We start from the raw sequence: 144,179 nt of genomic DNA, 5'->3' as shown, positions 1-144,179 counted from the left end.
TCGGGAGACGTTTCCATTCTTCCATATATTCTACTAAGGGAACCAGTCTCTCGAGACTGGTCTCTGGTGTTTTTTGAGCACTTGGCTCGTTCATCTGGCGCGGCGCACCGGCAGACAAACGAATCGAGCGCTGACCGATCCCCCTCGGAGGATCGGTGGAGACCGCTGCGCCCTGACGCACGCTGGGTGGCAGGGTTGGCAGGACGGCCCCCTGAGGGCACCGGGGTAGAATGGGCGCCCGAGATGATAATTGAATTACCCCGGAGGGGACTGCCCTCAAAGGTCCCAAATGATTGTCAGGACCTTTTCTTGGAAGCCTTCCGGGAGATAATGACGGTCCTCAGATCTGTCCTACCCCCGGAAGGCTTCGCCTGTGCTGACCGCCCCGGTCCCCAAGCTTTCTGCGGGGGAGCCCGGGTGGCCACACTGGCTTTCTGCTGCGCCCTGTGCGCCGAGGAGCTGGCTATCGGCCGAGACTGCTCCCGCCCAGCAGTCTCGGGGGGATGAGAGCGACGGGGGAGAAGCTTTTGGAACGCCGCTGACTGTTTGCGTGTCTCCTGAAACCTGTCGACGACAGATGTCACTGCGTCGCCGAACAGGCCAGCAGGAGACAGCGGCGCGTCCATCAGGACGTTTTTATCCTTTTCTTTGATTTCGGATAAATTAAGCCATAGATGCCTCTCCGTGGCCACCAGGGCTGCCATAGAGCGGCCGATTGATTTGGCCGTCTCCTTGGTGGCCCGGAGAGCTAGATCTGTTGCTTTTCTAAGTTCATGAATGGCTTCAAATGATGCTTCCCCACTCTCATCTATTTCCCCCAGCAGGTCGGCTTGGTATGCCTGCAAGATAGACATAGTATGCAGGCATGCCGCCGCTTGACCTGCCGCCGAATAAGCCTTGCCCACTAAGCTGGAGGTTGTTTTTAATGGCTTAGTGGGCAACGTCGGGGTCTTAAGGGACGATGCAGACTCGGGAGAGAGATAGCTCGCGAGCGTCTCTTCCACCCGAGGCATCGCCCCATAGCCGTGGTGTTTCAGCCCCATGATGTTACTGTATAATGATGTTTGGGGGCTGTAAACACGGTATTGAACTGGTCTCTTCCACGACCTCGACACCTCGGTGTGGAGGTCGGGAAAGAACGGCAGACCCCGGCGCTGGGGTAGTGACCGCGCTGGAAGAAATCTTTCATCAAGCTTGCTTTTAGGTTGATTTTCCCTTTTTTCTACGGGCCAGTCTATGTTTAACTTTTCAACTGCCCTGGTCACTACCTCCAAAAGCTCCTTGTGCGCTGGAGATGAGGATGGCGGTCCCTCATCTCCTTCTTCGGCACCCTCCACATCAACCTCCTCGGAGGAAGACATGTTGAGTGCCGGTGTCTCTCTCCGGGGGGAAGAAACCGCAGCGCGTGCTTCCGCCACCAGAGGAGAGACACTGGGTTCAGCAGGTAAGGGGAGCGATAGGGCAGGACCCGTCTCTCCCCCCTCTGCTAAATCCATTTGTGAACCCCACGAGTGCAGCCTTCGCTGTGCCTCAGCAGCAGCGGGACCGGACCCGCGGGGAACACTCGCCGCGGCGCCCTCCTCAAAGAGCGCCCGGCGTGAACGCAGCACTCTGAGAGTGAGCCGCTCGCAGTGCACACAGACAGCTCCCTCGAGAGCTGCCTGTGCGTGCTCAACTCCCAGGCATTTTACACACATATCGTGTGTATCCCCGTCCGTAATGAAGCGCGGACAGGGAGGAGCACACTTAGTAAAGTTTCGCTGCTTTTCCGCCATTTATATATATATATTTGTCTTATTTTGTGACTGTGAAACTCTTGTCCTCAGACGAAGAGATGAGTGTATGCAATGTGCAGGGACAAAACAACAGTAAATAAGACAGACAAGATACAGATAGCGCTTGCTGAAGACAACAGAAGCTGGCGTTCTCTGTTTCTGGGTATGCTTTATAGTTTCCTGGTCCGTGACGTCACCCGCCTCTGACGTCACATCTTCTCATTGGTTGGATACAGAGGTGCTTCACGAACACAAAATGCAGAGGGTTCCCATCACGTCATTGACGTAGCGTCGATAGTTCCCACGAAAGGGAACTTAAAATATCTCACTTCCTGTTGGGTTTACAGATTTTGCACCCACAGACTTTTTTGTGATATTGGGCTGAGGCATGTGTCTACCGAATTTCATACTCGTACGTGAAAAGTAGTGCGAAGGGCACTTAATTGAAATTTTGTAGGTGGCGCTATCGAGCCAATTTGGCACACTTAATTCTGAAACCTATGTCAGATGTAAATTTTCACCACTTCTGACACGTGTGAAGTTTCATGAGTTTTCGAGCCTGCTTAGGCCCTCAAAAATGTGATTCATTTCGGAGAAGAAGAAGAATTGACTGAGCAATTACAATAGGGTCCTCACACCATCGGTGCTCGGGCAAAAATAACACTATATTTTATTTATATTTATACAGTATTTATAATAATGTGATAAATTGTAAACACACACATATTTTATATATTTACAAACTTTTGTTATAAGCGATTAATTGATTTGTCAGCACTAATTTATAACTGTTTATTTTAGTTTACCAAAAATGATTATCAGTACATTCAGCAGTACACTTTAATACTATTTTATTTTTAATAATAATAATAATGGTAATTAGAATATGATGAAATTACATATAAAGATGTACGTACGTTCTACCAAAGACAACATCACAAGACCAAAGACAACGATAACACAAGACGCGTCACTCGTATTGTTTTGAATGGGAGAAAATGCAACACGCAATATGGTGGAATAAGTCCTGCCTTCTAAATAAGAGCCAATCGCCGATTGGTAAAGTCTTCATGTTACTGCAGCGGCCGTTAGAAGCTCCGGTTCCTATAGAAAGTCAGACGCGCGCTTCCTATAGAGACACGCATTTAGGACTGCGCATGCGCATTAGCTTGATCCAGCCTAAAAAATAGTTTTTTTGTCATTATTTGAGCGTTTAGAAAAAAAATGTATGAGATAGTTGTTGGTGATTTCAAATATGACATTTAATCAAAAGCTTGGCAAACAGCTTTGGAGAATTTGATGTTTCCCCATTCAAAGAGAAGTTTCAAAGATGGCCACCGAGTAAAATGACTTGTCTTAAAGGGACTTTGGTTCTACTTATGTGGGTCAAAAAAGCACTCTTAAGTTCAACTAATTGAATTTAATATAAATTTAAACAAATATATTTTCATTTAATTGTAAATAAAATGTACTGAAGTGTTAAAGGATATTCTTTTAAAGTATATTATTTCCAAAATAAGTACGTTTTCATAATATATAAAAACATAATATAAAATAATCGGAAAGTTGATCAATTTGTAATCTTAAACAAAGGAGATTAACATTTTTGAGTCTCTTTAATAGGTCTTTAAAATGCTGTTTTTGATACATTTTTGATAAACTGGCTTACAAAATTATGTCATGACTGAAAAGTTCTATAAATACAAATACACTATTATACCAAATATTTTCTGTGCTAGGTGTTTATGTTTATTCGAGTATCACATTGTTAGCTTAGCAACATGAAAACGTCAAACTCTATTGGAATCGAATGAGTCGACTATCCTAGAGCACTCCAAATCTGTCACGTAACAAAAAGACATTTATGAAATGTAGAGAGTGAACAGCAGGGCATTTCATTTTACAAAGCTTATATTTACATCATCTTACACTTTATCCTATTGATACAACAATGCTAAATCTTTCAAAGGCAAAAAGAATGCTGCATGAAAAGCATTGTGAAACTTAAGCCTGTGGTAAAATCCCAATCTACAATTGAATCTAGAGGACACACTGTCACTTCAAACTGATTGACTTGCATGTGGAGAGCCACCAAATGCCATTTATTAGATAATTAATGTCTGACCGGGATGAGCTTTGATTTCATTGATTTGGCAGGGTCTGATTGTGCTTTATTGATGCGCTACCATCACAGAACAGCTGAGTATTTGAAGCCTGACCATTTACTGAACACATGCATAATTGGGGTCTCTGGGATCCCAAAGATGAAAACAGCGAAGTCGATTTCAGTATATGAGGGTTAACAAAATATATTTAAATGTACATTCATGCTTATTCCAAGAAAGTATATACGTTTTATAAAAATCACCAAAGTCATTTTAAGCTATAATGGGATAGTTCATCCAAAAATGGAAATTCTGTCATCATTTACTCGCCCTCATGTCATTCCATGAATTTCTTCCATGAAAGAATGTCATACAATAATTTTTGGGTAAACTATCCCTTTAAACTAAGGTAATCGTAGAACCTGATTTTACCAAGTACAACATGTTCCTGGATCAACATCTTTGTTGCTGGAGAAACATTCCAATCAACTAATCAGATTTGAGGGACAAGTTTACAGTTTAGGCTGAAAACCTGAGTTAGGAGTTTCTACATCAGTGTTATTCACCTATTATTTCCTTATGATTTAAGGGATAAGTTATGGGTAGGGTTAGGTTTAGGGGTAGAAATAGGGTTAGGGTTAAATTTTCAGACAGGAATGTTGTTCCAGGAACAACAAAATATTGTTAGACAGGAACGCATCTAACTTGGCAAAATCAGGACCTGCAAGGCAATCTGAGACATTGGGTAATGTGCATCACAATCCATGTTAACATTACCATATTCCAGCTTTTATTGAGGTCTGAAGTTTTAGAGTGGATTAACAGTAAATTTCAGAAATTGAAAGTGCAAAATCAATTATGTTTACCCTAATTCACCGTAATATATCCAGTAAGAACACACAGTGCCTGTAGACAATAAAGCAACAAGAAAGGAAAATGTTTCAAAGCCTCCTCAATTTAATACTGCTAAAGAACAGGCAGTGTCAAAATGTTTACTCTTTTTTTTTTTAGCTCCACTTACTGATCAGAAAAGCATTGATCTTAATCTGTTAGGGCAAGCAGGATCAAAACACATTACACATATGAGGAAAGAATAAAAACCCATGCTGGTTTGATTCCATCACAGGTGAAGTCTGTTACTATTGTAACATAGCCAGAAACTCAGTCCAGAGCTCTGCAGGAAGTGAGGCACTGTACCAGACAAGACAACCCAGGACATCCAGACAAGAGGTGGAGATGAGAACAAACACAACTGCTGCACCCTCGTAATGTAAACCATTTACTTTAAGTGCTTGTGCTGTATTGTCCATTAGTAGGAAAATGTAGGCCAACTTAAAGGGTTAGTTCACCCAAAAATTAAAATTTTGTCATTAATTACTCACCCTCATGTCGTTCCAAACCTGTAAGACGTTCGTTCATCTTCGGAACACAAATTACGATCTTTTTGATGAAATCTGAGAGATTTCTGTCCCTCCGTTGACAGTCTACACAGCTACCACTTTGACGCTTTAAAAAGGTCAACAAATCCATATGAACTGAATAGTTTGGTCAAAATTTTCTGATTTGATCGCTTTATATGATGAACAGACTGAATTTAGACTTTTAGTCACATTCATCCACTCACACAGACGCTCAAGCATGTTTCCTTGACACGCGAGAACCAATGAGGTTCATTCTCGTGTTACGTAACACGTTTGAGCTTCAGCAAGAACCAGTGAGATTTGTTATTGTGTGTCAAGCAGTTTCGGTTGAGCTTCTGTTTATGTTCGGTGATCAATGTTTATAACAATAAATCGACGCATCGCAATTCGTGGTTCGACTCTGAGATTTTCCAAATGCATCGTGATTCTCTCTCAAATCGATTCTGAGCTTTGTTCTTAACATCAGATGGCACTCTAGACTAGTTTTTAACCACACGGTCAAATGCTCATGAAGAAAAGCGTCTGAGAATGTATTTGCAACAATGCTTTTATGACAAGATTAATGTAAAAAGCCCACTGCAAACACCCCTGAAATTAGCTTCAACCTTTTCAAACATTATGAATGATAATTTTATAGAAGGTTCAAGTGGTGTGTGTAAAGAATTGGAAGCAAGCAGAGCACGGCTGTTTCTAAAGCATGCAGTGCCATCGATCTTAAAAACTAAGCTCAGAATCGAGTCAAGAAAGAATTGCGAAGTATTCGGAAAATCTCAGAATCAGTTCTCAATTTGCGATGCATTGATTTATTGTCCCAGCCCTAGTTTATATGTGAATAAAAGACTAAATTCATCAGTTCAAAGATCTTCATTTCCGAAGATGAACAAAAGTCTTTCGGGTTTGGAACGACATGATGAGGATGAGTAATTAATGACAGAATTCTCATCTTTGGGTGAACTAACCCTTTAATTTAGAATAAATTGCTATTAACTACTTTAATTGATACTGAGATGATTTTAGCAAGAAATAGTTCATCCAAAATGAAAATACTGATCATTTACTCATCCTCATGAACTTTTCACTGTTTTTAAATGTGTAATTATAGCTGAATGGGATGTGCTTGTGTCACTTCACTATTTTCACTGAATCAATACATATTCATGATGTGGTCCCCAATAGATTGTCACTCTAAAAAATGCTGGGTTAAAAACAACCCAAGTTGGGTTGAAAATGGACAAACCCAGCAATTGGGTTGTTTTAACCCAGCGGTAGGGTTAAATGTTTGCCCAACCTGCTGGGTAGTTTTATTTAACTCAACTATTGTTTAAAAATTACTGTATTGCTTAATTAAAATTAACCCAAAGTATGTTGGAAATGAACATTTATTAATGTTCAATGAATAATTATTAAACAATAAACATTTATTAAATTGCTTATTAATAAATTTATATTAATAAACTATTAAAGCTTATTAATAAACATTCACCTTTTGTCTATTATTGTTGCCTCTAATTGCATCTGGTTTTTAATTTCCCAACTATTTTGGGTTCATTTTAAGCTAGCCATATAGCAATTTTTAAACAATAGTTGGTTTAAATAAAACTACCCAGCAGGTTGGGCAAACATTTAACCCAACCGCTGGGTTAAAACAACCCAATCGCTGGGTTTGTCTATTTTCAACCCAACTTGGGTTGTTTTTAACCCAGCATTTTTTAGAGTGTACTTCATCTTATTCATTTCTGTGACTCTCAAGTATTTGTCTTCTGTCTTCTTCTCTTATGAATTATGTCCTGTTTTTAAACAGTAAACTCTAAATATGATATATATCCAGACTCAATAGTCCTCTTCAATTATGGTTTTATCAGCATGGTTATGCTTTGCGCGGTGTAGTTTAAAATGACCTGGCCTAGTGAGGACATCAGTTGCCTTTTGTCATGGCCCTGTTTTTCAATTCATGACCTTGAGTTACAATTATAGTATATCTATGGAACATTTCTGGCCCGGGATCCAGCAAATAATGAAATATTCCCTTACTCTCTCACTCGCTCACTCTCTCTCTTTCTCTATCTCCCTCTCACACTCACACACACACTTTCTTTCTCAATCTCACACTCTCTTGCTGAAACACTTATGGAAAATCCCTTTGGGCGGGGTGGAGGTTTATTAGATATTTGATTATAATTTTATTCATTTTCTTAAAATGTGCTGTCATGATTTTTACGCCACAAGAACCCATTTTGCATGCCTTCAGATTATGATGTTCACGCTACACATTCCTCCAGGTTACAGTGTATTCCATCAAACCCCTACTATATTCCATCTTACTCCATCTAATACCTAAAAGCACATTACAGACAATACAAATAAAATTTAAACATTTTATATTTACAATTCAGGGAAAATGATAATTAAAGATGTTAAAGATGATGAAAAGGAGAAATGTTTTAGAACTGTAATTTAAAATGCATTCACCAGGTTCTTTATAATCTTCATTATTCATACTGGATTTATGCATAAGGAAACGGTATTTGAACACTTTAAAAAAAAAAAAAAAAAAAAAAAAATGTAAAAATAAAGAAATACTGATTTTGATACACAGACTCACTGCATTTTCTCTTTTTATAAACAAAATGGTTTCCTGCATGTTGGATATTCTTCACTGATTTTGATTTGGCAAACAAAAAAAAAATCTTCAAATATTGTTGATATTTTAAAAAGTCTGCAAGAAATAATATTAATAACAATAATAATAGATCATGCTAAACTACAATTTTTCCCCCCTAAGAATTTCAGCACTTTGATTATTTAATATTATTATTATTATTATTAGAATATCCGCACCAGCTTGACCTCCTTTTTTTACTTTAAGCCCCACAAAAAATGTATGTGTTTTCCTCTCATTTATAAGCATCAGTCTGCACAGCTCAAGCCCAAAGAGCCAATTACACACATTAGAACTGTAACTGACCGTAAATGGATGTGACTGCTACAGGTCAGGGTCAGATGAAGATTGTCTCCCTGTCAAAGTCAACTGAAAGACAAACGGACATAGCAGGACGTTCACTTTACAGCAGAATCCAGTGAAGAAGGAGGGGTCAGTTCCTAATCAGATTAGGGGATATTCAGCATGCTTGATAACTGTATTAGCACTCAACCTGCAGAGGTAATTACATCACCAGGTTAATACCAGCGTTCAGCCTTTCGTAATCTCATTCTACGTAAAGTGGGAGAGCCAAGCTGTTAAAGCTGGTTTATTGGGTTAGTCACTATCATTTTCAGCAATTCAATGGGATTTCAACAGAGTTCAATGAGTGATGTGCCAGCCTGCTGCTTCCCCAAGGAAATCAAAAACAAATCGAACATGATGAGAGAATCAAAAGCATCATTCATCCATCAAAACAGTGAATCCATCATCTACTCAAGAACCTCTGTATCACGTGTCACTTTCACATACATTTCCTTGTATATGAACTGGATATCAATGAAATAATCAAATTTTGTTGAGGGCATGGTTGAAACATTTCTTTTCACTAAAAAAAAAAAAAAATAACATTTTAAGAATGGTTACGGTGAGGCAATTAGGAAGCAAATGTGGCCAATTATTGGAGGTTTTAAAAATAGAAATTTGAGTATTTTAATTTGGTAACAAATTAGTTTAGGGTCCAATTCTCACTATTAACTAATTGCTTATTAGCATGCATATTACAAAGATATTGGCTGTTTATTAGTACTTATAAAGCAGATATTAATGCCTTATTCTCTATGACAATATTCTACATCCCTTAATCCAACCCAATACCTAAACTTAACTACCTTACTAACTATTAATAAGCAGTAATTAGGAGTTTATTAAGGCAAAAGTCGTAGTTAATAGACTAAAATCATGCTAACATATTTTTTTTATGATTTGTGGCTGTATTATTGAAACAGTAAGTATTTTAATTATTATGAATTGGCACCATTCACTTCCTTTCAGTGTTGTGTAAAGTGAAAGTAAAGATATGTTTATAAAAATTGACCTAAGTAAAAGTTAAATTAGCACATTAGTAAAAGTATTAATGTAACTGATATTTTAACTAATTCCTTATCAAAAGTACAGGTAAATTACTGATATAATGGCACAGATATAGTTCTTAGAAAGGCGGAATAGTTCTGATACAATCTATTTGCACGTAACTTGTTGTACTGGATTGTACTGGAGTAAAAGTATAATTAACAACATATTTGTACGTTTTTGCTATAGACGTGTTCCATTGTAAGTGTGTCAACTTACTGGGGAATCATGAGTATCTAGACCAATCAAAACACAAAAATTAGAACCATTTGAATGTGTCAATTATCACAACACATGATTCCATTAATTTCTGAAACAGCGCATCATCTATTCCCAATGGTCTAGAATGTAAAAAACACAAAATGAAAAAGATAAATAATTAATCATGAGACTGAATAAAATCATTACACATTAAGGCTTTATAAATTTGTGGCTCAAAATGAATTCATCACCGACACAGCTCACCTCATTTTCATGTTAGTATTGAGTTGTCAGTTGTATAGAAATGGGCCATCCAGAAAACTGATTATATATTTCCAATTTAAAGCTGCAAAAGGCGAACTTAAATTAACATCTCATCCATTAACAATGATGCCTCTAAACAACACATAGTTGTTCACCAGTATTGAATTACACTGTGGATGAAAATGATGGATTTGAATGTGAAGAGATTAGCGGACGAAGCTAAACCATCCATCACAAGAGAATCATTACAAACATAATTCTCTGCCAGACAACACAAACAATGCAAGGCATCCCAGACCAACACAAGAAGTCAAAACTACTGTCAGAACGTGCTCCGTTTCCACCATTGTCTCTCTTCCCTGTTGTTTACCCCTTCTGGCCTTTTTTGGATGTGGCGCGCTTTGTAAATTTTGTGCCGAAGCCTCTCGTTGACTTTGAAAGGCTAAAGCTTTGAGAACCCTATAGTCAAGACCCCCCGTTAGCAGCTGCTCTCTTCTTGAAGCCTGAGCAACAGAACTAAACTTGAGCTCAATGTGCATCCATATTTATAGAAAATCTCTAGTGAGCAACCCAAAACAACTGCCCTAAATCTGAGATATTCTCTTTTAAAAACTTCCATCTTGACGTGCTTCTTTGAAGAAACAATGCATGACGTAATTAACCCAGGCCGCTGAGGTGCTCCAGGAAGCATCTATTTTTAATGTCAGCTACTACACAAGTTGAGGAAGAAAAAAAGCTCCTCACGCTATTGAAACTACGTTGAAACTACTGTCACGCTGACCATGACTTTGACAAGCAGGATGCATTAAGGTTCAGTCACATTAGAGATATTTTAGAAAAACAGCATAGAGACTGTGCAGATTCCTATAGGAATGTCTGGATTTCGCAAATGAAATTTCACAGAGCAACAGTAAATGCGCACATTTACTGATCAGCAACCATCTTGAATTTGACCAACATTCTTATCAGACAAGATTTAGGGTTTGGCTTACTGACTACTTGGGAAAAGTCACCATGAAGGTAGTTTTAATGGCACTTCCCAAGTAGATCATTTCTGAAGTGTGTTTAATGGGATAAGGTTAATTGATGGACAATAACTATACATGTGAAATATACACAAATTGAATACAGTTATCGAACACTTTTCAGTCTTCACTAGGGCTGGGACAATACATCGGATCTCGATTCGCGATACAAAGAATCTGGAGTGATTCTGATATTTTCAGATGTATCTCGTTTCTCTCTCGAATCAATTCTGAGCTTAGTTTTTAAACAGCAGATGGCACTACTATACGTGCTTTAGAAACACTTATACACTGCCTGCTTCAAGTTCCTTTACACACCACTTAAACCTAAAATAATCATTCATAAAGTTCGAAAAGGTTGAAGCGAATTACAAACCTCATGTCATAAAAGCAAGTATATTTAACCACTTACATGACTCAGACGAACACATAAGCGCTGTCCAGCAGTCTTCTTCATGAGCATTTGAGAGTGTGTGGTTAAAAACTAGCCTAGAGCGCCATCTGTTGTTAAAACTAAACTGCTGTTAAAACTAAACTAAACGCAGTAGGTACGGCATAGCCTAGGCATAGTCTTGTACCCTATGCATAACCCTATGCCATACCCTAACGTGCACCTCCCCAAAAATTGAACTACATGCGCAATGACGCAGATATCTGTAATTGGTCGGCTTAGTAGCATTGCATTTCCTCTTATGTATTTCTGGCTTGTCCTTCTGAACCCACCGCCAACTAGCGTTTCGCCGGTGTAATTGCAGAGCAATGCAGACAGAACGCAGAAGTATAAATGCTCAAGACAGTGTCGTAATTTGTTAAAGAAATATTGAAAGATATCTTTAGCCACAACTAAAGGTACGGTCACATTAGTGAAATTCTTATCTGAATTTTGCCAAGTACGATGTTGTCTATTGTCAATAGTGTGGGTATGTATGAAGCACTGCTCACATAGAAGTCACTTTTAAACCAAAGCAGCTTTCTTTTGGGCAACATGACCAACTTGAACCCATGGAGAAATCTGCGTTGGAAAATATTTTGCCCTCACACAAATTTCCTAATCACCTGGATTCTTATTGAAATAAATGGGTTTTACCTGCTGAGACAATTCACTGAATAATTTTTTTAGGAATCCAAAGGCTCAATGTTGAAAATAATACACTCTAAGGGAAGCTTCTGTAGCCAAGTTATCATGTTAGTCTCACTCTGTCCCTGTCCTGTTATCACCAACCTTTACTAGCAAAGCATTTGGAGTTTTATATTGGTGTGATTTATGTGGACTTGCGGCACATTAATGATGCTAGCAAGACTCACCCTTCATTCATATTCATGAACAACTGTGAAGAGAGGGTGAACAGAGGAAGGGGGAGGGGAATGTAGATTCTGCCAAAACTCTTGCAGGCACAATCCCGGAGAGCAACAATGCCAGTTTACCAGCCCACAACCAGGTGCCCACATGCAGGATTGTCCAAGTGCTCAAGTCAGACTTATGGAGACACAAAAGACACACTAATGAGTGCATAAAATGAAGGCAACACTGAAATGCAATACGTCCATATGACGTATATAACAGTTGTCATTTCCCTTGCTTTTGAGTTGATATTAACAGTAATATTGTAAATATTATGACAATTTAATCTTTTTAATATATTTTAAAAAACAAAAGGAAATCCCACACACTATCAATACTTTCAAAAAGTATCAAAAATATTTATTAGCAACATTTGTCTCATGACCATATATGCCGGGTGATTTCCTTTTGTTTTTTAGATTTTTGACTTTTTTGGTCTTCTCTCCTACGCACCAATCTATTACCTGCATGTATGCGATGGAAATTGTTAAATATATTTTAAAATTTGATTTATTCCTGTGATGGCAAAGCTGAATTTTCAGCAGCCATTACTCCAGTCTTCAGTGTCACATGATCATTCAGAAACCATTCTAATTTGCTAATTTTGGGCTCAATACACACCTCATATTATTATTAATGTTGAAAAAAAAGTTGTGCTGACTAATATTTCTTTGTAGAAACTGAGATACATTTTTTCAAGTTAAAGCAGGTTAATCCCAATGGGCCCTGTGAACACAAACTCCCATCCAACTCTCAGTGCCCCAAACAATATCACTTCCTGACCCAGCTCAGTATCATCTATTTCAATAAAAGAACCACCAGAACTTCACTTCTTATTAACCATCATGTCCTGATCAATGAGCTGTAGTCCTAAAACAGCTGACACCTAATTAAAGGGGCAGTATGTGTGTGTGTTCAGCTGTAACAGCAGTCAGGTAACCGGCGGTAATTAAACCTTGGAAGATATGTCTGTCCAGAGCCCAGCGAGGTGGGAGGTAAACTAGGCAGTTCAAAATGAATGGTTAGCCTGTCTCCAGAGCCAGAGTCTAATTTGCTCCACCAGACAAATCAATATAACAATTTCATCTCAGACACTTGAGGAACAATGAACACAAAAAAAATAATGAAACATAGCATCCACATCTTTGGGGAGGAGGCAGAGTTACGTCTTTTTATGAAGCCATCGGGAAAACAATCTGACAGGTTTATTGTTCAAAGTTCTAGGTGATTTTTTTTCTCACTTTTACATAAATTCACTTTGAAATGTAGCATTGAGGAGAGGTCACCAATCAGCAGAACTCCAATTAGGACCACGGATTATACTGCATAAAATAATAGAATAATAAACACAGCATCTTTTTCCCACACTGAACATTTAAGACATATTTACTGAAGCTGCATTGGAGTATACCATGTCAAGATGCATGATTTAGTTGCCATGCAAACAAATGAGATTCTGCTGCACCATAAGTACTGTGGTTTAAACCACAGTAGGCCTAACGTATACTTGTGACGCAACTGAATCATATACCTATACTCTGCAAACCATGTTTGACGTTTTACAGTGGACATGTACATCTGTGGTATTAGTGGTTGTGGTCATCCGGTTGGAAATGTGAACTACAAAAACATAGGTTTTTCAGATTTTCCATTGCAGCCTTTAGCTGCTGCCTACAATGCACTGGATCCTTCACTGGAAACTGAAAGTTAAACCACTAAACATTTACTCTTTGAATTCTTGTTCCTGGGAACAATACAAGTTGACACCATTATGATTAAAAGTTTGCTAAGAGGTATATCCTACTAAAGCAAGGTGGTATTTGACTCTGGTAAGCGTATCCATATCAGACTGGTGGGAGTGGCCTTGGACAGCAACATGCCCAGTGCATTATGGGTGTTGAAAGTGTCCTACCCATTTGGCAAAAAGGCAAAAGCCTTTTTTTGTGATGTACAGTACATTCTATTTCCTGAACATTCTATAATCAAAGAATTCTAAAAAATAGAAATAGAATTTAGTCTAATTTTCCATAAAAAATGTAAGCACCCCAACCGTGTTCAACAATAATAACAGTAAGAAATATTTATTGAGCAGCAAATATTAGAATGATTTCTGAAGGATCATGTGACACGGAAGACTGAAATTATGGCAATATTACTGTTTGTACTGTATTTTTACAGTATCAGATAAATGCAAAATTTATATATGCTGACTACCATTCTGAGCAACATTCTAAACCAAGTTTCTAAACCACTGCCATCATTTCATGACATGTGTTGGCTACCCTATATTCATTGATATCTCCAGCTGTCCGTTTGATTTCTACAGGTCTCAGCACTTCAATGTGTGATCTGTGCTACTGGGTGAGGACATTCACAACTATTCAACCCGATCAGTTTTTGAGCTTACAGTAAAACAGAATTTCACATCACACAGCAGTGCTGAAGTCAGCATCATGAAAGAGCATCCATTAAATCTAGCGTTCTGATTTTCAGCGGCCTTGGGGATTTTCCTACGTTTCTTCTCATCAAGCAATCGTGCTGTAAAAGTAAAATAATTAGCTATCCAGTAAGTTATGAGTTTCCTCAGACCTTTTGAAATTGAAGGCATGAGAACGGCTGAAGACCCCACTGAAACTCTCGCTGTATTATAAAAGGTCAAATGGAGTGTTTCACTCACTGCTTCGTATAGGAGAATAATATGTTCTGGCAAGATCAAACATGAAACCATATAATTGGCCTATATATAGCGCCTATTGCTGTATAAACTAAAAAAGATTTAATTTGCTCACTTGACAGACAGACAGACAAATAGATTCCCAAATGATAATGATTTCACAATGCTGATGAAACGGAAAAAACACAAAGGCACAATTTAATGAATAATTTCTCTGCTTATTTTAATGCGGTGTGAATTACTTTTGCTCTGCACAGCTGCATCTGAGGGTTAGACATTCATGCATCATTTTATCCATCACTATCTGTCCTCACTTCAAAGAGGTACAATGAAGGATTTGTTCCTTTGAACAGTATTAATCAGAGCGGACCTGAACTAAGATGTATGCAAATAAAATTCCTTTTAATACTGAAGGGAAAAAAACAATGGCTCCCGATTTTTATTTTATGGTGGAAGAACTTTGAAAAACACATTAAAAAAAAACTTTCATATATTGGTGTTTTGAGGGAGGAAGGAAGGAAGGGTGGCCAGTTTCACCTTACTTTGTTTGTAGCCTACTTTAATGTTCAAACTCTTCTCAGAAGAAAACATTTCTCTCATGAAGTTGACTCTGCTGCATCTCAAGATGCTCAAAGCACATTCTTTCCTTTTTCTCTTTTGCTTTTTATGTGCAGGCAGCCAGTTTGTTTGCCAAAGAAGGTTAGAGTATGACCTTCTGTGAATTCAGCAGTGGGGAAGCAATCAAGTCGCAGCCAAATCAAATGTCCACCTGTGAATAAAGCATAATCAGGAATAGGCGCCTTCCAGTGAAAAGAAGGGCAAAAAAGCACACGAAAATAGACTCAATTTGTGCATTCCATCCAAGAACAACTAAAACTCATGAATACAATTCATCTTATCATGTTTCTATAATGGAGAGCAGGATGTGAGGAAGGAAATATAGTTAACCTGTCGATGAGATAGAAACTAACAGAGAGCATTTCAAAGAGAGCATTTTGTGTTTAACTATGAAACTTCAAGTCAAACAATATTAGAATAACTATAAATCAATTAACATGTTTGGATGGATGGATGGATGGATGGATGGATGGATGGATGGATGGATGAATGGATGGATGGATGGATGGATGGATGGATGGATGGATGGATGGATGGATGGATGGATGGATGGATGGATGGATGGATGGATGGATGGATCCCAGGATGTAAAGCTGGTTATCTCAGCAGGGTAATGATACATCATGAGAACAGCATAAATCAGTTCTGCTTGACTGTGGGGGGGTTACATGACCCCCATTCCCTGTTGCTTTTCCTGTTGTTACTATTACATTAAAGCAGTTTAACATGCATGAAGAATAACCCACCCACCAAAGATGGTGAAAGGTGACAAGAAAGACCCCCACACCGCCTCCCAGATTCAGCTCCTCGCTCGATTCCCTCGGCCCCTTTGCGACTCACTGAAGTGGGAAGAAACAAGAGTGCCACTTTGCCATCATAGAGCCCCCAGCCCACCAGATGGCAGGTGCCGGGAGCCCGCTGCAAGGCCAGCCCGCTCAATGAAACTTTATTGGGGAGATGGCCATACGAGGTGAATAAACGTCCATGGACAGGCTAATTAAAAGGGTCTTTTTCATTAGAGAAGTCCATCTGTTAGTAGCACAGGACCCAGTGGAGTCTAAGCTTCCGGTAAGGATATTCACACTAGCTGCCATTAAATCCCTGTATTATTGTGTTGATTATTTGGGCTCCTCTTATAGGATTTGAGATATTTCTTAACCTGGCTTCTGGGCTGTTACCTGCAAAAGTATTCAAAATCTTAGCTTAATTGTTCCTTCCAGTATTGTATTTTCCCTGATTAAAGAATAAAATCAAATTGGGGTCAGTAAGAGTTTAGAAATTCATACTTTTATTCAGCATGGATGCATTAAAATGATTAAAAGTGACATTAGAGACATTTAAACGGTAATATATAAATCTGATTTTAAAACTATAAATTTGAATATATATATATATATATATATATATATATAAGCATATATATGTACAGTTACAGATTAGAATATATAAGTAAAAATCAGCACTAATCATCGTAAACATGGTTATATTTAAAAAAAAATATCAATGACAAATGATCAGAAAGAGTCCCTGACTTATACTTAGATGACTCATATGTGAATTTTGTGAAATATGTTTCGTAAAAAAAAAAAAAGACAGACAGCTAGAGGAAGTGCTATAAACAACAGGCTAAACGTCATTAAAATGCAAGACATCTACAAACTGAATCTGCCATCACAGCTGGTTGTTCTCGCCAACTTCTTTCCTTGGATGCAAACAATTTAATACTAATTTATTTCCTTTCAGCACAAGACACTCAAGCTTTGAAATCAACATTTCCCAAATGACCAGACCTACAACTGCATAACAAGCTGAGTGCAGTTGTCTGATCTTAATCTCAAATGCTTTGACTGACTGCATTCCAAACACTGATTATAGTGAAGTCATGTGTGCGGTCTGAAGGAGAAAAATGCTGCCGTTGAAATCTGTAGCTGTCGCGCAACAACTGTTTTGTTCCCTGCAGTGTGAAGGTCACATATTTTACAACATATGGGATCCATGGGTGTCTATAACGAACGAAGTCCAGCAACCTAAATCATAATGTTTGTCATGGTGTGATGTTCTAGAATTTAAAATGTGAGCAACTGATGCTAAACTTGTTTGTGAAGCAATAATTCACCCCAAAATAAAATTAACTCACCCTCACGCCATTCTATACCCATTCGACATCTTTTCGCAAACGGAGATGAAACACGCTGATTATTTTCCAAGGGATTTTGGGGGGAAAAACATGTTATAAATGTTTACCTGCTTATTCTGGTGTGTTCACACAGCAACATAAAAGGTGCATTTCTGCCACATACAGGACTGGAGTGTGAAGCATGGAATGGCACACCAGTGGTCGCCTTGAGTTCGTATGGTGATCGATATCCGCCACTTTCTGGAAGGAGTGTGGATCAGAAACAAAATAATTCTTAGAATAGATGGATTATATCTATTGAACTGCTGCCACAATTTTACTGTTAAAATTGCTTAAATATCAGGTTGCTTTTCACCAAAATCAAGTACAAATATGTATAACAAGTATTAGACTGCATGGATAGAACAGGATTTTTACATTGTCTAAAAGGAAACATGAGTGGTGCTTTTGCATGTAAAGCTCGGCACACTGAAAATCTTCAAGTAAAAAATTACTTTTACTGTAAAAAAAATGGTAGCAACAATTTAAGTTTTACAGATTTGATTTATATTTATGGTAAAAAATATACAGTGTTGGGGAAAGTTACTTTTAAAAGTAATGCATTACAATATTGCGTTACTCCCTAAAAAAGTAACTAATTGCGTTACTTCGTTACTTTTTATGAAAAGTAATGCGTTACTTTACTTTTAAGTTACTTTTTCTCACCGGGGCTGGGCTTGCTTGTTTGTTTGTTTTTTAATAACAACAAAAAAGTTCTATTTTTGTCAAAAAAAGGCCCTTTCACACCAAAAGTGAAATCAATAAGCCTCAGGCTGAAGGAAAAGCATATTTACACCTGTACAGTAGAGGGCGCAGCTCAAACAAACCTTTCAGATGTGCTGCCGTTCTGGATTTAAGAAGAATAGGATACAGGAGAAGGAAGTTCTAGTTCTTATTTCTAAATCTAATCTAAAGTATTTCTGCTTATTAGTATGGCTGAATTAGATATATTGAAGGTCAGCAGCAGAGACATTGGTTAATAATTGAGATTAAATACATAAAGTATATTTGTGTAATTTAATATAGTGAATTATTACAGGTTTGCAAAAATTCTGAGATTGCATTTCACTGTTTTTATTCATTTTGAGGAATACTGAATGATTTCGTGCAAGTGAGATGAGTAAATGCATGTTCACATTTAGTCTAGAACTACAATAACCATCATGCTTACACAGCGCACACAATATCTCTGCACTTTATTTCTCACAACATGTCAGTCAATAAATGTGAAAAAGTAACTTGCGTTACTCATTTGAAAAAGTAACTTAGATATTTTGTTGTAAATTGAAAAAGTAATGCGTTACTTTACTAGTTACTTGAAAAAGTAATCTGATTACGTAACTCAAGTTACTTGTAATGCGTTACCCCCAACACTGAAAATATATATATATTAACTGAAATAATGTTAATATACCAAATTACTAAAATCTGTTTCATAATATGTACATGTGATAAAATAAGGTACAGTTTGTGTATAAATATATTTAAACATCTATGTACTAATCTATGAAACTTTTGGCCCTCTAGCGGTTTAAAAAAACTGCATGTATATTGCGGATGAACGTTGTTTTGGTTGTGCTTCAGTTCTGCATGACCGTGCGGATGAATATGATTATCCTACTGCTCATAAAACATCCAACTAGGCTTAAGAGATATTACCAGTTTAGATGGAAAGGATCTCAAACTGACTAGCTAACGACATTATTTAAAGGGTTAGTTCACCCAAAAATGAAAATAATGTCATTAATTACTCACCCTCATGCCGTTCCACACCTGTAAGACCTTTGTTGATCTTCGGAACACAAATTAAGATATTTTTGTTGAAATCCAATGGCTCAGTGAGGCCTGCATAGCCAGCAATGACATTTCCTCTCTCAAGATCCATTAATGTATTAAAAACATATTTAAATCAGTTCATGTGAGTACAGTGGTTCAATATTAATATTATAAAACAACGAGAATATTTTTGGTGCGCCAAAAAAAACAAAATAAGGACTTATATTGTGATGGCCGATTTCAAAACACTGCTTCAGGAAGCTTCGGAGCATAATGAATCAGAGTGTCGAATCAGCAGTTCGGAGTGCCAAAGTCATGTGATTTCAGCAGTTTGACACGCGATCCGAATCATGATTCGACACAAAAGATTCATAACGCTCTGAAGCTTCCTGAAGCATTGTTTTGAAATCGGCCATCACTATATAAGCCGTTTATTTGCCTTTTTTGGAGCACCAAAAATATTCTCGTCACTTTATAATATTAATATTGAACCACTGTGCTCACATGAACTGATTTAAATATGTTTTTAGTGCATTAATGGATCTTGAGAGAGAAAATGTCATTGCTGGCTATGCAGGCCTCACTGAGCCATCGGATTTCAACAAAAATATCTTAATTTGTGTTCCGAAGATGAATAAAGGTCTTACAGGTGTGGAACGGCATGAGGGTGAGTAATTAATGACATTATTTTCATTTCTGGGTGAACTAACCCTTTAAGTAACACCCATTATTAGGCACGGTACTTCAGCACAACGTTACAACATCCATAATAAAATGACCCTTCACCATAGATAATGCTACAATTAACTCTGTTAGAGAACCATTTATCTACAATTGTACAGTAAAATACCTTACTGCTGGGTAAAAAATACGCCATCTCCGCGTCGCTTTTCAAATCCCTAAGTTCTCGCCATCTCCGAAAAGTCAAGCATTTGCTTCTCTGTTTATTACAAGCTCTGTCGCATTCTCTTTTTGCCAGCAGACAACGCTCTGTTCGGCGTATTTAAAAAAAAATAATAATAATGTGGCGGTTCGAGATTTAATGTCCATGTCAACCTTTGGCACCCGTTGTGACAACTCGCACCAGTCACGCGTCAAAGTGGCCGGAGCAACTTTACAATATGGATATGAGGAGATATGCACAGATGAGTGACGTATGCAAGCAATTTCCCGCGAAAACCATCCCGTCAGGTCTATACTTTTGACCTTGAATTTGTCTCTAGTAAAAATGAAGAAATTTTTTTTTGTTAATATTATTATTTCTTTTTTTTTCTCCTTCAGAATGCTAATATGTTAATGTTTCTCGTTTGAAGTAATCTTTTCTTGTATGTCTGTTGAAACATGTTGTAATACTCAATTGTTTCATTATTTAAAAAAAAAAAAAAAATCCTATCAGGTCTCAAATATAAACACTTATAATAGGCTTACCATAGTGAATCAGGGTATGACAAAAACGTGTTTTGGAAGAAAGATTGATGACGTATTAACTCATTTAAATTATATCTTTGTGAAACAACAGAGAAGCACAATAAAAATATGAGCATGTTGGCTTCAGGTTTAATTGGTATTAAGCCATTGTGTGGGCCTAATTATCATGTCCTCTTTCTCAGTGGTAGAGCTGCAGTTTCTATAAGGGTCACCTCTCTCTGAATACTCCTCCAGCAGTGATACTGTCTGACTGTATGCAGTAGCTCGGTTGGGGGGCGAGAGGAGAGAAAGGATAATGAAGAGGATACACCAGCCTGGCTGGCTGCTGCCAGGTTGCTGTCAGCTTGGATCAGACCTGTGTCTGCCACACATCTCTATTACACAGATTCTGAGTAGCGGCTGGATTAACGTTAGCTTGCCAAATAAGCTGACAGGTCCTCATCCTTGACCAGCCACATTTACAGTAATAGTGTATTAATAATAACCTGACTTTAATGGGATAGTTCGCTCAAATATGAAAAATTCTGTCATTCAATCTACTTCATGTTGCTTGAAACAGGTTGTTTTTGTCTGGCTGGCTGTGAAGCTCCATAATAGTCAATATGGTATCATAAAAGTGATCCAAATAGTGCGCTATATTACGTCTTCTAAAGCCATACAATAGCTTCGAAACTCTTTTGTACAAACAGCTTTGTACAGAAGTCTTTTGAGTCACTGAATGACTTTTTTTTGGATTCCTTCTATGTATACTTCTATGGTGATAAAGTTTCTGATTTCTGTATTTTTAGATTTTTGTTGGGAGTATAAAATCAAATTTAAGGGTGATACAGCTGTCCTTATATCATAATGAAGGGGAAAAGGCTTATTAAAAGAACTGAAAAGAAAACTTTAAGTAATTTAGCATATTCTTTTATTCTAATTTCTCAGGGCAGGGCACACATTTTAACAAAACTGCTTTAATTCTGATTAATAGGCTATTTGAAACACTTTTGTCAACCAAATTCAAGTCATGTGGTCCAGCCAACATACAGAAACATAAAGAAAAAAAAAAAGGAAATGCTTTCATATATAGAGAGCCATTGAAGAGTGTGTAACTGTGTCAAGGTCAATAAGTCTCTTAAAATATCCAATAATTTCTCATAAAATATCAATATTTGACCTTTTTATGACAAGGCAAGGTTAGTCCGGGTTGTAAAATGTCATGTGATGTGACTCCCCAAAAATGTATTACGTATACAAATGAATAATTCATGAGATATGCATGGCACTGTGACTATATGCAAACAATAAAGTTCACATACTCCAGGTTTAAACATTCTAGAAGATGGCAGAATTTCCATTTTTTGTGTGCCTATTCCTTTATTTTTGATTTGACATACCTATTTTTTAATAAAACCTTCAGTGTAACCATGTTTTCCAGTATAAGAAAGCACCATGAACCAAATTCATAGTCCCATGGGAAGGCTCAGCTTAAAGCAGTGGGTAGGACTGACCCTCTGGATAGTGATATGTGTGTTAGTTAGGGTCTGTCAATAGTTACAGCACCCCTGAAGCAACCCTAGGCAGGACGAGGCATGTGTGAGCACTAAATCTAACCCACACACTCGGGTAGTTTAAGGTCTCTTTCTGAACCAGCTTGTTTTAATTACTTAGAGTAAGTGGCAGCATTTGGCTGGGTTTATTGCTCTTCTTAAAAGAGCAGGCCCCTGCTTTAGAACACGAACTCTGCCTGATTGCAAAGCTGTAAATCCCTACTCTTGCTGCTCCTCTAACAATGCCTGGGCCGGCTGCTGTACCCCTTGACTGGAGGGCACTCGTAAATTCTCTTTTAATTTTCCAACTCGCAGAGACAATGGGTGGCAAAAACAACCCCACAGTATCAAAGGCAAAAAACAGTCTAGGTCTGCATGTGGAAAAGGACAGGACAAGCAAGGAACCATATCCTTCATGACTTGGCATTTAGTAATTAGCATTAGTAGTACCTAAATTAATTTGCATGTAGTATCTTTTTGTATCTTTTGGCCAGTTTCCAAAAATAAAATGTAGTTAAGTAGTTTGTTGTAGAACAATGTAATTCACTGTAAAGTAATTGTAGAACTTTTGTATCCTCTGTTCTGACAAATCTTTTCAATCTATTCAACCCAAGAAACATGAAGCAGTATAAAAAGTCAAGGTGTGGAAGAGAACTTTTCGGATGGAAGTGTAAATACTGCTCTGGCTAAATTAAACCATGAACCTATCATGTCAGGTGTAAACCAAAATAAATTATAGGGGGCATGATAATGTTTTTCTTGATCTACCTAAGCAATATAGGGATTGGTTCAGTTCCCTCACAAATCAACTGTGCGTTTTTATGGGAGTGACCGACTGAGAGACCCTGTGTCATTAAGGTGCTGAAGGCTCTACTCATTAGAAATGACAAGAGGAAGTAAATCTAACAATCACTTGCTCTTGGTCTGTGCACTCTGTATTGCTGGGAGCACCAGTAATGTTCCCTGGTTGGTGACGGCACTTCATAACTTACCTAAACAGTCCATAAAAAATGAACATTTCAGCCTCCTTTACATTTCCAAATGGCTTCTTTTCTTCCAGATAACAAAACATGTCCAAAATGTGCTCCAAAAAGGACCATAAAAGTGTTTTATACAATTTGTGTACTATATGTTAAGTCTTCTAAAGTCATATGACAGCTTTGTGTTATGAACCAACCTGAATTTAAGTTATTTTTAAACTATGACATTCTATTTTGCAATAGCATTTAAATTACTCATATTAAAACTTGGCACATTGCGTTTATTCACAGTAGGTGAGCATCATTGTTCTCTGAGGGTAAGAAATTGAATGTGTAATTTAATTTTGGGTAAGAAATTTCTAAAATTTTCTATACTATAGCATTTTCATTTGCCCAAACTGTTATAGTCAAGCTAAAATCCATATTACATTACTATTTTATGTATAGCCATACTTAAATCCTATAGCAGATCTAGGCAGGTGGTGCTGGGGAGGTGGAGGGTTTCAGAGGAACTCGCGCTACCATTTTCTACTTTCATGTTTAATTAAATGTGTTACTTGCCATTACTTGTAATTGTTTGTGAAATTTACTAGCACTTTCTGAGTGAAAATTGGGTAACACTTTACTTGAAGGGGTGTGCATAAGACTGACATGACACCTTCATAATCATGACATGAAAACATGTCATGAATATGAAGGAGGTTTTATGAATGTTTATGACAACTGTCATTAAGTGTCATTCGCTCAATTATGTCATTTTTAATGCAAAGATGACATTGTTTGAGATGTCCGAGTTATGACAACTTGACATAAACCAACACATCATAACCTGTCAGTGTCTTTGTCATGACAACTTGACATTATTTAGCTTTATGGGTTAACATTACATTAAACTGTCATGTCGTTGGTTTTGACATTGGCTGTCATGAGGCCATTATAATAGTGTCATAAATATGTATCTTGAGCTCAAGTACAGTGGTACAAATTGAACTTGTCATTAAAATGTCATTAAAGGGATAGTTCACCCAAAAATGAAAATTTGATGTTTATCTGCTTACCCCCAGAGCATCCAAGATGTAGGTGTCTTTGTTTCTTCAGTAGAACACAAATGATGATTTTTAACTCCAACCGTTGCTGTCTGTCAGTCAAATAATGCTAGTGGATGGGAACTTCTACAATAAGAGTAAATAAAACTTGCTTAGACAAGTCCAAATTAAACCATGCAGCTTGTGATGACACATTGATGTCCTAAGACAAGAAATGATCGGTTTGTGCAAGAAACCGAACAGTATTTATATCATTTTTTACCTCTAATACACCACTATGTCCAACTGCATTCATCACTCCATTCGTTTGGTCTGATCGCGCTCTGACAACGGCAGTGATGTCTCGCTCTCATTGAAGTATATGCGCGAGACATCACTGCCGTTGTCAGAGCGCGATCAGACCAAACGAATCGAGTGATGAATGCAGTTGGACTCGTTTCGTGTCTTAAGACATCAATGTGTCGTCACGAGCCGCAGGGTTTCATTTGGATTTGTCTGTCGTGTTTTATTTACTCTTATAGTCCAAGTTCCCGCTGACTTGCATTATATCACTGACAGACGGCAGCGGTTGCAGTTAAAAATCATCATTTGTGTTCTACTGAAGAAACAAAGACACCTATATCTTGGATGCGCTGGGGGTAAGCAGATAAACATCAAATTTTCATTTTTGGGTGAACTGTCCCTTTAAGTGACAATACTCTGACAAATAATTTTATAACAGCGTCATGACTATTTTTCATTTCATGTTTTTTTTTTTTTTTTTTTTAAGTTTCCTCCAACAGAAGGTCAGATAATAGACAATTTCAAATTTTGTAAAAAAGATGACACTGTTATAAAATAATGGTAACACTTTATTTTAGGGTCTTTTAACTAGTTGCTTATTACTATTAGCATTCATATGGCTAAAATATTGGCTATTTATTAGTACTTATAAAGCACATATTAATGCCTTATTCTGCATGATCTTATTCTACATTCTTAATCCTACCCAATACCTAAACCTAACAATTAACTATAATAAGCAGTAAATTAAGAGTTTATTGAGGGAAAAGTCATAGTTAATCGTTTATATATGTGTTCCCTATACTGAAATGTTACCAAAATAATGTAATGTAATGTTAACCCATAAAGCTAAGTAGTTTTTTTAAGTTTGATAATTAATCTGCTATGTCATGTTTATGACAGGTTATGATGTTTTGCTAATGTCAAGTTGTCATGACAAAGACACTGACAGGTTATGATGTGTTGGTTTATGTCAAGTTGTCGTAACAAAGACATCTCAAACAATGTCATCTTTGCATTAAAAATGACATAATTGAGGGAATGACATTTAATGACAGTTGTCATAAACATGCATAAACCCTCCTTCATATTCATGACACGTGTCATGTCAAGATTATGAAGGTGTCATGTCAGTCTTATGCACACCCCTTCAAGTAAAGTGTTACCGAAAATTGTTTCTAAAATGTGTTTCAGTGTATTTCTGGTTCATTTCGCACTTCAAACTCAAACGAATATATCTTGAATTGCCTGTGGACTGCTGTGGTTCCTGACTTTTCCCTGACCTCCTCCTCATCGCATTGCCATCACGTTCTATCCCCTGCAGGAGCGTCCAAAGGTTCTCATTTCAGCATCAGGTTCAAAATGGCCCTTAAAAACCGTAGACTCAGCAGTGTAGCACATCTCCCTACAGCAGCTCCGGAATGTCTCTGTGGTAATGGGTCCTTTTCTGATGGGTAGAGTTCAGGAGCTGTGGTCCTTTCTAAAAGCTGAGATCCCTTAGTGAGAGCTGGAAGGGTTTGAGAGTTTGAAGTGGTAAGACACACACACATACACCAGAGAAGTTGGCTACATAAGTTAATAATGCATGAGCATGAATAGATATAAACTCAACAGGAAATACGACATGAATGTGACAAATATGATTTCTGCTACCTTGAAGGTACTATCATCTAGTACCCTGCTGAAAAATGCTATAAAAAACAAGGAAATATTGTGTTCACATACACACTAGGGTAGCTTTATGTGTATGTTTATGTGTGTGTGTGTGTGTGTGTGTGTGTGTGTGTGTGTGTGTGTGTGTGTGTGTGTGTGTGTGTGCGCAATGGAGGTTTGTAGGCACAGTTTTCCAGCGTATATATATCGTATATCTCATGTTTTCATGAGCGGCTGTCACCTTTTAGGCTTTTGCGTCAAATCCCATTCCCAACTGTACACAAATGCTTGCTATATTTTGCAGAGCTGTACTTTTAAGCTAATAATAACATAGTTTTAGAGTGAAGGTATCTGGTTTAAAATCAGCCCAAGATTAAATGTTTTGATTTATGAATGTAATAGGCTAAGTTTAACATTATATCATAATAACATGATCAAAAAACAGTTAACTCAAAATATGACATTTGAATTTTAAGTCTGCATGAAAATATGCCCCTTTTTACTTTGTCAGCTCACATTAGTAGTCTTGTGGTGAACAATTTATCCGTTTAATCCACATTGTTTGTATTCTTTAGTCAAAATTCTCTGATTATGTTTGATAGAACATCCTAACCACTTCCCTCCAACCTTCAGTCTGCTGCAATCTAGAGATGGCAAGGAGGTGCGCTAAATACCCACCATCTATTTTTCTCATTCAGTATTCTGTTTCACTTCAGTATATGGCACAATACTGAAGGTTGGTTGCAGCTTCCAGTTCACACACACTTTACATGGATTGTTAACCCCAAAAAATTTAAATTCTGTCATGACAACTCTGAGACAACTCTCATGACAACGAGTGTTTGGCATAGTAATGGGTATGACAATTTTGATATGTTTGCTCTTGGCAGAATAGATCTGCTACGCTGCTGCTGCGTTATTGTTGTACAGGACTTGCTACTGCCAAAACATTCATGACACGATGCTGTGAGCAAGTAAGACATGCTGCTCCTGTAAAGTATCGCGTACATGAATTACCTGTAGCAGATCTATACAGGCGGAGCTGGGGAAGGTGGAGGGTTTTTGAAAGCGTGTTGCACTGCTAAGGCAAATGCTACTAATGTATTTGAAGTTTGAACACACAAGCTTATTGGCTACTGCAGGGACCAATTAGCTGTGTCTTATAGATAATGATGTGATTACGAGCATATTGAGTTAAAGGACCTATTACCCAGCGCCATCTAGAGTTTCATGACAGAACTTTGTGTTTTGCATTTACTCACTCATTATTTTTAAGACACTTGTCAGGGTTCATAGTGACCATGTCCCTGTCAAGGACAAAAACACACTTCAAAAACATAGAGCTTGCACTATATTCCAAACCTTCTGAAGCCAAATGATAGCTTTGATGAGAAACTTAATTTAAGTATTCGTGTTTGGAGCAACATTAAAGGGTTAGCTCACCCAAAAATGACCCTCATGTCGTTCCACACCTGTTATGTCCGAATGCTGACTCATTACTGGCCAAAGCTGAACACGTGAGCACCACGATGCATGCATGTGATGCTGACGCAGTCACCCGCCAATAATGAGTCGGTGTTCGGATGTAAACAAGGAAGCTCTGCACTGAATTCACTTCATATGACAATGTTTCAAATTGTTCAATAAATTCGTTATTTTTGTTTTGTTTTTGTGCACAAAAAATATTCTGGTCGCTTCATAACATTACGGTTGAACCACTGCAGTCACGTTGTGTATTTTAACCATGTTTTTACTAATTTTCTGGATCTCAAAAGGTGCAATGACGTTGCCGCCTATGTGTGGTTCAGATATCCTCGGATTTCATCAAAAATATCTTAATTTGTGTTCCGAAGATTAACAAAGGTCTTACAGGTGTGGAATGACATGAGGGTGAGTACTTAATGTCAGAAATTTCATTTTTGGGTGAACTAACTCTTTAAGGTGAGAATAATGTACATAATTACATTTTGGGTAAACTATCCCTTTAAATGGATTTTAAACTGACGAGAAATGAGCTTTAAAATATCAAAGAAATCTTGTGGTAATATGCCCAGAAACTATAACCCAATAGACCTATAGTCACTCCCAGTTATAGTGATTATACCCATAATAACCGGCACAAAAATACGAAACAGTGTCCCAGAATAAATTGTGTGTACATTTTAATCATCATCATTGGAGTGATTTGGCGCTCTTTCCTGCTGTCAAAAAGCACTCAGGGCCCGCTAGGCTAAAGGCTACAGATTTGATTAGCGATACAGTGACCAGCTGCTACAACACAATAGCCAAATCATTACTGCTGCTTTCAGTGAATGAAGACAGAAAGGGTGAGGGAATTATGGGCCCAGGGAGATGTCAACATATGTACAATGTAACCTGCTAGCATTAGCATGCTGTGCAGCTTTTTAAAATAATGGCCTTGTGTCTTTTACATGTGTGTGCATTGAGAAATACCTGAACCATACACAACCTTTTTGTAGAAGAAAGGCAAAATTGTTATCTTAGATTGCTAAGTTGATAAATTGCAAGTCATGAGCTGTGCTTTTCACCCCCATGGACAGGCTAATATGTGCGTTTGTGTGTACGCCCAATCAAATAGAGTATTCGTGTGTGGAAATCAGAGCAGGTGGCAACGCAACAGGATGACAAGGTGACAGGACCATGTTGAATGTATGTGCATGTGTTTTTGTGTGAATCTGTGCTGTGCTGGTTTGCAGACACAGCTCATCGCTTTCTATATTTCTCTCCAACACCTGTGGATTGCTGACATATCCCTCATTCTTTATATAGTTCCATGTCTCGCTGTGTTTACCAAGATGCATAAACGAAACTGGGGTGATTGATTTATAATCTAGAATTCCAGTGTGTTTTAATAGCAGCTCGGCATTGGATTGGATTTCAGCTTCGTGTGTATTAATACTCAACAGACTATTTACGATTTAATAAGGTGCAATACTTAAACACAGAACTTCTGGCAGATATATTATAAACTAAAGTAGTTTATGATCACATTTCTAGCCATATGTTTGTCCTTGACATTTACCATATTTGAAAGGCATTTCATAATAATATAGATGTAAACATGGAACATAACACAAGTGTTCTTTATTTACAAAGAAACAGTGAGGGATGCTTTGTTTATATGACAATTCAATATATTTAGTCACCAAAATCTGCACTGGTAAGTTTAGTCTTTGAGTGTGATAGTCATGCTGATTTGCAATGTGCCACAATATTTTGTCCAATCACTGGTGAGTTTGCAATAGACTGCAAACATATAATATTTTATCAGTATTTTATATTGATATATTTTATGTACTCATATGATTTTTATTTTAATATTACTGATAAGTAATATTACTTACAGTCAAACCAAAATTTATTCAGAAACCTTGAACATTTCATTCATTATTACAGTTTATTGACTATGGTAATAAAATATGACAAGATCTCAGAGTTAAACTGTGTCAGAAAAAAATTATCTTAATTATGTCAGATAACACTTAAGCAAAACATGGTCAGGTCAAAGTGTCTGAATAATTTTTGGTTCCAAATTTTTTATCAATTTTACTGGTAGTCCACTATATGGAGAATTTTTGGGTATAATATGTCACAGTTTACTTTATTTTGCTATCCTCACTTACATAAATTAACTATACTAATACTACTAATACTGCACCCACTATTAAAAATATATAAAAAATACAAAAAATATGTGAATAATTTTTGGTTTGACAGTATATTAATATTACTAAACTTATTAATATTGATTTTTATCAAAAACTAAATATGGGTTAAAATATGGGTTATTATTCAAAAACCATAGCAGCCACATAGCAATGCATTAAAAACACCCAGAACACTTTAACAACTGCATTGCAATGTCCAGGCAACAAGTTTTGGTGAGTTTCTTAATGTTTTCTTTAGAAAATCTACAATTGAGACTGTAATCAAGTTTCTACTTAAGAAACACTAAAAAAGAAACACCTAAATGATGAAATAAATATTCCTGACACATACATTTTTTAAAAGAAATTGACAGACCAAGACAGATAAGAAGGACATTTTTATTCACAAGAAAAACAGTGTTATCCCAAGCTGCCATATAATACATTTATACAGAGGGTCAGAAAATTCTTTACAAAACCAAAGTTAGAAAATATGATTTGATATGAAACATGACACAACATACATTGTCAGCTTTCATTCAAAAGAAGAAAAAAAGTTTCAGTTTGGTGTCAGTTAAATCCATGTTCATAAAGTATAGTGAATGCCAGCATAATCATTACAAAAATCAAAGATGAAGAATGAAGTCTAGAAAAAAATACAAATCTCATGCAGCATCTTGAAAAAGGGCCTGAGAGTGTTTATAAAGGTAAATAAATCCAAGAAAAGGTTTTGATTTTCTTAAATGTCGAATGAGATCTAAAGGTCATTCACAGCCTTTGATAGACAAGTAACAGGAAAGTCATTCTGGCAGCTACATGTTAAAACACTTTCACCAGCGAAATTCTGGCGTCTTTGACATCAGAGAAATGCAGGTGGTCTTTTACAGCAGTTATTAAACAGCACAATGAGCGCTGAAAATATCGATAATAGATCACGTGAAGGCTAGCCGTTGAGACAGTCATTTGTGCTAAATGCTTCCTGTTGCAGTTGCTGAGGTTGGTTGTTCAAGACCATGATTACATGGATGCATAGGACTAAGGCTTGGATATACATCCACAGTGTAGTTAAAAAAACCTGGAATTCATCATAAACTGGACTTTAATAATGTTTGAGGACATCCCTGTTGAAAAAAAAAACAGCATATGCTGGTTAGGTATGTTTTGAATCATGGCAGCTGGTTTGAGCTGGTTTATGCTGGTCAAGTGTTGGACCTAAACTGGTCCTAAGCAACTAGCTCCAGCTCAGGACCAGTTTAAACCAGCTCATGACCAGCTTAGGACCAGCTTAAACCAGCTCAAACCAGCTGCCATGCTTCAAAACGTACCTAACCAGCATATGCTGTTTTTTCAACAGGGATGGACTGTCAATATTTTTATGACAGGATCAAAAGTCTATAAAAAAGGTGTATTAATAGCATCAAATATGCCATTGAGCGGGCCACAGTGTTTAAAATCTCATCAGATATTTTTATGGTTACTTTTAGGATGCTGTTGTCTGAAAGCATGTGAAAAAGAGTCCTTCCTGTACCGCACAAATGTCACCTCACCCCTCTTTAATCACAGCCACAGCTCTTTTAATGCAGCACACGGTGTGTCCACAGAGAAAGGCTGAGCTAGACATGTCAGGTTACACTGATGAATGCCCTTTGCCAAAGTGTCTATTTAAAGTAAACAAGAACAAGAGGCCAATCTGCATTTTAATAGATTGCACCTCTAGCAACACACATCCATCGCAGGCATAACAATGACACTGACTTGCATGTATTTATGTGATAAGAACCAATAACAATGCTTGAGATTTTACATTCTTGGGAATTTTTGTGCTGTTCATTAAAATGTTTTAATGTACATTCAACATGGCTGAGCAAACTTAGTACCAATTCAAATCACCTATACGATTATCTGGGAAATAAATATGTTAAAAGTAGATATGCATCCATTTTCAGTCCAGTTTGGAAAGTTTGGAATCAAGGCAACCAAACACTTTTATGAAAACTGGCTTGCATCACATATGACTGTCCATTGCTGAGTGATACTGTGTTCCTTAAAAAGACTTAAAAAGACCTTTGAACGATAGAAAAACACTCCGACAGTAACTACAAATACAACATAAGGCTCGAAAGGTTTAATAACAATATGCTGACAGAGGTGATAGTTCAGAGGAGGCAAAGGCAAAGCATGGAAGTTCAGCTTATTGCTCTCCTTCCGCACCCAAAATCATATTTCACACACTGTATGTTCATATAAATACACTATACAATGCAATAAAAAAAAAAATGGTTCGGCTTGGGTATGCTGGTCATAGCACTAGCACCAGTAGAAAAAATAATGATTGACAACAAATGTACAAAACAGTCATATGAAAAAGGCACTTTGTGGTGTGGTTGAATAACTCTTCGGTAAGTGAGAATGATTCTTCTCTTTCCTTGGGTAAGGAAATGCGTCAAACGCATCAAAGCATGTTGGCTTTCCATTTGAGTAAGTCTATTCCATGTTTGTTATGAGGCACTGCATATAACCAGAACAGTTTTGTCTTCTCCAGAAGATAATAAGTTCCTACTTCATGCAGAATTCCATTTTCCATTCTATTATTAAGATCATCTTTGATCCATGAGTTTTCTTGGAATCGCTGGACCGGCTGCTACATTTCATTATCCTTTCTTTCAGACATCCAGGGTCCTGTCTTCCTCCATCTCGTTCTCGTTGTCCATCGATCACCACATCACGTTCTTAAACCTCAACCTCTCGCGGTCCTTCTTGCACGTCTGATGCTACTCGAATATCGAAGCAGGTCACCATCATGACGCGAGACTTGCATAGGTTGACGCAGTATTCCAGTTCGGCCGTAGCTTGCTCCAATGCCTCGAAGTACTCCTGCGACTCCTGATCCAAATCCTGATCCACCTCAACTGTGAAACAAACCAGAACACGGTTATGTCAAGAAATGGACTGGAAGTATTTAGCATGAACTTTTTACTCTGTCTATTAGAAGCACTGCCAGCTCACAAGTTCAAAACTAGCGTAAAGATATAATACTTACACTCTCCTATCCACTTGCTGGGATCCATCATTAGTCTAGACTTGGTGTCCTCCAGCTCTTCTTTCAGAAACTTATGCTTGGCTCTGAGATCTCTGATTTGCTGCTGTCGTTTCTCAAGAACCTTCAATTTAGTGTTAAAATACATCAGGCCCTGTGGACAGAAGATGGACAGGATGGTTAAAATAACAGTTCCAAGCCACAAACTTTTGACTGTAAGAAAGAGGTAAAATCATTTTGGGCTTATCGAGTGAGACTGCACTTCAGTGTGTTGTCAGGATTGATTGAGAGAGAAAAAAAAGTAGTACAATTCTGATTCCTTAAAATTACTTTAATCTTTCCTTGACCATGACATTTGCTGCACAAAAGAACCATAGGATACAGAATCACTACTGTGATTCTTTTCAGGCATTGTAATAGAAGAATACAAGCTTCCTCGCGTTACATTCTGGTTCACTTATACAATCAAACCACATTCATGTCAATTAATTAATATACCTTCTCAACACCCTGAACTGACTGTTTGAGCAAAGAGGAAAAGAATTTTCATAGTTCCTAGAACTACTGTCAGAAGTACCCGTATTTTGCCGTGTTCGCACCGCAGGAACTAGGAACGATTTTACTTCTAGGAACTCCTTTTGGGGGAACTAAATTAGCTTCTTCTTCAGAGTAGGGTCTAACCCAGAACTATAGGAACTACCAGTAAAGTAAGTGTACGCTGATTGGCCGAAAGCAGCGAAACACTGGCACTCGCCATTTTTAAAAAAGTCGCGTACACACAGTTTATAGTCTATATATTTAGTCCACAACCTAAGTCTACAAACATGGAAAACAATGATAGATGGACCACTCGAGTCGGGAGAAAATCCTACACAATTTGAGGGGATCAAGCGGAACATGATTTTGTATTTCTGCTCAGCTAATGACAATGGACATCAACCGCACAGCAAATGCTACTTTTTCATATACTGTCTTTCTTTGTATAATAGTTCTATCTAATATCATATTAGACAGGCTGTTAAACAGATCGAAAACTAACGGAGAATGTGAGCGCTGTGTGCTCAGGTTCTGCTGTTTTCAGCACCGTCAAAATAAAGGTCACAACAACAAGTGCAGCTTACGTCACTTCATAGTTCCTACTGGAGGTTCGAATGCAACCAGGAAAACGGCCCTAGGGGAACTATTAGTTCTTGGGTAACCACCCTGGTGGCTAGTTCCTAGAACTAAATTCTTAGAACTACCCAGTGCAAAAGCCCCTAATGTAAGAATCTATGTGGAGATACACAAAATACATGCAATACTATAATACCCCTGTGCTCTAATGCTATAGAAGGCACATGATTCGGCACATGATTCCATTGCAATACCAAGTGACCTTAAAAACACTGACAGATAAATTGAGGAATATCGTCTTGAAGCTATTTGAGAACTTCACCCTGCTGAATTAATGATAAAAACGATAACATATTCTTTTACTGCAGATTTTCACTCCTGCAGTTTTACCCCCAAACCAATTAATTCCCGATTGTTAACTGCTTTTCATCACTCCAGTGTTTTAAATGTAACCATTTTTCCCTTAAAAAAAAAAAGTTTTTCCTCTTCAGATGCAATCTTTTACTATCATAGATAGAGAGGGATATGGCCTAACATTATAATTATGCTTTTAATAAGAAGCAAAGAGCCATTCGTCAATGTATTCAGTGTAATTCAATATTGCTCTGACACAACCTAGATCAAAGCAGTCTTTGGGAGGCTACTTGCGTTATGCACTATCCACTGTCCAAACATATAATACATAGTTATTCATCAATTTATATTGTAACTTTCCTCTTAAAGATGTAAAAGCATATCTCACATATTTTACATTCCCATGAGAAAAGACTACAAATTAAATATAAATGCATTGAACCGGATCTCAGTTTCTAGAAAAACATCCATAAAACTCATTCTAACCTCTTCTGTCTTTTCCTGTCTTCGACGCTGAAGCCGCTCCACATCATCAATTTCATACACTTTGATCTCAAAAGGCTCTTTCAGTGGTCCGGACATAGGGGGAAGGTCCACCCACTGGCCCGTGGTCCCAGACTTCCCCAGGGAAGAGGTGTCCGGTAAGGGAGCTGGGATGAGACGCCGCCTCTGGAGGCCTGGTCCATGGAGAGACAAAGTAAATATGTGAGACAGAAAAGTTAAAATGTAATTGGGACATAGAAAAATTATAAAAGTAAAGGAGAAAAAAAGAGTAATTACAAATGACAAATAAAGTACAGATTGTATACCAAAGCTTTACAAATATAGTGAGGAATACTAAGATGTTCTAACTAAGATTAGTTATTTGTATGCTTTTGATGATGTAGGCTGGATGGAGATTCAAACCTCCTGACTAAATTGCATCTGATGAGCAGATGCATTGTATTTATACAATAAAACTGTAATAAAAACTGTAATAAAATGTCACTATTTCATAGCCAGATTAGCCAGAGTTGTGTTCAGTGTGAACTTCAGTATAGCACAATTCATGAATAAAGGCATATATAAAAAGTGCAAAAGCAATATAACCTTATCAAAGGCTTGATGTCTTCATAGACAACAAGAGATGCTACTTACCATTTGACCTCTTCTTGGGTGCTTTGGAGCTCCTTGTGCGACCAGAGGAGGACATCCCACTCTCACTCATAGAGTCATGGGCTGATGAAGCACTACCAGTAGCTTCACTGTCACGGATCATGCTTTCATATCCACTGCTCCCTCCACTGTGGTAGAAAAGTGCAGTTCGTCCCATGGCAGGAGGCAACTCCCCACTTAACACACTACTGTTATCACTTCCATGCCCACTGCTGTAGCGCTGAGGTCTTCTGGGGGCTGTGATCTTACTATATGGAGATGGAAGAATGGGGATTGGGGTATGCTTGTCATCATTGAGGTTCACTCCACTGTCATTGCCACTGTCTGAATCACCTGAGCCCCTTGTATGTTTCCCAGAAGTGTTGGCCAATGCTAACTCACTAACGCGACTGTTTGCTGCCCGCATTGCTTGTTTGGTACCCATTATAGTTCCTCTTGTGGATTTACCATTGCCTCCTACTGTTGCTCGAGGTAACGCAGTCTTTCCTGAAGGTGGAAGGTTGGCATTCCTTGTTGCAGGTGCCAGAAGAGACTTAGTGGATGAGCTAAGGGCTTTGGAGTTGTTTGCAGATAAAGTACGAGCTTTGTTGGTATTGACAGGTATTGGTCTTGCATTAAGGCTGCCTTTCACAATTCCATTTTTTACAGTGCCTACTGGGTTTATACAAGGAGGAGGAGAGGTAGCAATTGGGGAAGAGGTGGAAACAGGTGATCCAAATCTACTGACAGACTTGCTTGACTTGCTATTGAGACTAGCACCACTGTTCTCTCGACTAAGAGCAGGTTTAGAGCCCAAAGACGATAAACTGTCACATCTTTCTAGAGATATCTGGCTCCCATAAAGCTGTCCTGTATCACCTCTAGCTCCTCTAGCTTTGAGACTGGAGGTTGCTTTTATCAAACTATGTTCTGACTTTAAGTTAGATGCTCTTAAACTATTTGAATCACCCCTAGAGCAAATATCACTGTCATCCTCTAAACCTGTAGCCCTTGGTGCTAAAGACTTTCCTGCATCATAAGCAGACTTTAAGGCACTTGAGGGAAACAGGATTCGATTCTTTTGATCCAAACTGGATTTGCGAACTGGAGGAGGAGGTGGCGATACATTCCCAGGTTTTGACATACTCTCTTCTTGCTTGCTTGCTTTTCCATTTTTTCCTAAAGAGGAGAACTTCAAACTGCTTGTTGAGGAACTAATATCTTGTGCAAGCTTGACATCAATGGACGTATGGATGACTGGAACTGTCCCAAGCGTTGTTGCACCTCGTCTGAGCTGTGGCATCTTGCTCGGGGACTCCATTTTCCTGTTGTTGATGTTTTTTTCACATCCATCCACCACCCTTTGGGATGGGTTTGACCCTAGTGTTTTGGGCATTCGAGGCACACTGCTGCTTGTGCCTGCTTTTCTTGCAGGAATTCCACTCATTCCATTTTTTACCAGTCTGGACGAAGAACCTGAATTAGAAGTTGTAGAAGACTCCAATGAGCTATCTACTCGGTGCCATGGATCTGGTATGCAGTCTTGCCTAGGTGGTTCACGCCTCCAGTTGCTACTGGAGCTGCTTCCACTGATACTGCTACTCTGGGCTATAGATGAGGTAGGTTTTAATTTCCTGGAAAGACTACATTGGACAACTTGGGAATCTTGAAAGGACTTGGGATCGGCTAAATGAATGGTATTTGCCTTTGCGAGTTTAGGCAAATTTTTGGCAGATGATTGTGGGGCCTCTGGAGAAGATGGGCAGTTGCTAAGAGAGAGTTTGCTTGATATAGCACTGTCACTGTCCAAATCTGAGAAGCTACAGCCACTATCATTCAAAGAGTTCTTGGGTTCCTTTTGAGGGCTGCTTTGGAACATGTTTAAAGAATCAAGGTAGAAACTGCTATCTAGACCAGTATGAGTACCTTGAGGGAAAAAGACATCTGCTGATTGGGCACCTTCACTCTCCAGAGTACAGACACTTACTTCGCTGAGCCATGAAGTGATAGAAGAACCACGGCTGCCGAGCGAAGCAAATGTTTTCTCCTGTAATGGAGCCACCATTTTAATGTTTGCCTCAGAGGTACCAACACTGCATGTATAGGCATCAAACTCATCATTGATGCTACTAATGATGCTTACTGGTCGTGATCCTGAGGCAAGGGCCTGTAATGAGCAATCACTATTGAAACTCACAATACTGGAGGGCCTCCCATTGTCCACAATACTGCCAATTGATAACTCTTCCACAAGAGTGAATACAAGCTCATCCTCTCCGTTTAGTTCTACTGGCTGTTTGAGAGTTACAGTTGTCCTCAATATGTCCTTCTCCATGCACCTCTCCCTAAGATTGGACCTCAGTTCCCCAGGAGTCCTGGGATTGAGGTGATGGACTTTGACAGGTGAGTTCCCATTTGAATCACCTCTTTTTTGATGGCTCATCCCAATTGGTGGTATCCTCGTGGCAGACTTTTCTTCAGTTTCACTACTTACCCTGCCATAGTCTCTTTGTTGTGGTGGTGGGGGAGCAGGCTTGGGTAACTTTTTATTGGAAAAAACCTTTTCCCTAACCACAGGCTCTGAGTTTTGGGAAACTATTGGTTTACTTTGTTTTCCTGGTGTGCATAGGAATCCAGTATCTATTTGCACCTTTTCACCATCTGCACGTGTCCTACACACAGTCTCAGACATGTCTCTGAGATCTTTGTCTGATGTGGCACTTTGCAATTTCGAATGTTCCAATTTGGATTTGTGTTTTGGACTGCTGGGCAGTTTATTGGCCACAGAAATTGACTTTTTGGATATGCTGTCCTGTGTTGATGATAGTGCTTTGGTAGGAGTCTTGGGAGAAACTGAAATGCAACTAGAGTCTTCTTTCAACTTGGCTGCACTGCGGTCCATTTTAGGACTTGCAGAATTTTCTCCAGATTCTCCAACAAAGGCTGTAGGTTCCTCACTACCATCAATACATTCTAATCGCTCCTGAAGCTCAGCAAAGGTGTTACATTTGAAGTGATCATGATCAACTGGCCCTTCTTTCCCTCGTTGCTTACGGTTAAGAGAAGGGATGATAGGAACAAAGGCTGGGGGTCCTTCATTGTCACTGAGCTCTCGATCAGAGATGGCAGCACCACCAGGGCCAACATAAATTACAGTGTCGCATGATTGCTCGCTGCTTGAAGAATAGTCAGGATCACTGAGGAATGATGGAAGATCTGGGTCAAGGGCCACAGTCCGGGGATGGAAAGGCCGCAAATGTGGTGGTCGACGGATCCTTCCCTCATCGCAGGAACTCTCCCCTCCAGAAGAACTCGATGCATACTTGACAAAAAAACACCAAAATAACATTTAAAAAAATAACTCTGGAACTCTGATGTAATGGTATTGTTGTAACCTTGTCAAAACTTATGCATGAACACATTTTGTTATGTCTAAGTAGCTGATGCATTGACTGTACTCTGAGGGTTATACAAATGTCAAGACAACAATATATGACTTAATTATGCTTAATTATATAGTAAAGAGTTTTTAAAACCAGGACTAGCTTTTGCAGGACTACCTCAACTTCAATACATCATGTGACTTTTTCTATGTCCCATGACATTGAAACTTATGATACTTAAATATAATCTAAATCACTGTTGCTGTTAATATGCACAAAACACATTTCTATTCTATGTCATCTCTAAAAAGTTCACTTTATTTGGGATAAAAGATTGAAATCAGCACTGACCTTCTAAATACAATATCCGATTATTATTTTAAGTATTCTTGAATTCTACTCAGTTCTTGAATTCTAGTTCAAAAAAGATACCTTTGATTTCTTTTTCCTCATACGATGGATTCGGGAGGCCAGCTGAATGGTGGTAAGAGACTCTGCATAATTGGCAGGGGAGTCAGAGATGTGAGCAATCATGGTTGTCCTACAGTTGATGTTCCCCAGGGAATCTCGCAGTAACATTGTGAGCTTGCTATCCCTAGAAAAATACATTTTCATTGTCAGCATAAACACAGGTTGATAGATTGTCAGCAGAAAGTGTGCTGTTTACTCAAATACCAAAGGAGCCTGGCTGTTAAATGTTCTCTGAAAGTGCAGAACCATCGAAAGGTTCAATATACACTTCGGCCATGATATTAATCAAATGCTACAAAAATGTCTATATTGCAGTTCTTCCAAATGTGCATAGGTTTTTAGAAAGGTGAGAAATAAGGCTCATGTGATCCTATAAAGATATCAGTTTTTTAACCATTTCCAAAAAAGATGCATGATCTATGAGCTCATCATCTATGATCTCTGCAAAATACAGATAAACAGCAGTGCATCAGTCAAACAATAAACCTGTCAACACAAAGATCACAGGTACAAGCTTGTTGCTGGCTCAAATGCTTCAGTTTTACATCTTCTATGGAGACGCAATAAATCTCAGGTACATATTCAGAATTATCATGTACATTCTGCTAATGGCCATATTTGCGTTATATTTTATACTTTATATTTTATACCATATTCCACTTGGAAGTTATGCAAGTCAATTGTCAATATTGACTAGTAGTAGAAATATTTATACTAAAGGTGCTAGCACCATATCTACACATTTTGAGCAACAGGACCCATTTCAATATCTTATAAGATTTACATTTTCTTACCTGTACGGAACGTGTTTAGCTCCATTGGCCAAAGCCAGTATGACATTTCCTAATGCAGTGAGAGACAGACACAGACCTCCTCCTGCATCCCTGCTCTTACAAAGCACCTTCTCACAGCTTCCCAAGTCAATCAGATGTAATCTGCTCCTACCACCAGACACTGGAGAGAAAAAAAGGAAGAAAAAAAAGAGAGAGAGAAAATGAGAGGTGATCCCTAGGGTCTCACGCCACAACCCATGCAAACATACTGTCCTTCTACAAATCATACAGGAATTTCAGGTAAATTTACATCAGCTCTGCTTTGATCTAGCAATTCACATTCATTAACATCTGTTAACATTCATGCTGACATCTTTTGTATATGCTAATATAACAAAATCATGGAAACACTATAGTGGTTATGAACTTTTAGAGAGATAAAAGCCAATAATCAAAACAAATCAAAGAGTAAATGACACTTAGTTCATTATGCAAATAAACTACTTACATTATGGAGTTTCCAAAGTTTAATGGTTGCAAACAAAGCGAACTTGGCTGAATAAAATAAATTATTCTAAATAATAAAGCACAGATTTACTTGAGAGGGTGATATCTCATTCGGTAAAAATGCCAGCTTAACCATCCTTGTAATGGAAGATAAAAATACATTATCAACCCCACTCATTACCGATTTCACTGACAGTTTGAGATGCTGCCAGTGCGGTTATACCACGCTGATGACACTCCCACACTGAGGTAGTGTCAGGCAAAGTGAGGAGTGGCAAATGCACAGACATATTAATAAACACCCCCAGAGAAGACCTGCGGCTGACAAGACTGTGTGTGATTTATTCATGAGTAAGTTAAACAGCCCACTATGATTCAAAGACAGATCAAGCTGGCCTAGATAAACACCTATATTCATAATATGCACAATATGAGACATAAATACACATGTGAGTTTCTGTGATGTGCTGTCTACTCTTTCTTTGCCCTATGAATATAACAGCTGCGTTCGACACTATAGATCATAATATACTCTTAGATCAACTACAATATTACATTGATATTCAGGGACAGGCATTAAGGTGGTTTAGATTGTACCTATCAGACTGTTACCATTTTGTTTATTTAAACAGGGATAAATCTAAGATTTAAATTATGGAGTGCCACAAGGATCTGTGTTAGGCCCTCTGCTATTTTCAATATATATGTTGCCACTTGGTAACATTATAAGAAAACATGGAATTAGTTTCCACTGCTATGCCGATGATACTTATATATTTCATCACGACCATATGATAACAGACCATTGATATACACTTAGAGTAACAAAAGGTTAAATGCATGCCCATTTGAGTGCTGTACGGATGAGGTACTGTTCCAGTGATTATATCCTCAGCTATGTCTAGCAAATGACTACTACTAAGAATAAGAGACGTTGTTCATATTGTCAGTGAATTGACAATGCACTGTTGTATTGCATGTTATTACACAAGATGACATAGAGAAATGTTAGACCTTGAAACACTATATCATAACGTTTTTCTCCATTCCTAGCCATTTTGTCTGCCCTTTGCAATTTTAAAATCAAAAGGCTTAATTAAGCCATTTAAAGATGTTTCCATGGCAATTCCACTGTTAAAAGACAGTGACCAACACTGTATTTACCTATGCAAATTAGCACCGTGATGGCATAGTGACAGGTACTTCTACTATGATTAGAGCTGTTAGCTGCTCATGAATTATTACTACCTGTTAAAATTTCCATTAAAGTTTAATGAAGTGGTCAAAGCAGACATGATTGATTTCCCTCCTACCATGATGGAGCGAGAGGAAAATTGAAGGGATTCTGGTAACTCTCTGATTTGGCCTGTAATATCTCAGCTATTACATTAATAAGCTTGAGATGTATTTTTCCTTTCACTGGATAAATGAGGAGGAGGAGAAGGAAGTAGACTAGACTGAGTATAATCGATTTAGTACACACAGAGGCTTCAACATCGTAGCAGTATCATTTCACACAGTGCAAACACAAGACTTACTTCCACCCTTGCCGCTCTTCTCCATGCGGTACTGATAGATGTGTAAGGTGAACAGCATGTGCGAGTTTCGCCGGTCTTCCTCATCTGCATCCGGCCGGTTGGTGCTACGTGCTGCAATGGCGGCGTCAAGAAACAGGGCGGCCTTCTCTGCAGTGGGAGCCCTTAATTCACTCTGGTTCTGGAGCTAAAAGATGGAGAGGATGTTTAAGTCTGTGTGTGTGTAAGTGTGGGATTTATTCTGGCTTTTAAGGACAAGTGAATAGAAACATGTCTAGAGTTTAGGGATAGGTGGTCTAAAATCTTAGTATGACTGACTTTTTGTAGTTTTTCAAGTCATTTTTTGCTGGAAATTCAAGAAAAAAAGATATAAAATACTTTATACTTCATCTCATGTGATGATCTTGTTATTTGGAACTTAAACAAAAACCAAAACAATTTAACAAAAGCTTCACATTATGTAAAACTTAAAAACAAAAAAAAAACAATATAACTAATATTTATCTATGAAACATTTTTGTGAGGATTCAAGCTTCATCATAGCACAGAATCTACGCTTGTTAAAATTACAAATGACTTACTTTTAGCTTCTGACCAAGGCTGTATCTCAATACTAGTTTCGACACTATAGATCATAAAATACTCTTAGATCGACTACAATATTACATTGATATTCAGGGACAGGCATTAAGGTGGTTTAGATCGTACCTATCAGACTGTTACCATTTTATTTATTTAAACGGGGGAAAATCTACGATAACATCAGTAAATTATGGAGTGCCACAAGGATCTGTGTTAGGCCCTCTGCTATTTTCAGTATATATGCTGCCATATTTCATCAGTTTGGATCAAGCCTCTTATGAAGACTTCAGATGCCCCAACACCTGTGAAGAGATGACCCCAACCCCTTCAGATGATGCAAACTCTGGATCAACATGCACCATTCCAAATTATTCTATATATCCTAATCATAGTTAACATGTATTCATTACTTAAATGAGCTCATTGTTTCTGCCTAATACATTGTTTAAATTTATACATTGTTAGCTAACAGTGTGATTTGTATATGTACATTTCTGAAATTACATAATTTGGTCACATCTGATAACAGATTACTCTAAATTGTAATGTTGACATGCATTTTCTGTAAAGCTGCTTTGAAATGATATGTATTGTGAAAAGCGCTATACAAATAAATGTGAACTGAATTGAATAAACCGATGAAAGTAATTTTTAAAGGTCAGATCAAATCTTAAAGTGTAAATTTCAAACTGTACTATATTTCAGTCTATTGTCTTATGGCTCATCCCTAGTTGGAGTTGACGAAGAAGGAGATCAAGATAACTGAGCCACTTTACACAGTTCTAGGCAATTAAATAGAGTCTCTGGGGCAATCAGAGAAACAAATACGCCCATACAGAGGGAGTAGGATTACTGATGAGAGAGAGTGGTGGATAAAGAGGGCAGAGGTCAGCAAGGAGATGAAACATGCGTTGGGCATATTTATGGTCTTCTTCAAGGAAACAAGCAATTAGGATGAATGGAATGAATCAGTGTTCCCTGCATGTTCTTCTTTGATATTCCTGCTGCTCTTAAATATCTTCAATTTGACAAAACACTGATAAAATCAGTTGTATATTTCAAAAAGCAGCCATCGAAAGCAGGTTCCTTCAGATCAATAGTGGGCACTTTCCTGCAGTGCTTGCCAACCGCCTGTGGCCAACGAGCCACTCTAAAACTAAAGACAGAAGAGAATGCTGGTGAGAAGTGATGGGCGTATAGGCCCACTCCCCAGATTTAAACTTCACAGGCCTCTAGGCAGCCTTTGATGTGCTGCTTCATATGGACCCCCAAAAAAACAACATCTGATGCCAACACCTGGCAGCGCTTTTAACTTCCCTCTACCTACCCCCAAACTCTACCTACCCCCTCCTGATATTTACCCCCTTCCAGTAGAAGATAAGGGGGGGGAGGGTGAAACAGAGCAGCAGCTCACCCAGATGGATCTGATGGTGCACAGAGTAAATAGAACCACCACAACATCTGGCCTTTAATTTGAGATTTTGTGATTAAACTCAGCTAAAAGTATCCAACAATTTCTACTGTTAAGTGAGGTGCAGTTAAAACCTATGAAAACTACTCAACTGACAACAGAGATGTGACATAGGCATTTCTAGACACTCTCTCCACAAATAGGCTCTCTACTGTCTTGCAATTGAAATTTTGTCCTGGTAATTTTCTGCCAGTACATTATCCATTTTTTTTTACTGTGTATATATATAATATATGTATATATTATACTAAACTCATACTAAACTACAAACTATTTTTAGTTTTATATTTTTATGTTGTATTTTTAATTACATTTTAGTAATTTTAGTAATACTTTTTGTTTTGTAAAATTTTATTTGCAGAATCTCTCTTTCTCTCCCTCTGCCTATATAGATAATTTTAATGTAACCTTTCTAAATAATTTTTTTTGTTTCTGTCAAAACATAAATCTTACTGACACCAGTCTTTTGAATGGTAATGTAAATATTTAGTTTTTATTTTTTTTACATTATAAAATGTAAAAAAAAAAAAAAACACACAATATAAAATATTTAATAATAAAAATAAAATAATAATTAAATTTTTATAAATATATATTTATTTTATTAATTAATTAAGAATTATTTTATAATATTTCATAATTTTATACAAATACAATATAAATATATTCTTATATTATTAGAAATTTGGGAAGAAATTAATTTTATTCTCCAAGTATGCAATTAAATGACTATATATTTTATAAGACCAAAAGTGTTTTTCAGAAAAAAGCTACAATTGACGTCTAGTTGTCAAGCTACTGACCTGTGTGCCGCAGATGGGGTCCTCACGCAGGTAGACACCAGGCGACTGGCCGTCCTGCAGACTGCCTGTGGGGACATCAGAAAGAAGGTCCTGCAGGCTCTCGTCCTTGCCATAGATTTCCACGGCCGACACCCGTACCGAGAAGCGAGTGCCAGTCTTCTCCTTGCGCTCGTTGATGAGCTTGAACAGCCAGGAGATGGCACAGGGCGCAATGCCAAGGTTCTGCATGGAGCTGTCTGAGCCAATCATGGTGTATGTCTTGCCTGGTGAGAGAGAGAGAAAGCTGTTGATTCTGCCAAGATGATGATAAGCTCTCAATGAGCTGTTTCAAGTACAGGTATTTCTACTACTGATTTGATGAGATTATAACACATTATTAGTACTTGAATAGAATCTGATGACAGTCTCAAATTTCTGACTGACTCTGAATTCTGACTGTTTTTTTCTGTTTTTGCTGTACGCTTACAGACATTTTATTATTATTATTATTATTATTATTATTATTATTAGATAAAATAAAATCAAACCTGGCATTAAATCTTACACCAATTGCGAATGTTATACATGACACTGCATTTTGTAAACTGCTTGGTTTCTATTTCTGCTGCGTCATGGTCGGACCCACCCAAAAATCGCATTGGTCCAAAATCAAGTTCCACATAGCCATCTGACTGAACTGCATCGCACACCATTTTTACATTCAGTGTTGACAAATTAATGAATCCTATTGAATTGCATCTGGTTTGGAGTGTAATTTAAAAGATACTGTTTGAACCCCACCCTCACCCTTCAGAGCACTGTCAAAAGCCACGCCTCCTCTAAAACACATGAACGCGCACAGAGCAGAATCTGCAAAGCGTCACGAGAAACACCGTTAAATTACTTCATGTCTCAAAGAACATAACATTACAAAAATAATGAACGCAAACAACTTAAAGAGAGCTTACTTGTACCACCCGACTGCTGCAGATTAATTTTGGCGTTGATAGTGTTGCCATAGAAATGCATAAATCCGAGTCTGAGGATGTGAACCGCACCAAGTACAATGTCGCCGGTTGCCATCTCTTAATTACGGTAGTTATGGCATATACGCAGCATAAGCTCGTTGTTTTGCTTAAGGAGGAATTGTAAAAGGCACCTGCTGTTTGTTTGTGGTGCTCTGTGACTGTCTGTCTACAACTGTCTAGCCTTATGGAATGCGCTGATGACGTGATGCAAATAGGAGGTATGCAGATACACACGTTGACAAGCAGGTAGGAACGAATGCAATTATTTGATGAACATTTCTTGGTCCTGAGACTTCCGCAAAAGATATATCAGGATGCAAAGAGAGTTTCAACCAAGTTGCTTACCCTACCTTTAAATATTTGGATTTATACAGTATGTCATATTAGACTATTTAAAAAAAACACCATGGTTCAGAGCAGAGATGGGCAATGTCGGTCCTGGAGTACCACTGTCTTGCAGAATTTAGCTCCAACCCTAATAAAAAAACTCACCTGTCTGTAGCCTTACTAATCCTGAAGACATAGATTAGCTTGTTCAGGTGTGTTTGATTAGGGTTAGAGCTGAACCCTCCAGGAATGACATTGCCCATCCCTGGTTTAGAACATCATTTAATGTATATACATAAAAAATAGAAATGAATGCTGTTCCATATGAACAGTCTGCCTTTAAAAGAGTCATAAATAATGCTTAAGCACTGAGACGACATGTAGTAAATAATGGAGGAAACCACTGCAATGTCTAACAAGCATAATTGGCACAGAACTCTGATGCAGTCTACTGTGAGGGTCAATTAGTCAGCTTTTAATTACACTCTCTAGCCTCTGGCCTCTCAGACAGACACACACACACAGACTTAAATGCTCCACACTTGCCATTTCTGAAAAAAAAGCCCTTTTTTGACCTTCAGTCTTCATCTAAGTGTCTTTCAATCTGTGAAGTGTGAAACAAGATCAGCGGCTGTCATATTCAGTTAAATTCCAAACATTAAGAATAACTTACCGACTTTGACATGACCGAAGCAGAAAATACACCCATCAGCTCCGTTGACCACTGACTGAATAACTTCAGCCACTGTCCCTGAGCAAACTTCAGCCTGGGGAAAACAGTTGAACACTTAACACTCATCTGTATAATGATCAGTTAACACATGGCATCATTATTTAGCAAGTCAGCTATGAATAAAGTCAACAGGGTCTGAAATTTTGTGGTGGTATAGGTGAAAACCATGTAGACATCCGAGATCAATTTAAAACATGTTTCAGATACTGCAAGTTACTAACCAATTGCTGGTAAATCAATTTGCTTGTTCAGTATTAATTTTAGACGCTGGGGTCATTTGCATAAACTTAGCCACTATGTTTTAACTAGTTTGAATAACTAGCAGTTAACCAAGAGGCAATCAGTCTTACTTTTCCAATTTAAATTAGATTGATCTACCTTTTTATGTAACTGACCTTAAAAAGTTAGGATCAGTCTTAAAGAAAAATTTTAAAGACTAGTCTAAGCAGTTTATGCAACCGGCCACTGTGTTTTATATTAACTTTAATGTTTATTTAATCAACAGTGAACATCATAATCTTAATCAATGTTCTAATGGTTTTTAACATTCAGTTGAGCTGTGAAATGTAACCAAACCTTTTTTTGGCAGAGCAGAAATTCCCTAATCTCTTTTTTGATCCGGAGATCATTGATTTATTCACTAGCAAAAGAAAACCACAGAAAGCATCAATGAGGCAGCTCCTCATCACAGATTCATCAGACATGGGGGGGCTTTACACTGGCTGCACTGTGCGGCCATAACGCTACAATCTGTTCCACTAGCCCAAGTCCCTGGAGACAATTTGGGACTGCAGCAATTTCCTCCCATACATCATAACACACACACATTCTTACAAAAGACAGAACAACAGCTCAGTGCTTTGCTAAGAAATATGTCCCCATGCTCTCACTAAACCACACACACAGTAGATTTGGAGGATTTACAGTTACACGACTTCTCTGGGCTGGCACTGAGACCTAAAAGCTTTCTGCTGGCCCTGAGTAAAGGAACTCCTAATCGATAGGCTGGTATCTATATCTTGCCTTGTGCATGTGAGTTTGCTATTAGCACGTTGCTAAGCTAAAAAACACTTCAATAAACATCAAAATAATTGCATACACAAATATCGGGTAACATTGTGATATTCTTTTTTTATTCAAAGGGACTATATATTTGAATGGTTATGAATTGAAGTGTTTGTGCCAAAACTTAAGAGGCTGTATTCTGGGCTTTAGAATTTGGCAAAAATGACGCATTAAGCGCAGTAACAGTTGTTTGCTGTTCGGAGTTTAATAAAATACAACTGATGAACCGACAATGAGATTCAGGCTTTATTAAAGGGATAGTTCACCTAAAAATGAAAATTTGATGTTTATCTGCTTACCCCCAGTGCATCCAAGATGTAGGTGACTTTGTTTCTTCAGTAGAACACAAATGATGATTTCAGAATTCAGAATTCACATACCGGATGCTCAAGGCAATTGGACATAGTGGTGTATTAGAGGTAAAAATGATATAAATACTGTTCAGTTTCTCGCACAAACCGATCGTTTCAATGTGTCGTCACGAGCTGCAGAGTTCAATTTGGATTTGTCTGTGCATATTTTTTTGACTCTTATAGATGGAGTTCCCATTGCCATGCATTATACGACTGACAGACCGCAACGGTTGAAGTTAAAAATCATCATTTGTGTTCTACTGAAGAAACAAAGTCACCCATATATCTTGGATGCCCTGGGGGTAAGCAGATAAACATCAAATTTTCATTTTTGGGTGAACGATCCCTTTAAGCTTAAATTCAGCAGGAACTGGAAAGTGGCACACATCATCTTCACGGTACTTTAGACCGTGATGGAAACGCAGACAGCAACAGGTCTGGGTGGAAAAAAGTTGCTGGGAAAAAAGTTCCTGGGACAAAATGTTCAAGGTAATTTCAGCGGAAAAGCGGCTTTTGAAGCAGAACTTAGAATATCTGGCTTTACTTGAGGCTCTTTACATAAGTACTTCAAGATGACAACCTTATTAGTCCTGAAGTAGCTCTATATCACATCTAAATTGTTCACACTTAATCATCTTCAAGTTTGTGTGTCTCCTGAAGTTCCTCTTCCCTATTTATGTCCATTTGTTAGCCACTTATCTTAAGATGGATGCCACTGCAGCTTTGGAGGACAGATAATGAGCTGTGAATGAGCTGCTAGATATGCGAGTCTGGAATTCAAACTATTTTCTATACTTAAAGAAACAGCTGTTGGGCTCATACTTTGAAGAACGGTGGTGTCTCAAAACAGGCCTTTTTGCATTAAGCCCCTTGCCCTTCAAAGAATGTGTGTGTGCTTCTCAAATATCTTCTTGACACTAACAAAATGTTTTCTCTTCAAAACTCAAAATGATAACATCTTCACAGCAGCTCTTACTTGAGAGGCATCTTGGGGAAAAACAGCATCGAAGGCAAACATCTTTGGGGCGGGCAGCACTGCTCGTCTATGCACTGAGGTGGGCTGTGTGTTGAGTGAAGGATCGTAGAGGGTCAGTTGTTTCTTACGAGTGTCCACCTTTAGGAAGGACATGGACTCTGATGAATCCACAACCCCCAGAGATGGACAGATTCGCATCATCACTTTGACCTGGAAATGGTAATGGTAGAACAAAAAGAAAAGTGTAACGATAAAAGTACAAGCAGAGGCAGAGAATTCCAAACAGGCAGGTTTTATAACAAAGGCAATAACACTGTAATACAACATTGTAGATCACATAAAGTGATTGATGGATCAATGACAAGCAAGGGTGTCCTCGAAAATAAAATACAATAAAAAACAGGAAAAACCTACTTTAAAATGCATGTGCTAAGTTCTTAGAAATGTTCTGTCTGTATGCACAGTGGTTTCACAAACTTTTGAAAATCTTTTATACCTTTTTTAAGAAAAGTTTGAATTTAATGATTCTCAAAATGTCATGTGTAGTAACCAAATTAAAAATCAACTAAATATTTTCCTTACACCTTGAATACATGTGAGTGAACAGGTCTATTTTTTTTTTCTTTACAAGTTCTTTAAGTTTTATTTACAAACACCAAGAATTATTAATTTATAAAAAGCATTGTTTTTAGGGAAGTCACACCACATGACATTTCACAACCTCAACTAACCTTGTTATAAAAAGGTAAAATGTATTAATTACTATTAATAATAATAATTAAATATTGGTTGCACCACATGACTTTGATTTGGGGAAAGTTGTTCCAGTTTTTTATTTTTTATTTAATTTAATTATGTGAATTAACTCAATATGAAATCAATTATCCTGAGATAATTTTAATTCAGAAATTAAAAACTTGCTAATCATAGAGATGGTGTATTTAAGTCATTGTCCGTATTACATATGACTATATATTTTTTTAAATAAATTAATTAGCTATGACAAAACAGCATTGTCATTAACCCTGATATCACAAAAAAAAAAAAAAAAAAAAAAAAAAAAAAAAAAAAAAAAAACACCTTAGCAATCTAGAACTACGGAGTAGCTGTTACTTCAACAACAACTCATTTTTCAAGTCAAACACAACTGAAAAAGGGAGGGAACTTTCCTTAAAGAACTTTATCATATCATTATCGTATCATCACTGTTGACCACACACAGAGTAAACTAACAAACCAGCCATTAACAAACAGACCGCCTTTAGTAATACTACACATTATCACGATGTGTCACGGAGCCCCGCTAAGACCATTTGCAGCAAATACAGTAAAGTAAAACAAACATACTGTAGGAGAGCCTCATGCCCTTAATACAGCATTCAGAGCTGCACAAAGCCACAGTATTCCACGGGTGATTTGTAGCAGAGATATAATTACAACATTCGGGCTCCAGTGCTATGAAACAATGTCTGCACTGCTGATCTTATTCCACGGCACCCGGGGCCAAGCGGCATGCCTGCGCCACAGCGGCGGCCCGGCATGAACTCCCCCTCATCGCTCCGCAGGGGCCGATTACATTGATGGACATGTGCACGTGGTGAACGAATTACGCCGGCCGTGACATTGGAAATAGGCTTCCATATATGACTGGCCCCCGAATGGGGCCAGCCACCCAGACACCGCAGAAATGTGGGCTTGGGTTGAACCGTTGAGTTTTACATTTGTTGGCAATTTGATACATGACGATAGAGTTTGATCCCTTTAGCGTAGCTGCTGGCTTCACACCTCCTAAACTCCGATCTAGAAATGATGTCCCGCAAGTTTCTGAGGCAATCCAAACAGCAATTAACTGGATGTGTCAAAATCTACCAACAACTTGTGCTTTGTAATAATTCTATGTGGGAAAGAACAATTCAAAAAATAGTTTGAGGCATATACGATTGCTTTATGTGAGGAACATCCGAAAGGGCGTGACAAACCAAGTCAACGGTTGGTCGTCGCCAATGTCAGGCTGCCATCAAGTGTATGTCAGACTAGTTCAGGGTGTTCTGCACTAGATGGACCGCTGCCGGTGGCCATAGAAATTGCAGATGGAGCCCGTTGGTGACCGATTGGTTGTTTAGCTTAGTAAACCAGTGCATGAGAAGGGAAAAATGTGATGAAATCTTGCAAACACACTTCATCTCATCTGTGAAGATTTTTATCAAATCTGTCTGTGGTGAGATTGGTGTGAAAATGGTAAGCAATTTGTATATCCACAAGTCCAAGCTTTTCTGGTTTCCCTGCTTGAACAACAAATATAGTTTTCCCAAAGTGAATAGAACTGAACTGAATTTCTTTTTTCTTCTGTGTAACACAAAAGAAGATATTTACGGCTGAGCACCGATGGTGTGAGGACCTTATTGTTATTGCTCGGTCAATTACTCTTCTCTTCCGAAATGAATCGCATTTTTGAGGGCCTAAACATGCTCGAAAACTCATGAAACTTTGCACACGCGTCAGAAGTGGTGAAAATTTACATTTGATATAGGTTTCAGAATTAGGTGTGGCAAAATGGCTCAATAGCGCCACCTACAAAATTTCAATTAAGCGCCCTTCGCGCTACGTTTCACGTACAAGTATGAAATTCGGTAGACAGGTAACAGCCCAATACCTACAAAAAAGCCCCTGGGTGCAAAATCTGAAAACCCAACAGGAAGTGAGATATTTTGAATTTTCTTTGCAAAATTGTTTTTGTTTTTGTTTTTGCCATTTTCTTAAGTAATTTTAATGAACTCCTCCTAGAGCTTTAATCAGATCAACATCATATTTGGTCAGTCTAATCTAAAGGCCTTAGCGACATTAAATTTGTGAAGATCTTGAGTTTTCATTCAACGGCGTACCTGTAGCGGCCTGACAAAGTCTGGTGTTTCGCCATGAAAGAGGAAGCTTTAGTAACTCAGGCATACAATATCCGATCTGCTCCAAACTTCACGTTTGATAATAGTCCTAGCCTGAGCACATCTACATGGCAATATTCAGTTACAGTCAAAGTGCCACCTGTTGGCAGCAGGAAATGTGGCACAGCGTTCACTGTTTTCCTAAGGTCAGCGGTTAGCGGTGAGCCCAGGTGAGAGGGCCCTTTCATTGCTGCTTGCAGCTTTAATTTAGTGTTATTCTCTGGGGTTTTTTTGGTCCATATAGTAGGGACCAACATTGTTTTGAACCCCATTGCCTTTCATTATATGGACAAAAACAGTTAATCAAAACATTATATTTTGTGTTCCACAGAAGAAAAAAAAGTAATGTCCACAGGCCTGATTTCAAGAACAGTTAGAGGCAGATTTTGGCCTAAGCCAGTGGTTTCCAAACAATTCTTGAAACCTTTATTTAAAACAGGTGAATTGAGCTATTTAGTAGAGTACTCTATGATCTGAGTTGGTGTGTCCGATAAGGAAAATAAGCAGAATGTGAAGGGTAGGCTTCTGAAGTAGTTTGTGGGTCCCGGGTTTAAGCATATGCTTGTCTCACAAAGACATCTGAGTAAAAGAGGCTATTCATGATTCTGGTGGTGGGACTCGAACCCACAACCTTTGAATACTGCCATACACAACCTAGAAGTCTAATGCGCTATATATTTGCACCTATTCAAAACTGGCGTGTCACAATTGGTCGTGAGAATCATGAGAACCAATGGTATTTAGCATCAGTGAAGACATCACATGAATAGGAGTTGAGAGCTATGGGTGATGTATTTTCAGCAATTTTTTGGCATGGCTTCTGAAGACTTGGAATATAGTGCACAAGTCATATGAACCACCACTGCTATTACGACACATGTTTTGCATCCTTCTGGACAATTTGGTCATTGTGCAAACAAAATGGTTACACAGACGGCTGGGCCATTATTCTAATGCCTGTAGCTTTTTATAGTTCTCCCAAAAGCTGCCAACAACTGGAGTCCATTCAGGCAGCATCAGATGTGTGTTTGCAGAAGTAGGAAGAGGAAGCTCATTAGTGAGGCTGGGATGTAATGAGTCCATTCTCAGTGGGTACTTATCAATCATTTCAGCGGGCTACAGCTTCTGGCATGATGTTCTACAATCATCTCTCAGAGCAGGTGGCATCTAATCTGGAACAAATCCTCTCCATCACTATATATATACTGTAATATGGTGCTAAAGACAAACCCTCTGGACAATGAGGAGGGCGGGTGTGCAACTCTTGGCCGGGATCCCAATCCGGAATCCCAAACACACAATCTGTTCACCATCAGCAAAATAACCAGTCGCTTTCTATGTGGGTACGGCAGGATAATAGATACTAAGTACTTCAAAGATTTCATAAAAGACTAATTGTGAGAATTCCCAGTCAACAACTTAAATGATGCAGTTAAAAGAGGAAGAGTGTCTGACCTTGCCCATGCCAGGGTTCTCCTTGGCCTTTGACCCCGCCCTGAGCAGACATGGTGGAGCAGGTGGAGGGGAAAACTGGAGGACAGCACTAAAGTTAGTAGGGTAGATGGAGGGCTCCTGGGGGTATACAAGTGGCGGCTGCTGCTTCTTCCTTTTGGATGACAGATTCAGCTTCTGAGCAGCCCTGAGACAAAAGACAAAAATATAACATGGATAAGGAAGGAGCTTATAATAATGAATGAATGATCAATGATAGAACATTTTTAGGTGACTCTGAGAACAGATCTTCATGCAATTCATGTCAGACCGATAACATTTGACAACCCGTCTTCACAAAACAGCACCTATTCAGCAACTACACCGTCCTTATGAACTCTGGCTTTATGTTGAGGTTTTCCAATCATAACAGAGGTCATTTACATATAGAAGTCTTAAAAATACAGCAGAAAAAACAGCATGTTCAATTCTAATGATTGAGCAAAGGTTGTTTATAAAATTTAAAAAAAAACCCTACTAAAAAACATTCTGATTTGGTCCAAGAAAGAAACTATCTGACTTTATTGTGGACTTCAGCGATAAAAAATAAAATATAATGTACAAAGCTGTAGAAAAAGGTATTTTTAGCACTGAAAACAAAGGTTCCACAAAGCAGTCAGCCTAAATCGCTCAAATCCAATGGCTCAGTCAAAGGGGGTCCCATTAAAATTAAGCCAAAAAGTGATTTTTTAAAGGAATCCTAAATGCTTTAAGAATAATCTTTTTCATTCAGACAGAAGGGTGTACATTTGAAAATCATTTTGGTCTTTTGCTGATTGATTTAATGGTAGAGTTTGACATTTAAAACTCAATGCTATAAAATCAGACCTGAAAGGTCAAAAGCCCCCTATCGCATTGCCAAAGTAAACACAGACCAGCTCCGTCTTTCTCCACAGGCAGCCTTTCCCCTCTTTATTTCACAACTAAATAGGCACACTGTGCTCAGAAACCCTTGAAAAATGTCCTCTAAAACATAAAACTGAAGTTAATGGGGTCAGCCCTGTAGTTAGCCTTAACATTAGCCATTTGCTAAGACTGGCTTTACAGTGACCCAGTTACAGTGTGGGAATTAATCTGAATATCATGTGAGATGTCACTACCGGACTCCAGAAACAGTAGATGAAGTGGTAGTATTGGCAGTGTCAATAACAAACTACAGCAATATCTTAAGACTGACCATGACAGTTGTTCTAGTGATTGAATGAACCTATGAGTAAAAGCCCAAAGTGAGAAGAGCAAATGAGTGTAAGTGAGGGAGAGAAAAGAAAATGAAAAACCAAAGGCTATCAAGTGACGTTTGGGGGCTTAGCTCACATTAAGTGGTACATTTAGGCCGTTCTCTTGGGCTGAAATGTAACAGTGGAGGATTAACTTAAGGAAAGCTGTCCACAACGGTCTTTTACCATAACCAACTGTGATCACACTGAATGCAGCAATAATCAAAAATGAAGTACACTGAAAATCACAGCCTGAACATAATACTTAAATGCTAAGAGTATACATTATAGTAGCACAGTGGAACTCAAACGAAATTTGCCAGTTTTTTTTTTAAAGCCTTACACATATTTTGGAAGCCATTTTTTAAAAGAATAGAAGAATAACACATCAGATAACCAACTAATATTTGACTACATGATGACTAATGTGACCATTAAGTGAATTACATGTACTGTTTGTATTTATGTTGGTTAGAAAAGATTTTGAAAAAAAAACTTTTTTTTTTTTTTTTTTTACCATTTTTAGAAAGAGTTTACATTTATTGACTGGAAAAAGTCATGTGGTGTAACCATCAAGCAAAATGTAAGTTTCTTACATCTTGAATAATGTGACTGTACACATCTTAATCATTATTTAAAAAATAAATCAATAAAAAATAATGTTTTAAAGATCATTTTTAAGGTAAAAGAGTATTTGTTTTAAAAAACATACCATGAATTATTAGTTGCACCATTTGACAATTTATAACCTGAGCTGACTTGAACTTAGGTCAAATTACTTGATATTTTTAAGACATATTGTTTTACCTGATTTTTCCCAGAATGTTTCTGCATGCTGCATGTTGGTTGCACCACATGACTTTGTTGGACACCCCCCCCCCCCCCCCCCCCAAAAAAAAAAAAAAACAACTGAATTTGAAATATATTTTTTAGTAAATTACTAGATACTATTAAATATTAATTACATGAGTCAAGATACAAGCAAACAAAAGTGTCACATGATTGTTCTTAGATTTCTCATAAAATTATGCTCTTTGTCTCAATTACTCCTACAACACAAAAGTGATGTATTTAGAATTACAGGAAATTATGGAATATTTGTGTGTTTGTAATGTTTGTATATCCCATGATAAGATCAAATCAAATGAAAGTCGGGAAATGGGAAAGGGTGAAAATAACAAGAGTGAGACAGTGAAAGCTGGGCATTATAGAGTGTGTTTGTGACAATAAATGCCTGTCTCTTTTATTCTTTTTTTTTTCATCAAGATGCACGAGCCCTGATCATTAGTCTAGGCTCTCTTTGGACATGCATGTGTGTGTGTCACAGTATTTCTGGCAATTCTACACCTTTTTTTTCTCTTCCCCTCTTTGCATCACTCCATACCTCTAGAAGTGAAAACCCCTCCCTTCCTTTTTCTTCCTCTTCAATTCTCCACCCCACCCCTTTTTTCTGTCTGGCCCCCCGCCTCAGCCCAAGAGCGCACTCAGAGAACACACCGCTGGCTGATGAAATAATTATAACATCCACGAGGAATACAGGAGCAGCCCCTCCCGAGGGAACTGACGGCCCACAGGAGGATGCAAGTGTGTGTATGTGTGTGTGCATGTGTACAAACAGAAGAAGGGGACTGAAGAAATGTGTGAGCGCTGCATTCAGAAGGCATTATGAGTGAAAGACACAGGAAACACAGGAAACGAGTAAGCAATAGACAGAGAGAGAGAGTGAATCAGACACAGCAAGAGTTTTTGTGTGTAATGTAACGTACATGTGTCAGATAAAAAAAAAAAAATCTGAATATACAGAGTTTTTCTTGTGGAATTATCTTTAAGAGTGCAAAAAACGGCTATAAATATATGAAATACATAATACTAATACTATAATCACAAAAGTAATTTGATTTAGTTTTAAGCGTAGAACAAGAAAGTCTATATCGATAATCATTTTGACCAATAAAAAAATAAAATGAAATAAATGTAAAATAAAATAAAATGATCTTTATTTTCTTTACATTAATTTGATGATATGTTTTACATTAAAATATAACACTTAAAAAATAAAATTTAAATAAATAAATATTTACCTTGCTTCAGGTATTTTTTTTTTTTATTGGAAAACTTTTTTTTTTTTGGCAGTATTCATTCTGTTATTCTATATACAATTGGGAAACCTCCCCCAAAAAATGCTACCAATAATTTGGAAAGGTTTGAGATGAAATGCTTGTACAGTCATAAAGCACTCCATGCAACCACAATAACAGCTCAAGCATGCTCAGCATGCACACCTGTACACTAATGCTGAAATTAATTGCTTGTTGAAGCACACATACTCGCTCTCTCCCTCTCTCTTTCATTCTCTCCATCTCCTCTGAAAAAAAAAAAACCCTGGCTCAGTTCATGAATGGAGAGCGCCTATAAAGCACACGTCCATGTGCTTGCACTTTCTACTTGTCCACCTGCTCAAAATCACCGCAACACGCTCACACAACGCTAAACAAACATGCTTTGACATGTTCCACAGTCAAGCAGCAATCCATATCCCAAGTATGTATAAACAATCAGACAGCAGCCTTTGTAGAGTTTGGCAGGTGAGCTCAGGGGACAGAGCGAGAATTCCTGGCGTTAAGACGGGTGTGCTGCAACTGACATCTATGGGCCAAAACCCACTACACACACGCACACACAGAGAAAAAGAAAGCTTTAAAAGTACTCACACTTCTTTCCAATCCATCATCTAATGTATTCACAACTCATAGCCAGAACAACGCAGGCGGGACGCAAGAAAACAGTACTGTTTGTGTGTCCATTCCCACATTTTTCCATCAAAAAGGAGCGATTGAAAAACAAACTATTCATAAAGTAGTTGCAAGTTGTTGTCCATTGGTCAGTGCCCATTCTCAAAGCACAAACATCTGCAAATAAGTCATTATATCATCTCCAGAACTTTTCTTCTTGACGTTTGTCATTTAATTCCTCTTTGCGCCATCCAGCGAGCACTAAACCCTACTAGTACTTCTCTCTGTCTTTAACGCTCTATCTCCCTCGAACACTCTGTGTCAGTTAGTCCACCTCTTGTGTCAGGCATCCTGGTCCTTTTTGTCATCTATCCCTCTTTTTCTCCTTCTGGCAGAGGAGAGGGGCTGGAATCCAGCAGTCGGGATTCGCCTCTTGCTGCCGGAGGAGTGCTGGCAGCTGCACTGCACTCAAACACACGCGCACGATTCCTCCCTCTCGCTTTCTTTACACAGTCCAGCCCCTTTTCACTCCCCACGGCCAGAAAAGGAATCAGAGCTTTGCGAACGCTCGCTCTCTCACTCTCTCACTCACTCGCACACATACATGCCCCTTACTGCATGAATTCTTCATGTGTGAAGGGGTCTCTTTTTTATTCTACCCCAGACTTCAAACAGATTTGCTTAGTATGTGCTGCATGCCTGTCTGTTTGTCTTTGTGTGTGTGTGTGTGTGTGTTTTATCTGCTTTAGGTGTTTTGTATATATATATATATATATATATATATATATATATATATGTGTGTGTGTGGAGGAGAGTGAGTGTGAGTTGTTTTGTGTGTGATTTAAATATTTAAAAAAATTGTTACAATAAATATTTTTTTGCTTTAAGGATATTCAGATATTTTTATTGGAAAACAATTTTTTGGCAGTGCATAATGGGTGTGTATCTGCCTTAGGTGTTTCAAGTGTGTGTGGAGGGGAATGTGTTTAAAAAAAGATCTAGTAAAATCTAAAATAAAATGTTGTTAGTTGGTTTCTAGGGTGTTCTAGGCACTGGCTGGAGTCTCTGCAATATTCAGGACTCAAAAAATGGCACAAGTTCCTCCTTTAATGTAAGTGTTATTGTCTGCTAGGAGATAATCACAAGTTTGATTCGCTTAGAACAGTAATAGCACACTTCTCTTCAACAAGCCGCACAATTTGAGGAACATTCATGTCTGTAGTACCACAAACAATATGGGAGGAGTTGCATGCCGAAGGTTAATATTGAGCATTAGGGGTTTGTTCAAATTAGCCTTAGCGAGCGCCGCTAACAAAAGGAAAATACAGGGCGAGAGGAAGTGTGTTTGTCCACGTCCTGCACCTGTGTCTCGGTGTGTGCTGAAAATCTCATTAAGTGTTTGCATTGTGACAAACATAATTGCTCTGACGGGTGGGATAAAGCTATTAATTATCACGAACGTGAAATAAGCACACAGCATATGCTAGGTGTGGCGTAGCTTAGTGTGTGTTCAGGTGTAGAGAAAAAAAAAAAAAACATCTATGGGCGACCACCACTTTAAAATCATATTCCAGACACATACGGTGCTTAGAGATGCCCTTGGCCTGTGGGTAAGGGCAAGATGGGGGGAAGCAGCAGCTGGAACAAAGTCTAAGCTCTTTATGTGAGAGAGATCTATTCCCTAAACTGCTAATTTGAGCTGAGTGAGACAGAGAGAGAGAGAAAAGGAGAGACACTGTTTGCGAGAGACTCGTTTTCTGATGGTCTGTAGCATGGCTCGCAAACCGCCGCCCCCCTAACACACTGCCCTACATATCTACACCGAACTCAGACTCCCACTGCCGCCCACTATAGCCAAGAGATGGGTATAATCAAAGCTCCCAGGGTGCACAGTCTAGATGACTGAAATGATGTACTCTGATAATGCTTTAAAAGGAAAATCTGTCTTGCTGGAAAGATGTTCTTTGGCTTGAAAAAAAGGGGAAAAAAACAGTGGTGCAGAGAGCAGCACAAAAGCTCTGATTACATATATGCTCAGCCCGACCAAAAAAGTTGCTGTTTCGATTTAAACAGGCAAATGCTTAAGAATCTATGATTGGATCATTATTGCCGTGATTATGTTTGTTGCATGTTATATATTTGGCAACATTTCTTCTAACCCTAATTGATGGAGTGTGTAGCTTTTCATTTCTTAAACAACCATGTAGGAAGACACATCATGGCCATATTCCAGGATGACAATGTCAAGATATACCAGGCTCAAATTGTGAAAGAACAGTTAGGAGGGAGCATGAAGAATCATTTTCACACATGAACCGGCACCTTAAATTCATTGAAAGTCTTTGGGATGTGCTGGAGAAGACTTTGTAGAGTGCTCACCTCTTTGGTCAAGATCTTGACCAAAAACTGATGCACCTCTCGATGGAAATAACATCACAACATGTATTTACATTATTATATTATATTATTATTTTACATTAGTGATGATCTGTAAATAAATCAAAATATGCACCATACTGTATTTTGAATGCACCATACTAATTTTATTTGAATTAATCAATATTTATAAAGATCACAGTACTCATTATTTTCTTTCTGACAGTATATTGAGTGATATTTTTTGAATATTACTAAACATTTCAAAGTAATTCCATGGTGCATGAAGTGTTGTCCCAGTACTCAAGAATCAGTGAAAGACAAGGTTCAGGTTCTCCAATGGTCCTAGACAAATAACATGGAAAATGTGTACAAATGGCTAAAATAAATGGGACACATGGTTGTCAAGCAACATAAAAGGTGCATTGAGCTTTTGTTGAAATCAGAATGGACTTGAGTATATGTGGACATAGGGTTGGGGGCTGAGGAAGGGGATTTTGAGCATGTGTGGATGTGTGAACCAATGCACGTATCATGCCTGGCTTGCTTATCGTCTGTTGTGAGAGCCAAAGCATTTGGCTGTTTGTCAATAATCTTTGCAGGCTGTCTGCCTTTCAGCTTTTGTCGAATTAGAAAGAGGAATTCCTCAAGCTGACCGAGTCATTAGCCTCCAGAGCCATTAGCTTGTTTGTAAGGATTTCAGTCTGTCTCTCTCTTCGTCCAGATAGCCTTTGTAGCTAATTGCCATGTTGGCCCTATTTACCATCCCTGACATTTTCTTTTATAGTAACAAGGTCTTTTTTCTTTCTCTTGGATAACAAAGGATAACAAAGCTCTGGATACTATGGATCACCGTGGATGATATCAGACTACATTACCAATGTTTCCATATCAGTATCTCCAACTATCATTCATCACTGCAAGATCAGTATGTTGTTTCCAGCAAAAAAATGAGTTTTTGATTTTTACATAGCTGCTATGAGTTTTCAAACTACAAAAAAAAAAACTGCTCTGCAATCAATTAAGATGATGCTTTTAATACCAACGAAATAGTACTTGCTCTTTAGACAGCGAAGAAAGATAAAGAAATAATCAAATAGTATGTTTATGGTTTGCGATATAACTCAAATACTCAGAATATTCAATGAGAAACAACCTCTACTAAATCCATTTGTAAGTTTGGGATGATCTTCATTTTAAAACCAGAGCCAAAACATATATTCAGTATGTGGATAAGTACAGGGGGAAAAAAAAAATCCAGTAGAATTGGTCATATTTAGATAATGTTCTTCTCTGTAATCAATGAAGGTACATTAACTCTCTAATCAATTACTGAAGCGTATGCCAATCAAAGCTTCACCATTGAAACTCTTCCTGTGATTAAGGCATTATGACATCACTTCTTGGGCATCGAAAGATGATGTCATCCTCATTTGCCCACAGCCACTGGCCTGAAACAAGATTTAGTAGTCAGGTCAAGAGGCTGAGAGTAGAAACCCATGCGACACAGAGAGAGCTTTCAGCGTACAACAAGATTCATCTAGCTATTGCAACAGTTTACAGTACAGTAAGAGAGTGTGTATATGTGTATGTTGAGTTTAAGTAGTCAGACTCTTAAAAATTATATATATTTTTCTCATTTAAAAGCCCAAACTAATCTGACTTTCGTTCTTGCAAAAAGGAGATGTTTAGCAGGATGTTTAAGCTGCTCTTTTCCATGCAATGAAAGTGAATGGTGACCAAAGCAGTCTCTGGTCCCCAACCACTTCCACTGTTATGGTAAAAAGCAGCTAGGACATTTTCCTAAACATATCCATTTGTGTCTCTCACAAGAAAGCAAGTCATAAGAGTTTGGAACAACAAGAGAATGTTCATTTTTTAATTAACTGTACATACAGTAGCCTACATTCTTTCTTTAATATTCACCATCAATGTAATACTGTTTAAAGGTGCCCTAGAACTAGTTTTTACAAGATGTAATATAAGTCTAAGGTGTCCCCTGAATGTGTCTGTAAAGTTTCAGCTCAAAATACCCCATAGATTTTTTTTAATTAATTTTTTTAACTGCCTATTTTGGGACATCATTAACTATGCACCGATTCAGGCTGCGGCCCCTTTAAATCGCGCGCTCCCTACCCCCTGAGCTCTCGACTATAATAGAGTGTATTTACAAAGTTCACACAGCTAATATAACCCTCAAATGGATCTTTACAAGATGTTCGTCATGCATACTGCATGTATGTGTCGGATCATGTGAGTATAGTATTTATTTGGATGTTTACATTTGATTTGTTTTGCTCCGTGGCTAAAGCAAACATTACACACTGTTGGAGAGATTTATAAAGAATGAAGTTGTGTTTATGCATTATACAGACTGCAAGTGTTTAAAAATGAAAATAGCGACGGCACTCTTGTCTCCGTGAATACAGTAATAAACGATGGTAACTTTAACCACATTTAACAGTACATTAGCAACATGCTAATGAAACATTTAGAAAGACAATTTACAAATATCACTAAAAATATAATGATATCATAGATCATGTCAGTTATTATTGTTCCATCTGCCATTTTTCGCTATTGTCCTTGCTTGCTTACCTAGTCTGATGATTCAACTATGCACAGATCCAGACGTTAATACTGGCTGCCCTTGTCTAATGCCTTGAACATGGGCTGGCATATGCAAATATGGGGGGCGTACATATTAATGATCCCGACTGATACGTAACAGTCAGTGTTATGTTGAGATTCGCCTGTTTTTCGGAGGTCTTTTAAACAAATGAGATTTACATAAGAAGGAGGAAGCAATGGAGTTTGAAACTCAATGTATGTCTTTTCCATGTACTGAACTCTTGTTATTTAACTATGCCAAGGTAAATTCAATTTTTGATTCTAGGGCACCTTTAAAAGTTTCTCCTGGCCATAATAAGAACCATAAGACGTGTGAACAGGATTTCTTTAAATAACCAAAGACATATGGAGTTGGCTATTCAAGTAACCTGGAGTCTTAAGTTTCTTTCCCACGGAAGTAAGGAACAGTGTTGTGACAGAAGCAAATCCAGAAAGAGTATGTGAGAAAGTTTAAAGCGATGTTGGTCCACAGCTGCGCACTGACTGAAATCAATCATTTGTATTTTTCTGTAGCATATTATCTCACATTATGCTTTAGCGCTAAAGAGGGTCAAATCGCAAGTACAAAGCAAAAATACAGGAGGTGCTAAGTACAAAAGTAAGATATGAATAACCTAAATCTCATTCATTGGAATAATTAGATGGATGGGATTGTATGGGTGTTCTTTTGTTGTGAGCAGTGGGGGGAGAGAACTTGGAGAACTTATGACCTGAGGCTTGAGTTACCCAGTAATATTATCCCTCATTAAAACAGACTGTACATGAGAGCATACTGTGTGATATCTGTAAAATTGGAGCATTATGTCAATACGGAAATCACCACAGGGCAGCTTTGGCTGTTCGTTGAGCTACTACTGTAAAATATAGCCTAATCATAATGTTGTGTAGCTCATAATATAATAAGTCATTGAGATGTGTAAAATGATGGGCTACAGTGTTATATTGCAATGCAGTGTAAATGAGATCAAATGCACTCTAGAGTTCCTTAGTCCCCCTTGTGGAAAGAATATATGCTATAAAAACTGGCCTGGCCACAGTTATTCAATACATTTGGAATTATTAATTATTAGAAATGATAAAACTATTTACAACATTCCAAAAAAATCCCAGAATATTGATATTTCTGCTACAGTCCACCAAGATTTAAAAAAAAAAATCATTCAAAGATTCAAAGAGGCATAAAAGTGAACAGAGAGTGTGTGAAATCAAGAAGAAAGTAGGGACAAAGGACAATGTGGAAGGAGAATAAAAGGCAGAAAATTGCATCAAATGTGTGGAGAGCAAGGGAGAGAAATATATGAGAGACAGAAGGAAGGGAGGGGGGGGTTGAGTATGAGACACAGAGGTGAAAAACCAGAGAGCCAAAAATCAGAAAATGAGATGGAAATTAAAAAAGAAAGAGGGTGAGGACCTCCCGAGAGTGAAGAGAGACAGAACACATCCAGAAAGTGAGAGAGAGGGAGAGAGAGTCATCTCAAAGGTAGATAGCGAGAGTGCGAGAGTGATCAGTCTGGTCTTTGTGTTTTGGCTGGGAGCCAGTCAGCGGCTGTCTGAACGGAGGTAAATCATTTTGAGCCCGAGAGTAGCACACTGAAAAATGATCGCTCAAGTCGGGCCGGGCTCAGCTAGGGATTGTCTCGTTCCCTCAGCGGGCCAAGGGTGGAAATCCCCAGCCAGACCCAAACAAATGAAACAGTCTAGAGTCTAAATGGAAAACGTTCTAATTAAAAAGAAAAAGGACAAGAAAATCCCAAGGAATTACTGTATTGGGCAATGCTTTTTTTCTTTAGACTGTATGTTTATATTTGCATGTTAATCCCTGTATCTATTTTCTGCAAAGTAATTGCATGTACTTTTACATTGCATGATTTTTTAAGATGAAAAATTCTACACCAACTAGCTAGCTGACTTTTTAAAATTTCCTTAAAAGCATTAAAGCATTATTCTGTTGCAAATAGATTGAAAACTCTGCACACTCTGGGCTTTTCTCAAATAAACTTAAAGAGGAGCATCAAGGGAAGCTTTTTAACAGCATTGAAGGAGTTCTCATGCACATAAGCTGATTTGCTCATCTACGTTGGTCTCCCAGCCTGGTCAGGCTACTGTGTTGGCTGGTTTCAGAGGGATTTCAGGCACTTTTCAGCTGGCCAGGCCAAGACACCAACTGACCACACAGCTAAACATCAGCTTGACCAATCTGGGAGACCAGGTAAGACCAGCAGACCACCTAACCAACTTAGGCTGGATTAAAGGTGCAACAGGGGATTCTCTACAGTGATACTGGTTGAAAGATTCCTCATATCCTGATAGCAATCACTATGTTAAACGGTCTAAATGTATTTTTATAAATATATATTGTCTGTGGAAGGCGTAGGACCATAAAATGTTCATCCACTGACACCTGCTTTCAAACGCTGACAATTTTTGAAGCATTGATCATTGTAGCCAATCACAGACATATCTGATGAGCGCGTGAACACAATGGCCAATCAGAGGTGTTTTGGCCAATGTTATGTGCTTAGAGACATGAGGTCGTTTAACACCGTCTCTTGTGACGTTTGCCGAGAGCAGCTGTGTGTGTGTGTGCCTTCATGTATTTTGAAGGCGGCGTGGCTTTGGACGGCAATTTGCAGGGAGGGTGGGATCATATGATTTCAATGCTAGCAGGCTAACGTTAGCATTTCCCAGATCACCTACTGCATCTTTAAGTTTTTTAGGCTGAGGTTTTTTAGCAATGCTATCCAGCCCAACTCGGGTCAAATTAAAATGTTAGTTTTCTCAAGAAGTTCATACATATGCAGACTTTATTACCAATCCAAATTCAACCCATCTGTCTGTATTTTGTAAGTTGATTAGCTTGTTTGGGTGTGTTTGGTTAGGGATAAGCCGAAAGTATACTTCCCTTGTCCGTCCAGATCATGGACAGTTCATATGATGTAATTTTCGCCATTAGCACAGTTCACTGATGTCAGCACACAGCTCTAAATTTGTGTCCGCGTGGACTTGTGTGCACTCTCAATCGTGCGCAAGAAGAAGCGTAACACAGAAAATTAAGTAAAATTAAGCATTAGCCTTTTGGTCAAAACATTTGTGTGATCATGAGAAAGTAACGTCTAAATGTTTTACTAGTAGCCTATGGTACAATATGCTCTATTTAGCAAACATGTTCTTTTCATGAAGTTTTTACTGTAGGTTTGCGGCCTATTGTGTATTCACTAGCATGCTTGGCTAGCAGCTAGGTGCTAACGCTACAGTTCCTGCTTCCTGTGCTAGTTTTGTGGCTCATAAAACACTAAAATAAAACTCACAATACCACCAAACACATCCACAAAGTCAAGCCTATCACCTCCATTAATACCAACAGCAACGAGAGAATGATTCTGTTTACAGTGCATGAAAAAAAGGCCGCTAAAGCATTTTGAAGAGTGGCAAGCGAGTAAACAAGAGAACCATTGTTGTCTTTTTGCTGTTCCTAAATTACCCCCTCAATAGCATCCCCGAACAGACAGGATGTGCAGCTAATCCAGGCTTGGCTTGTTGTGACTTAGCCATGGTGGGGAGGCAGAACAGAAGCCATAAACGTGGCCAGGGTTTTTTGTTATTTAATGAGTTGCAGGGTTCAATCCTGAGCCCCTAGGGAAAAGCTCTGGAAAGCCACAAATTGAAGACGTAATGGGGTTGTCATTTTTTTTTGAAGATATTTTCTTTTTATTCATACGAGGTGCAGCCTGGTTGCTCTTCCAGAGTTTGTTTAAAAGCACAGCAAGCTAACGTTTAAGGAAGATCAATTCCATTTTAGCAGAAAACTGACAGATAACCAAGACTCACGTCTCTTGAGCTCACACTCTCCCTGTTTACAAAGATTACCATCTACTTTCATCTCATCCGTGATACATCTCTCTATCTCTTCCCTTTGCACCGCTGGGATTTGTTCTACAGGTAGACAACCCGCAGCATCAGGTTTCACTAAAAGGCTGTTGAGGAAAAGGAATTTAATTACAGGACAAGTGCGTGGAATGGGATAATCCTGTCTACGCACGCTACAAAAAGCGCAACCCAAGTAAGGAAGGAGTCGGTAAAACTAGTTGATACCGCAAGGTCCGATCAGACACCTGACCAGGACCTTGAACTATGCTTACATGATTAAGATGTTTCAGCCTTTTCAGACCTAAAACTAATTGCGTATAACTGACTTTTACAAATTATGGTCACTTTGCCCACTGGGTACAAACAGAAGCTTTGCGACATAGGGTGGCCAAGCCCTGCAGATACGGAAAGGAGACAACAAGAGCATCCTACCACTCCACCTCGCCTTGGCTCGCATTCATTAATCACTGTCTGGCAGGGAGGACACCTAACGCTTATTTATTTGCACTCTTTCACTCTGAGGCTATCACAACAAACAACCCCAGTGGCTGCTGGGAATATCTGTGCATGATTAATCAGAGATGGCCTGGAACATCAGGGTTAGCGATGAAGAGGGGAAAGAGAGAAAGAAAGAAAGTGACCATGGAAGGGTAGAGGACAGAGAAAAAACAGATGTGCAGGAAACAGGGCTGGGGAACAAAGGTTGTCTTTTAGTTGACATGGGCTCAAATTGACAATATGGAAGCAAGAGGGAGTTTACAATTGAGAATTGACTGAGACAGTCATTAAAAATATTTATATATAAATGTTAAATGTATATAAAATAACAAAAAATGCACTGGAAATTAGGGCTGCACAACGATTAATCGCGATTAATCGTTTGCAAAATAAAAGTCTGTGTTACGTAATATATGTGCGTGTTCTGTGTATAATAATTATGTATATATAAATACATGCACATACATGTATACATTTAAGAAATATATACATGTATAAATAAATATACATATTTATATATATTTTATATTACATATAAATATAGATATTTTATATATAAATATAATTTTTTATATGTATGTGCATGTACTTATAAATACATAATTATTATACACAGAACACACACATATATTACGTAACACAGACTTTTATTTTCCAAAGATTAATCGTGATTAATCGTTGTGCAGCCCTACTGGAAATGCAAACAGAACTGAATGGGGAAAAAAAATATGAGAGGAAAAAACTGGTCATAATCTAACGTCAGTTTCTAGACCTCACTCAGAAGAGAAAGAAACAGTTATGAAGGTCAAACTAAAAAGATACATAAACAATGTAAAATTAATTAACTGCATATGAAAACTTCAGATGCACAAGCCTCTAAGTGCCATCTGAAATTTTCTTCTAAAATGAGCATTTTTATCAAGCTTGTATGTTTATGTTCAGTTATTTCACTTTAATGGAAATGAAAATGACCTATTAATTGCCATTAAAGTGAAATTACTGAACCTAAACATACAAGCTTGATAAAAAATGCTTTTTTAGAAGAAAATTTCAGACAGCACTTAGAGGCTTTTGCATCTGAAGTCTTCATATGTAACGCATAACTTTGACAACCCTAAAAAAATTATTTGGGTAAAGAAAAGGAGGCAGTGTAATCACCAAGGGACGTGAACATCCATCTATGCCATTTACATCCCATTCAAAAATGCAATAAAAATGTCAATATTCTTTATTGACTGATGATCATGCTGTCACAGACAAAAAGACAGATGCTTCTCTAACCATACAGGATGAGAACCACACAGCTACTGGGTTCATACGACTAATAACATCATTCAAATGACTTCATATAGCCACCAATGTATGAGAAGATTATTATATTCAGTGGTGACCTTCACACTGCAATATAATCATTACCACTGCAATGTGCATAGATGTGCTCTTAAACGACAGGATTCTATAAATCCATACCATGTGATCACAGCTTATAGTCTTGCAATGGACAAAATCCAAGAACCATGGCATTAAGAAACCCATAGGTTATAGCAATAACCCAAAGTATGTCCATTAATAACTGCCCTACACGCAAGCTTTTATGAGCGCCCTCTGGTGCTACTGCAGGAATTCAGGTTATTGGTACTAGCAACTTAATACTGAAATAGAGAGAGGCAGAGAGAGAGAGAGATAGCGTTAATGGGATTCTCAGCTCTCTGCAACATGCTCTCTCACACGCTGGGTCATGAACTGATTACAGGCTGTAATCCACTCCATTTCAGACAATCTGCATGCAGAGTAGCTTTCAACAAATAAAAACAGTAGATAAACTCCCTCTCTGTCTCTCTTTACCACAAACTTTCATTGCCTTAATGTGCTGTGAAAACAATTTTACATCCTCTAAACTAAACATTAATATTCAGTGAACTAAAATGGATAAACTTTAACCTACTGAGATTAGTTTTACAGACCACTTGCCTGAACATTTATATGGGCTAGTAACAGGATTCAAAGTATGGCTAGTTAATAGGTAATGAACAATTTGGTCTGCCTGTTGAATCGAATGTAGGCTTACCTAGGATGCTATGAGCTAACACTGAATGTTTAGCTTACAAAAAAGCTAAGATTCGACACGATTCACCAGGCGGACCAAATATGCTAACTATCAACAAATGCCTTAAAGTACCATGAAAACAATTTTACATATTTTAAAATAAACATTACTGTTCAATTAAACAATATTAGGGGGAGAAAAAAATCAACCCACTGATCTCGTTGGCCCATTGAATTGTGTAGGCTAAGCTAACATGCTATGAGCTAACACGGTTCCCTTACAAGACATAAGGTGCGTTCCAATCGACCGTAAGTGGACTGCGAAGTGGACTTCACAGGGTATTTCGCCATCTTAAGTGAGATTCCATTCCGAAGGGAGCGAACATGTTCCGTTTGAAGGGCACTGCGAACGGCATAGGGAATAAGGGAACATCGATACATCACTTCACAGGAAGTAGAGAGGTAAAATCTCCCAACTGTCATTGCGCACCGCGTCACCAGACAGAACTAAGATGGAGCCGGATGGAGCAGAGCCGTTGAAAGAGTTATTAAACGGCTCTCCGATGGAGGAATTTACGTAACTTATGCGTTTTGAGTATTTGTACCTTTTGTTATTCTTATACGAACGAAAGTATTAATGGTTATAGCTATGAGTGTTACATTTGCATATTTTATTGTATAGGCATGACAAAGTAAAAGTGTTGAAAAGCAGCTGAGGCTCTGTCATTTTTTATTTTTCTTTATTTACCTCAGAAGTGTTACTATGCGGCTGCGCGTGGAAAAGAAAGTGCACGAGATGAGACCCAGACCATGGATTAAGATACATTTACAGTTAACCAAATGATAATTTATTTTCATGTGGCATGACAGTTACAGCTTCAAATCTGTTAAGAGTCCATTTTAAATTCGAAAATAAATTATAATATATATTTATTTATGTTATATCATAATCTGCGCGACACCGTCGTGACTGTCTTTGATGACGTTTGCAGTGCGTTCCGAATGAGCGATTATTGCCAGCGAAGTCCACTTCAACGGATATACCGTGCTGAGGGAGTAGGGAGCAGTGAACACTGCGTAGGGACCCTGTCGAATGGAACGCAGCTATAAACTTGATTCAGCAACTTGATTTCATAGTTAGAGCGCTAACTATCACAGGGCAGTAAAAGGCATTAGCAAACAACCTGGTAGCAAAACCCATGAGTAAAGATGGCAGATTTCAATTTCCTGCACCAGCTGGACAACCGCTATAGAGATTTATGTGAATGCTAAAATATTCTGCAAGTATCATAGACATCCTTGAGGCGACAGTAAAGAGATTTAGGCATCTCCTCCTTTGATAATAAAATTTTGCTTTATCTAATCAGCAGAATGTGTTTGTAATGACAAGCAACAGGGATCTCATTAAGTAGTCTGGAATTTTGCTTGAGTTGCGGTAAAACATGCTACATGAATAAGTATGAACTGTGCACTTGGGTGGTATTGGGCTGGGAAATCAGGGGAAGGTTGAACACTAATTAGACATAACACTGTTTCAATTTTTTTTTTTTTTTTTTTTTCCTGCTCAGGCTCAAAGCTTAACCGGGTGGATTGTGATGGGATTGTGAGCTGCTGCTTTTGTTCTCTCCAGCCACAACAGAGGATATTCAGGCTGGATGACCTCATGGGAATTTTCAACTTCAACCACATCTGCTGTCTGAAAAGACAATAGGTAATAAACCTTTAAATGTATATTCCACTCGGTCTGGTAACACAATTAATAACCTCGGTTGATCTGATCTGTATTCCACAAATCCGGGCAAACCGGAGACCTCTTTAGAAGAGCCGCCGCCGCCGCTTCCCTCTTCTTCCTTATTTACTGTTTTCCCTTGTGAAATGGCGTTCAATTGTTATTTAGGGTTTGTTTTAATCAGCATTCTCAAGAAGTGCAAGCTTTGAGATGACTAATAAGGTGGCTACGGTAACTTGTCTATCACGTTTACTGTGCGAAGTACAGTGCTAAAGCAATTAAGAATCAATCCTCGTTACGCTGCCGCACCGTGGGAAGCATGAAAGCAGCTACAGCCTCTATTATGTGCAAAGTGCTTGCATGTAATTCCAACCACCAAGTATGTATTTTCATACAATATACAAGAGATTAACTAGAATCCCAGTTCAAAAAATACTTTTAAAGAACCCGAAGGCCTGCAAACATCACTTTGACATGTAAAGAAGACCCCCAGGCCAATAAGGCACTTGGAATTTGATTGATTTGACAGTATTTATTTCCATATTGTTGCAGCAAACATCAGCTCTCCTACAGACCCATGTCTATTGAGCCCATAGACATGAATCAGCAGATCCATGCTCTCTGGGGGGCTCGCTGATGCCTGCCGCTCTTCCTGTGGTGACTGTATGCGAGTGGGCTGGCTAGTCTTCCTGACACAGCCGTTTTCGTGCTTTTCCCTGAGCTGTCACAGACTCCCACTGTAAGCATGAAAAACACCAACTGTTTGCTGCATACATCCTTGTTTATTCAGGATAAAAGTTTAGGTGGGTGCTATACTAGGACCACTTTACATAATTGTCCCCAAAACCGGTATATGTTGCCATGTTCTGTATCTTCTGTTCTGCCCTGTTCCACAGTTCAAATTCATTTTGAGCCCTTTTATTCTTGGAATTAATCTATCCTGGATGACCCAATAAAAATATAGGATCTGTATCGGTTCCCTCAAACCACTTTTGGATCCACCCAGGGATGCATACCTCATTGTTCACAGTGCATTAACTAATGTTAACAAAAACATCTCTTGATTTTAATAATGTATTAGTAAATGCTGAAATCACAATCTCACGACCAATTCGTACGTATTTTATGAGGTGGCTAATTTGTATGAATTTGTACCACCTCACTCGTCTAAACCCCAGTGATGGGTAGGTTTAGGGGTGGGGTTGGGGTAGGTCATTCGTACGAATTAATTCGAATTTGGCAACTTGTAAAATACTTACGATTTAGCAAAAATTCGCCACCTCGTAAAAAAAATACGTACAAATTTCTGTGAGATCCGGTTGGAAATCAACATTAACAAAGATTAATAAATGCTGTATAAGTGCAGTTCATTATTAGTTCATGTTAACTAATGTAGTTAACTAATGTTAACTAACGAACCTTATTGTAAAGTGTTACCAAAATCTTTTGTAACATTATAAACATGCTAATGCCAGAAGTAAACAAATTTTTCTCAGTTGACTATTTGTGATCCGATCTTCCAAGACAGATGTCAATACCAGGTGTAAACGGGGTCCAGATGTCCTGCAATTGGTCAGTAAACTGAGGTTTAAATGCTGTTGTATCACGTGAGAACATTTCATCCTGAGAAACACAGATGTGCGAAAAGCTGTTCACATAACTGGTGATGTTCTGATGAGGAGACACACTCTTCACGGGGTTTAGTTATTTGGTTGTCTATATTCCGTAAATGAATCACTGTCACTACACTTCTAAACAGAGTGGAAACATACAGTTAACAGAAACGAATTTGTGTAGAACAAATGCAGAAAGCTTCAAGATTGTGACATGCGAGAGAGAATCCATTGTGATGCTAAAACGCTGACAGTACATTTGTTTCACAAGTGCTTCAAAGGTGAGTCTGCCTCCTTTCAGACAAAACAAAGAAGCTTTAGTGTTCTTCATGTTTTCTCGAAGGTGATAATCACCCCAGTGAGAACTGTTTGGGCTGAGAGACTCACAAAATGGGGGTTATTCACACAACCTGGGGGTGTGTAAAAAGCAGGAAGATCTGGGGAATAATGGAGAGAGTGGGTGGGAGACATTCAACAGAGGTGGTCGCAGGTTACAGGGGAGTGATTTTAAGTGGTGACATCTTGTAAAGGTGTGGGGGGTGAACACAGGACAGAAGACACAGGACCACCATCTTGACAACAACCACTACTTGCTGTTTCATTATATTTCAGTGTTATCTTGTTCTAGATACTTTTATATTCTGTACATCTATGTGTATGTGTGCATGTATGTATAATATTACTAATGCTTTGGAAATGGAAAACTTCTTTTTTTTCTTTTTTTACTATATACCAATAAAGCTGTAACTATATTTCCTGTATGTGAATCTCACGAAACCTGTCAAGAGCATATTCAGGCAATTTTTCATACCAAAATCAAAATAACCCCTAATAGTATATGGAATTCTAATATAAAATAGTGTTGTCAAAAGTACTGACCACGATACCAAGTCGGTACTTGAAATTTTAAAAATGTGACGCTAAGTGCCGTTGAGCGGATTCGTAAATACCTCTGATTGGCCATTGTGTTCATGCGCTCATCAGCTTTGTCTGTGATTGGCTACAATGATCAAAGCTTAAAAAACATGTTGTAAATAGTTACATAGATACACACGGGAGCGTTTGAAAGCAGGCATCTACCAGCGGACTGGTCCTGCTTTAAAATGCTGCCGCTCCCACTTTAAAAACGCTTTCAAATTCAACAACACTCACAGCATCACATTTTTAAAATTTCAGTACTGACTTGGTATCTTGGTCTGTAATTTTGACAACACTAATATAAAATTAATCATATTCTGGGACATCATTTTGAAGACACATAAGCACATCTCCTCCAATTCTCTTTAACGTAGTGCAAAAACAAAATCCTTCTACTTTCTTTCTCATTTCATTTAAATTGTACCTTGATTAAAGAAAAAAAAGAACACTAAAAGGGGATGTACACTAAAAAGGATGATGGCATTAAAGAGCTGTTCACAGAAAACCTTGGGGTGTTTGTGGATCAGTCCATTTGAACACATCAATACTTCAGTCCAAAACCCCTGAGGACAGGAAGTGGGCTTGGCTTGAGCAGATCCCTGGGGCTGCTGGCCTAGAGTGATAGATCCATCAACACCTCCATCATCCACCCTCACCACCCAAAACCCAAAACCACACACCAGAACATCTCACGGCCCACCGCAGGCTCTTCACACCTGGACACTCTGCCCAGAGTACCCCCCTCCTTCCCAGCCTCAGCTCCATGACCATCACACACACACTTACAGACAAACTCAAGCTTGACCGCGTGATTAGGAGTGGAGACCAGCAGCTGGAGGTTCAGCCAGAGTAAATAAATGCCACGGTAAAACAACAAGGCACACAGCACTGTCAACAAAACAGATCCTACTAGAGCTAAAGTCAACGATAAAGGAAAATACACTACTTCTTTAAAAAACAAAAACTCATGGAGAACCATTTGCTAAACCTATTCATTTGAGAAGTATTGAATTTAATTGATTCTTTCAGAATGAAGCAGTTTAAATACAATTATTTGATTCATTTGAGTCATTGAGTCATTAAAAAATAAAGTCATGAGGGGTATTAGCGCTGCCTAGATTAATTGAGAAACAGTGAATTCACTCAACCAGTTGAAAAACAATTCACTAATTTATTTGATGAATCACTCAAAGGTTTTGACAGAAGTTTTGTAGTAAATTAGTCATGCTTTGCAAACTGGTTCAAGTGAATCATTAAAAAAAAACAATGTTCTGCAAGACTCTAAAGAACCATCAATACACCAGCAATTTTGACGGAAGTCAGAAAATAATGTGAAGTCGAAAACTTTTTTCTTATATGGTGACTTACTTCAGTTTCATGGTGCCGCTCCAGTTACTTTCCTCCACAGTCCATGGTTTTCTCTCCCTCCAGCTGGGAGTGTTGGTGTGGGGCATTAGTCCGAGTCTGCCCACCATGAGTGGATATGTGTTTGGCTACACTTCACTGCCTACCAGCTCACTGCATCAGTGTTTTCCAAGTAACTTCACACTGGTGTGTTCGCCACTATCAGCCTTGACTGAAGTGCTCCTATTTCCCAACTCCCGTCACTCAGCTGCGCAGCAGGGCCCGGCTCCGCTCCAGGGCCCCGACCACTCAGCATTAATCTGTTTTCCCAATTTGTCCTTGTCAGGGATTAGTGCTGTCACTCAAAAACAGCTATCCACATGGATCATTTGCCTGTTTCTTTCTCCTCTGCTGTTTTCCTCTGTGTACTTTCTCTATCTCTCCATCTCTCTGCTCCTCCTGGATCTCTTTCTTGCTGTAATCCTCCGCTGTGATGGGTGGCCTACGGAGCCGACGTTATCAGCTTTAGCCGGGAGCTGTTGTGACTGTGTGTAAGAACTCTCAACAACCCCTCTCTTCTCTTTCACTCACCTCTCTGCTCCAGTCAACCATCCCCCATGTCACCATCCCATCGCCTCCATTAGAGCCCCGCCCCCTTGTCCCACCCATCAGAAGACCGCTGTCCACATTAGCATTGACACAGCATGTGGGTGGAAAGGTGAATGGCATCCCCCTGTTTACGACTCTTGGGATGCTTTATCATTATTGCCCCACTACAGCAGGAGAAGGAAGCAAATCTTCTGAACAATGACATTAAACTGATGCATTTATGTACCTAATTGACTTTAAATTGGAGCACACAGTGAGAACTCAAGAATTAGGAGCAATGCTAGTCATAAAGTGTTACCCAAAGGGGTACCAAAATGCATAAACTGACCTTTCATTACAAGAGGAATAATTGTTAAATGTATACTACCTTATGCGCAGTTAGCCACTCATGAAGGGTTACTTTAAAGCTTTGAAGTCTATACACATGCAAAACAAAGGCCAAATAGAAGATATTTAAAGGCATGTTCAGTAGTTTGGTGCTAATTTTACAAAGTTTTACAAGAAGATTCATCTGAATGGTGTACACTTACACGAGATGAAGACTGAACTCATAACAGTTTTCTTCACACCTCCATTTCATCCAAGATGGGTTTTTTTTCTTCAGTCGAAAAGAAATTAAGGTTTTTAAGGAAAACATTCCAGGATTTTTCTCCATATAGTGGACTTCACTGGGTTACAGTGGGTTGAAGTTCAAATTGCAGTTTCATTGCAGCTTCAAAGGGCTCTACACGATCCCAGATGAGGAATAAGGGTCTTATCTAGTGAAACGATCTGTCATTTTCAAAAAAAATTTCAAATGTATATACGTTTTAACCATAAATGCTCATCTTGCACTGCTCTGTGATGCACCACACATTAGGTAATCACATTGGAAAGGTCTCGCAGGATGTAGGCGGAAGTACTGCGATAGGGCGAAAAACTCCATCTCATTTTCTCCTCCAACTTCAAAATTGTCAGACATCATTGTTTATACCTTTTTTTCTAAAGGGCGTTTGATTTAGTTTTTGGACGTTCGCTTTGTAGACACTGGATCGGTACTTCCGCCTACGTCATGCATGTCATTTCCAACATGATTACGGCATCGGAGAGTATATAAATTTTTATTCCTCGTCTGGGATCATGTAGAGTCCTTTGAAGCTGCATTTAAACTGCAATTTGGACCTTCAACCCGTTCTGAAGTCCACTATACTGTATGGAGAAAAATCCTGGAATGTTTTCCTCAAAAACCTTAATTTCTTTTCAACTGAAGAAAGAAAGACATGAACATCTTGGATGACATGGGGGTGAGTAAGTTATCAGGAAATTTTAATTCTGGTGAACTAATCCTTTAATTGTGTATCGTGTTCGAACACCCTCAATGTATTTTGCCATGTTGAAATCACATGATGCAGTGTTTCACTAAATGTTAGAGAATACTCTCACTCATTGGCTTTGTACTGTAGATACTCTTGTGGTGTAGTGTTGTTATGCAAAGAATGAAAATTAGACAATAGAACACACTTTCTATTGCACTTTCCCAATGGAGACAACGGGAGACTCAGTATCCATTATCAAATCTCGGTGTAAATAAGAAAACTCAGAGACGATCATGCTTGAACCATGTTGATAGATATATATCTAGAATAGATAGAACATTTTAACATTATTAAATTATTTTTTAGTTACAGAAAAGTATAACATCAGATCCTTTATGTATTTGTTACCAATCTATTCTAGTTGGAATGACTGTGAACTAGTGCCTAGGAAAGCAATTCAGATGTGGCACAAAAATAAATGTCATTTCGTAGTTCACGCCTCTCTTTTATCCTCAACGGGCAATGATGTTTATTCAAGGCACAGCATAAACATCCCATGAATTAACTTCCCTTTGTTTCTATGGTTACTCCCTAAGACCAGCGCAACAAAGCACTTCGGCTACTCAACTCGTCTGGAGAAAGTCTGGATTGTTGTACATGTAATTACGGTGGAATGTTTACTTCAATCATAGTCATTACTGTTCAAGCTCACCTGGACAGGCAACTGAAAATGAGTGCTAGGCCATAAAAAATGTTTAACTGTGTGTTGTGCTCAATGCCACTGCAAGTCCACATACCGCTAAACAGCTGTGCCTCTCACATGCTGACCTGCATACAGGCATGTACAAGCATAAACCCTCCATTTACGCACACCTTGAAAATGCAACCCTAAACTTGGACTGGGTGGTCAGCTAATGAGTTAAGGGCAGCACTTTAAAAGGAATGAATTTTAGCATCACACAATGTCTATGTCGCATATGAATAAGCATCACATGTAGACAGTGAAAGCAGCGCTGCTTATAACAACAGAAGCAGTCTTGTCACGTCACAATGCACCACTCACTTCCAGTGTAGACAAAGTGTAACAGCTACTGTTAAACTATTAGCATGCTAAAGCACAGCATGCTATCAGCATGCTACAACCCTCTCCGAGGAGTGCTTTTGTCACAAATTTGCAGTCTTGAACAATACATTTCTTACAGTAAAAGGCATTTTACACTGTCATCCACACACATGTATAGCACTGAGAAACATGCCAACACAGGCTCAATGACTGCATCTGTGAGATTATTGTACATGTTGTGTTCCATGCTATACATAAGTGATAGCTATTAAAACTAACTAAATTAATGAAACAAAAAGATTCTTTTTGTCTCTATACCCGGTGTTATTTCTTACATTCCATAAAAAACATATTACTTCAGTGCTAAAAGTAGCAGCTAAAGGTTTAGCTGAAAAGCTTATTTTAACATGTGAAACCAAAATCCTGTGTGACTGGTTGTGAAGTAAATCAATTCTGATTAGTCAACAACATGCTGCTGTGGCAGACAATTTTATTTTTTATATTCCCAGAGTGAGTCCATATTGCCAAGAATTATACTAATGATTCAAGGCTTCTGCAACTTCTGTAACACAGCGTTCAAAGAGCCTAAACCTTCAGTAAAAGTCTTGTATTTGGCACTTTCCATTTTAAAACCCATGACGCACACACATATACACACACCAACTCTTTTAGCATTCATTGCACATTTTATACCCACATGGACAGTCACTCTGATCTCTAGACAGACAAATCTCTCAACCTCATTTTCTTTCCCTTTGTCTCATCTCCTTTGGAGTCAATAGAGCATGTGGACGTCTAAAACAGTCATATCCTTTTAATCAGTTCTACCCCAACTCCCACCTAGCAAAAGCTCAGATGATTCACTCACATGACCCTGCACATGATTCTCAGTACCATTTCATCTCACGGAGCATTGAGTTGGAATAGCCAAGCACACCAGGCTGTTGAGTGTGACAGGGCATCCTAAAGCTCTGGGAAGCTCTTTGGGCCCTGTGTCTGTATTCATTACAGGAGCCAGCTAGTATGTCAATACACTAATCATATGCTCCGTCACTCTGGAGCATATGCCGAGAATGGGGGTTAGGGAAAAGTCAACTCATCAGCCATGCATCTGATCTACCCGTCGTCTGCTTCTATTTTCTCGATAGATACTCACTAATATTTACACAGTACCATCTGAATAAAAGAAAGTTAAATCACCTTACCACAGCCAAAGATGCCTTACAAAAGGACTGTAGCAGTAGCATGGTTCAGCAATGGTACTGTGTCTAATATCACAGTACTTACCGATTGCCTTATTCATAGATCAATGTATTTACTTTAAAAGTACTATGGGACCATTATGGTAGTGTCTGTTTCCATAATAGGTTTAACGTAATACCATAATAGATTTTTCGGGGATGAAAGGTGAGATGCTGATATTGTAAGGCAACATTTTGCACTCAAGAAGGAACTAAGATAACACACAGATAAGCATTAAAAGCCAGGTGTACACAAACTGCACCCAAGAAACATTGCGATTGGATCACTACCATATTCAGAGGTGGTCAGAGATGGTTTCTGACCACTGCTATTCTGAAAAATTCATTAGAATCAAATGCATAAGATAATAACACTGAATGGATGACTGGAAACAGATTTACTTTGTCCCCCATTGCTCGCCTTACTCCTGTGCAACTCTAATTGCACTCTAATGAACATTTCACCTACAAGAGAATCCAGCCTCCTGCTTGTTGTACAAGCAGTTTAAAGGCCCAGTGTGCACTAGAGGAATAACTGCAGGTCTGGATGTTCACTACTAGCTCTTAATTTAAATGTAGAAGTTTGATAATGACTCCTTTAGAGGATACCCCTCATTAATTTTTTTGGCAGGCCTGAAAGCAAGGTTGCACTGGCATTTTTAATTCTGCATACTCTGATTAGGTCAAATATCTTTGAAGGGAAAGGTGTTGGAAAGTCTTAATAAATTTCTAAGGTGTTATTAAAATTGTATTGTCTTGTTTTAAAATAAATAGCAATACATCTTTTGCACTTGTTTCACTTAATAAACCATGCAGTTAAATCAACTATATTTAATACTTCTTATAGTAAACTTACAATGATGCAAACTTATGTCAGACTGCATCTAGTCAAATTCTCTAAGGCAAATCACGCTACAGAATGAGAATTATAATTTCTACGACTCATACATGTATAAGTGGATTGCCTATGCCTTATAAAGTCCCTGATCTAGTGCAGTTATTTAATTTCTCTGTCCTTGGTTATTAATTTAATGACAGTTAGAAAATTAGTGGCTGTTATTAAAGGAATAGTTAACCCAAAAATTAAAATTCTGTCATCATTTACTCACCCCGAGTTGTTCCAAACCTGTATGAATTTCTTTGTTCTGCTGAACACAAAGGAAGATATTTGGAAGAATGTCAGTAACAAAACAGATCTTGCCCCGCATTGACTGCCGCAGTATTTTTCTACTATGGTAGTAAATGTGGGGTGAAATTTGCTCGGTTACTGACATTCTTCCAAATATCTTCCTTTGTGTTCAGCAGAACAAATACATTCATACAGATTTGGAAGTACTTGAGGGTGAGTAAATGAGGACAGAATTTTCATTTTTGGGTGAACTATCCTTTTAAAAAAGTTATGTACAGTATGTCCTAGTCTTGGAACCAGTAAGGATTCTAGGGTGTCCAAAATGATAACTGACCTCTATCCTAACCATAACAATAAAATTTTGGCAGCTACTATTTGCAATGAAACAAGAGGTGGTACCTAACATAATTTCCTACCACTTCTGTTCATCCACCCAGGAGTTTAAATTAAGAGGCAAAACAAATCTATTTTCTCTCTCTCTCTCTCTCTCTCTCTCTCTTCCTCATCTTTCTCTTTCTGTGACACAACAGCCTCCCTGCATATCCGCTTCTTTTGAGATCAACTCCAAAGAAAACAGACAAGCAATTATTAATCAGACCGCAAAAATTAACCTTGTCCTACATGGGGTCACATCTCTCTGTTGTCTCAGAATGACCTGGAAGTGCTCGGGCAGGTGGCAACACCCCAAGCGGATCTAAAAACTCAGCAGCCGTCATTCTCCACAAAGGGAGAGGCCCCTGATCACTCTTTAATGTCCCATGCTGTCACTTGGCTTGAGAAATATGTCAAATGTGTTTTCCAGGAAGCATTCCAGAAACATTCCTGTCACCACTCCTTTCCATGTACCAGTGGAACTAAAAAAACTAATACACAGACTAAGAAAAGACTAGAATGCATGTTCCTAAAATCATGCTATCAGTGCTCTAGTAGACACTTTAATTCAAAGCAACTTTAAAGGTGCAATATGTAAGAATTTTGCAGTAAAATATCCAAAAACCACTAGGCCAGTGTTGCATGCCATTTATCAACACAAGCCCTCCAGCATTTAATATGATATTCTAAAATCAATCTATTTTACTGCAGTGTGCAACAGTGTCTCACAGCAGCCGCCGAGCGAACGCATAGAGTAACGTTATAACATCATTTTCAACACACTCAAAAGTATTTAATATGATAAACAGCACTGTGTTACCTCATACTCATGACCGGAAAAGCGGAAGTGGCACCGGCGACTGTGTCATAATAAAAGTTCTCGTTTAGTTCCAACAACACTCGGTCCTGCTCTGCTTCATACTACAGTAACGTTAATAATCTCATCCATGAACATGATTTCTTCCCGAGTCCTATCCCGATTATTTCCGCCGCCTGTGATGTGAAGACCACATGTCCCAAGATTCCTTGCTCAAACTTGGCGTCATCAAGCTACGCCTTTGAATAGGCCTCTAGCGACCTCTAGCAGACAGAAAAATGTACATATTGCACCTTTAAGTACACTTACTACTGGGACAATCCTCCTGGAGCAACCTAGGGTTAGGTGCCTTTCTCAAGAAAGCAGCCCCCCTGGTTGCCTATAGCTACTATGCCATATTATACTATACCACATTATACTAAGTCTAAAGTCTTAAGTCAAATATCCAGAAGTAGTTAAAGGTACGCTATGTAACTTTTGTCCCTCTAGCGGTTAAAAAACTAAACTACATGCATTCTACATGCATTTTGCAAAAGAACCTTGTTTTGGTTGTGCTTCACCTATGTGTGACTGTGCGGATGAATATGACCCTTCACAATAGATGATTCTTAACAATAAACTCTGTTATAGAGCTATATATGGCAATATATCTCACCTGTTGAGTAATAAAAATGCTCCACATTGCTTTTAGAACATTTCAAATCCTCAGTTCTCACCATCTGTTGATTCTTGTTTCATTACGAGCTTTGTCGCGTTCTCTTTTTGCCAGTAGACTCTCCTCTGACTGGCCGTTTTTTTTTAAAGTCCTAACCAGACCCGGACACGGCGTGACATGCAATAAAAGGTATCTTTTCCATATTTTGTCCAAATCAGCCGTGACGCCGTCACAAATGATAATCTCAGGTAATGTTTACGTGCTTTATTTAATGTTAAAAGCATGTAATGTGACTTTGAATATAATTTTCTGTCCTTTATAGCCATACTGAAAGCATCAATAGACATTTCACCTCAGATCTTCGAAATACATAAAAGGAAACGTTCAAACTGTCAACTCATTGTGAACAGACAAGTGTATTCTATGACAAAAAAAATGATTCAATAACTCAGTATCTATTTTTAATAATGTTAAAATGCAATATTCATGAATTTGATTATGTACTTATCCATTTAGTTGTAAAATGGCAGGTGTTGCCGAGAGAGCCCGCCTATGCGCTCTTCTCTTATCAAGTTTCATAATTGTGTCGCATCTGGTGTGGACAGACAAATTGTTTGTCGCTGGAATCTTATCAAATCGCCTCTGGTTAGGACACAGTGTTAACGTGTTCCATGTTTTTCTCGCTCGTTGTGAAAAACTAACCTATGCACCTCCCATACCAGAAATGTGTCAAAGCACGCAATTTCCCACGAAAACCATCCTGATAGGTCTAAAATAAACACTTATAATGGGCTTGCCATAGTGAATCAGTGTAAGCGAAAAGTGTTTTGGTAGAAGAATTGATGTACAAACCCGATTCCAAAAAAGTAGGGACACTGTACAAACTGTGAATAAAAACAGAATGCAATGATGTGGAAGTTTCAAATTTCAATATTTTATTCAGAATACAAAATAGATGACATATCAACGTTTAAACTGAGAAAATATATCATTTTAAGGGAAAAATACGTTGATTTTAAATTTCATGGCATCAACACATCTCAAAAAAGTTGGGACAAGGCCATGTTTACCACTGTGTGGCATCCCTTCTTCTTTTTATAACAGTCTGCAAACGTCTGGGGACTGAGGAGACAAGTTGCTCAAGTTTAGGAATAGGAATGTTGTCCCATTCTTGTCTAATACAGGCTTCTAGTTGCTCAACTGTCTTAGGTCTTCTTTGTCACATCTTCCTCTTTATGATGCGCCAAATGTTTTCTATGGGTGAAAGATCTGGACTGCATGCTGGCCATTTCAGTACCCGTATCCTTCTTCTATGCAGCCATGATGCTGTAATTGATGCAGTATGTGGTCTGGCATTGTCATGTTAGAAAATGCAAGGTCTTCCCTGAAAGAGACGACGTCTGGATGGGAGCATATGTTGTTCTAGAACTTGGATATACCTTTCAGCATTGATGGTGCCTTTCCAGATGTGTAAGCTGCCCAAGTATTATGCACTGTAGATGATGATAACTTCAAACTCTTTGCAATTTTTCTCTGAGAAACTCCTTTCTGATACTGCTCCACTATTTTTCGCCGCAGCATTGGGGGAATTGGTGATCCTCTGCCCATCTTGACTTCTGAGAGACACTGCCACTCTGAGAGGCTCTTTTTATACCCATCATGTTGCCAATTGACCTAATAAGTTGCAAATTGGTCCTCCAGCTGTTCCTTATATGTACATTTAACTTTTTCAGCCTTTAATTGCTACCTGTCCCAACTTTTTTGGAATGTGTAGCTCTCATGAAATCCAACATGAGCCAATATTTGGCATGACATTTCAAAATGTCTCACTTTCAACATCTGATATATTATCTATATTCTATTGCGAATACAATATAAGTTTATGAGATTTGTAAATTATTGCATTCCTTTTTATTCACAAGTTGTACAGCGTCCCAACTTTTTTGTAATCGGGTTTGTATTTGAGGGCCCATTAAGTTATTTATGGTAAATGTGTTTTCTTACCTGATGAAGAAGGATGCCGCAGCTGAAGTGGGATGGTCGGAGCAAGAGGGCACAGCCTGGCCAACCTGAACCTGACTTCTCTGTCTGGAAGGAGTTAAGGACACTCTGGAGATGGTGGTGTCTGAAGGCCATTCGCTCTGCTCTGCTTGACCCACGAGGCCTTGTGTCTGGGGTGGGAAGAAGCAGGTTAGAAGGTGATTAAAACATTGAAACTCAAAAATAAGACACTAAATTACCCTCTTACACAGTTCCAAATATGCTACGCCTAGGCTACAGAGGATCACACCTTCTAGAAGAAACAGACAGCAAGTCCTTACAAGGAGCAAGAGGCAGTTCCCTTACAAATTATGTTTCAAAGGTCACATATAAAAAGGAGGTGGTAACGATTACTCGCATGCATTTATCATAAAGTACATAATTAGCCACCAGGGAGGAACATTCATCCCTGTACTGAATAGGGTTTCAATGGGTAGAGATTAGACAGGTTCACAAGAAATGTGAAATCCTTAGCAAGAACAATCTGGAGTTTGTCAATCCAGATGTGTGTCCACCAGGTCTCTCATAACCCGAGGCAATATAGGCACATCTTCCTCTGCTCTCGAGAAAGAGGCCAGGTCAAGAAACAAATTTTCTGTCGGTGTCCACACAAAAGCTCAGTGAAGGGAATGCAAGTGGGCGACTTGAAGTGAACAGAGCAAATTCTAGGAATCAACTATACATTCTGACATTTAAAATGCTGTTACATTATTCTTGCATGGAGTCTGTGAGGAATTGCAGCTTGTTAAATATCCCTGCACTGGAACCCATTCACTCAGGGATGTTTTCATTATTTTACCAAAGTCACTCTTTGTCTCCGAGGCCAGTGAGTAACTAAGTAGCTTAAACCCACAATCAATATGATCTGTCAAGTGCTTGTTTTGAATGTAGGCAGTGTGCTAAAAGGCTTCAGGTAAGGTTGGGCCATTTCCCAGAGACTATCGTGAGTTAAACATGTTGTGCAATAGACAACCATGGCTTTAGCATGGCATGTCGTCTACGTTTTGGGGGTTTTGCATAATGGCTGGATTTGTGTTTGCACTGGATTCATGTCTGGCAACTAAAATAACATCATTAACAATCTTTTCATGAAGCATATGCTATCCAGTGCGTGATGTGTCAACATAACTCTGACAGGAGAACTATTTATATACATAGGATGACATATGAGCTCCATACATCACAAACCCTTCAGACACATGGAAGGATTACTCACATGAGACAGAGTACAACAAGCAGCATCCATTTTGAGATGTTTCTAGTCTGCACTTTGTTGAACTGTGACATTTGGTTGAATAATTACTATTACATAAGCTTCAACTTATTTGAGGGTTGGGGGATTCTAAAAGCACAAAAAAAAATAGATTTGTTTTATTTGAGTTGTTTATGTCTGTTTATTCAGATGCTTTAGTTTTGTGTTTATGTCTATAATTGCTTTCTGTTTATGGTTGAATAATTATGTCTGTCAGTTCTGTTGTAGAACTCTGTTGTTTAAAATGACAAATTCATGCGGACATGACTTAAAGTCACCTTGAACAGGAAGTTGCTATTGACTTTATTTCAGTATTGTGAGGTATTTTCTGAGTGAAACAGATTATTGAATGATAAAAATAGAGGATGTGGCTTGTTTTTTCATGCTGGGAATTCAATGGATCTAGAACAGTGAGCATTCCATTCATCTGTTGGAGGGAATGTTCTACCCAAATTGTCAAATTGATGTCATTAAAGAAAGGCCATTCTAGAGAAGTACATTTTCAGATTTTGATCAAATATTACATAAATTACATAATTACATAAATGGGTCCCACTTTATATTAGGTGGCTTTAACTACTATGTACTTACATTTAAATTAATCATTTGATACAATGAACTTATCTACATACATGTTTTTACATTGTACTTATATTTTTTTTTTAAAAATACCTGCATGTAATTACATCTGTAATTAATTGTAATTATTTATAATTACCCTGTTGAGCCATCCCTTAACCCATGCTTAAACTTACCCATACCACAAAATCTGTCCCTAACCTAACCCGTATCCAATTCAATAGCAGCAAAAGTGTTTTGCAATACAATGAACATAATAAGTACATTGTACTTATTTTTTGATGTAAGTACATAGTAGTTAAGGCCACCTAATATAAAGTGGGACCAAAAATTGTGAATCAACTTGCATGGATTAACTGTTCACCACAAGACTAGTAATGTGCACTTACAAAGTAAACAGGGGCAATTTGGATTTCATGCCAACTTCAAATTTGTTTTCTGTGAGTGTTCTGTTGAGCTGTTCCTGCCACTTTTTACTGTGAGCTGTTTTACAGTTTCCAGCTTTTTATGTCTGTAAGAAGTCAGGACGGGCTTAGAAGAATTTAGCACTCATGCATTCATCAACAAAACATCATGCTGGATCTGTGACATGACAAAGTCATATCACAACGCATGGCATTCCAATTTCAGATGAGCCGTGATAAATCAAAACAACGTCACACTGACAGCGAATGGTGCCTATCTGGACAGGACGGTAATCCCCCACGTACAGATAAAGAAGAAACGAGTGTCAGGTTTCACATCAACAGGATGTTTAAGGGGCTACGCAGTCGGAGCGAGACCGAATTGGGACACACAAACACAGACATAAGACACACATTCACAAACACACACACTGAAGCAGCTGTCAAAAAACCCACTATGGGTTTTTGAGGACTTAAGCCCTCCAGTCAAGCTGTTTTCATGAGTGTCAGACACAGAGCACGAGGTGCGCATACTATATCCCCAGGTCGGGTCATTAAAGTACAGCTGCAGAGAGCTCCCAGCACTCGATAAAATCAGGTATTCTCTTTATGCTACACCCTACACCCTGTCTAAACCCAACCAGAGTCCAGAAAATCCAACTATTCACATCTCCTTCCGAATGTCTGTGTCTTTCCCTTTCCTTTCTGAAAAGGAGCAGCATAATTTCTCTCTCTTTCTCAATCTCCTTCTTTTTATGGCACAGAGGGAAGTAGATCACAGTCTGTTCACGCAGCTTAAGGATTCCTGGTTTCGGGCTCCCAGTAGGCCAGTAGGTCATTCCAGCCTATCTGAAGCCCACGTGGAAAATCCCACCTCGATATGCTCTAATAATTTTATCTGCCAGCTCGAGTAAAGAGCAATAAAGATGACAGTAACATGCTTTCAAGGCAGTTTTTCTTTCTCTTTTTAAATATGCTACTTATCAAGATTATATATTTTTTTCACAGAATGCTCTAAGAAGCATAAAAATACTTCACTGTGCTTATTGCAATGAATTCTGGAACTGTCTTCATTGAAAATGACAAATGCGATACTGTCTTAGAATATAGCGTTTTGGTGCACCCAACATGTCGGAAGTGCCGCTATGATGTGTAAAAACATGAAAATTATATACACTTTCTTAAGTGTGTGTCTGAATGTGTTTTTATACCTCTATATAAACAAGTATTATGATGGTAGCACATTGGTATCACATAAATACCATGGTACTTGAATACTGTAATCACTTGTTACCATGTATCATGATATTTATCTAGGTAATCCAAAGGAATGCAATGGTATTAACATACTGTAGTATGTGTTATTAACATACACTCAGAAAAAATATTTTACTATACTGTTTATTTAAAAAATAATTTTCATTTAACACCATTGTATTAGGTTTCTCATTCAAACACAATTGCATTGTGTTAAACTGACTTGAAACAGTTGTGTTTTGGCTCAACTCAATATTTTCATTTCATGTTTCAATTAAAGTCCCCCTGTGGTGAAAATCAAGTTTTTAATGTTTTTTATATGTCTAGCTGGTGTTTTATAAGACAAACCATATGCAAATTCGTAAGTTAACACCATTGCTGAGTATTTTCTCTTTAAAACCGCAGTAAATCAAAGACAGTCTCAAACCGCGGTTTGAAATCGCTGGTGTTTCTGACATCACAAACTACCTTGTAACCAATCACGTCAACGTGCCGGCGGGCTTTAGCAAGGGAGTTATCATGGTATATTTTTCTGCTGACATGAAAAATCGGGTCGATTTAGCAATATAGCGGGTATACGATGTTTATTACGATGTTAAGATGAGCTATATGTCTTTCTCCACTGACGCTCAAAGCGTTTCTAAGGATACTGACTGTTAGAAGGCAGATGTCTCACTCATGAATGTGAACATGGATTGTGTAACATTAGCAACACATCATTAGCTGTGTGATAACATAGCCAAGCAAAGCGCTAATCATACTAATTACAATTGTGTGTGCGACTTTGTAAAAAGCGATACCATAGTGCAGCATTTACCTCGGTAAGTTGACCGAGTGGATCTCATCTGAGCTTGTGCGAGTGAGTGGAGGCGGGGCTAATTATCATATTCATAGAGCCATGTATACTAAATGAGACAAGGGTGTAGAGTTACATTCAAGCTATATTAAGGCATTAAGATTTTTTTTTCACAGAAAAAATGTTTAAATATGTAATTTTGGTGATCAAACATGAGTTTTAAGGGATAAAATTATTGACTACAGGGGGACTTTAAATAGGCCAAAAATAATGCTTGTTCAATTTACTTGAGTAAATTAAGTTAATCAAACACGATTCTTTTCAACCACTTTACTTAATCCATTTGAGTTGAGAGTTAGTTGTGTTAAAATAGCATTATAGAAACTAGGAACAGGATTTCCCCTTCCTATCATGCTTTGAACAGGGCTGGATGGGAGAGTAAATGTTGAAATAAAATGTTATTTTATGCGTTTTTTTCATCAAGATGAAAAAATTGGGAGACATGTTAATGTTTAATGCTCTTTTATGTTTATATTTAAAAGAGTTTCTGGTTTTGGAGGTTGCCATTGTGGTGAAGTGTAGAGCATGTGCTTGGGGTGAGGACATGCTAACAACGATTAAAATAATTTTAATAATAAAAAAACAACTATTTAGGCATACCATGGATGTACAAAACCATCTTCTGGCTAACGACTAACAATAAGAGTTTTTACAGAGTAAAGATTGAGTAAAGATTTAGTAAAGTAAAAATTGAGTAAAGATTTTCTTGTTAGATAACATTTGGTTGTAAAAATTGTTCTTGAACGCATTCACTTTGATATTAATTTTAGCATAATTTAACATAATATTTTTGGACAAAATTAAGAATGTTAACTTAACTCAACTAAATGGCATTGAATTAACCTTATGTAATGAACTTAAGTTTACTGAAACAAACAATGTTAATTAAATGCAACATAACCCAGTTACGTGGAACCTGTTGACATAAAGAAGTTAAGTAAATCGAACGTATAATTTTTTGAGTGGTAAAACAAAAGAAAAAAAAAAACATGTGGTCTAAGCATTTCAGGCATAGGTTTCAATCTATACTTGACAGCTGTCAACTTCTTCATCTTGTGTTGATGATGAATGCCCTGATTCTGCATCAACGTGCTCCTTGCCATTTGATGTTTCACTTCTTGCTTTTCAGGAACTCTCACCTGCATCAAAAGTACTGATGTATCTTTACCCACTAGCACAGACATAAAAATCTACTTCACAGAAACACAAGGCCCCTCCAAAGACTTCCTGTCAGACTCAGTCCATCTCAATGGCTTTGTCTCCTCCTCTTTCCTCCTGCCGCTGTCATTTCTCCCCACAGAAATCAGATGAGTTAAATCTCTTTGCTCGAGGCTCTGCTGAAGTCCCATGCCTTATTGTCATTCCTCCATTCTAATGAAAGGAAGGAGCCTTTTCAAATTATACAAGGCACATCTTTGAACTAGGGGAAAACATAGAGCTCAGAGCCATTCCCGTACATGCACAAACTGCATGTGCGAGTCGTGTGTTTGGGTAAGTACCGCAAGGCAGACAGCTTCTGTTGGTTTTTCAAGACGTACTGGGCCAGTTTTTTATCCAAGGCTTTTTGCTTTGTCTGTGCACAAGCACATGCTGGTTGCTAAAAGCTTCAGTGTCGGCTCACTCGCTGGAATAAAAGAACTTGTTGACATTAACGCAAAAAGGAAACGCACAGGCATCACTATTGTTAAACCTCCTTCGTCAATAGCGGTAACTGTTGACAGGAACAAAAAGGCTCTATTAGAGGCAACTGCAATAGATTGTAAAAGCAACATCAATACCACAAAAAGATGTGATATGTATTACAATTAGAAACCACTCTGATGCAGCAGAGACTTGGCTGCGGAAGACAGACAGGAATAGTTGAGCTGGCCACCTGTGGTGGTGAGTTTTGTTTAGTTTAACACGCTGAAGCTGTACACTTATACAGCTTCAGCAGTCCACTGTGGAATGTAACAGTGCAGTAAGGCAGGCAGTCAATAAAACGCAGGAGTAATAAAATGAACTCCTCAAACTGTCATTCTGCCAAACCTGCATTCTGGTGATCGATCAATATAAGGCTGAGAGCAATGTATCAGACAGATGATAATCACGTGATATTCAGCCATTATGAGATTATTTGTCATCAGTCAATAACCCTCCTTTAATTCTTATTTTAATTGCTGCATATATATATATATATATATATATATATATATATATATATATATATATATATATATATATATATATATATATATATATATATATATATATATATACAGGTGCTGGTCATATAATTAGAATATTGTGAAAAAGTTCATTTTTTTATTGTAAATTATTTTAAAAAATGAAACTTTCATTTATACTAGATTCCCTACATGTAAAGTAAAACATTTCAAAAGTTTTTTTTTTGTTTTTTTTTGTTTTTTTTAATTTGTTGATTAGAGCGTACAGCTAATGAAAGTCCAAAATCCAGTATCTCAAAATATTAGAAATTTTTATTTTGAGTTTCATTAAATGACCATCCCTACAGTATAAATTCCGGGTATCTCTTGTTCTTTGAAACCACACTAATGGGGAAGACTGCTGACTTGGCAATGGTCCAGGAGACAATCATTGACACCCTCCACAAAGAGAGTAAGTCACAGAAGGTCATTACTGAATGTGGTGGCTGTTTACAGAGTGATGTATCAAAGCATATTAAATACAAAGTTGACTAGAAGGAAGAAATAGGGTAGGCAAAGGTGCACAAGCAACAGGGATGACCACAAGCTTGAGAATACTGTCAAGTAAAGCCGATTCAAACACTTGGGAGAGCTTCACAGTGAGTAGAATGAAGCCGGAGTCAGCACATCAAGAGTCACCACACTCAGACATCTTCAGGAAAAGGACTACCAAGCCACTTCTGAAACAGAAACAACGTCAGAAGCTTCTTACCTGGGCTAAGGAGAAAAAGAACTGGACAGTGAACAGTGGTCGAAAGTCCTCTTTTCAGATAAAAGTAAATTTTGCATTTCATGTTGAAATCATGGTCCCAGAGTCTGAAGGAAGACTGGAGAGGCACAGAATCCAAGCTGCTTGAAGTCTAGTGGGAAGTTTCTGAAGTTAGTAATGATTTGGGGGGCCGTGACGTCTGCTGGTGTTGGTCCATTGTGTTTTATCAAGTGCAAAGTCAATGCAGCCATCTTCCAGGAGATTTTGGAGCACTTTATGCTTCCATCTGCTGACAAGCTTTATGGAGATGCTGATTTCCTTTTCCAGCAGGACTTTAGCACCTGCCCACAGTGCAAACACCACTTCCAAGTGGTTTGCTGACCATGATATTACTGTGTTTTATTGGCCAGCCAACATGCCTGACCTGAATCTATGGGATATTTTCAAGAGAAAGATGAGAAACAGTCGATCCAACAATATACAGATGATCTGAAGGCTCAATAGTGCCTCAGCAGTGCGACAGGCTGATCACTTCCATGCCACACTTCACTGATGCTGTAATTTGTGCTAGAGCAAGTCATTTGCTGTAATATGTGCTGCCGACCAAGTATTGAGTGTACAAATGAACACACTTTAAAGAACTTGAACTTTACTGTTTTGAAAATCCATTTTTTGATTGATCTTAGGAAATATTCTATTATTTTGAGATACTGGATTTTGGACTTTCATGAGCTGTACGCTCTGATCATCAAATTTAAAAAAAAAAACTTTTGAAATGTTTTACTTTACATGTAGGGAATCTAGAATATATGAAAGTTTAATTTTTAAAAATAATTTACAATAAAAAAATGAACTTTTTCATGATATTCTAATTATATGACCAGCACCTGTATATATACTGCCGTTCAAATTTTAGAAGTTGGAAAGTCTATACCCGCCAAGGCTGCATTTATTTGACCAAAAATACAGTAATGACAGTAATATTATGAACAATTATAGGCAAATATTTTGTTTTGTTGGCAAAACTGAATTTTCAGCATTATTACTCCAGTCTTCAGTGTCACATGATCCTTCAGAAATCATTCTAATATGCTGATATGGTGCTCAAGTAACATTTCTTATTATCACAGTTGAAAAATGGTTGTGCGTCTTAATATTTGTGACCCATGCTGGCAAAATGAGTCAGAATGCGCACAGGCTAATTTCGAGCTACAGGCAAAACAAGTGAAAAATTGTCGAAAATTAGTTCATTAAGCCCTCGTCTAGCGATCCCAATGCTCCAAATCGCAATTAACCATCTAAAAGTATCTTTATTTGTATGTTTTCTGAGAAGAGTACCTTTCCTTTGCCTATGAAAAATTCAGTTTTTCTCTGCTTACTTCTCGAAGACTGGTGCTTCCATCAGGACAAGTTTGGTATTGTTTTAAAGCGCAGCAGTCCAACTTTGTGAATATTCTTAGCGAATTCTCGAAGGCATGAGTCTGGACCAATGAAGTGGGTTTTCATGCTGATTTAAACAAAACTATCTTACTCACGCTGACTGACAGAACCGAAGCGTGAGCACAAAGCTGCCTCAGACAGCGCGATCCCGTTATACACACATACACAGAATTGCAGCATTTCAAAAAAATCTGTCTTGGCGATTATTATCTGTTGTGTCTTAAGTGAAAGTTTGGTTAACTGTTGGGGAAAAACATCTGATGTGTAACATTATATTAAATCTGTTTTGTACAGTAGGTCTTAATATTTATAGGCTGTCTGTTTCATTAATGCAATTCAATCAAACAATTGTAGAATAATGGAAAAAAAGTTGAATAAATATATATATTTTTTTTCTATAGATATGGGTTTTGACTTGGTTTGTGCCAAATTTGGTGGTGTTACCAGGGATTTTAAGGTATGGCTGCTAGGTGATTTTGCCTCGTTGTAAAGTGTAACTGAAACAGCAATACCAATCCCTGCTACATTCACAGACAACGTGATACTCATTTCCAAAACACTCACTCATAAATTAACAGGTGCACTGACAATGTGAAACTGCACTAGAGATTTACAAATCTGTTAATGAGACCGCATAATGTTAACACACAGTCTCGGTGCATTATGTTTCAAGCATGCTCTCCATGCCTAACTGAGTGCATGGAATTCAGTTATGCAGGTGTTTTAATCTGCAATTCATTCAGGCAGCTGTAGCTCACATAATTGGATCAAACGTTATAACTGATGCCTATGCTGGGGTTTTTGAAACAATCATGCTTCAAAAAGCACTACAAAGTGAACTTTTCCATACTTCTCAACCATTATATGACAATAACAGCAGCACATTTGACTGGGAAAGGTGTAAAAGTGCATCTAGATCATTTATTTTCAACCCCAACACCCTGTAAAATCTATGGAAACTTGTTTCCGACAGCGAATAAAAAATAAAAGTTAATTGCAACTTTTTATCTTATCATTCTGACTTTTTTTCTCAGAATTGTGTGATATAAACTCACAATTTCAAGTTATAAAGTCAGAAATGTGATATTTAAACTCACAATTGCGAGTTATATAGTCAGAATTGCATGATATAAACTCGCAATTGTGTTATGAAGTCAAAAATACATTTTTTTCTCAGAATTGGGAGTTTATATCTTGCAATTCTGACTTTATAACACGCAACTACAAGTTATAAATTCAGAATATCTTGTAATTTATATCTCGTAATTCTGAGAAAAGAAAGAATTGTGAGGTGTAAACTTGCAATTGTGAGAACAAAAGTCAGAATTGTGAGACAAAAAGTCAAACATTTTTTTTTTTTGTTGCAGAAACAAGCTTCTGCTGTAGATGATGAATCCTTTGCAGGGAATAAACATGGTCACTTATAAACTGAACACATAGGAGCTTGTTCTTTATTATAGTAGTAGATGTGATCTGATACATCAGATCAACTGATTACCAATAAATTCATTTAATGCATAAACACAAGATCTTGTGGCTGGAGAGAAATGGAAGGTTGCATACCGGGTTTGGTTGAGGCAGGAAGTTATTGACGCGCGAGATGCTCCACATGCCCTCCAAATATTGCTGGGCTTGAATGGTGACTGAGCTGATGGTCCCCGTCAGAGGTCTTCCTCCCATGGTCACCTGCACGCTGGGTTTCAATGCACCAGCGCTGGGAGACGGGCTCTGAGACCAGCCCAGCTCACGTTGCCGCTCCCCCACAGGTAGGACGCTGTGCGCTGGGTGAGGTATCCTCGATTTGGTAGGTCTAGAGGACAGACTGACCACATTGTGAGTCATCAGCCTGGTGGGATGCCCAGGAAAGGTGTTGGGAGGCAGGGATGGCATGTTGGAAACAGGGTACAGTTCTTGGAGAGTCTGAATTGCCTGCTGTTTTAGTTGCTGTGCAGGTGTGCCGCACACCTGACACCTAGTTCCTTCATGTCCTCCTTTCAGTGGCCAATCAGGCACTTGCAGCTGGTCGATGATAAAGGAAGCAAATCCTGGATCCTACAGAGAGCAAAAGAGGAGAAAAGAGCTTTTACAGCTATAAATGATGATTGTTTTCATTATGTTTTCCAGATGAATTCTGGCTTGGTGTATAAAGTAAAAAATAACAGTAAAGTTATAAATAATAATAATAATAATAAATAAAATATAGCATTATTTTTATTACTATTATTATTATTATTATTATTATTTATCATCATCATCTTCCTCAATAACAGCAGCAACAACGATATTTTGCTTCTGTATATTAGCTAGAATTAGTTATATAATTATATATTCTATATATTAGCTATACATATAGCTATAACCATAATTTTCTGTAATTTGAAAATGAAAAGTTTTTTTAAAAACACAACAACAACAATAACGATAAATACATTATTATTGTTATTATTATTATTATTATTATTATTATTGTTAATATAGTACCACTACTACTAATAACTACTAATAATACTAATAACAACTAATAATAATAATATTAGAAAAATTAAAAATATAATGAATTCTGGCTTGGTGTCTGAAGTATAAAATAACAGTTAAAAATCTCTAAAATTTGAAAAATAAAATAAGGTTTAAAATAATAATAATAATAATAATAATAATAATAATAAATGCATTATTTTATTACAGTTATTTATCATCATCTTCTTCCTCAACAACAACAGCAGCAACAACAATATTTTGTTTCTGTATATTAGCTATAATTATAGTTATATAATAATATATTCTATATATTAGCTATACTTATAGCTATAACTATAAATATCTGTAATTTAAAAATGAGAAATATAAATATAAAATATAAATATGTTTCTGTTTTATAATGTTATGTATAAATGTTTTTATATTTTATGTTGTAAAGAATATAGAATAAAATAATATTAAAATATGGATACATTTTCTTATTTCCAGATTTATCCATGCTCAGTCTAAAATAAAGAAACATTTCAAAGTGACATTAATAATAAAAATGTTCATTGTTTTTATAACAATAAACAGCATTTTATTAGCAGGCCATTTAAAAATTTACAGAAAATATATATTTGGATGTATTTTACTGATCAAAACCAGCACAGCCACAGCCTGCAGACATTTAGATAAGATTTTCCTAGTTGTCCCAGAAGCCTCATCGTAATTATAATATTTCAAACTAAGCGGAGCTGAAAAGTAAGAGTTTTGTGGGTGGAAGGATTGAGCGGTGCGGTGGGGTGGGGTGGGGTGGTGGGCGGTAGGGTGTAAAGAAAACAACAGCTGAGCCCGGGCATGAAGCACATTGCAGCATGTATTTACATTTGATAAGACTCCCAGCAGGGAGAGATATGACAAGAGACCCAGCATGAAAATAATCATCTCCCATTCAATGCCAGGGGCATGACGCCAGTCTACCTGATGGACAGGGGCTTATATCTGTGTACTCGCACTCAAACACAATGAAGTGCTCGGAGCAGGTAACTATTGCTACAATACAAGATCACTTATCATGATAATACTACCGAACATAAAGGATTAACCAGCCACCGTTATAAAAACACACACAGGTAAACATGTAGAATTGATAGGAAATTAATTACATGCTTGAAATTAATTACATGCTTGGATTTTAAAGCAATTCTTCACTTAAAAATGAAAATTCTCTTATTATTTAGTCTATTCAGGAGAGAGAGAAAAAAAAAAGCTGCCTGGACGTTTTGTCTTTTGTGCTCCACAGAAGAATGGAATGACATGAGTGTGAGTAAATGATGACAGAATGCTAATTTTACAGCAAACTATTCCTTCCCAGCACTAATTTATAATGCTGTAATTACTCTTTCACATCCACACGCACTTCTGGTCTTTGGAGAGACAAATCTCACACTCTAGATCAGTATTAAGGAGATTAGACCCTGACTGGATCCCAGGGCAGCATTAATGTTTATGGAGCCTGTTTTTCATGGAGACACAGTCGTAACCTGGATAAGCGCGAACCCAAAGGGACTACAACTAAATTAGGATAGTTACTGCAATTAAATCATAATTACTACACAAAACCCTCAAACAGACTATATGCAAGCAAAAGACATCCTTAACTCCTCTGTTAAATAAAATATGGGGTCTCCTCCTACAGACAGTTGGGAATGCAGACGGATGTTTGTGAGTACGCCCTGATTTAAACTTCTCAACTTTGGTGTGCTAGAGTCCAATTACTAAATATTCTGTGTGGGACTGTTCAAAAGGGCATGAATATTTAAAGATGATCATTTAGATAAATATTCGAATTTTGAAGCCTGTGAACACAAAGCCAACAAAATACTGGCTACAGGGTTGAAAAAAGAACCAGTTAGCGCTGAGGTGTGTGTGTGTGTGTATGTGTGTGTGTGTGTTCAGATGGTAGAACGAGATTTTACAGATGTTTTCATGACGTTTATGATTTACACTGTATGCACACTCCCGTTCATAAGTTTGGTGTCAGTATCAACATTGATGATAATAATAATAATAATAAATTTGTCTAAAGCACAAAATCAGCATATTAGAATGATATCTGAAGGATCATGTCACACTGACGACTGGAGTAATCATGCTGAAAATTCAGTTTTGCCATCACAGGAATAAATTACATTTTAAAATAGAAATTATTAATGTTTTTACTACATTTGATCAAATAAATGCAGTCTTGGTGAGCATAAGAGACTTCTTTCAAAACCACTCTTTCACATTTTTACTGACCCCAATCTTTTAAGTCTTGTTGGATGTAATCTGACATATTCAAGGTTAAACAGTGTTTTCAATGAAAGAAAATGCAAGATGGGACTTTTGGGACAACTGAATGACTGAAAAGTGGGTGTTACATATTAGAATGAAGCCAGGTGGTTGGAGGGGTTTGAAAAAGTAAGTCATTTCAGAGGTGGGGCAAGTTATTACATTGGTGGAAAATTGCAAAAAAATTAACAATCCTTGAAATAACATGGACAGAATCATAAACAACAAGACCAGGAACTGATATTTTAAGCTTTTCGAATATTACCTTTCATGCAGTGTGTAATATATCTGTTTGTGAATGTAAAAGGTCTGCAAAGTTGTAAAGATCAAAGTGCACGGCAAACAAAGTTATTGTCTTCTAAAGAAAGGATCGATTCTGAACTGCTAAAAGAGTCATCAGCAATTCCAGTCTCACTTCCTGTTACATACAATGTAATACATTTGCATAATGCAGCCTAGCCTCTTCATTGGCTGCTCGTGAACAATGTCTTCTTTGCCCTGCCCTCAAACACTGTAGTCGCTGAGGCCTGGAAGAGTTTGGGTCGTGTTGTCAACATGTCGAGATAACGCCGTTTACATTGCTGTGAATCCACTTTACATGAAAAAGAATGAGGACTCGTGCTGGAATTCGTACAGGAAAAACCTGTATTGTTTACTGTTTACCAAGCGCTGAGGAAGGTCCAGAGCTGAAATTCAGATATGGTAATGGTCGTTTGGTTTCCGTAAGCAGAAGACCAATCATAACAGACTGGGCCGTTTGACCAATCAGACCAGAGTAGACTTGTAGAAATGAGGGTTTCAGAGAGACTTTATCTTCGAACAAACCATTTTCAGACTCTTTGAGAAATGAGGTGATATGTAATGTATATTACGAGAAAATTAAAGTGTTTTTTGATCTTGGATGCATATAAATCTACTGTAGGAGACCTCCAAAACACCTTTAGACACCTGTAAAGGTGCCCTAGAATTAAAAATTGAATTTATATTGGCATAGTTGAATAACAAGAGTTCAGTACATGGAAATGACATACAGTGAGTCTCAAACTCCATTGTTTCCTCCTTCTTATATAAATCTCATTTGTTTAAAAGACCTCCAAAGAACAGGCGAATCTCAACATAACACAGACTGTTACGTAACAGTTGGGGTGTACGCCCCCAATATTTGCATATGCCAGCCCAAAGAGCCCATGATCGAGGCATTACACAAGGGCAGCCAGTATTAACGTCTGGATCTGTGCACAGCTGAATCATCAGACTAGGTAAGCAAGCAAGGACAACAGCGAAAAATGGCAGATGGAGCAATAATAACTGACATGATCCATGATAACATGATATTTTTAGTGATATTTGTAAATTGTCTTTCTAAATGTTTCGTTAGCATGTTGCTAATGTACTGTTAAATGTGGTTAAAGTTACCATTGTTTCTTACTGTATTCACGGAGAAAAGAGCCGTCGCTATTTTCATTTTTTAACACTTGCAGTCTGTTTAATGCATAAACACAACTTCATTCTTTATAAATCTCTCCAACAGTGTGTAATGTTAGCTTTAGCCACGGAGCAAAACCTCAAACTCATTCAGATTCAAATGTAAACATCCAAATAAATACAATACTCACATAATCCGACACATACATGCAGTATGCATGACGAACACTTTGTAAAGATCCATTTTGAGGGTTATATGGACTACTTGCACTGAGCCTCGTGACGCACATCCGGTTTGAAATATTACGGCTCAGTTGTTTATGGTTGTTTCCGATTATATATATTTTCAATGCGCCGTTATCACATAGATAACTAAACCCCTCTTAAAACGAGAGCCCTCGGGATGATTTTAAATTCCAGACATATTCAGAGACAAGAGAAGAGATTCTGATGATTACCGTGTACAGACCTTTCCAAACTCAACGGAACTTTAAGTTTTAATCCAACATAAGCTGTGATTCTTTCACCACAGGGTGTCAGCGCTCTAATAGTGATTGCGACGCTGCAGTGTGAGACGTGATAAATAAGATCAGAATGAACATAATATTTTAGTCTCTATTCTGTGCCATTTTTTCTGACAACTATTTATGTAATTCACACATTTATGCCAAAAATCCTAATAGTCAAGGTAGTTGCGCTGTCATTGCGTTATTCTTTAAGATTAATTAATAACACCGTTAAAGCAGTTATCACATTCATTCAACTATTTCAAACACTGGAATAAAAGAGCAGTTTTAACTTTTTTTTTTGTTTGTCTTGCCATCGTGATAATGCGTTGTCACCCATCGTTACTACACTTACCATAGTAAAACAATGCACTTCCTGTGTTTATCAGTCAAATTCATTTAAATGTAAATTTAACAGGTATGAAATATGATGATTAAGAGAAAAACACTGCTAATGAATGGGAAATATATTTATTTATTATTCAGAATGCGCATTTGAAGATAATTAATGTTAATGCAGAGAATATGATTAATTGTTTAAAAAACATTTCGCAGCCCTAAAATGTAGTAATAATCTGCGTTTTCACAAGAAGCTCTCTGTATATAAGTGCGCTGAACTCTGACCGGAAATGCTCGAGCCGTAATAAGTAGAAAGCGGAAGTAGCTGTGCAAGTAGTCCATTAGCTGTGTAAACTGTGTTTATGCTGGTTAAAGCAAGCGCGAGCTCCGTGGGCGGGGGAGCACGAGAATTAAAGGGGCCGCAACCTATATATCGGTGTATAGTTAATGATGCCCCAAAATAGGCAGTTAAAAAAATGAATTAAAAAAATCTATGGGGTATTTTGAGCTGAAACTTCACAGACAGGGGACACCTTAGACTTATATTACATCTTGTAAAAAAACGTTCAATGGCACCTTTAATATAGCACAATAGGGACACTTTAAGAATGTAAAGAATGTATTCTGATTTCACATTAACTTAAAGGCACAATATTTAAGAATTTTTATATATATATATATTTTGTTGACTTGTATAATTACATTATCCCATATGTTTCCAAGAATGTTTAAATCCAGAAAAATAAGTAATTTTAACCAGGACACGGACTATCCCGATTCTTTTCCAGCAGCTATATATGTGAAGATAACACCTTCCATGATTCCGCGAAATCAAGGCGTCATCAAGCTTCGCCTTTATTTTGAATAAGCGACCTCTAGTGGCAAAAATGTACATATTATGCCTTTAAAGACATACAAGTACTTGCTGCGGTATAGTAAAATGTACTGCCATTAGGATGGTACCATCCATCCACCAGTGCCAGGGAAATATAAAAAATTGAGAAGTGAGAGAGAGAGTGAGGTAAGATGAGGGTTAGACCCCTGGCCTTGGGGCTTGTATTTGGCCATTGTGTGACTTTATTGGCAGTCAGCTCTGGGTTTTTATGAAGCTCTGGAGATGAATGCAGGGATCTATCCGCTGATTAGTGATGCACTAAAGAACAGAAAGCGAACAGAAGGATAAATGACTACATGTGTGCCCTCAGCCCGCTAGTCTGACTGTCTCTAAAACTAATGATGATGAGATATGAGTGTGGGGAAAGGACAGAGAATACAAGGGTGGGGGAGGAGCTACAAAGATACATGTGAGTGAAAAGAAGAGAGAAAGGAAAGGGAGATATAGCTAACAAATGAGAAGGTGGAAAGAGAGGGGGGAAAAAAACATAAGATGATGGATCTTTATCTATGATATTTGATATTTGACCACCATGACTGAAAAAGATTGCTAGATGCCATATTTAATTCGACAAGACTGAAAACAAGGCTGTGAGAAACAGAAGTAGCCCACATTCCATTCAATATGTCAAAGCTGACAACACATGATAATTTCTAGTAGACCAAAAAAAAAAAAAGTTGTGAGTTATACATATACACACACACACACATATATACTGTATATATAGCTGGTTGATGACATTACTGTTTTCTGGAGAGACGCTATATAGCTGAATTGAACTCATTTTATAATTGATGTATTTTATTGAACCGAAATGAATCAACACTGCACTGATTTCACCTGAATAATGAATGACTGTTTACTATTATCTTTTTTTAGAGCTGCTTTACAGCCGAATTGAATTCTGTTTGCAACACTGAATCGTTATTTTCCTGTTTATCACTGTAAAGCTGTATTGTATAGAGTGCTATATAATTGAAGGTGACTTGACTTGACTTGAATGAGTCTCCAGCAACTGGTAAAGGTGATTTGGCACTTTTGCTGCAGGTATGTGAGGGAGGAGCTTTTCTGAGATGGAAACCGGGTTGCGTGAAAGTCCCGGGAACAGCTGTTGCTACACACCCTGTAGTGAAAAGGTGAGCGCTGGGTCTTTTCACAGCAGGCCATTAATACAGATTACATTCACTATACTCTAAAAGCTAAAGACCACATCCAACGATAATCCCCGTGGACCCCTACACAAACACACACACACATATGCCATGGTCAATCTACCCAAACGCAGTCCAGGAGGGATTCCTAATCAAGGCCATAATGTAAGCTATAGACCAGGAGCTCTGAGATCCTCTGGGCCTCTATGGGTGTAATTACAGGAGTTTGATAGGATGGCGGCAAGTGTGTGTGTGTGTGTGTGTGTGTGTGTGTGTGTGTGTGTGTGTACACCCGCATCGATATCTATGTGTGTGTGTAATAAGAGCATATGGGGTTTGACTTACCTTGGCTGCCAATAAAATAAATAAATATTTTTTTTAGAAACATTACATTATATACATAGTTTACACATTTCAATTGTTGCAAGCGAATGAATGAATGAATGAATGAATGAATGAATGAATGAATGAATGAACGAACGAATAAATGAATGAATGGGGTTAAATTAATCTATTCGTAAAGGAATAAAAAATGTTAAACTACAAAAAAAACACCATGATAATATTATCACACATGGCACTGTTCATCTCTGTAAAAAGGCACATTAGTGAAACCAGTGAAAACCAGCAAACCTCGGCTCCTATTAACATGTGTTTACTGCAGTAAGACGATCACACACACCACGGGAGAATGAGACAGAGGGTCATTAGAAACACAGATGTTTGTCTGTCTGCTGAGTGACCGTCTTGACAGGCCACAGTTGGTGCTCTCTCATTACTGCCTGATTGATTATATCCTCTGTCAGTGGCATTATTTCTTTTATTCTGCATGCATATGATATAAATTACACAGCTTTCTCAAATACTTTATTGAAATTGTTCAATCACGGCATTATTTTTTTGTAGTCACTGCTAAACTATAATTGACCAATTTTCCAAAATTACACAAATTAAATCATATGATTTCAATCCTATAAATATGACAAAGTGGCAGATTTCATAAATCAAAGCTAGCATGCATGAATATTTATGTAGCACACAGTCAAAAGATCAAGACCTCTCTTAAACACTGGCCTGATTTTGATGAATCAGTTGTACTAAATCTTACTAAAGTGAAGAAAATGTGATTACAGATTACTGACCAGTAAAAATCATGAAAAATTTATTTGATCAAGAAAAGACCTTGCTAAAAAAAAGTGAGCCAGCCAGCATTTACCAGATTTTAAAAGTACATCTACGCACATATGGTCCGAGTAAGCCAAATTTTACCTTTCAGGTGTAGTTCGCAGTTGATTTACTTGTATATAGGCATGAACCTCTTCAATCTCCAGGGTCCATGCAAAAAGAATGCAGGTATGTCCCAATCACCTATCCGTCATAGATCGCTCTCAACGGTAAGATACTTAAACAGCTTTTCCTGTTCACTGGGGCTTGAAAAAGAAACCAGTTTTATCCAGAACTGTTTGGATAACCCACAATACTGTCACCCGTCTGTCTGTCACCATCCCATTCACTCTCCTCATGGATCACTCCAGCTGTCAGTGCCTCGTCAAACCTTGGATGGGCAGCCAGTCAGTATTGAGGCTGCTGGAACCACAGACCAATATTTCCAAAGCTTAAATAGCAGTTTATTGCTGCAAGACAAACTATAAGCACTTGTTTGTGTGTTTGACTTTAGTTATATGTTCCCAAGCCTTGTGAGCGGCCTTGCTGTCTGCATCACATGAAAGCCTGTTTCCGCCACGGAATAAAAAATAAAATGGAAATTGCAAAAAGTTTATATCTCACTTTCTCTGACTTGCAAATTTATCACAAAAGTGAGAACTGCGAGATTCTGAGGGGGAAAAAGTCTGAATGTTTGAGATGTTAACTCACAATTGCAATTTAAAATTGGATTTTGAGAAATAAAGTGAAAATTGTGAAATGAAAAGTCTCAATTACTTTTTTTTGTATTATTATTTATATTTATACGAGAGGCAACTCACAACCAAGAGAGTTAGCATGTTGCTTAGTTAACAACACACACATAAAAATGTTTTCAGTATTGAATCAAATATATTTATAGTCAAATCTGTCCATCTTAGGTGTTTTTCCCCATTACAGTGAGTGCTTTCTACATGAAGCCCACAGGCAATGCCTGGTTTTGGCCAAAACAATAATTTGGTCTTAAAATGCTGTCTAGATAGGCAGCTCACTAAGTTTTGAAGCAGAACACATAACTCCAGAGCCTCAGCACAACATAGAGTTTTATGTAACCCAGGGCTAATGCTGGAGTTAAACTTAGTTAAACTAACAACGCCACGTTATGTTGCTTTAGAGACTCACTTGCACATACATATTTATACATGCTCACCGGCTTACTTTCTGCAACTAATTAAAATAGTTGATTTGCAGAGACTTTTTGGAAACTCTCCAGACTGCTCTTGATTTATTTATCTATTTAGCCATGCGTTTATGGAAATAAAAAAACAATAAATCAACTCTTCAATCTGTTTAAAAGTACAGCTGCCTGCAGAAAGGTGAAGAACAGGGAAGGAAAAGTAATTGCTGCAAGGGATTGTGGGTGTTCTTGACTATTAATAAGCTAATCAAGGCAGATGGCACCACTGAGCACTTTGGGAAAGAGCACCACCTGAGTGAAGAGTCAATGAGTGTTCAGATTGACAGCAGTTCAATCACTGGAGGCTGTACTGTTGAGTGCCACACGTGCCATGAACGGACGTTTCAGCCAAACATTCTGATCAAAAATTTTGATTTGTCAGTCATAATCCATAATTATGTCCACTAGCCCTATAAAATATGTCTGATCTAGTGCAGAGAACAGCCTAAAACCTTAGGTATACCACAGTTTTGGCGCAAAAAATTTGCATATGTGATATATTATGAGTACAGATTTTCAAAGTATGGTCAGTGTGATTTCACCAAGTGCAGCATGTTCCCTGGATAAACATCTATGTTGATCCTGGTACAACATTCCAGTCAACCAATTAGATTTGAGTTTTACAGTTTATGTCAAGTTTAGGCAGGATTAGGTGCTTCTACATCAGTGTCATTCACCTATTATTTCCCTCTGATTTTAGGGATGGGTAGGGTTAGCTTTAGGGTTAGGGATATGGGGATAAAATTTTCAAACAGGAATGTTGTTCCAGGATACGTCTTACTCTGCCAAATCCCGGTGACCAGTAAAGTATGCTTCACTTGATAATGTCTGCAAACAATGATGGTCAACAAATCTATGGTAGGAAGTTTCATCTTTGTGCGGTGTCTGCGCTATTCCTCTCCAGAAGTTATGAGTGATAAAAATGTCTTTGTACTCCAGAGTTGAGGTTATTTCTAAGCCCCTTCCACAAGCGCTAGTCAAAAAGCTCTAAGTTGCATATCCAGTAGTTCGTTGTTGTTCAGTCTCTGCGATGTCTCTTCTGACATCGAAAAATCAGGCTGGGCCAATGTCGCCACCTTGTGGTCGAACTACTTAATGCAAAACAATTCAAGGCGCACTAGCACACAGAGTAAAGCCCTGGGTATACTTCGCTTTTTGTACACGTGCGCTAGTGTACGCACATAGTCGAACGCAAAGTATACTTCATTTGACTCGTACGCATACACAGGTGTTCGACGCATGTGCAGTTTTGAGCAATCTCTCACCACGAGGTACAACATCTTTGTATTCTTTCATGCTAGAGTTGTACAAATGAGGGTACTTTCTAACCTCTTCGCACAAACTCACGTCTATGTAGGTCTCCAATGTCGCTGTAGCTTGCATGAGTTCCGGTCTGTTCTGTTTATGCAGTTTTTCTTCGACTACCTTGTGAATCGACGCCCCCAGGGCACAGTTGCCACCTTGTGGATAAACTAAATACTGCAAAAAAAATTAAATGTGCATGTGCGACCTGCGCGTACAAAGTAGAGGTAACAAAAATCCGTACAGTGAGCGCGTATTCTGATGACGAAATTTGTGTCTTTTGTTTTTCTATGTGAAAATACGTGTTTGACCATTGTGCTTGCCTCCCACATCTTTTTCACAAAATATGCCTATTGGCAAAAAATATTCTAAGGGGCTGCTCACGTGACAACTTTTGTGTGCTCAAATTCATTATTTTAAATGTAGACGCGCAGCAAACACGCTCACAATAGAGAGCGACCTCATTGCAATGCTCATGCTTTATTGTGAGTGCACTTGCTGCACGTCTATATTCATCTGCATATATCCTGTAAAATCAAAGTACCTTAATCCACAAACACTCTGAACAGAGCTTCTATCCAACTTTCACGAACTTTTCCACAGCTCTAAGCCTCCTCTCAACTTCCTGTAAGCCCTCCCGGTGCCATCTGCTTTCAACAGAGACCTGCTCTCTCGGCTTTAACACACACCAGCCCATGCGGGCGAGAAGAGAAGTTAATTACCTAGTGAAAAATGCAAACAGGAAGAGGTAAACACACAAACACATGCGTCAGTAATTTGCATGAGCTCCACTCGTCTGCAACAGCAGCACGGGAACTGATGAGATTGCTCGCTCTAAAGCACTCGTCCCTGGAACTCAATCTCCAAAGTCACATCTAAAGCAGCACATCAGCATAATTAGGAAGAGTAATTCACACAAGAGACTGATGTCTTGGACCGCTCTGAGTGTGTAAACTCTAGAGTGGAATGTGATTAGATGACTCTGGCTACTATATAATTCACAGGACGACATCTGCTAGACAAAGATGTGAAAGTATGAAAAAATATTTTTCTTGGTTAAAATTACTGTCAAATTGTCCTTTAAACCACAATTTATATTCAGATAATATATACAGATAATTCGCAACAACAGATGATGAAAGATGGCAACCAGTGACCTAAACCATTTTTCATTTGGCAACAACAATCGTCTTTCAACTAAATCAAATGTGATTCAATCCGTCAAAACAACTGGAGCAAGGCCAAGTTCACAAGGGTGGGAAAGAAAAATGAAAAATCATGTCTTGTTAATCATGAATCTCATTTGTTTCTCTTATACAGCAAATCATGTTAAATAGAGAGTAAATTAAGAAACCTGCTTGATTATAGTGCTATAATCACATCTACCAATCCAGAAAACGTGAAAAATGACAACCCAGTAACTTTGTTTTGGCAAGCCTTTCTCTGCAAGCATGTGAAAAAAAAAACGAGCTGCTCAGATTTTGCTCCCCTAGTGACATAGGAAGGGGATCTTATTATAATATTACTGCCCATTAATCTGCACGTTTCCACCCACGGCGCCGTCATTTTGTTTTCGCAAGGTCACCGTGATTTTGCCAAGTAAGACAAAAAATATATTTTGTTGATCCTGGAACAACATTCTTGTCTGAAAATTTAGTCATAACCCTATTCCTACCCCTAAACCTATCACTACCCATAATTTATCCCTAAAATCAGAGGGGAAAGATAGGTGAATAACACTGATGTAGAAGCACCTAACCCTGGTTGTAAGCCTAAACTTGACATAAACTGTAAACTTTTCCCTCAAATCCGGTTGATTGGAATGTTGTTCCAGGATCAACAAAGATGTTGATCCAGGAACATTTTGTACTTGGTAAAATCATGTTCACCATTTTGGCAAGTGAAAACAGTTTACCAGTTCTAAGACCATGGCAAAAGTCCAAGCAAAGCATGCTAACTGTTCTGTTGTTGGCTGCACAGATGAGCACAGAACAGTATTTAGAGTCTCGTTAGCATGGATAACCTGCAAACTGACCCTGGCAAGCTCAACTGCTAAAAAAAAGGAGCGTTTCTGTCCAAGCGATATTTTGGAAAAAATATTAAAGGTGCTCTATAAGAATGACAGTGGTTGAAATAGGTACTGCAGTCCAAATTCAAAATATTGTTTGCCCCGCCCCCTTCTCCTCAGACTCGATGCTCTCGCGGGTTGCCAGTTTGAAGACGCGCAACAGGAGCGAGGTCAATTGACATTGGAAGGCGAGGAGACTTACACACTAAGATAATTAGTTGATTTATTGATTTATGATGAGTAGATATTGCATTTTAACTCCCTCGGGTCGGCGGTCACGGCGGTTTTTTTTCTAATCAGTGTGAAAGAGACTGAAAATACTCCGTCAATGTTGCACATACAATTAAGAGCTATACACCATTTTAATCTGTGGAATATCTTCTTTTATTTGTGTACATTCAGAGTAAAAACAAAATGTTGTGTTTTTTGTAAAATAAAGAAAACTAACATGATGCGTGATCTCTCGTCTCCCTCTGAACGAAGTCCAATCTGATAGTTCTCAGAAAATTAACTGTAACTTAGTGAATACTAATCACAAAAAAATTAGACTTGTGTCTAAAGAAACGTTGAAATGTCAGGTTTTAAATCGTGTAAGTCAAATCAAAAACAAAAATTCTGTGTTTATGTAATCTGTATGAAAAGAGAGCCATGTCAGAAGTCCGTGATTCAGCTCATTATCCGCTAATGCGGCCACGCCCACGGAGCCAGCGCTATTCAGACACAAATTCTGAGGCAATGCATGCATACATCGTCTGAATCGTGTATTTATTGTCTTGAAAAGTGTTTTGAATAGCCATAGTTAGCGATCTCTGGCCTCTGTTAGTTTAGTTATTTCCTGGATTGCCTATTCTTCTTTAGCATTGGCATTTGTGGACTAAAGGTGCACAGAGCGCCCTCCGGCTGCAAGTATGAATTGAAAACAGTATCCAGCGTTCACAGTGATGAAAATAAATATTGAATAAATATTACTCCTCTGTATAGAAAATTGACATAAACATGAGAATCCATCAATATTTCTCCAAATGTGCATGCTTTTAAGCTAAAAGCCTATATGAAATGCCATAGAGGTAACATAATTGTTCAGACACTTTGCATCACAGAAATACATTATATTTTAAAGAATATAATAGAATACCATTATTTTAAATTGTAATAATATTTCACAGTATTGCTGTTTTTTCTGTATGTTTGATATACACCATATGATGAGCTTGAGACATGATCAACAGAGGGTTTTTTCACAGCCTACCTGTCTGAAAGAGCTCATTATTTATGCAGCTCATTAGAGCTCTTTATGCAATTCTTTTGTCTTCTCAGGTGAGAATCACCCATTATTCATGTTCACGCCTCCACGCATACTGTGTTTCTTGACCAAAGATGTTTTAGAAAATTTTAATCTCTCTATTGTTTTATATGAAGGAGTAGGAATGATAATTTTTACATAATTTTGAAGCAAAAACTCTAGTCTACAACCTCCAATACCCAAAAGTCTTGTAAACACAGATTTAATATATAATTTTTGACTTTATTTCAGTGACTTAAGTTTTTTGTTTTTTCAATAACCACGCATAAACGTTATTCCTTCAAAAATACAAACATGTACATTCATGTTCCTCACATATTATTGTAGCCTAGTTTGTGCTGAATACAGTGTAATGACACTTTTTTCCAGTAATATGTTTATGAACAACTGAAAAAAGCACAAATGTCAGGGCATGTCAAAACTTCTCCAGGCCCCAAAAATCCTCAGACCCCTGAGGGTTAATATGCTTCCTTTCATAGTGATTTTTAGATGGATGCTGAGGCTTTTTAGGTCAGGTAGAATCTGCGATCTCTGACCCAGTTTGTTCGCTGGCTTGCATGGCTGCAATTCGCTCCATGTGTTTTTCACAAACTGGCAACCTGGGGTGGTGATATACTATTGGGTAAATTGGCAACGTGCGGTTTTGCACAGACCGAAACAAAAACAGACAGTCTGACACTGAACAAACATTTTAAAGTAGAATAACTGGTTGTAGCAATGGTTTTCAGAGAAACGAATAGTGAACTGAGCATGTTTAATAAATACTGTAACTACAAACATATTGTGGTATTTTTATGCTTTAGTACAGTCAAAAACTTACATAGAGCACCTTTAAACCATTCACAGCATTTGATAGCAATCATAAACGTTAGCCTGGTGTGTATGGCTCTGTTTGGCAAATAGGTACGCTATGTATGGTGGGCGTCCATACAGGTTTTGCACAAAAGATTAACATGACGGAACATGCTAGGCGATGAGTTGAATCAACTCCACAGCAACTACATAAATTTATCCACTAACCATTCAGAAACGTCCAGATGCATTCTAAGGGGCCGTTCACACAGAACGCGTCTTTGTGTCTAAAAATGCGAGACGCAGCACTCAGGATAAAAGTTTTGACATGGAAAAAAAGAAAATAAGATAATAATGAGCGCCTCCTCCACCATGTTGCCATTATATAAAACAGTTGTCATGCCAACTCACAACGCTTGCCCCGCCTCCAAGTTCTTCTGATTGGTCCACTGTTTTGGAACTGACATTGATGAGCGGCGCTGCGTGTAAAAGTTGAAATTCTTTTAACTTGACACGGCGTCTTAAAAACGAGATGCAAGACGCAAGCGTAACGGTCATGCACGTCCATCAAGTGCGTGTTTACATAGAAAAACAATTGGAAAGTAGCGCATTGGAATAGAAAAACGCATTCTGTGTGAACAGCCCCTAAAAGTTGTAACTTCATGAGTCTCTCCATAAGTGTCCGACTCCGGTTATAACAATGTAAGGCTGAACACCGTTACTGACAATCCTCATTTTGGCTGCGTGAGATTCTCCAGCTTTGTTGTTGTGGAGCAACCAGCTGTTAAAGCTCCGCCCTCTTTTGGAAAGTGGGCAGGGAGCAGCAGCTCATTTGCATTTAAAGGGACACACATAAAAATGTTTTTGCTCACACTGAAATAGGGGCAAATTTGACAAGCTATAATAAATGATCTGTGGGGTATTTTGAGCTGAAACTTCACAGACACATTCTGGGGACACCAGATACTTGTATTATCTTGTGAAAAGGGGCATAATAGGTTCCCTTTAAAAAAAAAAAAAAACCTTCAAAATTCTCATGTGTCTCCATATGTTTTAGAAGAGATCAACAACTCATATTTCTCATCAATAAAATACAATGAAATAAGTAATCTAGGAAAATTGATCAAATAAATAGAGCTTTTATTATTTGTTTGGCTGTTAAATCTGATGTGTCAAATAAAGTCAATTAAAAATCCAATAGACATTTAATAAGCCTTTGTGCTGCAGATATTTGGACACACATCAAGACAGACATCCAAGACTCTCAGAGATTGGCAGGTCTGAATGTTTTCTTTGGGTGAATAGAGACGTCTAGACACAGCGAATAAAGATAGATAGACAGACAGAGGATTCCCAAACTCTTCTCTGTCTGGAGCAGACATAAGGAAGAACACACAAATGAATCACCGTAATGACTATAAAAATGCTTTCCCCGTTCATTCTCTTCCTTTATTGAAATCTTTGCTTAGCAAAAATAGTAACAAAAGGCATTTAGCCACTTTGTGTGACAGTAACAATTGGAATGACTATAAACGACCTTGAAGTGAACTACACAAAGGCAAAATCTATCTGCTACCCATTGATGGCAGGATGAGGTGAAGCAACCCTGACTTAAAATGGGAAGAATTGAAATGGCAAAATTATATAAGGAGAGGGGCAGACCATTGTGAAGAGGGGACAGAGAGAAAAAGAAAGATTACCAAGGTGCTTTAGACTGTTTCTACTGAGCCAATATTATAAATGTCATTTATCAGAGCTAAAATGTCTCTTTTGATGGAAACAAGGCAAAAAGAAAAGAAAAAACTGAACTCTCCATTCTGAACTCCATTCAAAACATGTTCAATTTGTCATGGCCTAGAAGCACTACACCTATAAATGCACCTCTCCTGCACTTACAGAAAACGTTGATGGATTCAAACCGCCTGTTGGTCCTCTGTCCATCAAGGCAATTAAAACATAAAAGTGTTCTGAGAATATCTCCAACAGTGATGTCACAAGCGTCAGTGTGCAATGAGGCAGCAAGAAAGGCCAGGGCTAAATCCACTCTGATTTGCATATGAATGAGAGCCTATTACATTGAGAGTTCATTACATTATTTTTAATGGCCTGACAGATTCAGTCATGTACTCAGTTAAAGCGAGGCTGAGCGGTATTATGGACACTCTCTTTATCCAGAGTTTCAGTGAAGACTGAGTGTGTTCCTGCTGTTCTGAATTTAGAATCATAAAGATGGAAAAAAAAAATGCTACAAAAGTGTATAAATTGGACCGAACAGTATTTATATCATTTTTTACCTCTAATACACCACTATGTCCAACTGCATTCATCACTCGATTCGCTTGGTCTGATCACGCTCTGACAACGGCAGTGATGTCTCGCGCATATACTTCAATGAGTGTTAGACATCACTGCCGTTGTCAGAGCGCGATCAGACCTCACGAATCGAGTGATGAATGCCGTTGGACATAGTGGTGTATTAGAGGTAAAAAATGATATAAATACTGTTCGGTTTCTCGCACAAACCAATCGTTTCGTGTCTTAGGACATCAATGTGTCGTCACGAGCCGCAGGGTTTAATTTGGATTTGTCTGTCGTGTTTTATTTACTCTTATAGTCCAAGTTCCCGCTGACTTGCATTATACCACTGACAGACGGCAGCGGTTGCAGTTAAAAATCATCATTTGTGTTCTACTGAAGAAACAAAGACACCTACATCTTGGATGCGCTGGGGGTAAGCAGATAAACATCAAATTTTCTTTTTTGGGTGAACTATCCCTTTGAGATTTTCACCAAACAAACACACACAAAATATAGGACAACAGCATGTAAGCATGTTCTCTGTGCATAAGGGTTCATTGGCTAGGATGAGATGTCAAAGGTCAGCTAATTGTGCAGCTTCTGAAGGTCAGGGTAGGAGTGCACTGCAGCTACAACTGACTTAACCGTTCAGGAGCACTGACCTTTGACCACTCACAAAATAACCACAGGAGTTCCTGTACTAGAATTGATTTACAATATCAACCCACCCATAATAGTACATTCAAATACAAACAAATATCTTGTCCAGACTCAATTTAGTATAGGGTATAGCCCTTATGCACCAGAGAAACAAGTTTACTTACCATTAAAATTATCATGAGCATTGTACAGATTCAATGTCTTTACAAATGTCAGTAAACCGGGAAGAATTTGAAATGAGCGGTTCATTCATAAATCCGTAAAATCTTACCGTCATGCTGTGGAAATACAAACCAGAAGACAGAACACAATGAGCGCAACGCTGAAAGGGGGCCGGGCTACATAAAGTCTATAAGTTTTTTATATGGCTCTCTGGAACACTTGATTCTGGTTGGTCAAATTTTTTGTATAATGACCAAGCTTCTTCTTGCTTGAAAAAATAAAAATATTTTCTAAAATAATGCAGCGTTAAATCATTTGAAAAGCAGAGTAAACATAAGGTCAAACTGCTAAAAAGAAAGGAAGTACTTTATAAGTATGTCAAAGCATAATATTTTCCAAAAATATAAAAAGGAGGGCTTTTGTGTGCAGATGACAGCGTGGAATTGCTTTCTCTCTACAGTCAGACTAAAAGTAGCATTCAGAGTAAATCAACTCCAGACTATAATGAAAGAAACGAGGAGATCGCCGTCTAGTGCCAAGGTTAATAATCACTGAATTTCCTAATTAGCCATTCGAGTCTGTGGGGGGATTTAGCTTAATCACAAATACTTCTAAACAGTGTTCAAAAAAAAAAATGTCTACCAATGGTGGAACTGAGAATTAAATGTAATATTAAATTAGATGTAATAATTTATTTTAATAATTAATATTTATTAATAAACAATTAGTATTTATTATTGGCTAGGAAACTATTTCATATTTGTTTTAAAAATTTATTTTTACAGAACTTTACTTGCAGAAATTCAATTTGTTCATTAATTTTTGCCTTAAAAAAAAAAACTAAACTACAAGCAATCATTTTACATGCTACAAGTCATTTGTAGATTAAAATAAATATTAATTTGCTTAAGATTAGATTTAATAGTGTTAGTATTAGCTTTAAAAGATTAGTTTAGTAAGTGTCATAGGATGGCAAAGTAAAATAAGAGAAATTGAATGCACAATTAAATATACAATATCGACCAATCCAGCTAAAAAATACATTAAAAAAACTCCGAACATGACATGTGGACAAAATAATATATATCGTGCTACAAATTAAGAACTCGTTTGTTCTCTCATACTAAAATGAGGGACCTAAAATGAGGGACTTAATTAAGAAGTCATTAGAACAAAATTTTAATTAGTGGCCATCTTGTTTTTTTTTTTCTCCTGCATGTCATGTAATTAAAAAAAAACAAAAAAACAATAATAATAGTTATTAAGATAAAGGGAGTATTCGACTGGTCACAGTTTATGAATCAGCAGGTGTTTATCTCTGCAAGGCACTGATGTTTGAACTTAAATGTCAATTGAAAAATGGTTCTTAGGTACATTGCAACATCTCAATTCTACTCCCACTGGGGGAAGCTAGGTGTGAACAGAGGAGACGACTTCCCTGCCCACAGAAAGATGGATTACAGTGATGGATGGAATGTGATGGAAAAACAAAAGAAACCGGTGCTTTCAAAAGCGTTGCATTGTGTGCGGGTCAAAAAGAGCGTCCTGGGAAGAAGGGCAGCACTTCAGAAATGATTAACAGCATTCTCCACAAAAGCTTCCTTTCCTAAACACGCGCGGCAGGCCAATCTCATTAACAGGGTGTAAGCGAACTACCTGAGGACAGCTGGCTGCACTATCCAGCAGTCCATTGCTCTCGCTGTTTGTGTGAGCAAGCCATCTTCCTCTGCTTCCTGTCAAAACAGGAAATGAGCAAATAGGAAATTGCTGTATTGATGTGCATTGGCTGGAATCCTACTCTTGTTTCCACAGTGCAGAAAACAGGGATATGAAGGGTGTGACCCATGGCAGGACACTTTATGGTGTTAATTATATCACTTCAACATGGAACTACAGTCAGTTCATTTCCCAGGAATTCATTTTGACTGTGGATCAGATATTCATGACCAAAATATGTAAAGACCACCTGCCTCTAGCTAAAGCCAAAAGACTATTATGGGTGTGTTCACACTTGCAGTTTGGTGGTTGTTCAAATGAACCGCATTAACAGATTAATTGCAGCAGAGTTTGTTTTAATCAAACCAAACCTGGCAAGTGTGAACACACCCTAAAGTACTTAATCATGTTCTACCTATTCGTGCAACAGCACACATACATGCACATATTACTGGTAAACAAAATAAATAAGTATCAAGTCTTTCAATATCAATAGTACCAAATCAAATCAGTATTTGTCAGATATGAGAATTTCGGAATATATGAATACTACAAATAGCACCTCAGAGTAAAACAAACATAGTCATTGTAACTTTATTTCTCATAATTGTGAGTTAATTTCTCACGTTTGCAACATTATTTCTCATAACTGTGACTTTCATTTCATTTTATCAAAATTACCAGTTTTATTTTTACATTTCTCTGAGATTCAAATGAGCCCGATGGACAAAATTTGAGACAGGTGGGAAAATTATAATGCAATGCTTTCGTGTTCCACAGAAAAATTTCACTCACTCACAAAAGCATTAAAATATATATTTTTTGTCCCATTTAAAATTATTTCCATCACCAATTTTGCAAATTAAACACAAATATTTTGCAAGCAAACACAAAAACATTACAATATTTTTACTCCCATCATATATTTTTTCCATCAACGTTCCTTTAGGGACTCGAAATGGGTTTCCATATAATGCAAAAAAAAAAAGTATAATAATATTAATAATATTTTTTTATCTTTGTCCCATTGTTTTAATTTGTTCTATTGCTTTTAATTTATTTCTTTGTTGTTATTATTGTTTTATTTGCTTATCTTATTAATAACTACTCAACTGACAAACAAAAATAACTATTTTATTGCATAAATGTTTATTTTACCATTTAACATTTTAAATAAAGGAATGTGTTAATTAGCATATCCATTTTTTATATTGAAAATGACAGAGAAAATCATGAAATTTCACTTTTAATGGTGTCAACTATACTGAAATGTTGGTGTTCTGACAACCCCACCCTCGGCAATGATATCCAGACAGACAGACAGAGTGCCAAAACAAAAGAAAGAAAAAGAACAATGCGTACACGTATGCGTATGCTGTGCGTATGTATGTGTGTGTTTAAAGCATCCTAATGAATGTATTCTGCTGTCTGCATTTACGGGTGGGAGGTGGAGCAGGGGGGTGGCATTCACTTTGAAGGCCATAGTTTGGTGTTGACAGGAGTTCCTCCTCTCTCCACACATGTTTTTTTGGGCAGTGTGTGTTCCTTTCATGTGTTCAGGAAGCTGCTCACGAGGAGACACAACAAGCCCCTCACTTGCCTCTCTGATCTTTACTGGTCCATTGTTCAAGAGTTAATTAAGAATCATGCAGCACGGCACTACATACATACACTCTCTTACACGCCCCTCAAAAACACACAGACAAAACAGATTCAATTCTTTATTTCTACCTGCAGGCATGTTTGCATTTTTGATGCTTAATTTAACTTAATTTAACTAAGTTATGCCCATGCAAAACACACTGCCATAATGCTAGGGTGTTCTAGGCAAATGCCTGATGGAAAAAAAGAAAAAAGATAACTATAGCGATAACTATAACAATAAAGTTTTAATAAATATAGCTGCAAGCAGCAATTATCAGGGTTCAAGTGCTTTTCGACCTTTAAGCACATTATAGTTATCAAAAGTACCGACTTCAGTACCTAGTCGGTACTGAAATTTAAAAAATGGGATGCTTTGAGCGCTGTTGATCAGATTCATAAACACCTCTGATTGGCCATTGTATTCACGGCTCATCGGATATGTCTGTGTTTGGCTACAACGATCAACGATGTAAAAACGTTGTAAATACTCTCTCTCTTCACCAAGCGTTTATACAGATACAGACGGGAGCGTTTTACAGCCAATACAGGCAATTTACCATATGAAATGTATGGTTTTTAAAACTTTGTAACAGTTATCGAGATTGAGCCAAAAACCTAGGACTAGTTCGCCAAAGCTGGTTTTTGAAATAATCTCCAATATTTAACAAACAATTCGATGGACAGCGGTGGTCCTAGAGGCAAAGTTGCTCAGAATGAGGAGCTCTACCATTGGGTATGATTGTCGTGGGCGTGTTCAAAAGATCCAGTGATATACAATCCTTTATGCTCGTGAAAAATGCGGAGGCACCCCCCACCCCTCCGGTGACCAATTTCTTTCGAATTTCTCAAAGACCACTAGGGCCTTGAGCCAAACAGACCCAGCGAGTTTCATTACGATTGGCCTCCATTAACCTTGTCTGATAGCTGGTCAAACTTCATTTTTCGAGATAAGCAAATGTCCTCAAATGCAGTCATGACACCTTGGACAAAGACACCGCATTCCAATTTTCAAGTCAATCAGTCTTAGGGTTGCACAGTTATAGCCATGTTATACTTTTTTCCATGTTATAGCGCCACCAAGTGGCCAGTTGCCACGTCCTTTTTCACTGAACCACAGAATGAGCTCTTACGTATGTGTGCCGAGTTTGGTGAAAATATCTTCTACCTTTCACGAGTTATAGCCATTTTAGCAATACTTTGAACGGCCCTTGGAGACCGCGAATTAGGGCTGCACGATATATCGCATGAGATTGTCACGCGCATTTCATCAGTAAAGCCGGTTCCCTGATTACCGCTAAATCGCCATCACCTGCTTTCAAATGGAGCGGCATTTAATAGACAGAGCCGTAGATCACTGAAAAGCCACGCTCATTATCGAAGGCGATTCATCTGCGATATGAACGCGATATTGCGTGGTTTTTCAGTGATCTACGGTTCTGTCTATTAAATGCCGCTCCATTTGAAAACAGGTGATGGCAATTTAGCGGTAATCAGGTAACTGGCTTTACTGACGAAATGCGTGTGACAATCGCATGCGATATATCGTGCAGCCCTACCGCGAATCGAAATTTTGAAAATTACTGACAATCAGACTCCAGGGAATCTTGCTGCACTGGTTTGGTTCCGATTGGGCTCAAAACCTAGGACTAGTTCACAAAAGTAGGTTTTTCAAAAAAAAATCCAAAATACCTGAAAATTTTGAGTTTTGAATCCAATGCATTTTGTCCATCTTGAGCCAAGAATTCCAACGATATAAGACACTTGAGCCTAGGCCTAACGGTTTAGGAGTTCTGAGGATTTTCGTACTTCTCACTGCTGTAGCGCCCCCATCAGGCCGATCGGGGCAAGCCTCGGTGATGCAGTAAACATTGTGAGTATTACCAGCCCTCAAATTTTTAAGTCTCTACAATTTACGGTTTGGTCTGCCTGATCAATTTTAGGGGAGAATGCTGATCCTTGGAAATTTTAACAACTACAGCTTGAACCCCTAATCATCCAAATTTTATGAGAACAGGCAAGGTCACACCACAACTATAAAGATAATGACACAGAGGAATGATATATTGTGTGGTATATCTGTCTGTCTATTTATCTGTCTGTCTATCCATCTGTCTGTCTATCTATCTGCCATTCTATCTATCTATGTCGTTCTCTCCTCCATCCATCCATCCATCCATCCATCCAGTAATGCCTATAAACCTTCAAACTTAAAGGGCTTTTTCAAAATTTTCAAACACGGTTTTCTTAAGCCAACATTTAAAGTAAGTCTCGACAAACTCCTCTAGTCAAAAAAATATTTATGAATTTCAAATCATTTTAATTCCAATTCCTGTCTGTTTCCTGAATTTCCCCAACTGCTAAAACTAACTGCACTTCCAAAAAAACATGAAAGGATGAAGACAAACAACTCTATCAACGGCTGCTGGCTCAGATAGTGTGGGAAAGTAGAACACAAGATTGCTCCACACCACCCATTGCCCCTTTACTAGCATAACAAGCGTACATTAATAGCTGCGTCACTGATAATTAAACTCCTCCTTTAATGGAAAGACCACAGGGATAACATGCAACTTGTAACTGTAACTGCTTTAAGGCTGCGACTTCACAATCCTGTGTGAAACTCCCGGCTGCGCTGTTTAAGTGTCCAAAAGTGACTAGCTTTTACACAGAGGACCGGAGAGTGGTTGATGTCTGTGGGAAAGATAGCAGTGGGGCTCATAAAGGGAGCTGTGAAGTAAACTAACTGACACACTGCAAGGATAAAACACAAGCTCTCCAGGACCACGCTGCAATCTGACATCATAAAAACCCGCTGTGGCAACCTCAGGCTAGGAGAAGGACGGTAGATTTTTGACATCATAAATGGTGCTACGGTAACAGATGGGCTAATACAGAGCTGCTTTTGTTGCGACATCATTAGCAAGGCCATGGTAACAGATTGGGTTATACAGAACACTAGCAAGAGAGGCAATTACAGGCCAAACAGCAGTCTACTATGGCAATGACATCATAAATATGACATTTGTCCCAAGTTTAAAGTAACAAGCTTTTTTCTAACAAGCAGAACTTTAGCATAGCAAAATGCTAATCTCTGTCTTTGAAACAACGCTAGCGGAATAATCAAACATGCTCTCCAAACACGGTTCATTCAGACATCAGTTCATGTAAATTAAGTAGTTCAAAAAATGATTCACAATTTTAGGTCTGTTTTATAGCAAAATACATAGCTAAATGCTAACTGTCACCATGATTTTGATTCATTTATTTCAGTTAGGGTGTTTTGCTAGTTGTTGTTGTTGTTTTTTTGTTTCTAATTTAGTACTAGCCTAACGGAACATTTAAAGTAGTTAGCTACTGTTTCCTAGTAAAATGAGTACTTTCTCAACAGTTTGTCTTGACTGCAGTTTAAATTATTTGTAGATTATCATGTTTTATGGTAAATGATTCTTAAACCAAGTTTAAAGTCAAAGTTAAAGATGATTCTTGACTACATCTTTAGGTCTAGAGCAGCATACTTCCCAGGTTTTATCAGAATAGTCAAAAGAACAAAATGTAAACTGCAGGAACTGGTTTAGGAAACTTTCTTTGTCGGTATATGAACTGTGACTAACCCCTGAAAACAAAATAAGGGCAAAGATCTGGCACTCTGACAGCACTCAAAGACATGCAAGTGATTCATTACTCCTATTCTGTCTTTGCTCTAATCAAAGTTCAAAGAACATTAGGCCATTACTCATAATAAGCCATTATAATAAAGTGTGATCTTCTACCATGTTACACATTATCTAATAAATTATCAAGTTTTACATGTCCATCACATAAAAGAAACTCACTATAGATGAAAGAACAGATAGTAACCACAACAAGAAAACAGAAGTGATTCTTATCCACTCTTAGTCATAAAAAGTGTTTGTGCAAAATGTGAGAAGAAGCCAGATGCCAAGAAATTACATGCCTATAAAACAGAGATTAGAAGATCTTTGCAGGAAGTTTCGATTTATCATACGATGACAGTAAAAGACTAAATTAGGTGATCAACTTTTTACTGTGGAAGAAACGGAGAACTAGCTGAAATGAACTCAAGAATCAGAAACTTTAAAGTAAGAGTTAAGTGGTTTAAGATTACTTGGGTGTAAATTACATTACTGCATACTTTTCCAAGCAACAAGACCAGTGGTTCTTAAACTGTGGTCTATAAAAGATTCAAAAAATGTTGGCGAGTTCATTGGCTCATTGCAAAAATTTGAAAATAATTTAATAATATCTTACCAAAAGCACATACATTAATGGGTTAGTTCACCCAAAAAATGAAAATGATGTTATTAATTACTCACCCTCATGTCACTCCACACCCGTAAGACCTTCGTTCATCATCCGAACACAAATTAAGATATTTTTGACAAAATCCGATTGCTCAGTGAGGCCTGCGTTGCCAGAATGATAAGTAACACTTTCAGATGCCCAGAAAGCTACTAAAGACATATTTAAAACAGTTCATGTGACTACAGTGGTTCAACCTTAATGTTATGAAGCGACAAGAATACAGTTTTTTCGGCCAAAAAACAAACAAACAAAATAACGACTTCTAGTGATGGGCGATTTCAAAACACTGCTTCATGAAGCTTCGAAGCTTTACGAATCTTTTGTTTTGAATCAGTGGTTCGGAGCATGTATCGTGTGTCACTTCATAACATTAAGGTTGAGCCGCTGTAGTCACATGAACTGTTTTAAATACGTCTTTAGTAGCTTTCTGGGCATCTGGAAGTGTTAACTGTCTTGCTGGCGATGCAGGCCTCACTGAGCCATCGGATTTTCTCAAAAATATCTTAATTCGTGTTCTGAAGATGAACACAAATTAATGACATAATTTTCATTTTTGGGTGAACTAACCCTTTAAATTTACAATGAATAAACAATGAATGAATTGACTGTTGTCTCATTTCAGTAACATCACTGTTTTAGTTCAAACATTCTTATGATTTTGAAGTTAAAACTGGTAATTGTTCTGAGGTAGTTGCTGGGGTTGTAGGTTGTCCACAATTTTTGTTTTACCAGGAAAGTTTGAGAACCTCTGAAGTAGACTATTATCCAGACAGACAAAGAACTGAATGCAGTGGCTTTTGTTTAATCCAGTGAATCCCGTTACCAAACGTAAGACAAATCATTTTTACTGTAATGGCTGATTAAATCTTCCATCTTTGAGAGAAACCTTTTCACAGCAGAGTTATCATAGAAGAGCCTGAATCAATTCTGAACACGCACACACGCTCAAACACAAAAAGAATAAAAGATTATCATTCCATGATAAACCAGCATATTTTTATGCAAAATCTCACACACAGACTCGCATGATAACATGCGGCACCACACACACAGAGGAAGACGGTGAAGCATGAAATGAACTTAGGTGTGAACTTTGACGGGCATTTCCTTGCACAAATTTATGGGGCCCACATATCACAATGAGTTCTGCAGAATGGAGAATAAATAAGGGCTTACAAGAGGCATCACACACACTCATATCATGCTTACACATGCCAAGCCAAACACCACAGGGGATCCAGCCAAACTTACATGTATGCCAACAATACAATGACAGTTTGGGCTGACAGTTGACCCACTGACCAGCAGACACTAACACTGATGTCAAGGCCGGAATAGCCATAATGTCGCAAAGTCCTTCCTTCCAAATGAGTTTACAGTTGTTCATGTTTGTTAAATGGTATCCAGTCATGGCAGGTCTGAAAACAGTAGCCATATTCTTTCAACAGTGGCTGCACACCTTTTTTGGGGGCTCATTAACATTTTAGCTATTTGCTATTGCTAGTCAGGGGTAGGTGTATTAGAGGGAGATTTCCTACAAATCTGTAGATGGTTCCCTCTGGTGGAACGGAGAGGGGTGAAGAGGCTGAACTGTCACAATCTGCTAAAAGTATAAGAGCTAAAATCAACTTTCATATGGATGACCTCATATCTTACAGAGATTTATTTAATCACTTTTGTTTGGGCTCATTAGTATTTTAGCCATTTGTTATTGTTAGTCAGAGACTGGTGTATTAGGGGGAGGGAAGTGACTTTCTAGGATTCTTGTGAATGTTCCCTCTGGTGGACTGGAGAGCAGCTGCAGGCTGAACTGTCACAATCTGTAGAAGTCAGTGATGGTCTTTTCTTTTCTATTGTGATATACATCTGATTGCTTCTCAAACAATAAAATATGTAGGGCGGGACTTGATTTTGTCCATCAGGAATTGATTGAATCGTTGGATGGTTGTGGTTTGCTATTGGTGGATCTCATGTGAGTGACAGGTTGCCCCGCCCTCACACCAGTAAACACATCATCAGAGAACAGAAGAGATGTCACTGCAAGAGGGAGGGGAAGTTATTTTGATTAAAGATTATGAGGGCACGTGAATTTAAAAAAAATAATAATAATGTGATGTGCATGGTTAAATATAATATAATATGGTTAAAAACCATGTGCATGGTTTATAATAAATACTGAAATGTTCCATAAAAAATATAAATGGTCCATTTTGATTTCATGGTGACATTAAACATACTAACAGCTAATAAAATTGGCAGCTATTGGCTGTATCCAAATTTGTATGTGAGCAAATTCGGACACTGAGTGCACGTGATGTGCTACAGAAGCCATCTTCTGTCAAGACATGGGAATGTATTCAGTACGAAGCTAACATTGCATGATTATTCTCTAGCGACCAGCTGTTGATAAGGTGCATTATGGATGAGTGCACTTGATAATGTCCACAATGGTTTTGGACACCACTACAATGGCTATCCACTCAAATAGTGCACTATATAAGGGTATAGGGGACGATTTTCGTAGAGGAAGGAAGTTACTTCCTAGAAATCAGGTGAAGGTTCCCTCTGGTGGCCTGGAGAGGAACTGCAGGCTGAACTGTACAATCTGCTAAAAGTGCTAAGAGCTAAAACTAAAAAAAAATCTAGCATATACATGGCCTCAAATCTCACAGACATGGATTAAAAGCCACAAAACTCCCATTTTGATTTCATGTGGTTATTCACATTAAAATTAAGGTGTTGTGTAGCTTCTAGTTCAATCTCTACAAGAAGTGAGTCATCAATAATGGGCCATGAGAAAGGCTCTTAACCTCTGGTTGCTCAAAAGCAAATGTCCTTATGCTGTTCTATGGTGACATCATGTCAAATATGTTACATGAAAATGATTCCAGGGGTTATGTGGTGATAACTAAAGATTCTATTCTATTCTATTCTAATCACACAATGTCATCTGAAAACTTAAAACATGTTTTTTTGTACTTAACCACAATGTGTTTTGTGTGGTGAATTTTTGCTTGAGAGCTTGAAAATACTACATCTAAAGTACATTTTGCATCCTAAAGCAAAACCAGTTGAGAACCACTGGATCAAATAACATACTTCAATTTCCTGTGAGAATAAAATCAAAGAGACATTGCACTGATCAGCTGATGGCCATATGCGATCAAATCTACATAGAGCTGGTGCGGTATGCTGCATGCTTATGTCTTATCTGCTAGCCTACAGTCGGCCTGACATTTAGTGTAATAGCAGGCAGGACTGGACAGAGAGAGGAATGACAGGCAATAGCAATTACGTTGGTTGGAACATTCCTGGATGTTCTTTTTCCACACAGATTCAGTCGTGTGGATTCCCAAACAGTCCGAAACCACACATATGCCAATGCACTCGAGCATTTATGCACACACAATTACACAGCCTTCAGCTCAAACCCTCTTCAGCCTGTTTCCTGTGTCACACCCTACAACATTGAGAAGTTTCCTCTTGCTGTTGGCAGCCTGGGATAAAATACAGAATGAGAGAAAGTATGGCTGTAAACTAGCCAGAGTGAACTGTTTTTTTTTTTTTTTTTCTCTGACTTCTTTTTCACTGCATATCCTGCAGCAGTGTTTGAGGCGAGGGAGGGGGTGGCTGGAGAGACCCCCCAAAAGCTGAATTTGGGGGTGTTGCGAATCATAACTGGGACTGCATCTCTCTTTTTGAAATTATTTTCTTTCTTTACATTAGATTACATGTATTTATTTGCAAAATATTTGACATAAAATAATTTGAAATAAAAAAGTGTTTTTAAATTATATATATTAAAAATGACTAAAATAAATTAATAATATAAAAAATTACTTTGAAAAGTGAAGTTAGTTCTGAGAATTTTTTACTTTTTTCAAATGCTTTTTTGGCCACTTTATATTACTATCTGTTGTACCAAATACACAATCCATTTAAGTAATTTAACCTCTAAAAATTAAATAAAAATTAAAAGTCAGCAGATACATTTGAAAATAGTTTCAACTGAGAAACGGATCTGACTGGCAAAAGATAAAACTACTTTCACAAGCTCAAAAAGTCCTTCTATAAAACCAATGGTCAAGAGTGCATTAAAAAGAAAAGCCCATATGCCTCTAGAGGACAAAAGAGTAACTACAAGTGCTTCAAGATTTATATTTGACAGCTTCAAACAACATGTCTGAACAATCTACATAAAACAGTAAATAGGCCAATATGCAAAGTCTCAATATGCAAATGACCTCCTTGGAAATTTATTCCGAGGATTATATATATATATATATATATATATATATATATATATATATATATATATATATATATATATATATATATATATATATATATATATATATATATATATATATATATATCTGCGAGCATCAATACATGCCCTAAGAAAGACAAATGCAAAACAAGAGCTTTGTTTCAACATCAAAGGCCTGAGACTGAGAGTAAAACAATTTAGGAAGAGCTTATCATAGTCATATCAGCTGAGCACACAGCTTAACAGTGAAACAGCCCGGAAGCAAACAATGAGTTTAAACACTCACTGATTGAGAATCAGATAGCAGGGCTCACTGGAGTAAACATCAATAATGCAATGTAGTACTTGGCTCTCTCAACCCGTCATTTCCTGTGGTTTACATTCTGGTTTTCCTATGGTCGGCGTTGGGTTGAAAGGTTAAGAGGAAGACAAGAGCGGCATGCATAAAACGTCCATCTCCAGATTTGGAGGTCTGAACCTCTGTAAGGTGAGTGAACCCAGGGCTACAAACGCACTTAAATATTATTCAAACTTACCATTTGGTATTAAAACGCTACCGGTATTGACGGTTTCACACTGGCTGACCAATTTACAAAGTTATGCTGTCAAGGTCTTTCTGGATTTGGGTATGTTTTTTTAATTATATTTTTGGGGGGATTTTTTAAGAAACATAATAGAAACTTTTAATTTAATGAAAACTAGTAATTTAATGTTTTATTTTTTTCAAAACTGCTTCACTACTTATTAATATTTGAAAAAAAATGTTAACAGGTGTGATCAAAGTCATTTGCATCCAATTTGCATAAATATGCAGGAAGCAAAACATGACATTATTGTGGTGCGACTCCTCAAAAACTTGATGGTATTTATGAATTAATAATGCATAATATCTGTAAGAAATACTTTCTACCTTGAAATATATATATATATATATAGTAAAATAATAAATTATTATAAATTAAATTATAATATATATATATATATATATATATATATATATATATATATATATATATATATATAGTGAAATAAATACATAAAATACATAAATACATAACGTAATACATACATAAAAAATGTCAACTTTTCTTGAAATTTTGAAGTTTTTCAAAAAAATTATTCTAGCTGTGTGCTCAGTTTATTTAAATAAAATAAGCAGAACCAACACAAATCTTTAGTTTTTATATAAATAAATTAGTTTGAGGGCCAGCACATAATTTACACAGTCTACATATGGAATTGCAATAGCATGGTTGGATCAACAAGAGTAAATTATGTTTAGGAAACATTCACAGAATACGTCAAATGAAACTGGTGTGATCGTATTCAATTAGGATGAATTTTACTCATCAGTACAACTTAAGTTCAAATAAATCAGTTCAACTGTGTGGAAATAGGTGTCATAATTGAATTAAGTTAGACCAACATGTTATTTTTTTTGAGTGTATATGAAAGCAACATAAATACAAAATGTACATATCTAAGAACTTGGCATGTGTGTTTTAAAAAGATTTTTCTTTATCATGAACCATCTTATGTCATTGACCCATTAATCATAAAATGCTTTTCTCTCAAACAACATCAGAGACATGTAACAAAAAAGACAATTCAAGGAATCAGGTGTGGGTTGACGTAAAAATGTTCAACGGATGCCATCCGCCCCATGTCCGTCACAATTCTCTTGTTGTTGCGTTCTGATAAACGGCTTTGAATTTCTTGTAAACTCTGAGCATTCGAAAGTACGTGAAAAGGGCACAGGAGCAGAACTGAATGAGAAACTAATAAAGGCAATAAAACTGAGTGATTTATAGTGACTGCTCTGGCATGTGCTAGAGGCAAACCTCCCCTGCAGGGTTAAGAGTGAAGAATGGGATGAGCAAGTTGAACCAGGACTTCCAGTAGACCTTCAACTCCACTTCAACCAGCCTCTCTTCTCGTGAGAACCGTGAGTTTTTCTCTGGTAGGGGTGTGAGGAAATAATTGAACTCTTTGGAATAAACATTCAAACAGTGCCGTTGGGCATGCAGTCACATTTAAAGTAAACTGAAAACTCACCAAAGCATAAGGCTTATTGACACACATTTCAATCTAATAAACAACCTGAATATTAAGATGAGCTCATGACAATGTCAGACTCATTGACGCATTTTACTCTATAAAAAGAGGATACATTCAAACGTTCTTGGCATCTATGGTTCCATATGAACATTCTGCCATCATTTACTCATTCTCATGTTGTCCAAACCTGTATGAGTTTCTTTCTTCTGTTGAACACAAAAGAAGATATTTTAAAGAATGTTGGTAACCAGACAGTAGACGACACCCACTGACTTTCATAGTACTTTTTTCCTACTATGGAAGTCAATGGGTACCGTCAACTGTCTGGTTACCAACATTCTTTAAAGGCAGCGGCTATTTGCACCAAGTGCAAAATAGCAATAGATGCTATTTACACTGAGTGAAAATAGCATATTTTCTTAACGACAGATGCTATTTACACTAGGTGAAAATAGCGATGGATTCTATTTACACCATGTAAAAGTATCAGTTCTTTGCAATAAGAGTAAATAGTAATTAGATGCTATCTATACTTAATATTGGCAGATACTATTTGAACCTCAGTATTTTTGTACATTAACAGGATGCAAATGTAAATTATTATATTTATTAAAATTATTAAATGGATGCTTCCTGATTGGGAGAATAAAAACCCTCCCTACACCTTCCTCTAACCCTACCCAATAAACACTTTTAATATTATTAAACACTTGTTCGCAGTTTATTTCCACTTTTAGAACATTATTTTCATTTTTATTGAAAATAAATGCGAGCTCGGCAAAAGGCGGATTCGAACCCATGTCAAATGCATTAAAAGCCAAGTCTGCGAGTCTTACTCACTATTGCTGCGCCACTAAAGACATTGAGTAGCCCAACCAGACATTGGTGGGCGAAGCTAGTGTAAATAGCGTTTGCCAACAAGGGACGCTATTTGCACTTGGTATAAATATACAATCCGTTCTTTAAAATAGCTTCTTTTGTGTTCAACAGAAGAAAGAAACTCGTACAGGTTTGGAACAACTTGAGAGTAAGTAAATAATGACAAAATTTTCATTTTGGGGTGAACTATCTGTTTAACAATGGAACCATTTGCATATCTATGGAACCCGAACAAAAGGTTCTTTATACACTCTTAAAATAAGGTTCCAAAAGAAGGTTTTCACAGTGATGCCATAGAAGAAGTATTTTGGATTCCACAAAGAACCTTTCAATGAACAGTTCCTAAAAGAACCATTTTTTCTTAGTGTAAAGAACATTTTAATAAAATAAAGAACCACTATAAAGAACCTTTTGTGCAATGGAAAGGTTCTTCATGGAACCATCAAAGTGAATAAAGAACCTTTATTTTTAAGAGAGAGTTGAAAAAGGTTCTTCAGATTATTAAAATGTTCTTCGCACCTTACTGAAAGGTTCTTTGCGAAACCAAAAATGGTTCTTAAAGGCCATTGCTATGAAAACCCTCTTTTGAAACCTTCTTTATTTTTAAGAGTGTATGCGTAGAGTTGGAGGTTTTGCTTTTAAAACTAGAATAGTTTTAAAATGCCATGTCTTTTCAAGCCTGTCTACAGCTCCAAGATTTGTCATAATACTTCTGAGTCTGGCATACAATATAACATCTAAGTGGCTTATGCAACTACAAATTGAATGAGACAATTAGCCACTGCCCTTTAAAATATCTCCATCTTTATTGTCCAAAACAATGTAGTCTAATCAGGCATGGTCCACCCATTTTCATACTTTGTTATGATTCTTATCGCATAGCAGTCAACCACACTGACCTTTCATGCGGCAGTTAAAGGCCCAGTGTCGCTCATACGCACATATAGACACACAGCTGCAGGGGTTAAGTGTTCGAAATGAAAACGGCAAACTGCAAATCTATCTTGCTTTGCTTTAGATGATCCTCCCAGGAGGGTTTTAGGAGGTCTGGTCACGAGAGAGTTCAAGGAGATGACTGACAGCAAATGAGAGCTAAGTATTCTCATTACAACCTTCATCTAAGGTTTCACACAGCATTTGAAGGATGGAGGGATGCAGGTGTTTTCAACCTGCCTTGTGAACGGACTTTAAACTTCTTACATGTCACAACAGAGAGCTTATAGACCCTTAGAACTGTAGTGGTCATTATAATTGATGACAGCCATTTCAGTGCCTTTCTTTGGACAATGGAGATGAAATAACGGTCACCCCCAAGCGCATATTCATCTTATTAAACGTGATACCATATACCGTGTAGTCCTTCATCATCACAATAATGGGATTGGGAACGCCACATTCCATACCGCTAGATTGTTCTAACCCAGGTGCGAATGCCCTTAAATTTTGTTGAATGATCTTGTAATTGATGCGGACAGCCAGTGGAGTGAAAGAGTTTGACATTAGACGTCTCAGATTCATTCTTACCGGTTAATGGTTATCGTAGCCAGGCATATGATTTAGGGTTAACGCTGGCCATTTTTTAAATTGCGAGTCTTGGGTAATGTGCTGGATCTTTGTGACTAGTTAAGTGCCAATCATTGTAGGCAATGAAGTCTTTGTCCATTGTCCCGTGTTAAGCTTCCAGGCATTCCATCCTCAGGCATTGTTCAGGTGTTAAGTGCCCTGACATTGAAGTGAATGAACTACTGAGGGAAGAGCTTCTTTATTGTTTGAAGAGAAGAGACCATTCCTCACTGATATCAGGCGAAGGAATCACTGGTAATAAATAATAAAACAAAGGATGGCGCGGGCTGAAAGCAAACCTGGTGAAAAAGAGTGAAGCCATTAAAAGCTGTGGGGCGTAAAGAAAGACTAATTGCCGCCTGCGAGCGTATGCTTGGCAGAAGACTGTAAAGAAACAGCCTGTCACACACCGGGCTGCAGTGCTGACCATGCTTTTCCTGGAAGGAACTCACTTTTGAGCAAATATTAAGATTTTACAATGTTTTCAATGAGGATTTCACTTCTGAATAATTTGTTTTGGTGCACTTGCCAATACGTACAAGGTCAATTTTCACTTAAAATTCACATTACAGTTCATTACGTCAGTCCTGACGTTACATGCGTGTCACGTAATGGCACAGAAACAAGAAGGTAAGATCCAAATGCAGCTTTAATGGGGTAATCCAAAAACGTAATTCAAAAAAAGGGTCAAACTCCACAGTCCATACAAAAACAAGAACAGTCCATACAAAAACAAGAAAAACAGAAGCCGGTGACCATAAACGAAACCTCAATCACAAAAGCAAAAACAAACCAGGTATAAATAGACAGACACTGGTGAGCAAACACAAAACAGCTGAGTGCAATGACGGGATAATGAGTCCGGGAAGTGTGTTATGGGAAATGAAGTTCAAGAGTGTGGTGAGGAACAGTCCGGGTTGGAGTGCCCTCTAGTGGCTAATTTGGGCACTCCAACTGGTGCTCATGACAATATGTGTTGAATTTGGTTTCAATTATTGATGTACATGTGTCACAGATCCACCTAAAGTTTGCATATTTGTCTCAGCCTTTCATAAAACACCCTTTGTAAATAAAGTCATATTTTCAAGGTAACGGGTTGCTACATTGAGCATCTCTGACGATCAAATTTTCATTAAATTTGCCAAAATCTGAGAATTTCATGCCATTAATTTGCGTCATTTGCAGACAAAACATTGTTGTACAATTATTTTAATCTAATTGGTATTAAATGGTATTAAGTTTTATAAAAACATCACGAATAATTAGTGGTGTCAAATGATGTGGTGTCATGTGTTTACATAATATATGTGTGTGTACTGTGTATAATTATTATGTATATTTAAATACACACCCATACATGTATATATTTGAGAAATATTTGCATGTATATACTGTATATATATTTATAAAATTTATATTATACATAAATATATTTTATATATAAATATAAAAAAAAATCTTAAAGCTGCAGTCCGTAACATTTTTTTGGTTAAAAATGATGCAAAATCAATTTTTGAGCAAGTACATAACCAGCCAGTGTTCAAAACTATCTCCTTACCTTAGCCCAATTCACAACGATAAGCTTGTAATAATGTTTTATAATAAGAACGGTACTGGTGGGTTTCTGCGGGAAATTCGAGCATGCAGCCGTTCGTCTTTGCGTCATTACGTCACGTCTGTAAACAGAAAGGAAGGAGTCCCAGCTAGTAACTATATCATGTGAGGATGCTACTGATAGTGGATCATTTTATAGCCTTTTCTCACAGCAGCTGGAGTAATTAAACTTATCATTTTGATGGCAGATTGTAATCCAGAAAGAGCCAAATGACAATCCTCAGTGATAACTGGAGATTCACCTGTAGTCAAAAGCAAAAGATGTCAGACTGCGGAGTGGCTACAGAAAATGAAATCTACAGGTAACGCTAATACACACTAAATACACATAGTCATGCAATCCTGATGTTGTTAACATTAACAATTTGAGAACAAAGTATAACAATAATAAAAATTTGCACGGTTTGGCATGATCCGAGCTAAGCAATCATTAGATTTAATCACAATTGGCAGCACAATTTATTGTAGGCCTAATGCTTTTTTCCTTGCTCTTCTACTTGTTCAGATGACATTTTCCAGTGAAAATTCTTATTTTGGTCATACTTCCAAGATTTAGAATCTGTGTTTCCGAAGTACAGTATCCACACCGATGTGGTGACTGACACCAAACATTGGATTCATCCGCACGGAGTCGATGCATGATACAATTTTATGATAATAAAATGATTTTATCATATAATTTTACAAAAATAAATTGAATATTTTTCTTTTTTTTTACAATTATTTGTTTTTTTATTTTGTAATTTATTTAATATATATTATTTAATAATATTTTTATCTAATCTAACATCACTTTAGATGTCAGTCAGTTATTTTTATCACTGCCAAAAAAAGGCTGCAAACTCTGCCTAAAAGTTTTTTTGCCAGTATTCAAAAGTCTGTCTTAACAAGCCTATTTGAATGTTGCCACTGGATTGTTAAACTGCAAACAACAGCAACAAAAAAAAAAAAAAAAAAAACATAAATTTCAGCAATTACACAAAAATAATTGACCAAGAGGCCAGTATTCCTTGCCAGCACAAGCTGGCGTGGAATAAATGAGCTCTAGTATGAAGCACTGAAGTGCAGCTGGGTCATTAGAGCAGCCTGATATCTGAAACTTATTGAGTGCTGCGGTTCCCAGACTTTACCAGCAAACTGAGAGCAATTTTCATAATGAACATATGAGGGAGGAGCAGGTGTGAATCACAATTGAAAATCAAGAATAATGAAAACTCAACCAATTTAAACACAGGATTTAAGCCTACAGGCCACCCACACTTTGGTTGGAGCTGATAAACAGTAACCCTCTGTAGCTTCTCATCTAGAACCATATCGCTTGAGTCTCTAAGTTCAGGTCAGGTAACCACCACACATCTCCAGCTGGACAAAGCATCCTTTCTTTTCCCAACTGCAGGGAAAGCAGGACTCCCATGGCCAATGCTTCCACAGTCTCATTAAGCCATCAGCAGAGGGGCCGATAGAGGCGTAACCTCCCCGGCTTGACCCCATCGCTTTATCCCCCACACCTGGAGCGGACCACACAGGGCAAACAGCCAGAGTGAAATGGTCAGCCAAACTTGGGGTGATTTCAGATAACCACCAGTGATGAGAATGAGTGAGTATATTAGTAATCTCTGGAAGCACTAACCAAATAAAATAACACATCTTAGGGTGGGACGAGGTCATACGCATCCACCAACACTGATGCACACCCACACAAAAGCTCTATCTTTATCCCCTGAGGTAACCTGGAGAGAAGAGAACTTGAGGGGGGGTTCAAAGCAAACCGGAGGGCTTGTAATCCTACCTAAGCATGAGATCTCTCTTGAAACACAACCACAAAAGAAAGCGAAGGGAGGGGGAAAACCTGAGGCTAACCCAAGCAGCAAGTCAGACAACAATAAAAAGTCGACAGCCTATATTTAACTGTGGTGGGAATTTGGTGAGGAGTATACAGGAACACTTTGAATGCATGATGAAGGTCAACTGGGTCTCCACTTCCTCCACAGACTCCACAGCTAGTCCGCTCAACTGTTTTCTCCCCCCAATGTCGATGGACAAGGGGGGAGATAAGCATTGTTTCCCAAAACAATGGGCCACTTCCAATAGCCCCTCCCCTATCGACAGACTCGCAGAAACTGGCACTCGCATATTCTGCATGAAAACAGTGTGTGAAAGTAAGAAAAGCTGTTGAAAACTCTAGAAACGGAAGGTTGTGAGAGAAAAAAAAAGTGGCTTTAGGAATGAGCTGATAGACTGTGAACACTCCAAACAAACAATGGCGAATGGTTTTATAGCTTCAGTTTACCAGCATTCAGAAAAGTGTAACGCGAGGGTGACGACCTGGATGGTTTTGTTTTCTTGTGAGTTTGTGGATTGTTTCAAAGTATCAGAGATTTTTACTTTCAGCTTTTGTTATACATAACTGGTACAATGGAATTCTGTCCTCCATTTGATTGATTATTTTCCATTACTCTTCATTATGAATTAATTGGTTTTATAAATGAAAGAACAGTTAGTTTCAGGAATCAAACCTGCTTGGTCGAGCAGCATTTCAAGAGTGCTGATATAACAGTCCATCAGCACTGAAACTTTTCACTGTTGGCATCATGCCGCTAATCTGTGTTTCCGCGTTCCAGACAGACTGTCAGTCTGTGTGTTATCGGTGGGGATTTTACAGAGACTCTTTCTGCAGGTTACATTGTTACAGTATGCTGCAGCAAGTGACTCTCTTCATGAGTGAGCCATGGAGTCATTCATTCAAGTGAATTATTCAAAAATGCTGATGCATTCAGAAACAAAACAGGTGGCTATCTTTATGAGTGAATCATTTGAATCATTCACTCAACCGATTCATTCAAAGACACTGATTCATTCAGGAATGAAACAAGTAACTCTCTTTATGATGTAGTCAATTCACTGATTTATTCAGTGAGTCGTCAAAACTCTGATTTTTTTTTTTAATGAATGAAACAGATGACTCTCTTTAAAGGCCCACTGAAGTGCCTTGGAAAACACAGACGTAATTTCCAATGAAACAGGAAGACAGGGCAGGTTTTATCTAGAAGCCCCTCCCCTTTTTTCAAAATAGCCAATGATGTTTCGCCTAGATATGGGTGGATAAGGGCAGACAAGCAGAAGCCCAGTCTGATTGACTTGGGGACGTTTTTTGTGGACGCTGACATCATTTTTGGATTTACTAGTCATCCTTTAAAGCGAAAAGCTAGAATTTGGAGTCATTGAATAATTCACTCAAGTGATTTGTTCAGTAACACTAATTCATTAAGGAAACAAGTAACTCGCTTTATAAAGTAGTCATTAACCATTCACTTAAACCATTCATTAAAACACTGTTGTTGTTTTTTCAGTGAGACATTTGATTGATGTTTTTATGAGGTAGTCTTTGAATCATTCACTCAAACGATTTGTTCAAAAACACTGATTTATTCAGATATAAAACAAGTGACTCTCTTTATGAGGATGTCTTTAAATCTTCCAGCCAAAATGCAGATTTTTTCTGAAACTAAACTCGTTTTATGGTTGAGTCATTTAGCCAACTAATTTGTTCAATCCTTTCATAAATAAAAACATTTAGGGATAAAACAAGTGACTCTCTATATAAGTGAGTCATTGAATCATTCACTTAAATGATTTATTCAAGAGAACTAAATCATTTAGGAATGAAACAAGTGACGCTCTTTGTTAACTGAGTTGAATCATTTGACAAAAGCACTCTTGCTCATGTGATATTACTTAAACAGCACTAAAAATCTTGCCTGGCAAGTCCAGAATGATATATCTTCTACAAGATATATCAGTCTGGTCAGTCCGCCCTCCGTCGCGAAAAGCTTAATATATCATCTCCGCTCGTTGCAAAGAAGATGTTTGATTGGTTTACTCCGCTTCCTGTTTGCTCGGATTTGCTCCGCCCTAGAAATCGAATTGATTCAATGCCGACCAGACTCATCCGCTGGTACAGCGGTGAGGCTGGATTTTCCAGGCAACTAAAAATCTACAAATAACCTCACTATTGATTGAAGAATTTCAGTCAATTTAGTGCTATTTTAATAGTTCATTTTTTCATCCAGATTGCTCTTTTTATATCATGCCCATCCACTTACAGCATTGGCAAGCACAGGGGCACATCATGCCACACAGCTGAGCTTCTCACATCTCACTCCAATCATCACACTCAAAGGCTTGATGAGGCTTCATCACCAGTTTGACCATAAACCAAACATCCAGCAATGAGCCATTTCAAACAGCATTTTAAGAAAGTTGTGTGGTGAAGCCATAATCACGCTTTTATCCAAGCCTGTATGCATTTGAGACAAATTATGACTTGAAAGCATTCTAAAGTACAACAAAGCCTATAGTTTGAAAAAGAGGTTGTTGAAATATTTGCTCTCTGTGAAGGTATAGTAAAAAGATTAACCTTTTGATGACTGGGTGAACTTTGTGAATAGGAGCCTGAATAGGATATCGGTTTTCTGATAAGGGGGTCGTAAAACTAGAAAGACAGGGCTTATTTGTGTCAACTTTTCATCAGATCATGAGATTTTACACAAAATGGCCTTTAAGAGGCATTCACTGCATTGCATCTGATTTATGTGAGGCTTTCACAATGCTCTGAAAAGAGCAGAGTGACAGAACGTAACAAAGAGAACAACTTCCAGAGCTTTGAGGCTCAGGTGAAAGTCAAGTGCTCCTTGAGACTAACAAAAGCTTCTTACTCATGCATTTCAGCATGAATCAAAGCAGATCCTTGAAAGATAACATTATCAGTTTAAATTAGTACTAGAAATACAGCAACGAGGTTTCTTGGACGTGCTTTGCAGTGGCATCAAAATAATGTTTTCACTCACTGACCTTTAAGGAAGCGGGGTCGGACAGAGCGAGGGCTTGTCTCCTCAGTTCAGCTACAGTCATCTGACACTGCTTGCACAGATCTGACCTAGTCTCGTCCCTGTCTGATTCCGAGACGCTCACGGCTCCTGCACCTTCAGGTGGTGGTCTGCTGGCACACATTTCCTCCTCCGCTGACAGTCTCTTCCTCGGGCTCAGCTCAAGTGAGAGTGAAGACTCTCCACTCGAACAGCCTTCCACCTTTTTGAAAAACAACAAAATCAAAATGCAGAAAGAGCATGTTTTTCAAACATCTGCCAGAAATTGCTAACTATACATTTAGAACATTTACATTACAGTTAATTGCATATTACCAGCTGTTATTAGACTTCACTACATAGTTAATAACTTATTATTATAAAATAATAGTATGATAAAACTTTCTAACGTGTTGCACGTTATTCATCCACAAACAGCAAACGTGGGTATTCGATTCTCAGCATCAGTTGAGGACTTACAGTTGACCGGCTCATCTGGAACTCTCCTTGCGCATTCCCTTGTGTTAAATCCGTCATCTCGGTATAAAAGATCAAAACACTGCGGACATCTAGTGCACTTTATTGAGCCTCTATTTTCTACACACATTTATTAGGAACACCGTTCATGGATAGTAAGTGGGAGCGCTAAGGAAAAAGCATAACAAAATTCCCATAAAGTTTTGCTTTGCCGTAGTTCCATGACGACGCGCGTACACGAGAGTGAAGTTTGACTGCTGTCAGTGCATGTGCGCGGCTCGGTCACTTGGTTGGAGGGGTGGAGCTGCGCCTAGAGCGTTCAGTAGCTATTCAAACACTAATATGCTGTTTCAGATACTGTGCTGCACAAACAAAAAGTGAAAAGAAAGTTGAAGTCACTGGATTAGTGAATTCACCATTCAATTAATTGTGAAATTAATTATGTTTTGTGATAAGGAATGTGCTTTAGATCATGTGAACAGAATCAAATAATCAAATTATTTAAAATCTTCAAAATGCATGTCTGAAAACGGTTCATAGGCTAATAATAATTTAAAAAAATAATAATAATTTGTATTATTGTACACCCTATACACTCATTTTACTATTTAACAATTCCTATGTCTGAAATAAATAAATAAATAAATAAATGCTTCTAACATAAATTACGTCATCTTTTATGTTGCGGTTCGCTTGTGTTGACTGAGATTAGGGGTGTGCTGATGTCCTTTGCTTATTACTCTGGCGCCACCCTCTGGTATTTTCTTCAACTGCATCTTACAATCCTCTCGGTTTTCAAGAAATTGTGGGAATGTTTGAATATTTAATTACTAAATATTTTATGTTGATGATGTATATGCTGGGATCACGTGATTTTAAACTGCATCCCAAATACGGTCAATCTCCCTCCTCAAATAACCCACATTCAGTCCTTTGTCGGTGACAGCGCAACTAGTCCAATAAACCATCAATAACGCGCCGTTTAACGTGGCGAACAAAACAGCAGAATCTACTGACAGAAATGTTTTTTTTTTTTTGTGAGCGTCTGTAATATTTGTAGCCTGCATAGCTCTGAAAGACATTAATGTCAGTTTGTGCTATTTATATTGGTTAACACATCAGACTGATTCTGAGTTGAATTGCTGAAACCTTTTAACCGCTGAAAAACTTTTAATCAAGCACAAAGTTCACAATAGGATGAAACATTATATACAAAATGAAGGGTTTAAGTTGCGATACCACTTTAATACATTCTGGATGTTTTTAAGGAAGTTGCTAAAGCGCGATTGATGGGGACGCTGAGAGCTGTTCGTGGTGCTGAAGTGTATAAATCGCCACACACCACCAATGATAACTTACTATTTTTATGAAACTCCAAATATAGCCTTTAAATATGACAATAAGTGTGTTTAAGCTAAACAACCCACATTGAGTCTAATGAGAGCTCTAAATGAGTCAACTTGTGGAGTCTTTTGTACTGTCAAAAGCTGTGATATGCTTACCTTGGCTTTTCGCTTTAACAGATGACTAGTAAATCCAAAAATGATGTCAGCGTCCACGAAAAACGTCCCCAAGTCAATCAGGCTGGGCTTCTGCTTGTCCGCCCCAGATGACCCGTTAGAGTTTTGTAAATCCATTGTGCAGCTGTGACTATATTTCCTCGCCCTGCTTACAGTAAATGTGAAGAAGTCATCTCAGCGCTCTGGAGTCCCGAGTCATTTTACAGATGGTTCTCTCTGATTCCAAAGCAGTGTCATGGTCTTATCCAGAGGGTCCCTCTCAGGTACATCCAACTGTTGACTCATTTAGATCGTCCGGTTTCTGTTCCAAATTACTTGCCGCGTATAAAATCATACATCCAAATGTTGACACTCGTCAAAGCACTCAAGAACCCCATACAATCCATTCATGATCCATGCGCTTCTGGCATACATCCTGGTTGGATAGGCAGTCCACGCCTTGTCTTGTCTACACTGCAGGTTAAGGAGTGAACTCGCTCGAGCCTGTTGAGGACTACCTTGAACAACTCCACCTCTTTCTCTCTCCCTCTCCCTCTCTCTCTCTCTCCGCTCTGACATCCTCGTGGCTACTGTAGTCGTTCTCGCGCTTGATGCTCAACCAGTGCACGCTTCTCGCTGCAATTCCTTGCGTGCGCTGTAAGTGACGCGTATTCTTCATTGCAGACAAGGCTGCTTAAAGGGTTAGTTCAAAATTTCTGATGAAATTTCTGTCATTAAGTATGCACCCTCATGTCGTTCCAAACCTCTTTGGAACACAGATTAAGATATTTTTGATGAAATCCAATTTTTTATCCTCAATAGAAAGCAACGAAAATACCATATTCAAGGTCCAGAAAAGTAGTAAAACATCGTTAAAGTAGTAAAAACATTGTTAACTTTGCAGCGCTTCCGTGTTCTATGTCAGCGTCAGCATCACACGCAATGCGTCGTGCTGCTCACGTGACCAGCCTCGTCCAATACTGAGCCGGCATTTGGACATAGAACCTGGAAGTGCTGGAGGAAAATAGCGCAGGAGAATGACAGGGGAGAGACAAATTTGTTGAATAAAGTAGTTATTTTTGTTTTGTTTTTGCACACAAAATGTATCCTCGTCATTTCACAACATTAAAGTTGAGCCACTATAGTCACGTTGACTATTTTAACAATGTTTTTACTACTTTTCTGGACCTTATGTGGTAATTTCATTGCTTTCTATGAGGATAAAAAATAAAAATAAAAAAACTCAAAAATCAAAAACATCTTAATTTGTGTTCTGTAGATGAACGAAGGTCTTACGGGACATGAGGGTGAGTAATTAATGACATAAATTTCATTTTGGGGTGAACTAACCCTTTAAATCATATGTTATTTACTTTCAAAGCTGCTTATTGCTTAATACTGATGCTTATATGAGATTCCATAGTTGGGTGTTTTTAAAGGAACATAAGTGTGTGCTTGAGACAATATAATCTTATTCATTTTTAGACATAGATATAGGCCTCGACATTTCATACAACTATAAATTTATAAATAAATTAATTTGAACCATCTATTTACTGGAAATGCGATCTGGCTTTAAACGCCATGTAAACGGAAAATGCCCTTGCAGTGTTTTGTTTCATGTAAGCTATCTGTGAAAGAAACGTCTGAAACAGTAACATTTATTTGTTTGTTTGTTGTGTGGCGATGAAACACTCATTTTAAAACTTGCCATTATTTTTGAACGCCAGATCCTTCAACACCAAAGCGGATCCACCAGAAGGCTCCCTGGTGCGTGATTTCTGAGCAGCCGAATGCAAAACCGGGCTGTTATTGAGCAGTTTAAATACGAGGCTTAATACGCTAGATAAAGGCGGTTATTTGCTGTGCTTTGAAAGCCGAACACAGGACATTACTGCTGCCCTCTTAATAAAAAACTCTTATCTCGAACATACAGAGGAGCATGCTGTAGATAAGCAGGCAGCATTATTGCAATAATATACTCGTTCCTGTGGACTGTCTTTTGAAGGAGCGGGGTATTGTCGGTCCGATTAAAGGGCATTAGGCAGTTGACTGTTGACAAGTCTGATTGTGAATTAGAAGTGATATTGGCTCATCAACTTGGCCCAGTATACTAAGTCGTAAGTTGCATTGATAGCCAGCGCTCGCGCAAGGAGTGTTTCAGATTAGTTTTTGGATGGGGAAGGGGGTCGCTCATGCATTAGTCCTTTAGGGCCTCATGATTACAATCCATTGTAAAGGTGATTTACCACGTACACAAGCCTTTCTCTCACTGTCCTCTCCGGGATAGCGCAGGGTCATCCCGACACGATGATGAAATTCCGCGGATCGAGTCTCGCGGGAGCGCTGCTCGACATCTGCTGCCCTTGCTCATGTACGCAAATCGCTCCGGGCTCCTCATTAAGACTGTTGAAATATCTTCCACCCGGACTCAATACTGAGCTCCGCCAGTGGGGTGCAAGACGGAGCGTTTAGCGAATATTGCCGCTATTTAGGACGCGCCTCTGAGATCAAGAAGAAAGAAAGCGACGAGCGCCTGAGAGGACTGGGATAAACAGAATAACTGATCGGATTGAACGCTCATGAATAATTTATCATTGACAAAGGACATCACTGAAGCATTCGATTGGAGCGAGTTTTTGGAGTGAATTATGAGCGGGGGGTGGTTTGGGGGGTGCCATATAAGCTTCAAACAAAAGGTTGTGGTGGATCTTGAAAGTTAGGGTTAATTCGTTTTTTTCCAGTCATCCCAATGGCAAATTCTGTCCCAGTTTACCTGAATTCACTGTACTTTCATTCCTGTCAAAAATTTAATTTAAATATGGCGCTACCCTAAGGTCTATTGGTTCAAAAATCAATTTGATGTGTAGCTGGGATAGGGGCGCCAAAAGACGACAAATCTTTGAATAATTATTTCCCGAAAATTACTTAAAATTCCTTTAAAAATCGACCCTTCGCAAAGACCCGCCCCCTTCTGTTGCTTTATCCGACAAGCCATGGTGCTGTCACGCCACACGCAGTGAAAAATACATCGCGAAGCAAAGAGGACACTGGCAACACGTTGACAGACAAGCAGGTTACTTATGATATTAAACAAAGTCCCAGCTTTCAAACTCTGTAATTTTTTAAGAAATTCGAACAATAAAAACCATTTTGTGGCTCTTTAATGTGTCGTGACAGATTGCTGTAGCGCCTCAGCTCAAGCGGCTCAATCATCTCTTCTAACTAGTTAATTTATAGCATAAAATAAACATGAATGAATATAAGAAGGAATGTTGTTTCAAACGCGGAAAGACATCAATACACAACATTTTTCAAGTTCAAGTCCACCGATGTGGACTGCTTTGTCGGACAAAATGGCGGATTCGGCATTATGATTGGTTAGATCGCTTGTCAATCAAACTCCCGGCAAAGGGTCAATTGAATCCATGAATGCATGTTTTTTTGCTAATTGCTAATTAAAAACACCAAATACACATATAAACAACATTAAAAACTTGATTTTCACCACAGGTGAAACTTTAATTATTATTATTATTAATTACAAGATTGTGTAGGCTACTGTACATGGAACTCATATATTCTATTTTTTTGCTCCGTCTGTGGCATGGATTAATCTTAAAGGGTTCCACTTTAATTTGCAATTCATGCGATGTTTCTCCAGTCCCCTCTATTTTGCCCCTCTTGATTACGAGACACATGCACAATCGATTTGTCTGCAAACAGTTTGATATGTGTACAGTGGGTGTTAGATGCACAGCTTGGAGCCTCTCTGTACGGTTTCGTCTGGCTCTTTAATTAAAAGCAGGGTCACGGGTCGGTCTTTTGCTTGCTTAATGAACTGATGAAACTGTTGAGACGCGATAATTGTGACTATTGATTTGCATGACAATTTGCGCTCATCTGTGTTTGTTTGCTCTCGTTACCTAGGCGTGCCGTTGTCAAAGCATAAGACAAAGTGTTAAATCTTAAGTCTCGGACAATTTAATCATGTAAGCAACCGAAGGACCAGCAAAGGCCGTCAATAGACCCCAAGAGACTTAGGAGGTTCAGCACCACGGACAGCACACCACTGAAGACACACGGTCAGTTTGGTGTGCGAGTGTCCTGTTACCCTTTTAGCTGTGAAGAGTGTTTTAGGGTGCACGAAGCTGATATGTTGATACTGAATAGGTAAAATGAAAATACAAGATGAGCAACTAATTATTAGTCAGTATTAGGAGGATTAGAAGTTCCACAGGGAAACACAAGGGGGCACAAGAGAGAGAGAGAGTCTTTAAAAGAGAGATTTCTTGTAGGTTTAAATGTCTTTAATGTGTAAGACGGTCCTATAGGCTACACATGATGTGTAAAAATACTTAAATAAATAAATAAACGTCAATTTAAAAAAAGCTGACCACTTAAAAGGGAAACTGTTGAACTGTTCTGGAATAGACTAACCCTATCCCAAACTCAACCTCAATTTTTAGGATTTTAAAAGTAGGCTATATATAGGGTAACATGGGGTAAGATCAGATGCCCCGTCACTTTTAATAAAAATGCTATGCTATTTTTAATTTAGTCATTTTATCTGAATATTTTTTTATTTTGAAGTAAAAAGATAAAATTAGACCCTTGGGGTAAGATGACCCCCTATGAATTCCATGTACATTTCAGACATCTTCGCTTTCATTAAAACCTTGGTTAGTTGGGTAAAATCATCCAATTTGATTTCACTGTTTCTATTATGACATATCTTCAATTAAAATATGGGCAATTAAAATGTAAATATTCATATGCCTATAAATAAGTCATATAGGCTAATCATTTTACCTTTCAGATTCATCTCTTATACACGTATTCTGCATTTTCTGTCATTGGTTATTCAATAATTCAACAAAATTTTCAGAATAAAATTTTAAATAGAATAGTAGTTGATTTAGTATTTTACATTAATTCCCCTTTAAAAGTATATAAATATTAATGAGAATTATATCAAATTTAATTTATACAGGGGAAGGAAGGGGTCTTCTTACCCCAGGTAGGGGGCCAATTTACCCTATCTTACCCCTCTTTTAATATCTGACATTTTGTGCTATAACAACTAAATTAGCAAACGTTTCTATTTTTTCCCTTATAATAACACATTGGCTGATGTATCATCATCCTGCACATGCTAAACATATATGTAAATATATTACAGTTTAAAAGTAAATCCACATTGTTTTTAAGGGGGGCATCTTCCCCTATAACACACACACACACACACACAAACTGCTCTCTAATTTCTGGGGACATTGTTAGCAAATTTGTCCCAGGTTTTAGCTAGATTAGAACAGACACCTCCATTCCCCCTAAAAAAAAAAAAAAAAAAAAAAAAAAAAAAACATTCAGACTTTTTAAACAGATTTACGAGAAAGTGAGTCAAAAGCATACACTATATCCTATACACAGTCAGCAAGTCTTCAGCGTCAACAACCAGTAGCCTACTTTTAACAAAAACATTTTACTCTTTATAACAATGTAAACAGTTTTAGTGGACAAATCATGTCATAACCCCATCTCAAGCGCTGTTCTGACACCTGTTTAAATACTTCAAAAATGTTGTTAAACATTTACAGAGCGAACAAATCGTCCCAAAGCATATTCTGATGTGATCTTTGTCCTAGAATCAATGGCAGTGTCTCCCTGATCAAGTGGTCCTAAACATTTCACAATTTTGAGATAGAACTGTTGAACTGTTAAGAACCACTGCACCAGAGAGACCAGGAAAGACCAACGACGTCCACATCTGAAGCAGTCCAGGACCTCCTCTTCAGCTATAGCGGGGCTGTTCACACAGAACGCGTTCTGCTTTCAAAAACAGCTTCTCAAGACATGTTTCCAGGAGTTGAACTACGTTTAATGTAAAAACGCAACGCTCACGGTAGGCCTAAAAACAGCGAGACGCACGTAGAATGACGATTAAAAAACTGCGCCGACGGAATGCGAAAACACGTCCTGTGTGAACGGCCTCTTTGCGTAGCTCGCGCCGTAACTTTCGGGAAGGTATTTCTTCTTTTAAAAACAATCTCTTCGATAACAAATATCTGGCGGAGCACCTGCTTCACATCACCATCCGGCATAAGCGTTCCAAGACAAGAAACGACTGATTAAAAAGCGCAAGCAGTTCTTCTGGAACGGTCTGGCCTCGGCGATGCAAAACTTGGGTGTGCAGTCTTTTATACTGTGCGGTAGGTGGATAATTCACTCT

General features: G+C 37.9%; 1 protein-coding gene across 3 annotated transcripts; it reads right to left on the bottom strand.

The window, feature by feature from the left end:
* Positions 1 to 30,402: 30,402 nt before the first annotated feature.
* kif26ab (kinesin family member 26Ab) lies at positions 30,403 to 138,571 on the bottom strand. Of its 3 annotated transcripts, none has more exons than XM_048191770.1 (15): positions 137,951 to 138,571; positions 135,958 to 136,194; positions 94,528 to 95,016; positions 84,228 to 84,394; positions 54,036 to 54,219; positions 49,642 to 49,851; positions 47,188 to 47,281; positions 45,181 to 45,443; positions 42,328 to 42,511; positions 40,304 to 40,463; positions 39,471 to 39,633; positions 35,659 to 38,977; positions 35,008 to 35,198; positions 33,058 to 33,208; positions 30,403 to 32,926 (listed from the first exon to the last, which is right to left on the bottom strand). In XM_048191770.1, the coding sequence occupies exons 1-15, from the start codon at positions 138,083 to 138,085 to the stop codon at positions 32,748 to 32,750; spliced, it is 6,126 nt and encodes a 2,041-aa protein (XP_048047727.1). In that variant the 5' UTR covers positions 138,086 to 138,571; the 3' UTR covers positions 30,403 to 32,747. The 3 variants fall into 3 exon arrangements, with proteins under 3 accessions (XP_048047727.1, XP_048047728.1, XP_048047729.1); XM_048191771.1 differs by lacking the exon at positions 137,951 to 138,571 and adding an exon at positions 136,452 to 136,725; XM_048191772.1 differs by lacking the exons at positions 84,228 to 84,394; positions 94,528 to 95,016; positions 135,958 to 136,194; positions 137,951 to 138,571 and adding an exon at positions 58,000 to 58,565.
* Between the last annotated feature and the right edge of the window lie 5,608 nt (positions 138,572 to 144,179).

This window comes from Megalobrama amblycephala, linkage group LG5 (assembly GCF_018812025.1).
Source record: "Megalobrama amblycephala isolate DHTTF-2021 linkage group LG5, ASM1881202v1, whole genome shotgun sequence".
Classification (NCBI taxonomy): Eukaryota; Metazoa; Chordata; class Actinopteri; order Cypriniformes; family Xenocyprididae; genus Megalobrama; species Megalobrama amblycephala.
The sequence above is the reverse complement of the archived record's forward strand: the minus strand, read 5'-3'. Positions and strand labels throughout refer to the sequence as shown.

Coding starts and splice junctions, on each gene's coding strand:
- kif26ab (XM_048191770.1), bottom strand. CDS start 138,085: ATGGATTTACAAAACTCTAACGGGTCATCTGGGGCGGACAAGCAGAAG. Junction 84,395..94,527: donor TCCTGCCTCAACCAAACCCG/GTATGCAACCTT, acceptor TTCCCACCCCAG/ACACAAGGCCTCGTGGGTCA. Junction 45,444..47,187: donor CTTCGGTCATGTCAAAGTCG/GTAAGTTATTCT, acceptor CTCTCTCACCAG/GCAAGACATACACCATGATT.